At 41.1% G+C, this 143782-nt stretch overlaps 4 protein-coding genes and 3 non-coding genes across 16 annotated transcripts; 3 read left to right on the top strand and 4 right to left on the bottom strand.

The window, feature by feature from the left end:
* Positions 1-42396: 42396 nt before the first annotated feature.
* Positions 42397-45409, bottom strand: RPS12 (ribosomal protein S12). The gene is made up of 6 exons (XM_014856137.3): positions 45086-45409; positions 44917-44967; positions 44645-44761; positions 43464-43566; positions 42905-43006; positions 42397-42486 (listed from the first exon to the last, which is right to left on the bottom strand). Exons 2-6 carry the CDS (start codon positions 44928-44930, stop codon positions 42424-42426), a joined length of 399 nt encoding a protein of 132 aa, XP_014711623.1. The 5' UTR covers positions 44931-44967; positions 45086-45409; the 3' UTR covers positions 42397-42423.
* On the bottom strand, positions 42616-42745 carry LOC123279751 (small nucleolar RNA SNORA33). The gene has a single exon (XR_006518013.1). It is a non-coding gene; the product is annotated as a small nucleolar RNA SNORA33 (small nucleolar RNA).
* Positions 43088-43164, bottom strand: LOC123279756 (small nucleolar RNA SNORD100). The gene has a single exon (XR_006518017.1). It is a non-coding gene; the product is annotated as a small nucleolar RNA SNORD100 (small nucleolar RNA).
* LOC123279748 (small nucleolar RNA SNORD101) lies at positions 44341-44413 on the bottom strand. The gene has a single exon (XR_006518010.1). It is a non-coding gene; the product is annotated as a small nucleolar RNA SNORD101 (small nucleolar RNA).
* Positions 45410-53438: 8029 nt separating the features above from the next.
* Positions 53439-92060, top strand: SLC18B1 (solute carrier family 18 member B1). Of its 4 annotated transcripts, none has more exons than XM_014856141.3 (14): positions 53439-53672; positions 61434-61573; positions 75637-75732; positions 76073-76146; positions 77388-77535; positions 80923-81079; positions 83258-83394; positions 85278-85379; positions 86777-86868; positions 88340-88435; positions 90075-90149; positions 90830-90923; positions 91020-91069; positions 91295-92060. In XM_014856141.3, exons 1-14 carry the CDS (start codon positions 53630-53632, stop codon positions 91365-91367), a joined length of 1377 nt encoding a protein of 458 aa, XP_014711627.1. In that variant the 5' UTR covers positions 53439-53629; the 3' UTR covers positions 91368-92060. The 4 variants fall into 4 exon arrangements, with proteins under 4 accessions (XP_014711627.1, XP_014711628.1, XP_044610424.1 ...); XM_014856142.2 differs by having other exon boundaries at positions 53459-53672; positions 90830-90903; XM_070496465.1 differs by having other exon boundaries at positions 53501-53672; positions 75641-75732.
* Positions 91483-114587, top strand: LOC106840575 (pantetheine hydrolase VNN2). Of its 7 annotated transcripts, none has more exons than XM_044754484.2 (12): positions 92443-93842; positions 95568-95960; positions 96129-96394; positions 99129-99285; positions 101532-101644; positions 102137-102358; positions 102483-102613; positions 105805-105997; positions 107858-108146; positions 109407-109780; positions 110712-110882; positions 113540-114587. In XM_044754484.2, the coding sequence occupies exons 6-12, from the start codon at positions 102146-102148 to the stop codon at positions 113720-113722; spliced, it is 1554 nt and encodes a 517-aa protein (XP_044610419.2). In that variant the 5' UTR covers positions 92443-93842; positions 95568-95960; positions 96129-96394; positions 99129-99285; positions 101532-101644; positions 102137-102145; the 3' UTR covers positions 113723-114587. The 7 variants fall into 7 exon arrangements, with proteins under 7 accessions (XP_044610422.2, XP_044610419.2, XP_070352564.1 ...); XM_070496461.1 differs by lacking the exon at positions 92443-93842 and adding an exon at positions 98707-98772 and having other exon boundaries at positions 95683-95960; XM_070496464.1 differs by lacking the exons at positions 92443-93842; positions 95568-95960 and adding exons at positions 98707-98772; positions 99475-99529 and having other exon boundaries at positions 96338-96394.
* An 11804-nt stretch (positions 114588-126391) lies between these two features.
* On the top strand, positions 126392-136383 carry LOC106840577 (vascular non-inflammatory molecule 3). The gene is made up of 7 exons (XM_014856143.3): positions 126392-126723; positions 126837-126967; positions 130672-130864; positions 132199-132490; positions 133266-133639; positions 134623-134796; positions 135453-136383. Exons 1-7 carry the CDS (start codon positions 126511-126513, stop codon positions 135609-135611), a joined length of 1536 nt encoding a protein of 511 aa, XP_014711629.2. The 5' UTR covers positions 126392-126510; the 3' UTR covers positions 135612-136383.
* Positions 136384-143782: the final 7399 nt, after the last annotated feature.

Raw genomic sequence — 143782 nt, 5'->3', positions numbered from 1 at the left:
CAAGTGAGGTCTCTGAGATTCTCTTTTCTGGGAATTTGGGAGTCTGAACTGGTTTTCTGAGGGTACTCTACCTGTCAAGTCACTAGACTGGCGGCTGAGACTACCGACTGAAGACTTTGTGTGTTAACGAGCCAACCTACACAGTGGGTCTACGGGGAAAACCAAGAAAATGAAGTAGAAATACCAAGCAACATAAGGAACGCAAGCGGTGCAGAGAAAAGGCAGTCGATGAAAGAGCTGTGGTTTCTGAGGGCTTTCTAGTTCCCTATTCCAGCATCTCCCTCAGGCCCAGCCACACAGCCTATCTTTGGTTTCATAAGAGATGCCTGATGTCTTATAAAACTCTCCCTCTATCTAGACAAATGTTAGATTTATTTTGTTGCTTGCATCCCTGGTTACAATAAGTACTTTTCTTTCTAAATTACATTGAAAGATGGATAAGGCCTGTATTTTTTTATCCACCTTCAATGGATCAGGAACTGAGTCAAATAATTTAACGTTATATAACTACTTACTGAAGCCCTGTGACTACAACTTAGATTTTCCGATTCCAGTTCCTCTGCTGTTAACTCTTCCGTGTTCAGAGGTAAATGGCCAATGCTATCCTGGTCCCCAGTGAACACATCAGCAGAGATCTGAAGAAATACAGTTAATTTACTAATAACTATTATAATACGGACCATTTTTTGAGTGCCCACATTGTGTCAGGCACTGGTTTAGATGCTTTGCACACAATATTCATTCATTCATTTATTCATTCACTCAGCAAATACTTATTTTATTGAGTATACTATGTGACACTGATGTTCACATGTGACACTCAGTGAGAATATAACAATGAACAGAACAAAGTCCCTGCTTTCAAAGAATTTCTTAGACTTCATTTAATCATCGCAGTTAATTCATTGTTGTTACCATTTTTTTAAGAGGAAAACACCACAGAGATTTTAAATAATTTGCCGAAGTTTACACAACTGACCAGGGGCAGCCTGGGCTGCTGCTTTTTTTTTTTTTTTTGAGGAAGATTAGCCCTGAGCTAATATCTGCCGCCAATCCTCCTCTTTTTGCTGAGGAGGGCTGGTCCTGAGCTAACGTCTATGCCCATCTTCCTCTACTTTATACGTGGGACACCTACCATAGCATGGCGTGCCAAGCAGTGCCATGTCTGCACCTGGGATCCGAACCATCGAACCCTGAGCTGCCAAAGCAGAATGTGCAAACTTAACCGCTGTCCCACTGGGCCAGCCCCTGTGCCTAGGCTTCTTAAAATCTCAGGCTCTTTCCATTTGACCACACTGCCTCATTGAATCACTGACTATGGAAGGGAGACTTATTTATAGAGAACACTGTTAAGAAGCTGATAATCACTGATAATCCGTGCCAGGACCGTCTCACATATATGAGTTCCTTGATGCATTTACTACAAATGTAGATTATTTCCCATAAAGTAATGATCCCATTATAACCAAAATTTCCTAAAATACTTTAACAACCTTTGAAATTTATCATTGGATTATCACTGGATTGGAATCTAAAATACCCCACGGTCAATATTAAACAACTTTCCAGATGTTCAATATAAGATGAATGCAAGTAATTATATTAAACCATATCAGGCTGACTTTGTTTTTAATTTGATTCATTTGTATATATCGACTGCCTATTATGTGCCAGACCAATTCTAGGTGCTGGGATATAGAAATGAAAAAAAATTCGTACTCTGATGGTGTTCAAACAAAATACATATTTTGTCATATGGTAGCAAGTGGAGTAAAAAAGAAAAAATAAAGCATGGGAGAAGGCTGGGGTGTGAATGGCTGGGGCTTAAAATTTTAAACAGGCAGGTCAAGGAAAGCTTCATTGAAAAGGTGAAATTTGAACAAATTCCTAAAGAAATTGAAAGAGTGAGCCACATGGAGATCCAAGCAAAGGACATATCAAGTTCAACGTCCCTGAGGTGGGTGAATCAAAGCTATCAAGGGGTCAGGATCAGAGAAGAAGCTGGCACCAGAGCATAGAGAGACCTTATAGGCCATCATGAGGGGTTTGGCTTTTACTCCGAGTGACATGGGAAGTCACCGGAAAATTTTGAACACAGGAATGATATTACATGTCTTAAGTTCTTGAAAGTATCCCTGGCCGTCGTATGGAGAATGGGCCATAGAACAGGACAGGATGGAAACAGGGAGAGAAGATGGGAGACTTGTAATAACCAAAGTGGGAGATGATAGTGTCTTTCATCAAGGGTACAGTGGCCAGATTTCTGGATATATTTTCATTGTAGAGCCAATAGGATTTGCCGACAGATTGAATGTGGAGTTTGAGAAAAAGAAAGAAGTCAAGGATGACACCAAGTTTTCCGGCCCAAGCAATAGGAAAGGTGGCGTTGCCATTTACTGTGGAAAGAGCTTGTTTGAAAGATCAGGAGTTCGGTTTGGGGCATGTTAAGTTCAGTTTGGGGCATGGGGAAAGTATTTCACAGAAGCAATCGTGTGCATCACTACTGAGAGGCTAAGTGATATAAAGACTGAGAATTGACTACTGGATTCAACAATATGGAGGTTATTGGTGACTTTGACAGAGCTGTTTTGTTGGAATGCAAGGACAGGGGCGAAAGGCTGATGAACATGGATTCAAGAGGCAATGGAGAAACAGGAATTGAAGGCAACAAGTAAACTCTATTACTGGCGTATGTGCAGAGAAAATGGGCCAAACTTGAAGGAGAAAGTGTGGTTGAGGAAGATTTTCTTCATAACAGGTTAAGACTGAAGAAATAGCCTGTTTGTGTGTTGATGGGAATAATCCATTAGAAAGCAAACAATAGATGGAGTTTGTTCTTGCACAAGCAGAGCAGATGGGAGATAGTGAAGAAATTGGTCTTGGAAGAGTGGACAGCTCATCCACATCAGTATACATGATTTTATGAATGTAATCACTTAACATATTACATGACTTTCATCATTATTCCTGTACCATGGTTATCACAATTAAAAATTTTTCAATTTGCCAAAAAGACTGTGCCTATTTTCTTAATTTATCAAGAGTGAGTAATCTTGCTCAATTTTTATCATCGTTTTTCTAAATTTACTCAAGAATAAATATATCCATGTTTACACTAATGTCTCCATGAAGTAGTAATGTATGCATGAATGTTGAGAGGCACGTTGTAAATTAAAAAGGGCGTGATTTCCCCCTAGATTCTGCCCCCCAACACTTCTCTGCTACGTGGTGCGCCATTAATGAACCAGCTTTCAAGAAACGCTTCGACTTTGCCTTCTGCCTGCTTCATCTCCGACCTCACTGACGGTCCTCCTCTGTAGCCAACTAATTCTTTACCTCTTGCCTTCTGGGTAGGCATGATTCCATTCTTAGCTCTCTGTAGCATCTTTTTTCAACTTCTCCCCTACGGAATTTATGTGGTGATACACTTCAACTACCACTTCTGGAATGTTCCATCTAAATTTTACTTCTTGCCTATCTTGATACTCAGTTGATAACAAAACAACCACATTTAAAGGTTCTGGAATTACCTCAAAGAAACATACCTAAAAGTAAGCAAATCATCTCTTGGTTTTGCCATTGTGACACTACGCTGCCAGTTCCTGGGCTGCAACCTGTAGGTTGGGGTGAAATTCTCCCTTTCTTTTACCTCCCCAAATGCAAATAGACAACAGAATGCTCTGATTCTTTGAATGTACTTGCTTTTCCTCTCTACCCTGCCCTCTCTGTGACCACCCCCATTTCTCTAGCACACCACTTCTCTCCCTCACCTGCACAGAGACAATCAGCTTCTACGCAGGTTCCCTCTTTCAGTCTCTCCTGGGTCCAAGCCATTCTGCACACCAAATTTCTGGATAATATCATTAAACGGTACATTTCATCATGTGATTGCTCTAATTAAAAAGCCTTAAAATAGGGGCTGGCCCCGTGGCCGAGTGGTTAAGTTCACGCGCTCCGCTGCAGGCGGCCCAGTGTTTCGTTGGTTTGAATCCTGGGCGCGGACATGGCGCTGCTCATCAAACCACGCTGAGGCAGCGTCCCACATGCCACAACTAGAAGGACCCACAACGAAGAATATACAACTATGTACCAGGGGGCTTTGGGGAGAAAAAGGAAAAAATAAAATCTTTAAAAAAAAAAAAAAAGCCTTAAAAATAAAATGGAAACCTTCCACAGTATGTTAAAAATCCTCCCCAACATAGAATTTTACAAATTCAGCCTTACTTGTTCCATCGTATTTCTCTTTCTCCATTCTATGAGATGGACAGTCCACTCAAGACGGGCAGACTCTTTGCTTCCCTTACTATACATCTTGTGTTCTTCCTTTGCAGCCTTTGTTTTCCTTTAGTGCTTCCCTCCCTGTGAACCATCCATATCAAGCATCTTCTTCATGGCCCAGAGTCACACACACGTGCCGTGAACCCACGTGACAATTACCTTTCTCACACTCTGACTCCCCTGAGCGTGCCACAGCTTAAACTTGGAGAACAGGCCTTGAGTAAGCAAAAACATCTTGGGCATCAGGACTTGGTCAATGACAAGTTGCAATACAGGCGAAGCTACAGGGAAGACCTGAGGTCTGGGTTCCACATTCAAACTCTCTCCAGATTTCAGACAAAAAACGTTTCAGAATTTCTTTAAAAGAGTTTGTATATATTAATTATAGCCAATGAAAGTTACTGAGTTTGATATTTCACATCTTACTGAAAACAAACTCGATACTTATGAAGGTCACAGATTATTTTTGTGTTGACTTTTTTAAACAAGAATCTTCCAAATCAAAAAAAAATTATATATATATATATATATATGTATGTATTTTGAAAGCACAAGAATTCTATTTGGGATTTTGTAAATATAAATAATCTTAAATTTTTAAAAATTAGAAAATAAATATTACCTCTTTAGAAAGCAAAGACTGCAAGACGACATACTGTAGCTTTCAAAAGTATATATTTGTCAATTAATCATTAGTCTATTCACTCAGTACCTTATCCTCATGTACAAGTTTATGAAATTGATGCTAAAGTGAGATTCACGGTGTTATATTTTGACAAAACAGGCATACATCGATTATTCTCTGTAAGACGGGAAATGTTGCTCTAACATTTGCTAAACGTAGAATCTTAAGAGATAAGCACTATCGTTCATTCCCATTGTAGAGAAGAGGTTAGATGAATTGCCCAGGTCACACAGAAAGAAGTTCGGGGGTTCAAAACAAGTCTGTGTGATTCCAGAAGCCAGCTGGAAACCATTTCCTCACATTGTTATCTGTAACACGGTGCTCCTTACTCATTCTACCAAATTAAGATATAATTTTGACACGCTTCTTTTCCGAGGAAAAATTTATCCACAAGAGAACCATAGTTAAAAATCTCTTCTTTCCTTACAGTAAACGCTAGTCTATACAAATGTGTGGATTATGTAGAACACGGTGAAGACAAGGAAAAAGTCCATAGACACGATGGTTGCATATGTTCACTGATTGAGGGCCCGGGATATGGTTTGGGATGGTTTAATTGAAATGGGGGAAATTCTTGGTAAAATATGTTTTGAATTTTGAAGAACTAGATGGATCCAAATTAGTAGAAGGGATGAGGTGAGCTCTTTAAACGTGCAGGACGGATGGACAGCTGTGAGGAAAGAAGATGAAGTGGAAAAAAGAGGACTAGATGCAAAGTGTAGGACAGGAGCTCCTCTGTCCAAAGCAGCGACGGCTTTGGCTGATGGAGTATGAGCAGTCAGCTACGTGACCTGGGAGGCACATAAAGTGCCATCAGGAGTCGTCTAGTTACTCGAGTGATACCTTTGTAAGACGGTTTTTGAGAAGTAAATTGCCCATACATTTTCAGTTAATTTTTGCCTATGTACGGCGATGTGGTCTAGAACCTTGTGATCTAGCAGTGACCAGCGTATCAGAATCACCTGGAAGATTGTGAGGAACGCGGAGCCTCTGGCCAGCCCGTCCACCTACTGAATCAGAATCTCCAGGCGGTTCTGGAGAAGCAGTGTGCCTGTGTTCTAGTGGTGAGCTGGGTATTTCCTTAGCATGTAACTCTGGGCAAATCCTTTCATCTCTAAACCTAAACTGCTCATCTCTAAAGTGAGGAGGGTCCCTGCCATGCTAATTCAGGGGACCGATAGGGTCAAGTGCAGTGAACCACGTGCAAGCACTTTGACAGCTGTAAAGCACCAGCAGAAGTCTGCCCTAGAATGGGCATCTGTGTCCAGGAGAAGTCCTAGGGGCCCAGGCTGGGGCCTGGGATGTCTGGGCCACTTTCCTCACAGCTGCCTCCGCCACCCCTGTGTACAGACAGAGCCAGGGGAAACGTCTCAGTTGGTAAAACAAATGCTCAGGTTTATGAAAAGGTCACGGAGCTGAGTTCTCCTGGGAGATTCACAGGGCGATGGCTGACCAGCTGCTAGCCAAGCCAAGACTGGGGATTTGCCATCATCGTGTCAGCACACCTGCCACCACTGTGTGACATCCCTGCTTGCTCTATCCATGCTCTTCCCATCCCTTATCAGCGGAGGGCTGTGGAAAGGCGGAGGAAATGAGGCAAGGCTGGAGTTGGCCCTCTGGAGCAAGACATGTTGGGTAAAGGGTTTACAGGCTCAAGACACACTGCCACCATGAAAGCAAACTGTCACATAGCAGATCTTTCAGTCCTGTGAGAGCTGTCACCCTGGAACTTTCTAGCCCAGCAAACTTCCTTTCAATAAAGTTTTAAAGTTATTAAAAGTTAATACGTTTGTTAAAAATTGTGTTCCATACAGGGGACCAGCCCTGTGGCTGAGTTAAAGTTCTGTGCACTCCGCTTTGGCAGACCAGGTTCACGGGTTCGGATCCCGGGTGTGGACCTGCTCCACTCATCAACCATGCTTTGGCGGCATCCCAAGTACAAAATAAAGGATTGGCACAGAGTTAGCTCAGGGCTAATCTTCCACAAGAAAATGAAAAAGGAAGATTAGCAATGGATGTTAGCTCAGGGTGAAACTTTGCCAAAAAAAGAAAAAAATTGTGTTCCACAGAGCCTGCCCCTGGAGATGTTTAAAAAAAGGGTTCTAAACTCAAGAAGGTTTGGAGTGTCGTGTACCATCTCTCCTCCCGGAGGATCACAGAAAGTATCCTGTTGAACTTTGTCTAAACACGCCTTTCCCAGACTTCCCTGACTGTAGAACACCTTCTCGCAGTATTGCCTGTTAATACACTGCAGTTTAAACAGTAGTTACGCTAAGGACGTACTTTAAAAATCCCTGTCTTTTTTTTGGTTATAATGTTTAATGTAATCTCCATAAGCACAGTGAACTGTAGAATAGTGCACTTCTGTGGGAGTCAGCAATTAGAACAGAAGCTCCTTGACTATAGAGACTGTGTTTTTCTCTCTAGCACTTAGCACAGTATAAGGCCTTCAGCCAATTTTCAGTGAATGTTTGCTAAATTTTAAAAAGTCAAAATAGAACCCACCATTTTGCGTGAGGAAAGACATCCCCACTCTACACCGAAAGGATGCAAAGAGTCCTGAAATGGGTTTTGCATGATGGGTATGTACATTCAAATCACTTATTTTGGCTCACTATTTGCTACTGTAAGCAATAAATAAAGAAAGGCCATCAGAAAAGGGAATTTACACATAAATCAACTTAGTCTTCTCCTCCATCATAGTTTCTCAACATTTGGAAAATATCATGTTTCCATATTTCTAAAGAACCAGAAATGACCTTTTTTTAAGGCAGGAGCAAGTGTCATTCTCCATAAAACAGTGTGGAAGGTGAATTGCGAACCAGACGGCCCACAGGCACTTGGACTCGCCATTCAATGTTTATAGTCCCTGGTTATCAAACTGCTGGTAAAGCAGAAAAATACATCCGGGGGCCTCGATTGTTCTAAATCATGGCTGGTTGTTCCGCATCACATCCCAGGTCTCTACACTTCGTCCTGAGAGAGGCATATTGAGTCTGCAAAGCTACCAGAAAAACAGGAAGGGGGAGGAGAGAAATAAGCACACTAAACAAAAAACAGAGACATCAGTGCTGATGCTAAGGAAGTTTCCTCAAGGACAGAGCCCTAGGTAAGCATGTGCAACTTTGAAGTGACCCACAAACATCTCCCTTTAAAGAACACCCTCCGTGTCACCCAGATTGTATTTCCCATAACGGGAAATAAAACCCCTTCGGGTTCTGCTCGAGTGAATGCTTTGCCAAAGTCACAAGACCAAGTGGCTAAATATTTCTCGCAAGCTCATGTATTTATTGAATCCTGCTTTTAGAGGGTTTTTTTTTTTACAAACTTTGGCCTTGGAAGGATAAGAGAAATATAACCTGGAAGCAAAAGTCTCATTTTCTTGGGCTCAGAAAGGGATTTGACACAAATTGCTCTATTTTAAAAAATGCCCTTTGTTACAACTCCAAGGAAACAAGAAGTCACCATGTGCAAAAGCATTTTCTAAAGACTGTCCCAGGACCCTCCTAGTTTCTCACTAAATCTGAGCGACTGCCAATCCATTGCAACTCCTCTCCCATGTTTTTAACTTTCTATTACATTATTTTCAAATATTTCTCTGATGCTGCTAATAACTAACATTACCTTAAAAGTCTCAAATTCAGATTTAGCATTTCTTTATTATCTTTATACATTACATCAGACTTTTTACACTATTTAGGTAAGCATTTGTGTGGAGACATATATATACACACACACGTATTTACACAAAATCTTTCAAACAGTGGTGATTAGAACTGGCTTTGGGTTTGCAGATATGCCTATTATCACTATAACATTCATATAAGACAAATACCAAATCATTATTGGAAACAAATCTAAAGCATGCTCAATAAAACATGCAACAAGAACATGGCAGTTCTGGAAAAGATACTTAGCTTCTTGAAATGTCAGTGTCTTTAGCTATAAAATGGAGATGATAATGGAACCTACAAGATAGAGAGTCGAAGGATTAAAAGAGGGTGTGTTTAAAATACTTGGCATTAGAAATGTTAGCTACTATTATTGATGTTGCTATTGTTGTTTTTATAGTCATTATCATTATTAAAGCCCTTCAAATTAAAGACTTTCAGTGACTCCCTGAAGATCGTTGTAACAATAGAAATTTCCCAGTGCTAAGTTTGGCAAAGCAAAGGAATACAGCCAATGTCACAGCCTAAATTAGAACTGGGAACGAGGTTTTCTATCTGAGTTCCATTCTGATCTCTTTTTGGAACTTAACCAATACTGAAAAGTCAGCACTTCTGAAAGGAGAATATATGGGATGCACCAACAAATATGTTACACAGTTTCTTGGTGACCAGAATTATGGGCATCACTGTTCATATGTGAAATGCATTCCCTCAATCCATGCAGTTTGAATTTGAGTGTTTACCTTAAAATTCATGTAAAATACAAAATTATTAACTATATTGCAAATTTGTATTCACCATACATTACTGTGACTCGTAAGCAGGAAAAAGACAAATATAAAAGAAAAAAGGGAAAAAGGGAAAATGTATGTATTTTCTCCATACATGATCTCTGTTTTATTCTGCATTGTGTAGGAGAAATCAAACAAAAATATCAACCATATTCCTATTTTAAAGATTCTTGGGCCAGCCCGGATGGCCTAATGGTTAAAGTTCAGTGTGCTCCACTTTGGTGGCCTGGGTTCAGTTCTCGGGCATACAACCACACCACTCAGATATCAGTGGTCATGCTGTGGTCCCAGCTCACATAAAAATTTAAAAAAGGAGGAAGATTGGCAACAGATGTTAGCTCAGGACAAATCTTCCTCAGGAAAAAAAAATTCTTGTGTTTGTTGTTGCTCAGTATCTATAGATTTTGAAATATGAGAAACTTTCGCATAATTATTTTGGTAAAATAAACCCAAAGAACTTTCTGAGAGGGTTCAACTTCATATTTTATATTTGTTGGGATTTTCCCGAATATTTTAGACCAAATACCAAATCTTCCATATAGTACACAAACCTGGCACATAGTAAGTTCTCAAGATACATACTTGTTAAAACAAAGAATAACAATTTGTTGCAAAAGTGCCTCTCAGAGTGTTTATTATAATAGGCCCTTAATTATAAATGATTATTGGATCTTAATGTTGCCACTTCTTTACCAAAATGGCAACACAGAAATGTAATTAAAGTGTTATAAAATGGTTGACCATCACTCAAGCAGAAAGCCTTCTAGACTGCATTTACTTCTATGCTGAGATAAGAAGGTTCTCGAGTACTCTAGGTGGGCCATGAAGAGCAAATCAGATGTAGTGGGCTTAATGGCATTTCTTCAGTGCAGGATGGTGAATAAAAACTTTCCTGAATACCCCACTTGGAAATACACTGTCCCACCATCCTCACTGTAACCTTGCATTTTTTAGACCTTGAGGTTGCAGCCTAGAGAGGAATATTTCTTTTCCCATTTTACACATGACTTAATTTCTTTTGCTTAGACACAAAAGTTGTGTATGTAAGGCAAATGTATGTAAGGCAAATGTATGTAATGAGAGTGCTAATGTACAATGATTGATAAATACCATACCAACACATTCATTAGATATCCCTCCCCACCTTTTGAAAGTACTAATGTTGGAATGGGCAGTAAATTGATTAAAGGTTGAACACTAGTGTGAAAACTGAGCAGTGCTGGATGGAACTGCAGGGCAGTGGGTTTGAAAGAGTAGAGAAGAAAGGAGGGGTGAGAAACGCAAAAAACAGATTTTTCTGAAAACGTGTTTAGAAAAATATAATCAAACCCAGAAAAGAGGACAGTGAAGTCAGAGGGATGTCTGATAAGGAGTGGGTGTCTCAGAAAACTTCAGGTATCACCCTGAACTTGAGGACTGAGCTTGTTCCCGACAAGCTATGCCTGCCTGAATTTGGCAAAATCACATGACGGGAACTATCCTAAACTGGCACAGTGGATCTTGATTACAGCAAAACTCTTGAGAAAGTCTTCCAGGATAAATTTGTATATGAAACAAAGATCACAGGCCGTGTTTTATCTATTTCCAAGACCTATCATATTGCCTGACATATAGTACACACTTAATAAACTGAAAGAATGAGAAATGTGACCTAGAGAATACCACATTCACTGGATTCCTAGCTGATTGAAATACATGTGTCAATCAGTGCATTCCTATCATCTCTATCATGAGTGTCCGAGGGCAGGGACCATGTGATATTCTTTGTCTTTGCATCCCAAGGCTATGCAAAGCATACACAATAAATATTTTCAGTTCACTTGAACTTAGAGGGAGCTATCCAGTGCTTTATCAGAGAACTCAGATGTTCAACATTTTTATCTATGATTTGAATGAATATCACAGAGGTTTAAGCTAGTCAAATGTGTGGATGATACAAAGTTTGAATGATACTGTTACATAGAAGATGCTGTGAATACTTGACTGATCAATACATCAGTGCCACACATCTTAAATACAGCCGTTAATAGGAACTATAGCCACAATATTAGTTGAATGAAGTCAGAACCATTAGAAACAACTAGGTACAAAAGTCAATGTGGGGAGAACTGTGTTGCCTTGTCTCCAACAAGATTACTTTATTTTGCCCCTCTGGATGCCATTTAAATAGGTAGTGAAAATTTGAAATAGAGTCTAAGTAAATATGCAACATATTTAATTATATCTGATTTAAAATTTTAAGTAAATTTGAAAAAAGGTTTGGAAACATTCTAAAAACACATAAAGAAGCAGTTTCATGACAGCCCCCCCAAAATAATTTTGCAAAACATAGCATTTGTTGAATGGTCATCAAATAAAATGTGCTGTGACCATTTAATTCAAAAAAATTGATTGTGCTCCAGTGTTGTTAACATTACAGCATAAATAGGCATTGAATAGGCCCTTGGCTGGGAATGTACCAACTTAGAACACGGGGTCCATCTGGCACTATCTGAGCTTGGGACAGGGCCATGGAAACCAAGCGACTCCACTTTACATTTGACAGCAGTTCTACTTTCTAAGAAGAGGATCTCAGGAGACCTCTGAACCTGTGGATCAGTGGGGACCAAGATGTGGGGCCGGGTTCCTGGCCAGTGTGTTAGCAAGGGATGTCACATGAAGGTCACGTTGGTAAAGACAATGGCCTCCACTTCCTTTTTTGTTTTTTTTTGGTTTAGATGGCTTATTTCCTACCACGTCCCACAAAATAAAAAGAGCTATTCAGAGGTAAATTTATATATTAGAAATAGAAATTTCTGACACGCAGAAATGTGCAAAGAGTTAGATTTCTGACTATGTAACTTTATCTTCTGTTTTCAGCAAGAAATTTAGAATTTTCTCCAAACTCATAATTTGTCTAATACATTATCATCTCAACATGACAGCAACTTGAAGGAATAAAAAATTTGAGGGAAGGAAAATTAAAACATCATTTAAAAAAAATAAGGATTGCCATGGAGCAGTTCTGAGGAGTTTAGAAAAACAGCCCAATGACTAGCATTTTGCCAGATCATTTGCCAAAACGTTGATGTGAAAGTTCCCTGAAAACTTGGTCTTGTTTCCAAAAATTTCACCGAGGAAATTGCTAAAAGAATAAACAATCCATTCAATCGCATACAGTGAAGAACAAGGTTTACATCCAATGTGCATATTCTCTGTTTATAGCCAGGAAGAATTTAAATTACTTTCCTAGCATTCCTTTTTTTTCTTCAAGTATAAACTAACTCAAAAAATTAAGTAAAAATTGATGATCTAGCAATGTTTCTCTGGCTGCCATACAGTATGGGCAATGAGTTCTAGACTCCAATTTATTGGTTTGTCAGAAAGTTTGGTTATTTTCATCAATTTAGCTTTACATTTAACATTCCTCTGCTTAATTGAAACCATGCGGACACATTTGGTTAGCATCCACATTCCTACTAAAGTAAAAAGGGTACTTTGTTTCAGAGTCTGCACAGTTTACCAGTAAGTTCTATTTTTCTTGCAGTAACAATTAAACACATAGTTGGCACTTAATAGCAGACCCTTCCTAATCCCTATTATCAATGGGTACAACTCAGCTCTAACAAACGTCCAGGCAGTTGGTGGAGGAAAGAGCAGTATCCAGAACTTTGTTTGAATAATTGAATAAATGGTTTTCCGGGGACTAATCCCAGGGTTTTAAGAAAAGGCCCTTGGAAAATTATGACCATTTTTCAAAGCTTGTTTAACCCCCTTTCTCTACTTCTTGTTCTCCTGGGATCCTGCACCAAAGTGCTGGCAGAAGTGGGCGATCTGAGGGGTGAACTGGCGAGTGTACAGTCAATTCCTGCCTGCTCTTTCTTTTTCAATCCCGTTGTGGAAAATGACTCTGGATGGGTTTATGAAGTGAGCTTAGAGAGTAACAGGTTTCTAGGATTTGTACCTTTTCTGCTTTGACAAAGTAATTCCAAATAAGCCAGAGATACAACAGCAGGACAGCTCGTATAGCTAAAATACAATATTCGGAGGTTGACTAACTAATGAAAAAATCATGTCTAATGCCCTTTCCCTGTCGGAAATATGCAAAGAATAAGGAGGGGGAAAAGAGAAGAAAGTATGATCAAAAGAATGAATTAAAATGACTCCTGATTGACAGGGACAAGGTGGGTCAGGATAGCTCATTGCCCACTGTCCGTAGAAGTCAGACTCGCCCTCTGGTCTGCACAGAGAGAGCTCTCCTTTTTCGGGCAGGTATTGAGTCGTTCCTCCACACTCCTCCCCTAGACACTGTTGCTACACTGTTGCCACTTCCATAGCCACAGAGAGATGGAGAGATGGAGACAGAGTTTGGCCTTCCCACATCTTGCGGGCAGCCCAGCCTCTTCCTCCACCTCCTCGGCACCCATGGAAGTACAGCATGGCTGCTCTTGTCTTGCCAGAGACTGAAGCTGGGAGGCCACACCTGACACGACAGAAGGCACTAAGGCCTGAGTGGCTGAGTGAGTTAGGAGAGCTCCAGATGTCAAGCAGTGAGGGAAAGAGTCAGAGAGAGTGCCATGTGCAAGAGTGAGTATGGGGGACCAAGCTAGCAGTTCTCACTGGAGAAACCACTGGCTGGCCTCCTGCCGCTGACTTGGGGCCCTTCTCCCCTCTGCACAGTGTGTAAATATGATCCAGTCGCCCATCCTTAAACTATTTCACGTGACTTCCCATTCATTGTCCTGAAGATAAAATAAAAACCCATGGCTTACATCGCCTCTGTGGTCAGAGCCTTTTCCACTCCTTGCTGCTGGGGTTCCCCCCTTGTGCTCAATGCTCCAGCCATTTGGAACGCCTCTCCCTTAACTTCTGTGCATTTGCCCACGCTGTTCCCTCTGAGAAGGATCATCTCCTACCCCATCCTGCTCTCCCCCCCCACCCCACCCCCCCCCACCTCAAGGCACTGGAATTTCAGGGCTTGCTTTAAATGTTACTTCTCCCGGCTGACCTTCCTTGACCCTCTAAATCAGAGTTTCTGAGAGGGCAGGTCTGCAATGCTTGTTTAAAATATTTCTGGACGCACTCCATATTAACCAAATTGAATTCTCTGGGCTGGGGCCCAAAAAACTCCATCTTTAGTAAGCATTCCACTTATTCTAATGTACACTAATGTCTCAGGACCAGTGACATAGACTCTGGTCAGTGACAAAAAAAATAATAAACAATCCTTACAGCACAGTCACCAACCAATCAAAATGGACATAGAGACCAGTCAGGACAAAGGCCACGACCAATTGAAGCAGACTGTGGGTACCAACCTCTCAGATGCACTTGTACGTGCTGACAATAACCTGCTGGCCCGATGCTGTTTCATTGTGCCCTGCCCTTCCGGCCTGGAACACACGGGCTGATACGTACTGAGCACTTCCTTTATGGCAGGTGTTGTTCTAAACACTTTTCTTACATCACCTCAACTAACTTTCAAGATAATCCTCGAAGTTAGGTGCTATCACTATTTTCATTACAGATGGCAGAACTGAGAGATGGTAAGTCACTTGCTCAGTGTCACCCAGCCGGTAAGCAGCGGAGCTGGAGGTCAAAAATGCAGTCTGGCCTCCAAGCGCTCTCCTACACAGCACCTGTCATGGAATGTCTGAGGCTTTATTTTAATCTCCAGTCTGGTTATTTGACTTCCTCACTACACTCTGATCTCCATAGGAGCAAATCTGATTCAAAATAGCCTTCCAATAAACATTTGGATCATGAATGAGATCACGCCGATTCAGTCTAGGATCAACACAAGTGGTCAGGTAGGAGGCTGACCGAGCGCTTGGCCTCTCTCCTAGGGTTCTGAGGTTTGCTTTTAAAGACCTTCCAGGACAAGGAGGTTGGCACGTTGCAGGAATCAAGGTGTGGCAACCATCTGAACCCCTGAGATCCATGCACCTAGAAAGCACCAGCTGTAAAGTTGGCTTTCCTGCTCCAAGCATTTCCATCCAAAGTGATGAAAGCACACTGACATCCATACTCTTGGCAAGTAAAACCATCTCGGAAAGGTTAGAACCAGCAGAGAGGCAGCAGGCTTTGACATTCCATGGAGTCCATTTCTCGGAGAAACCTTTCCAGAACGCCTGCTAGTGGAGCCAGTCAGAGCCACAGCCTCAGTACTGAAACTGGTTGTGCCATGCGGATCCACCACACAAAATCAAGACATTGAACCTCTTTCTCCAAAACTGTCGAGCTGGTTTCTTCTCTCCAGTTGGAGCACCGTGACTATCACTTCCCACCACCATGACTATTCTTCACTGTGACCTGTCTTGAACTTTTCCTAACTGCAGCAACACAGAGAGAACACCATCTCACTTCGTCCTCTTACCCTTCTTACCTTCTCTGGGCCTTTGTCAGCCCCACTGGGATTTCTCCTCAATGCCTTCCCTTGCCTTGCCACCAGGGAACATACAAATACCCCTGTTCTTCTCTCAGAACACCCTCAGGTCCAGCTTGTGACACCTCTTGCATGCAGGTCCCAGATCACTCAAGTCCCGGTAGTTGTTTCTCTTTTCTGAGCTTCCATGACACTCATCCTTTGAGCCAGTCCCATGTTGACATTGATCACATTCTGCATTGACTTACAATTGAGCCACCCACTCTCAGCGCCCAGCACGCAGTCCAGTGTTGCTCAGGGCCCATACTTGGTGGGTGTAATTCAACTTGCAATGAGTCTAAAACCCTTCTCTTTCTGGCCTCTTGCTACCTCAAAAAGCATTCCAATATTTAGGGGAAATATAACAATATTTTTTTACAGTAATTCTTTTAATGAAAGTCAACATCTTGGTATATGTCTCAAGGAAGAAGTCCAGAAATCAGTGCACAGAGAAATACTCAGCAGACGTCTGGGGCTGCAATGAGACATGGATGGAGAGGTACTAATGGTGGACCAGAGTCAGGAGTTTTGATAATGTTTGGAAGTTATTACATGTTCTTCCGACTACCCAGGGAAGCCAATCCTTTCCATTTCCATCCAAACACCCAGTGCTTCACACGCTGTTATCCAAGTTGCAAATCTTCGGGATTGGGTCCTGTTCTCTATTTTTCCTCAGTTTCCAAAAGAAATGCCTGAAGGATCCAGCTCTGCCTCTGACACTCTGATACAACTCCTCAACATCATCCTGGGCAGCTCCCAGCCTACTCCTATGAGATCTTCCAGTGTTTTCCATACCTGGGCTGGACCTGGACTGTATTGTCTTGCCCCTGTTAGAACTTGGTCTCAGAACTGGCCCTTTCCCAGGGTGGAGAAACAACTAGGGAGAGGGGAGTTTTGAGGAAATAAAAGTTAAAATAATCACTTTGACGTGAGAGCGTATCAACCTCTGGCTAGCCCATTTTGGAACCTCCATCACCAGCCACTGGATGCCCACCCCCAACCCCCATCATTTGCTCCCACCAAGCATTGGTGCCCATGCCAACCAGAACTGAAGTCTAAGTTAGTGATGAAAAGAAGCACAGCCAATCTAAACAGATAACGTGAATTTTAGGAATAGTTGAAGTTAGTACATTAAACTGGCCTAGGCAAATATCAAAATTATGGAAGTTTTGTTTTTGTTTTTCAGAATGGGTTGTGTTGCTTTCAGAACTAGGAAGAGACTGCAGAGTTCTAAGTGAATAATTCCAATTGGAGGAAAAGACTAGAGAAGACTTGTAAGTAACACAGTGACCATCTGGAAAGATTCACTTAGCTACAAATTTTTAGTCTGATTCTGAAGTACACATTTCCATTACAATCCATTTGACTGTTTTTAAGCAGCTATCTTTTCATAGATAGAGCACAGATTAACTGAAATTTAGCCCATGTTTCAATTGCCACAGATTTTCTATCTCTGGTCTAAACCAAAACCTCTCACTCTATTAATTACCCAATGAATCAGAGAAACTAAAAACGGGTTGGAGGGACAGTCAACAATAATCCAAAATGTCACTTTAGCTCTCTGATGACTTGCCTTTCCTATAATGTCCTCTGCCACCCAGAGTCCACATCTCAAGATTTTATCCAGCCTACGCTTCAGTATTTGGTTATCTCTTTCCAGAAGACAATTCTATTTCACATATACACTTAATATAGATATGCCTTTTAAAAAGCAAATTATTATAATGAAAAACATATATACATTCAAGGAATGCTTATGTGACTCAAGTTTCATCCAGCTAGAGTGTTCTTGACATTGATCAACCACTCAACTTTTGCTTTTTTAGTTTAAAGGTCATTAGGCAAGTTCAGCAGAACCACAGTCTATACGTGCAGTGGGGCACATTTAAAGACTCTTATAATTTGTCAATAATTAGACTCCTCCCAGGAAATATTTTACATTTATTAAGGACTTGACTCCCCAAAGTCTTTCTGATTATATTACCTGCTATAAGAATAAAATCTAGGCAATCTATCACTGTCAATAGGTTTTTCCCAAGAGAATAATCTTTATGGAAAATATTATGACATTGGTAACTTGGTTCTATTAAGATATGAATGAGAATTTCTATTTTCTAAGTTACCCGTGTTAGACAGAGGTGCAATTAAAAACGTTTTTGGTAATTTGAAAACTCCAGGGTGAGGGAAGAGGTTGGAATAAAAGATAAAAAGTCAGACCACTTAAAATCTAAAATAAATGCCTAAATAATTTATGAAAACAATGCTGTATACATTATTGCGACATCTACTGCACATACTTAAATGGCAGTTTTTCAAAACTATTATTTTCTATATTTTCACTTGTGCTTTTGGCCAGTTCACTCTCTCTAATCAGGAAATCGGTTATAACATTTTAGAGAATCATGCAAAATACATGTAAAAGTTTACTATCTTGAAAATATATCTCCGTTTAGGGAGTTTAGTACGGTTTTCTTGGATTCTTGCCTTTCTTGATATTTCATAAAGGTTACATCTATGAGTGAGGTCTTGGAAATCTGGTAACCAACCAATCTTTCATGACACAATGTAACTCCCTTAGCAATATGGTGCTAAAACCGGGGAAGTGAAATTTCCTCCACTGTCTTTGGCTGCAGCTATGAGTTTCCTTTCAAAGAGACCGCAAAGCAGGACCCAACCAGTTTAATAATCCTGATAAAACCAGAGTGAATAAAAGTAATGAGCACAGACAGAGAGGCTGGGAAAGTCAGCCAGTAGAGAAGGAAGTCAGCATATGGGGGCAAAGACAGTCAGTCACCAGCATCAACTTTACACGGGTTCATAAACCAGGATGCTGGGGAGAGTGGGCACTGAGAATAGGAGCTGGGAGGAGGTTGTTTTTAATATAGTGTTTTTCCTGTCGGTTTTCGCTTTTAATCCTGTGGTGTTGAAAGCACAGCTTTCTCAAAGACAATCTGACCTATAGTCAACACTATAAATCACTCCCCTAACCTCATAAGCTGAAGGTCTGCAATGAAGATCTGTAATCAACACTGTAACTCATTCTTCTAACCACATAAGCTTAAAAAAAAAAAAGAAAGAAAGAAAAGAAAAAAGAACCTCTAACATCCTTATGGCCAAGTCCAGAAACAAATACCAAGATATGGTGCTTTTTGTGTTTCCTCAGAACGCTTTACATACATCAACACTATTTGAAGCTGTTACTTGCTAGTTCAGGGCTCAATATCTTAAACATGAATCTCCACTGACATTTTCTGAGATCAATAAACATAGGGTACAAAATATGAGAGGACTGTTAACAGTAGGGTTAACGATTGGGTTACCACCTTAAAATCTAAAACTATGAAAATTCTGCTTTTAAAATTCCAATTAATGTAATCAGAGTTTCTCCGGTTATCTTGAACTATTCCTGTGTGCAGCCTTCACATCAACATTCCAACTTACTAGTAAAGAGGCTGGTTTCTGCGTATCACTTACACAATCAATCATGAATCTTTAGGACAGGATGTAAAAATCTGAGATCCAGAGTAGCCCAAGCAAGGTGCCAGAAAAGTGCCAAAGACAACAGCTCTGAGTAAGAAAACAAACAAGAAAATATATGGCAAGATTGTGAAATAGATGTATGTATGGCTCCAGATTTAGGCAACTTTTAGTGTCATTATATTCTACATTGGTCAGAACGCCGCTAGGTTATTGTGACCGTATTTGGATGTTACATTTTTAAATGGACAATACAAAATAAGACAGTGCCTACTGGAGACCAATTGGCTTAGCAACTATGAACTATGAAGAAAAGTTGCAAAAACTAACTTGCGTGACAAGTTGGGGAAAGAAAGATGAGGGTAGAATATGAGTATATGTCAAAGATTGGAGGAATAGACTAGACTCTGTACTTCAGAAAACACAACCAGGCAGTCTTGCTAATATAATATTTTACTCCACATAGAGCAAAACTGGAGTGTTAAAAAGAAATAGAGGTGGCTGCATACTACTTTGAGCATCCAAGCAGAGACTGTGTGATCCTGCGCCAAGAGGGATGATGGAGAGATTTTAACTTTTCACCAACACTGTGATTTTGTAGATCTCAATGCATGATCCTTTGCCAAACACAGCTTCTTATTTAAAAATTTTAGGGATCAAAAAGCCAGAAATGACTTAAAAGTTTAAATCCAGCATATGAGAGGATGCATAGCCATCGTTTAATCTTCATTAAGTTTATCCTGGGCTTATGACATAGTTCAATGCCCATTAAATATTGCTACAAATTATACACTTAAGATAAAATAATAAGGAAAGGCAATAGAGCGAGACCCCACTCATATTTTTAAACATGTTGATAACAGCTTAGTAATAATATTTCCTAGCAGGTGAAAACTATATTACACACAGTATAACACGAGAAAAATGTTAAATATAAACAGTGGCACAGAATTTGAAGTTGGCAAGACTGATGCTCTCACTAACACTCCACAGATTTCCATATGCTATTTCCACAGGTAAAAAAAGGTCATTCATTTGCTTCGGTTGGACTACACATACTGAGGGATGATTCAGATTCTCTCATACTCTCCTCTGTACTCTCTTCTCCATGTCATCAATTAATCCACTTGGTCATCTTTATCTAAACATATATTTATGTCCTCATTATAGAAGGGCATAATTTAAGCCCATCTCCTAGAATGCTACATGCTTTAGGAGCATTACTGCCCTCTACATCAGGCCATAATTTTAATAATATTTTCTATTGTGTTTAAGGAATTACTTAGTGGGGATTGACTAGAAGTTTTGAAATAATTTATTTTTAAAAAATGATTTATTTGCAAAAGCCCCTCTGTTCTCTACTGGTGACTACATTTCCTGGTACCCCATGTTCATGACTGCTCCTGGAGTTGGTTGTGTGCTGAGAAGAGCCATAACAGGCATTAATGCATTTATACAGCATTGCCCATTTTTTTCTATCCTCTTACCTTGATTAAATTTTCTTTTTTTGCTCTTTTTTTTGGTGAGGAAATCCACCCTGAGCTAACATCTGTTGCCAAGCTTCCTCTTTTTGCTTGAGATAGACTGTTGCTGAGCTAACATCTGTGCCAATCTTCCTCTATTTTGTATGTGGGATGCCTCCACAGCATGACTGACGAATAGAATAGTTCTGCATCCAGGACCCGAACCCACAAAGGCAGGCCTCCAAAGTAGAGCATGTGGAACTTTAAGCTCTCGGCCACCTTATTAAATTTTCTTCATAGCACTTAGTAACCCTTGTTACAAGTCTGCAACCCTTACGCAAAACCCTTGGGACCAATTATGTTTCAGAATTCAATTTTTTTAGAATTTTTATGAAGGCTTTATGGCATCCGGGTCTGTGAGAGCTCCCCACATCAAACATTAATATTTCTTCAATGCAGCTCATGAGGATTCACATGAAGAGGGATAAACAAAGATACAAATAGCTTCACTTTTCTGCAGGTCAGGTTTTGCTGCTGGAGAAGTTCAAGTAAGGTCAGGTTTTGCTGCCAACTGAGTTAGGAAATACCTTTCAGTTTGAAGAGATTTTTGAATTTCAGAATCACAGATAAGAGATTATGGACCTGTGAATATTTACTCTTTGTCTATTTTACAAATCCCAGCTAGGATTTAAGAGCTGTGGAGACCTCAATATTTTGTCTATCTTCTTTACTATTCTTCCCAAAATCTAGCATAATGAAAGACACAAAATCTCAATAAATAGTTGTTGAGGGAATGAATGAATGAATGAATGAGATGGTCTGGCACTAGAGCTCTGCCTAACAAGGAACTCCATAATTTATACCAAAACCTTTCTCTTAGGGACCATAAATAGTAACACACAGAGTACGATACAGGCTGGGGGCCGATGCAGAAACTGAAAACCAAGACAAAACATAACTACTAATGGAGGGAAAAGGCTTTAAGCAAAAGCGATGAGGCAAGAAAAGATGTAAGTAAGCAGGACCACGAGGTAGAAGGAGAGAAGAGAGGGTCATTAGTCAGAGGTGTTAGAAATAACAGGAAGAGTAAAAGAGAGATGCCTGAGTCCTCATCATGAGAGTCTAAGACTTGATATCCGTGATATGCTACAAATCCTTACAATAAGCTTCTGTTAACTAAATGATTACTGCCTGACTTTGTTCCTTGCAACATGAAACAACACCTTAGATGAACCTCATAGCTTCTCTGAGCCTCAAATCTTCATATACTAAAAGATGAGTTTGAGAGATGATGCCAAAATTTCCTTCACAACTAAAATAATTGTGTATGGTGGCAGTTCTCAAACATTAATGTACAGAATCCCCCAGAAGGATTATTTAACCTCAGATCACTGGACCCCACCCCTAGAGTTTTTGATTTAAGAAGACTTGGGTGGGGCTTGAGAATCACTTTCCAAGATGAACGCGATGCTGATGCTGCCGGTCTGGAGACCACAGTTTGAGAACCGCTGGCCTCCTACATAAGCAATATTTACTTTACAAGACACGTGTGAGCCATTATCCGATTTCCAGTGTCCTCTGCAAATTATTTGAATTTGTCCATCTATGAAAACATGTCCAAGCTTCCCATCCACTCTTGAGATTCAATTTGATTTCTGATGCTGAAATGCAGAACTTCTAAGGAAAAACAACGATAGAATCTCTTCTCACCATGAGGCTGATTTAACCATGAAGCTAACGTTTTTGAAATTAAGTGAAACTCAAGTTTAATATTGTCTCACAAACACCCAGAGACAGGCCTGACAGAAGAGAAATTTCACTATTCCTGTTCTCTCTGGACCTACTTGTGGCTGCTTTGTTTCTGGCAGCCAGAAATCTTTAATTTCAAATGACACAACCCAGCCAATCAATGCCCAGGCGAGTTTAAGACTAACAAAGTTCCTCACTTCCTTGCCAGCAAGTTTTCATGAACTAAAAACTTTGCAAAATAATTTTGATTGCTCTTACCAGTACAAAAGAGAAACTACACAGCTTGATTTTTTTTTAACACTCAGATCAAAATTATTATTAGAAAAAAAATGTTTCCAATGTGGCAGGTTCAAAAGTAAAGTCTGAGAAAATCTAGAACCACCAAATACGTAGAATGACTTCTTTGGGCACAATTATACTTCAAAGAAAGTAAATGCAATTATTCCCGTGCAAAGACAAGAAAATAGGTGTAAATCGCGGTAAGTGCTTCATAGCTCACTGAAAATCTTCTTGGAAAAATATTTTATTACCAAATGACACCTTGGCAAAGCTACCCACCAGCTTTCCCGTGGGAGGAAAATTGTCGTGGGGGCAGAGAGAGCCTGGGGCAGGATTTTAGGTGGCTGACCCATGGGTGATTAATTATCACATACAAACATGGGTGTGACAAAGCATATAAAAGGCACTTGAAGTGCACATCGAGGTCACCTGATGCTCTTCTAGAAATGAACGATGAATCCCTGAAGACTGAACAATGCACAGTACCACGGTCAGGAAAAAGAAGATGGAAAAGAAGGGATTAAAAGGCTGACAGTTATTTTTTTTTCCCGAAGCCAATTTATTTTTCTTTGAGCTAAAAGGACTCTGCCTCAAGGCTGGCGTAAAGCAGAATTTCCAGGAAGCCACATTCATCACACGGAGGAAAAGCACCCCAGAGGAGACAGCATGATAAATACCTGGTTTCTGGCTCCCAGGATAGAGTGTCCAGAAATGAGGAGAAGAATTTATTCATCTCCTTGAAGCCCCTTAGGCTCCAGCTCAAATAATACTCTCAGCAAAGTTTGCTTCAAAACACCCAATCTATTCATTGGTTGACGACATTAGGTATATTAATTACATGATGCTCCATCATATTCTAAAAACGTTTATAGAGTTGTCCTCTGATCCAGGACACACATGCAAGTTATTTGTTATGGTGATTGCTGGCTTTGCAGAGTCTCTGCCCTTGACCCAGTCCCATAGATCAATGTCAGGCCCAGTGAGGTCTCCAGCAAGGGGACAGCGTGAACCCTCTCTTCAAGGTTAGGCCTCCGAAGCTAAAAGTTGGTCCTGGATTCTGGCATCAGACTAATCTAGGTTTGAATTTTATCTCTAAACTTAAAGTTGTGTGACCTTAAGTGACTTAACCTCTGGAAGCCTTGATTCCTCATGTGTGAAATGAAGCTCATTATAAATCATGCCACAAAGGATGTTTGTGAGTCGAATGGGAGGTGTTATATACAAAGCATCTATATCTAGTACATGCTAAGTGTTCAACAAATATCAGTGACTATTGCATTATTATTTTTTATCATAGAACTTCTCTGAATGACCTTCAATTAACTGATTTGCCAGACTAATTCACCATGCTACCCATTCCTTCTGTTAAGCATATCGACTGATGGCCATGGCATTCCAAATGCTCTCAACAGCAGGCCGCATCCGAGAAAGCCTGTCCAAGACTGCTCCCGCCTGTTAAGCTTAACAAAAGTCAAATAAGTTTATTCCCAAACCTGACTGTGATAGTTGTAATTGTTATTGGAATTACGTAATTTAACAAATACTATGTAAACTAATGAAACATAAGAGCGAAAACAAAGAGTTGTTATCTCTGTGGAAACTAAGTTAAATGCTTTGAAAAGATAAACAGAAAAATGGTTTCTGCCAAATTAAGTGAAAAAACTACAGAAGGTTAGGGGAAAAATCACGATAGCATAGAAAGTACTGCACGTGGATGGCCTCATAAGTATATTTCAGATCATCCTACATTTTAAAGAAATGGAAGTGGAAATTGTCAAGGAGGCATTTGGGATGTTGTTTATGGAAGAAAGGTATTGGAGAGCTCTAATCAGCAGACCAGCACGTCAAGAAAACTCTCTGGCCCTAAAGATTGACAATCCAATGTTTGCACGTATTTTTTGAGTTAAAATAAAATGTTTGATATATGAATATATCATCCCCCATCCCACAATGGTGTTTTAAAAAGTAAATGATACAGCATCAAGAGTGAACCCTAATGTAAACTACGGACTTTGGGTGATAATGATGTGTCAGCGTAGGTTCATCGATTGTAACTACTCTGGTGGGGGATGTTGATAGAGGGAGAGGCTATGCATGTGTGGGAGCAGGGGATATATGGGAAATCTCTGTACCTTCCTCTTGATTTTGCTATGAACTTAAAATTGCCCTAAAAAAAATAATTTAAAAAGTCTTAAAAAGAAGAGTAAATGACCATTGCTGGTCCCAGCCAAATTAGATAAAAGGGTTTTTATAGTATTATGCAAATATTCTTCCTCATTAAGCCCCTTCTTAGAGAGTTCTAAATTTAAATAGGTTAGGGGAAGGGAAGCACCTTAGAAAGCAGGTAGAGACTTGCTTTTTGTGACTTAGCCACAACCATATTCGGTCACATAAAAGAGGACCTCCTATAATATATGAGATCCAGGACCAAAAAGTGTTGTCATGAGGTAGCATAAGAGAGGCCCATAGCATAGTTCTCAAATGTTGCTCTACTAACCAGCTGCCTCAAAATATCAAGGGAGCTTTCACAAAAGACAGATTCCTAAGGCTGACATCTAGTCTTCGGATTTAGTAGGTCTGGAGTAAGACCCAGACAACTGTGGGAGTGTCCTTTTAAGTTTCCTGGGTGCTCCTGATGCATAACCAGGTCTGAGAAAGATTGATACTGAGCAGTACTGTCTAATCTAAATATAATGCAAACCACAAATGTGAGCTACATTTTCTGGTAGCCACGTTTAGAAAAGAATTTTCTAGCAGCGTCATTCAAGAAAGAAAATAAATAAAATTTCTTAATAATATATTTTAATTTCTTAATGAAACATTATATTTAAACCAACAAGCTTAAAATATCACCATTTCAATGTGTAATCAACGTAAAAATTATTAATAAGATGTGTACATCCTTTTTATTTGCACTAAGTCTTGGAAATCTGGTACATGCTTCACACTTACAGCCCATCTCAATTTGGACTAGCTCCACGGCAGGTGCTGAACAGCCACCTGTGGCTACTGGCTGCCAGCTCGGGAAGAGCAGATACGGGTGTAAAGGGGTAGACTCTCTTCGTGATGCAGGCTGTTTTGGTGGTGGCATTGAATTTTGATGGTTCATGACTACTAAGTGCTGGAGGAGAGGAGGTGACGAGGAAGGTTAGACAGGAGCAGCATGGACAGTCCAGGACGAACATGACACTTAGCTGGGAGGTTTATGTACTGTAGGTTGAGAAACCACTCTGACACGTTCAAAGGAAAACAAGTGAAACTGATGTCCAAGGGCACAAGAAGGGAGAAAGTTGGGGAACTCAGTTAGACAAGAATAAAAACTGTCTGCCAGGCAACTCCAGTTTTTAAGTCCAAAGGAGAATTCCTCCAGAGTTCATGTTCAACTTTTGGAAACCTTGGGACAGTAGGGTATGGAACAGAAACACCTTTATAGAAAAAGTAAGCTGCCCAGTATAAAAGCGACCTTTAGAAGCATTTCCAAATGTTTAAAGCTGCGCACACACTTTTTGCATTTATCACGCTATTATGTTAGTGAAAACACATTTTGGAGGCTGAAATAATAAGTCTGAACAAAGAATTTAACATAGAACTGATGCACATTATCCTCTGGGAGTTCCACTGATTTTTTTTTTTTTAAAGAATTCAACAGTAAAGTATTCTAACCAGGAATATCACAGCCCAAAATGCTGTAAATCAAACAAAACATTTGTGAAGGAAAGCTCCTAATTCCTCACCAAACACTTGTATCAATGAAAAAACAATCAGAATCGAACAAATTCAATGTCGGAGGTTAATGGAGATGTGTGAGGTATCAGATTGCAGACTTTTATTACACAGCATGTAAAAATTCCATAGGAGCCCAGTGGTGCATCTCAAGTCAAAGCTGCACCTACATTTATGTAGGAGTCTGACATATGAAATATATTTTCTCCTTTTTCCTCTCATCCAATGAACACAGATGGCACAAAATTAGTTTTTGAAGTAACGATCGAGGCATTGATAAAATTCTAATAATTCAACCTAAAAGGGCATTCTTTACTATGCAAATTCATAAATACATAAAGACGATGGCAGTAAGCCTCCATGTGGGGACACATCTTCTTCTTGTTCATGTGATGGAGACTCTGGATTTTCACTACTCTGTCACCCACACTTTTGCTCAGGTTAGAAGTGGCCAAGGAAACACAGCATCTGAGTCAGAAACAACTTGACAAAATGAGCATCTACTGTGTATATTTACACACACAAGTCACAGGGGCCAAATATTAATGATTAACAAATTAAGAGATGTTTTATAACTCCTTTAGGAGTAGATCCAAAAGGTGTTTGAAATCCCAGCAATTTACTTTCAGTAAACAGACACTCAATATATCTCTTTGATAGGTTTATCAATACTATTGTCAGTGAAGAGATTGCAATCAAAACAACAATCAGTTAAACGAGCAGAACATTACACTGAGAACAAAAGTGTTCATTTATTAACATGCTGGTGGTTTGTGCTCATTTTTCAGCAGACATTTCTGTTCATTTGTTCAACTAATGCTTACATTTTCAATATGCAAAGCCCTTTGTCAGGTGATGCACTAAGCTAAGATCATAACAAGGAACCATAACTTGCTCTTTCTCTTCTATCTATGAGCATTGTGCACACTCACAAATGCAAGTGCAAGTGCAGCGCACACTCATTTGAAAAACTGTGCCTACTGATCACTGAGTGCAGCCTGCTGTCTCCATCGTAGGTTAATGTCAGACTTTTTCTCCTGAAAGTTCCTCCACCGTCATAGAGTTAGTATATAAATTGCTTCCCGAATTCTACGGCATCTCAGGTTTATTTTTTTTCCTTCTGTTTATTTTGGGTTCCTCGGGCTGCGTAAGTGCCGTCTCATCTATCCACCCAGATGTCTTCCCCTTTAGAGCTATTTTGATACAGGTGAACTGGTGGCCTGTTTGTTAATCCAATTTTATAGATCAATATCATGCAAGGATCACAGGACATGCCAAATAAATGTTACAACAAAGGAGACATTAAAGCTGGAGGGTGTACACGCCAAAGAAATAGAGAAAAAGTGCATTATTATCATCACCTTTCTGTGAACCTTTGACTGGCTAGAGTTCAATAATGCTGAAAGGGCATCATCCGTTTGCAAACTTCTCCAAAATGTATTCTAATTCATGTTTCTACCTTTGTGATGATCACGTGGATGTGGACCATTTGGCATCAGGCTGCTTCCTTCTCTGACTGTTGCAGACATCTGGTTTCAGTGAGTGCGTGTTCTCTGTGGGGCGTTTTGCGGTATAACTTCAGTCTCCTCAGATTTGTCTTTGTGCCTCTACACAAACTCCACAAAACAGTCTGCAATCACCCCTATCCTCTTTAGCTCCCTAAAATTGTTCAGTTAGAATACCCCACGTCCTTATATCAGCCTGAGTCCCAGCAGGAAATAAATTGTGCACCCAGACTGGGAAATTGAATAGAGTTTAACAAGGGGATTGTTCACAAAAAGAGTGAGCAGAGTTTGGAGAAGTAAGGAATGGAGGAGGATCTCAGGACCAACAATAGCAGAAAGCTGTCACTACCCCTGGAGAGAGCAGATAGCTGCCCTGTCGTTCTACAGGACCAGGGTGAACCAACAGGGAGCCCAGGACTAAACACCCTGCCTCAGCTCCTCCCCACGCTGCTGGTCCTCTCATGGGTAGCACACAAGGATGCTCATGAACACAGTTCATTCAGGTCAGTCTCTCCACAAACTGGGATGATGGTGTAAAATGGATGTAGAGAGACAAATAGGAAGGACTGAGCACCAGTGCGAGATGATGCTGAGATCGGAAGGGAAAATGGTGCTAGCATTTTCCTGATGCTCACCTATCACCTTCCTTCTTTTTTTCTTTCTGAAAAACTATAACTCCCAGTTCAGTTGGCAGTCACCATCCATCATGGAACAACTGTTCCTGCAGGTTTCTATCTTCTATTAAACTCCTTCTCCTTGAAGAGGACACAGCCCATCTTGTTAATTGGATCAGGCCCCATTAACACAAAGCTTTTACAGGCAACAGATTTCCCTGGGAACCGCACAGGGTATTTATTCAACTTAAAACTGACTAAAATATCACTACTCACAGTTTACTTGCCACTTCCTGATACAGGAAATTTTTCCTAAGGTTTTTTCTTCCCAAAGCTCCAACGTGGTGTCATCTTGCTTCTCTGAACACTATGTTTCTAACCTCTTAATTCTTGGACCACAAAAAGCCCTTCCTGCTCAGTCACTACAGTGGGCATCTAGTGCCTTGTCTAGTCAGTGGAGCATCCTCATGTTCTCTGGGGGAAATGTGCCTCTCCACGTTGGAAGGGGGAGTTGGAGGTAGCTGCCATCTTTTTAGAGATCTCACCTCTCTGGCCACAGGGATTTGTCTCAGGGTGAGGAAGTGACCCAAGCTGGCCCAGCCATGCTGCTCCACCCCTCCAACTAGTCCCCTGACCCAAGAGGGCTCATCAAAGTCTTTCCCTGGAATTTCTGAACTTGGGACCAGAAAGACTAACACAGTAACTTCACGGTCATCAGTGTGTTGAACTGAGCCTGCGTTCCTGGTGGCCCTCATGTCAGCCATCAGCGAGGTGTCCGATACAAGGGAATGAGGCCTTCCTTAGTCCCTTGCTCTCACCACGCTTCCACCCACAGGAAGGTGTATTTCCCTTTGCCTGGAAGGATCTTCTCTCCTCTTGGCGTATTCAGCTTCTCCTCCTCTTCTTCCCTATCTTGCTTCGAGAATTACTTCTTCAGGAAGTCCTCCCTGACCTCCCCTTTTATAAAAAAATGAAAATCAAATTTTAGCATAGGGAGACATCTAATACACAAACAAGTAATTTAAATATACGGTGTCAGATGGCAATGAGTGGTACAGAGACAAATTAAGGAAGGAAGTGGAGAAGACACAAAGGAGTCCTAATATGGGGAAGGGTATAGGGTGATCAACAGAATTCCTTCACGATAAGGTGTCATCTGAGCGGAAACCTGAGGGAGATGAAAGAGTGGGGTATGCGAATGCATCCAGGAGGACCATGCCATGCAGAGAGGACAGCAAGTGCTAAGGTCCTGAGGCAGGAGTATGCTTGGTACTGTCAAAGGACAGCAAGGAGGCCAGGTGGCTAAAGCAAAATGGATGAGGAAAGAAAATAGGAGAAAGATCCTGGAAGGACAGACTCAGATGACATGCAGCCTTGTACGTCATTGTAAGGACTGGCTTTTACTCTGAGTGACATGGAAATCCACTAGAGAATTTGAGCAGAGGAGTAAAATGATTTAATTTAAATTTTCAAACACTCACTATGGCTGCTACTTGGGAGAAGAGACTGCTGACGTCACAGGGACACTGGTTACAGAGCTGCTGCAGCCATCCAGGTGGGAGATGACAGCAACTTAGACCAGAATGGAAGCAACAAGGTGGTAAGAGACCATCAGACATTGACTCTATCTTGAAGGTAGAAACAACAGGATTTGCTTACAGAGTTGAATGTGGAGTATAAAAGAAAGGGAAGAGGCAAGGATGACTCCCAACTTTTTAGCCTGAGCAACTAAGAGCATAGAGTTATCATTTCCTGCAATGGGGAGGAATCAGGAGTGGAGTGAGTTTTTTGGAGGAAAGATTAGAAGTTTGGTTAGAGAAGCCTGTTAGACATCCAAGTGCAGATGTCAAGTGAGCAGTTGGGTCTATGCACTTGGAGTTCAGGGGAAAGGTCTGTGATGGAGATATAAATTTGGAAGCCTTCCACATATATGTGGATGAGACCACCAACAGAGCGAGTGTGGTTAGAGACAAGCTCCAGGGAATGAAACCTGAGTTCTCCAATATTTAAGTCAGAGAGAGGATGAAGAATTGGTAACGTAGACAGAGAAGGAGGAGGTAGGCAAGCAGCCGCAAAACAGAAGACAAGTAAAGAAATTTTTTCACAGGGAAGGGAGCAATCCACTATCAAATGCCACTGATAAGTCGAGAAAGTTAAGGACTGAAAATTGACTGTTAAATTTAATAACATGTAATTCACCAGTGACCTTGACAATAGTTTCAGAGGCATTTTGAGTGAATACTTGATTAGAGTGGTTTCAAGATGAGCAGGAAGTAGAACTGAAGGCAGGGAGTATAAACACTCTTTGGGGGAGTTTTGCTGTAAATGGGAATTGAGAAATGTGGACAACAGCTGAAGGGGAGATGGCATCAAATGCTTTGCCCATTCACTCCGTCACTCTCCTGGATGTCTCCTCTCACCTCAAATCTCCATCACCTCCTTCCTCATCCTGATCCTGGTTGGTGACCTCATTTCCTTATCTCACTGAAAGAAAGTAGACACAATCAGAAAGGAACATCAATTGGCCACCACGACTTCTAACCTCCTACCTGCATCCTATATAGTCAACATGAAGCCAGTTGGTCTGGTTGCATGCTTTTCTGCAATGGTACTCAGCTGTGTGCATGCAGGAATGGACCAGGAGAAGTATTGTACTAACCAGGTTGGGGTTTTGCTAGGTGAGGATGATGAAGGGTGCTGGGAACAAAGATAAAATAATTATAAAATTAAAACTGATACATTGCACTCTCTGTGAGCATGAGAACTGCCCTACTGTCAAGATCAGGGCCCTGCCAGTCCAATAGAATGGCTCAATCAAGGCAAAGACGCCAAGACGGCAGCTGCTCACATTAGCTTCAAAGTTCAGAGATTTACTCAAAACATGCAGCTTCCCTTGACTATCCATTCTACATCTTGCCTCTACATTTATCCAAGCTTACTCTTTTCAGCCTATTTCACCCCTTGTAGTAACTTGTTATCAACATACTGAAGTAAACTAGCTTTCTGTATTATTTAATTCTTTCATAGATTAGCCTAAATTATAATGGGAAAAAGACTGTTTTTGTTCAATCTGTAGCATACGTGATCCCTGTCATAGTATTCAACTGTCATCTTTCCAGAATAAAAAGCCTCCATTTTAGCCTCATCATAGTTGACAGTGCTTGCATCCCCAATATACACAACATGACCACAGTTATATTCATGTCCTCATTTTTTTAAGCACCTTTTGAACAAAACATCCTATTAGGCATTGGAGAAAGCATATAAAGAGAATGTTCCCTACCTTCAAGAAGTTCTTAATCAGGTATGCAATCTATAAGCTGGTACAGACAGTGCAAATGAGGGGCTGGAGGGGGTGAGCAGGGACTGGCGGAGAAGAATGCAGGATGAGGGACAAGATAATCTGACCTCTGTTCACAAACCTAAATTGTAGTTGAAAGAAAATACAAAAGATCAAATCTGAAAGAGTTTTCTAGGCAGAAGGCCTAGTTTTGGAAATATTTAAACCCATTTATTTCCTTAGATGACAAAAATTTCTACAGAAACAAAAAGTAACACATTGTGTTAAACTTCCAGTATGTAAGTGGTGTGCAAAACTGAATGTCCTGTTTGGGAAATGCTGTTCAGAGTAACGACTCTAAACGTCTACAGCCAATGCTGTTAACGTGCATGCTGTCTGTGGAGGCACAAAGCCACAGTCGAGAGCTGAAGCCAAGAGCAGGCGTCTGAACAGACGTAAACTCCCATTGGGCAGAACAGTTTCCTACAATCTTTCTAAAGAATCTTTAGAACAGCTTCTATGAAACCCTCAGGACTGGGACCCTAATAAAGTCTATGGCCTATGAAAGCCATTTATAAAACTTTTCTGAGAAGGTTACACAAATATACTGTCTCAAGCACCATGTAACTAAAAGTTATAAGCTATTCCTTGGAGGATATCCGAGTTTTTAACAGATCTTAAAACTATCTTTATAAAGGTTCGAGCTTTGCAAAGAAAAAGTAATCTGTATTTTATATATTTATACATATTTAAATCTACTGTGATAATTCTGCATCATGATCATAATAACCACTACGATTTATGTTCTGGACACTGGGCTGAGCACTTTAGACATATTATCTCAGTTAATCTCCACAAAAAAACCTCTAAGACAGTATTAGTATTCCTATTTTAGAGAAAAAGAATTGTAATTTATATAAGCTAAATGACTTCTCTAGGGTCTCACAATCACTAACTGGCAGAGCTAGGATTCATACCCTCCGTGGGTGTGGGCTGAACAACACTATATATACATATATATATTTAAGCCATTGCATTCCCCTCTCTGAGTTAATGCTTTCCAAATGGATTGGTACGCACACCATAACAACCTTTACTAACCAATCTGATGCCCGGCGGTTGGCCCTACAAACACACCAAAACTCTCTGTCAAATCCCACTTTAAAGTCCTTAGTATGTCAAAAGGGATGAAAATTAATACCAGCGTCTTTGTTCACAATTTAGTGAGGAGATCCAGCATATTGAAAAAGAAAGGTGAAACAGCATTTAAAATCAGATCTTCCTTTCTTCTGTTTAGGAGGCCAGCGTAAACCTCTGACTGCATTATGATTAAACATCTATGGTTTTCATTATTTCTGATACAGTAACCCAGGCAGTGATATAAGCTGCCAATTGGTAGACTACATTTCACGTTCACCTTTGGGTCTCTGGGGAACCCATAATAGTTGTATTTATGTATTCATTAACTTAGGATTTTAATGGAAAAAGAGTTAGCATATTAATAAAATGTTCTGGTTAGTACACACAAGTCAAACTTATGCCATTATGGAGGGGTTGCTTTCTCAAAATAGAAAAATAAAAAATAAAAAAGTAATCATTGCCCAAGCATATCATATGCACGCATGAGAAAATTAAAGCTCAAAGGTTAATGAAAATGAGCAATAGAAATCCATATTTTAAAGGTAGGGTTTTGGGAAATAGCTCCTGAACAAGATTTCTAAGAATACAGAATTTTAAAACCAAAGGAAAGGCTGGAACGCAACTCTCCAATTTAACATAATCTATTGAATCTTTTCCTTTTTAACCAGGGTAAAGACCGAACATAGGTAGCAAGAAAACTTGCCTTTTTAGATCTTCATTTTCTCCTCTTTTTTCATAAATCCATTAAATGTTGATTTTCCAGGTACTCTTCAAATAGCTGGTTACATTTTCTAAAGGAAGATAAGAAAGAATATTACAAGTTCTTTACACACATAACATATGTAAGTTTGTTTGCATATATATATATTTTAAAGTATTTCAGCAAAATAGATCCAGGTTGCACATGAGGGGTTTGTATGTCTTGGAAGTTGCCTCCTCAAGGAGAGGTACAAATTGAATACTAAAAGGAAGCTGAGGCCTTGAGACCTTGAGGCCCCTGCATTTACCAGTCTAACCTTTTCTCTCCTATCCTAACAGTGTAGCAAAACGGACAGGAGTAATCCAGGTGCACGTATGTCTTTTTATTGCTCTGAGATCAAGCCTCCATATTCATTATTATTAAAATCTGTTTAGAAATTCGAGAAGAAATAAAGAAGATGAGTGTCTAGTGTTCTTAGAAAATTGCTACTCCATAAAAAAAGTAGAGATTAACAATCCCACAGCTGTAAAGGCAAGTTCTTTGTTAGGCATGTACAGCTTTCTAAATCCCATAAAAATCTCAACATCTGACCCATTTCATTTTTACAAGGAAAGGGGCTGTTACACTGGAAAATATGCGTAAACATCTGCAGCATTCAGAGGCATTCCCCAGCTTGACTTCACATTTGTTTCCTACGCATCCTGCTCGGGAGACACACTGCGCACCTGCTGCTGTAACTCTGCTCCCCACCAGCTCCCAGCCTTCTCTTTGAAGAAGGGATCAGGCGCAGGGTCTTTCCAATGGCTGAAGCAATGCTGCCATCTCCTGTTGGCTGCACAGAATGTGATGAGGTCACCGTTGAAAGGAGTGCGGAGAAGTGGAATGGACAAAGCTACGAACTAGAGACTGTTGGCTCTTTCATACATTTTTTTAGCCAATAGATTAAAACTAATTTTATTCAAAATGGCACTGCCATAATAATTTTGTTTTAAACTTGATATGTTTTAGATTGAAGTTATTCTGGAGAAGTTTTGTAATCTTTATCTAAACAGAAAATTGGTAGTTCTCCTGATTTTTCTGAATAGTTTTCATATGATCTAGATTTCAATGACCTATTTTGTACAATGTAAATATAAATAAAACATTTTTAAAACATTACAAGTAAAAATCATATACATTGAAATGTAATATTAACTAAAGTGTTCTCAGGAAATTGATTTCTCTCCAACAATTCCAAATTTAGAAGACGGCGCTTGGAATTTTGCTAATGACAACAGACATCACGGTCCCATTGTAGAATTCTACCAAAGCACAGACACAAGAGAATAAATAAAGGCACTTTTCAAAAGTTTTTTCATCTCTAAATTTCAGGATCTGAAAACTATCCTCCAGAGAGTTCCATGTCTCCAAAAAACAGTTTTTCCTCTGCTCTTGTCATTACCGTACTGCTTCTGCAAATTAAAACCAATTGATTTACTTTCTTTAATGGCAAGGCAAGCTTCTCTCTCTCTCCCTCTCCACCCCCACTCCCCTCCCCCTTACTCTCTCTTCGAGTCCACCGCCCCGACTCAGAAATAAAGCTTGCTTTCAAAACGTGACCTTCATTTGCCACAAATAAACCGAACCCTTCCTTTAAAATTGTCCTGATGCTGGAGGGTGCTGGGATTACTGGTCAGGCAGGTTTCTGCTTCATCAAAGGTCCTGCTGTTGCCCACTGCCCTGCTAGGACAGGAGAACCGCGCTCAGCAGGTTTACTGCAACACCGAAGTTTCTTTGAAGACCAGCTCATTTCTCACCTGTTTCATTTTTACTGCCACTCAACAGGATAGTTTCAACTGTAACTGAAGCTTCGCTACACCTCCATCTGCCTGCATCCTGAGACTGGCACTCCAGATGGCAGCAGTGCAGCCTGGGAGGCTCGCCTGAGGTGCACGTGGTGCACCTGACAAGACCAGGTGATACAGCAAGGTAACTACAAGTATGATTTTTATTCTTTGATCTCGGTTATGTAAAAATCGAAAAGATTTAACGTACATTGTTTCTTTTCCGCATAGGGCTCCAAATTCCACTCCTGCCCTTTAGCACCGTCCACGTTATCATTTTCATGTTTATTTTAGAGTAAAATTTCTGGACTCTCTACATGACAGAAATTTGGAATATAAAATTGTGAGCTGGATGATTTTATTTCAAAATTCAGCTTGTGGGTGGGAGTAGAAAAGGGTTGAATGTGTTCTTAAAAATTACACACATACTCCCTCCTGAAATAATGGTCCTGCATCACTTTATGGTCCACGTGTGGGTGAGCACCTTCCAGAAAGGCACACCAGGCACCCATTTAGCAAAACATCTGCTGAACCCTGGAACTCACCCAGTAGATCCAGCATCGAATCTGAAAGAGAAGACAGGGTTTTAAATTTGTACCATTTTGCATGTTAATGTTTTATTTTCCCCTTATGGATCTCATATGTATTTATTTTTTAATGTGCATTTTGCTCCTTTTAACCTGGTAGCAGCCCTGTGAAATATCACAGGCCTTTTAGTCAGTGTTTCTCTAACAAGCCAACCAGGCACAAACAGGATTTTTATATCCGTTTGTAAATTTTGGTTGGGGGCAGTGGAGAGAAGGAAAAATAAAAAGACAAATACTACGTTTGTGTGAGGTTCAGTTCACATCACTCGTACAATAGTGAGCTGTTGGCATATGTCTCCATAAATAGGCTTCAAAAAGAAATTATTGCAGTGTAAAAATAGTTTCCCTGAATTCACGTGCTTTTTACCGTTCCCAGGTCTCAAAATGGCTTTTAAAATTATTTTTTCAGACTCTTAGAGCTATGTGTCGCGTTTGTGATCGGACGTGTTTCTCTGCCCTGCTCTGTGGAGGGGGGTCGGCGGGCAGGGCCCTTGAGACAGCCTGGCACCATTCTAGTCTAAAGGAGCCCCAACTTGAGACATTCACTTTTGTTGCTGGAAAAAAAGGAACATGAGAAATTAAAGTGTCAAAGGAGGCTGAGGAGTTTAAGCCTGAGAAGAAAATCCACAAATTAACTAAGTAAATAAATAAACAGGCCTGCCCAATCTACTCACCCGACAGACAACACCGTGCCTACCACACCAAGCACCGTTCTAGGCACAGAGACCCAGCCTGGGACAAAGCCAGCGCCCCGTGGAGCTACTGTGTGGAGACGGACATCTCCAAAGGACATCCACTGCATGATGCTCTCCAAATCATGCCCATTTTCCCAGAACCAGCCTGCTCGGAAACTTTTTGGTCTGCGGGTAACTCCAGACACATTCTCAAGATAGTGCAAGAGAAAGGGGTCGCACAGAAACACCCAGTCCCCTATTACAGATAAACACCTCTCCCTCCAGGAACGTGCTGTAGAGTTTGGATGTCTCCATTGTATACATAATAACTGCAGTCACCTGGCTGACCACCTCGCGGAGCACCTGACGAAACGACCCCACCAGCTGGGGAGCGTGGATCCTGCAACATCAAGGCAAACAGCAAATGCAAACAAGGTGGTAAGTGGCGCTCAGCAATCCCGGAAGAGCGGGAGGAGAACCCTGTCCGAGGGGAGCCTGCCGTGCCCAGTGCTTCCTATGTCGGCTCTGCCTGCCACAGAGCTCCCTGGCGAGGACCAGCTCTCACTGCCCCCTGCTGGCGAGGTCTGAATTCAGTCTGTTTAAGCTGCTCCGTTTTGTCCAAGGGCTATTTAACCAGACAAGTAAATAAATTCACTTGTTCACAAAGCATAAAAATTTTTAAACTTTTATATAAATAGTACTTAAAATTAACCCCAAGAATGTCCTGTATCATTATTTCATTTCTTTAATTAAAGATATGTTTTCGCACTACAAAAGCAATATGTATTAATTAAAGAAAAACAAATAAGGAAAAGGAAAAGCAAAATGCCCACCTTTCCAGAAACGACCATTAAAACCTTGATGCATATCCTTCCAACCTTTCTTCTCGTTTTTGCTGGCATGTGCCCTTATATCCCTTTATTATTTCCTTTTTTTAAAATTTTTACAAAACGTAGTCCAATTGCGCATTTTGAATATTGCTTTAAAAATATTTATATTAACAAATGTCCTTCCATACCATCCATTTTTATGGCACCATAATATCCCATTATGTAAATATACCACATTTTACCTAATCATCCTTCTTCAACCAACAAAAGTATTACTAACAGCCCGTGATAATATACTGACAGCCAGACCCATTCTTTGATTGGTAATTGGTCAACGTGTTCTCTTAACTAAAGACATTCTGAAGCGGTGTTTTACAATTTTTCTCTCCTTTTGTCATCAAAATGTAAGGTTAACAGGAGCTCCTGGGTTGGCAGGACCACACGGTGGTCAGCAGGGCCTCAGTTTCACATGGGTCACAACCCCACCTAGTTCATGCAGAAGGAGGAAGCTTGAAGGAGATGGAGTTTCTGCCTAGAAAAGCGCTTCTCTGTCCCTTCTCTGACACATTCTCTCCCAAAGCCAACGTGCCGTGGAAATCAAACTAGGAAAGCGGAGAAGATGGTCAGCGAACACGGAACAGAAGAAGAGTGGAGAAAGAGTCTTCAGGGATGTTTCGTGTGAACTCGGAGAAAGCTCAGGAAATCGACCCTTGAGCTAGGAACCCCTCCTCCCTCCTGTCCAGGCCGGAGCCCGACTGTAAGCGGCGCTAATCAGCAGGTGTGACCAGGAGCCGCGGGTTTAGATAAAAAGCTGGCGGAAGCGTCTTGTTTGTGATACGGCAGTTTAACTTTAGAATTTAGGTGTGCTTATGCTATTTGAAGTGTAAGCCATGTTTTTAAAAATGACTCATGATTTATTTTTGGCTGGGGAGCACCGGTCCCAGTCCTTCTGGACACTCGGATGTGTTAACATTTATGTGGCCAAGTCCCAAATATCTGATCACCCTCTGTAAGGTTAATCTTCAACTTTGATCTTGACGACCCATCTGCCCCAGCACCAGACCACCAGCAATGAGTCAGACTTCACCCAACGGGGTCTCTTCCGGAGGATGGGAGAGCCCGATGGCCTCTCTGGGGCACTGCTAGTCCAGCCATGATGCCTCCACTGCTCTTGCCGGAGCTGACTGCGGGCAAGTCCGTTCTGACTGGTGGACTGAGCTTTCTCAGGATCCCAGCTGGGAGGACAACGCCCCACCCCTCAGCCTGCTCCATCCTCAGCTCGGAGTGGTGAGAGCTGGGATCTTCTTTCCCCTCCTTGGCTAGATTTTCCCTTCCTCCTCTATGGGTCTCAGGAGTGCGGGAAGAGGAACAAAAAGCTTGCTTGTGCTTAACATACTCCTCTAGCCTGATGCTAATCACACTCATCTAAAAATAAAAAAAATTCAAGCTCCATTTTAAGGGCTAGATTACTCTTTAGTAAAGACTAATAGATGTTTCCACACTTTTCTAGGGTTTACCACCACCTCTGCCTACATAACGGTGCCTTTGCCTCAAAGATCCAGTTAAAAATGTTAAATCCTTGTTTTTAATATACACCAACGTAAGACAGCCTTTACAAAACTTTTTTTGAGGAAGGTTAGCCCTGAGCTAACATCTGCTGCCAATCCTCCTTTTTGGTGAGGAAGACTGGCCCTGAATTAACATCCCGTCCCCATCTTCCTCTACTTTATATGTCAGACCCCTGCCACAGCATGGCTTCATATGTGGTGCGTAGGTCTGTGTCCCAGATCCAAAGTGGCGAACCCTGGGCTGCCAAAGCATAGCATGTGGACTTAACCACTACACCACCAGGCCAGCCCTTACACAACTTTTCAACGGATGTCCTGGCTCATTTTTTCAAGCATTTGAAGTGGCTTACCAAAAAATACAAATAGAAATTTTAATAAAATCAGGAGTAGGCAAAAATTAAAAAGTGCAACAGTTAAGGACAGAAAGAAAACGACATATTTGGCTTGGAGGTTTCTCATAGCCAAAGTGAACAGAGATGCTGCACGAGTTCTCTTCGTCCATGGGAGCAAGAAAACAATTAGCAAGTGCCTGGCTCAGATATCTGTTCGGGGTACATGACAGACATCCTCAACGATGCTGAGTGCCTGCGACAACTGGTTCCAAATAACAATGATTTTCCCCAGTAAAAAATGAAGACATCTGCTTCTGCCCGGGCACTTTTGGCACGCACGGGCCTCCTCATGAATCCCATTGTAAGATGTACACACATCACAACTCCAGGCTAAAGTTACATTTGAGCTAAGTTTGAGGGACGAGTATAAGACTGCCAGCTAGAGGAAAGAAAAAGGTATTTGAGGCAGGAGCAGAATGAGCTGACAGATGCCCTCAGGAAGAGACGGGTAAGATCGCTTTATTTACTACTATGACTCCGAGTGGTGTGGACGCCTAACTTAAGCGAGCAGTGACCGCATGAAAACCAGTTGGGAGGCTGCTGCTATCACTTGGAGGAGTCCCTGATGGCCGCTTAAGACAAGGTAGAGGCAGCTGAGGACGTCCCAGGCCTCTGGGCTGGGAAACTGGAAGGACCACATAATGGACGTGACCACGTGGTGCAGAGCCTGGTATACACTCCACGTTCAATAGCTTTTCTTTCCTCTGACCAGACACGTTTTGAGAGCGCGCTCACTTTGAGGCACACAAACTTCCAGGTGCAGGCAGGTGTCCACGGGTACAGTGTAGCGCACTTAGTCCAGAGCTGACAAAAGACGGAGCAGACGTGGAAAGCACAGGAATCCAGAGCAGAGAAGCCATGGGAATGGGAGAATGTTCCTAGAAGGCTGTAGAAAAGAACAGGAAACCACTGCCTGAAGGGCAGGACTATTAGTGGAAAAGGCAGGAGAAACAGCAGGAACCGAGGAGGAAAAGCATGGCAAAGGCCCAAGTGCGGACCAAAAAATCTTATTTTTCTAAAAAATGCCAGCAAGGTCAAGAGAAATGGCTGTGAAGAAGCTATTGGATTTGACCATAAATAGGCATTGGTAACCATATTAACGTTTTAGCAGAGTAGTGGGGACAAAGGCCAGAACAGATTCAAGATGAACGAAATGTTTTAGCAGACTAGTGGGGACAAATGCCGGAACAGATTCAAGATGAAGAGGCTATCTTGAGAAGTAGGACTTTGAGCACTGGACAGAAGGTAGCATTCAGGGCAGGAGAGCACAGCTAGAGTCAAGGGTAGGACATTCTTTTAAGAGATATAAGTATGTTTTGCAGCTTGAGGTGACAGTGGATTTGGAAATATCAAAAAACCAATGCTGGTGCAATTCCAAGTCAGTGGGAGGAGGCAGTATTCAGTGAACAGATTAGCTGGTTTTCCTAACACTAACCCCAAAAAGGGGCCAGCGAGTGAAAAAACAGAAATGCAGACTGCTGTTAACTGAAGACCAATTTTCTCCAGCCTGAATTATAGCATTTCCCATAAAAGATGAAACATAAAATATATAAGGTATGTTTAAAATGTTTCTTCTATTGCATACAGTTCCAGCAGGGCCAGATATAGAATAGAGTCTCAAAATGTCTGCTGAATAAATGCTGAGACAAGCAAACAAACGACTTTCCTTAGAAAAGCCAAATGGTCCAGGTTGACATTTAACAGCAGCAGCTGGCCCCAGGTCACACCATCTACTGGACCCACTCACATGCTTACAAACCGCCTGGCCCCTCCCTGCACCTCAGTGAGGTTGTGAGCGCAGGACAGCCAGCCTCCAGTCGTATCAAAGCTTTCTACATGTTTATAGGCAGATTTTGGAGGAATGCTTTTAAACCTGTAAATTCCTGAGATGCCAAACAAACCACTAATGATTCAAGTGAGCATTCAGAACCAGATCTGGCTCAAGTTCACAGCTTCACAACACACGCCAGCGACACTACAGCAGGACTGGCAAACTAGGAGACAGTACCTCAGACGCTGATTTCCCAGAAATTCCAAAATTCAGACTTCCTTGCTAACATAGCAACTTGATCCAGGCTTGAAAGTCACGTGCAGCATGTTTCAGTGACAAACAGCACATAGGACCGTGGTCCCACAGGATTAGTAGCAGACAGCCCAGGTGTGTAGCAGACCAGACCATCCAGGTTTGTCTAAGTACTCTGATGTTCACACGTTCAAAACTGCCTAATGACGCATTTCTCAGAACACTTCCCCCATAAGCAAGATAGAACCGTGTGAGAGTCTTAGGGACTCGAGTACACTGAATTGGAGCATTTCTTGCTGCTCTGCCTAACATGTAACTTATGAACTCAATGGACACTCCGACCTTTCCCAATGTCATGTCCACAAGCACTCCTGGACACGATGCGTTTCTAGTGCCCACAGCCTAAATCCAACCTTGCCCCACCTCTGTACTTTCCTACTGACTTGTCCAGCTAGAGGACTCCAACTCATTAACTCTCCCTTGACCAGCCTCAGCCTATTTCTCCAGGTTCTAGGCTAGCCTAGCCATAGTCCTGATATATGCCCGCATCCACAAAACCCTGGGCTGTCACCAATACACTATCCTAAGCCTATCTTTGCTTAGGCCACTGTTTTAATTTCCCACTCTGAAGTTACTTACTGGTTGGGACCAGAAGGGGACAGACAGCATGCTTCCAGTTATTCTGCAATGATTATCTTTTGTCCCTCACCTTATCTTACTGCGTAAATAAAAAATCAGAGATGAGCAAAAGTCAAGTTTTTTATTTGTTCATTTCTTGCATTTAAAGTACTCCTCGATGACATCCTTGGCCTGAGACTCTTTGCCGTAGTCCTAAAAAAAAAAAAAAAAAGTGACTTTTTACTAATATTTAGAAATTCCACTAAGTTCTTAGCACTAGTTATAAAGAGCTTTAAAAAAATTGGCTCATGTCTTATGAGAATGCCTCCCGTCATTACAACTTCTTGTGGCCACTTTCAGGGACCTTAACGACTTCAATGTCGTTAAGGCTCGTAACATGGCTTTACTATTGCCAGCTTGCTCTCAATTTCTGCCAAAACACATTCAGGTAAGCAGATTCATTGGCTGGCTTAACTATGGCTTATTTTCCCTTTCCAGTTTTAAGTCTGTTGAGAATCACTCATTCTCCCCTTTAAGAGGTTCTCATTGACAACTTGGGTTCAGCAGGAGGTTCCGCATGCTTCCCCAGCACACCCTGCATCCCGGAGCCAAGCTCCCTCATCTGACTCACCTTCACCACCACACAACTGCAGCCAACCACCTTGCGGGGTTTTCCCTCCCTGTCGATTTTACACAGGCCTACCCATTCCCCCAGCTTCTTGTTGTCGTCAACCTATTGGGGAATAACAATACAAAAAATTCACCATATTAGCACACATTAATGCTACTGACAATAAATTAAACCCAAAAGGTAGCTGTAGTCAGATAGGGTGACATGGCAGTTTCCTCAAGGCAATTCAGTAGAGGGAGCCAGTTGTCATCATGTACAGCACCAAGACGACCTACACACACTCTAACTTGATTTACCCCATACCAACACCAAAACTAGCACTAAATTCTGCAGGAATAAAATGCTTCTGTAACTAGCTTTAGCACACCCAACAACTTCAAGCTTATGTGATGTTTCACACCCGAAGAAAGGGGTGAGCTCAACACTTTACAGAATTTGCTCTGGTATGACATCACCATGGATGTGTTAATCCAGACTTACGATCCTAAGTGGCCCAACTAGCATTAAGCTAATGCGTCCATTAACAGTTCAGATACATCAGATCGGGCGGGTCACTTACCTTAATCAGGTTGATCTGGTGTTCCGCACAAAGGGCCTCCACCAACTTCACATACATAGGCTCGTCACAGTTGGATGCGAGCACACAAAGATGAGCTTGGCGCCTGAAATGCAAAATCCAACAGTAGGAGCTAAGACTCGAGTCTAAAGCCACTATTCCTGCACCTTACAGGGGAGTTATCCTCGCCTGGGCTACTCTGACGAAACAGCATGAGCACACCCACTGGAAGAGAAAACTGCTTCAGCTTGAAGAGGCTGTTACAGAGCATGTGTTCACTTAACTCTCCTACAGAAACGCTCTGTCTTCTACAACCCCTAAAAATACCAAATTGATAAGGGGGAACTAGTTTAGCAATTTGTGGCCTAAACAAAAACATGCTTTCTTGCAAGCCAGTCTTACACATCCAAGGACTGCTGTTAACGTGAAGCACGAGCTACTCGATTAGTTACCTGCCACAGGCCCAGACACTGTACCTACATCGTGCAGCACTGCTCAGGTACAGACGGTGAAGCACTTCCAGCCAGGAGTGCTGTTTCCACTGGATGCAACTGGCCAGTCCACACCCCAGTGAATTTAACCGACTTAAATTTATCTGGTTCAGAAGTCCTTAAAGTGCATTTAAATTCAGCTCACATAGTTAAAGCATGCAGTTTTGCCAACGTCACCAGCCAGAAACTCAACCAAATATATTCACAAATATTCCATTTACATTCGTTTCTACAGCTACCATACTTACTAAACCATATGAAATTACAGATGCTTGGGCAACAAACGTTAACTTGAAATCCCATTAACTTAACGGTTCAGGTTTGCAAACTACTAACGAGGATCCCCATCTGTTTTCCAGATACCATGAAATGAGCCCCAGAACCTACAGGTTTGTCAGACTATTAAGTTTCACTCATAAAGGGAGTGAAGGGGTATCCGACAATTTAAGTCATCATCCAAACACTGTAGTTTTACTTGGTTGAGAATCAAGTGCTCATCCCACTCCAAACAGAAACCCACCAACTCTAAGCGGGCTACACAGATCTGAATCCTGATACCTTTTCCTAGGTTTCCTGTAGAACCGATGCCATTCAGAACTCGTGTCCTAACACCATGAACGTCACGCTTTCTTCCCTCGGCTGCAGTTTTGTTCCGGTTCCAACAACCCACAGTATTGAGACCGAGACACGTACTTGTCTAGGGCCTTGGCAGCTTCGCGGATCCCACGGGCCAAGCCATCGTGGATGAGAGCGGTCTTCAGCACCTCTTGTAAGGCGGTATTAACGTCCATTACACCTCCAGCAGCGATGCTGTAACCAACAAGGCAGAGCTTCCGTGAGCTCCCGCACCCCACCTGCCGCCCGGGACTCGGCAACCACCGGGGACCCCATCAGGGGCGCGTAGGGCGCCAGGCAGCCTCAGAGCCCGCGCCTCACCCGCACCACGACCCCGGCCCCAGGCTCACCCTTCCTCGGCCATGGCGGTGGGTTACGGGTGGAGCCGAATCTTGAATGCACTGAAACGCAAAAAAGCAAGGCAAAAACACTCCGTTTAGGCCCAGACACTCATGGCCAGCCACAGCCAAAGGCGCCGAGCCACGCACCAGAACCACCCGCTCGCCCGGCTCAACTCACCGCGTGCGCCCGCCTCCGCGCGACTCGGCGGTGGCAGGAAAAGAGGCCGGATGCGCCAGCAGAACCGTATTTAAGGGCGTCCCAGGACCCCTAGGCGCATGTGCACTCCCGGCCATGAAAGAGGTGTCTCTGGCGGTGCCGGGCCCCGAACACGTCTGTTTCCGGATGGAGGCGGTCCTGAGACGAGGGTCCTGCGAGTCTTCGGACGCCGCTCCCGCCCGTCTTTGGCACGCGCAACAGGCACCGACACGGGCAGCCTCGCATCGGCGCTCCCCGCCGGGGACGGGGCCTGCGTAGGCCCGAGTGCTCCTTCTACGGAGCGCAAGAAGGGCCAAACGCCTCGTCCGCGTGGTCCTGCCGCCCCCCGGAACCCTGGCTTTCTCAGAACCCGGGTTTTAACCCTTTCCGCGCCGTATTGTAATTCCTGCCGACACCTCTAGCTGGGCCCTACTCGCTGCACGCTATCTCGCTTCTCAGTCACTCCCTGTGGCCGTGAATGTGCCATTCTGTGGGTGATCCTCATCTGTGTGTGTTTGTGTGTATGAAACGGAAGCCAACACGTGTTCACGACTTGTAAGCGCATCGCAAACTCCGCTTTCCTGCGTAGTGTTAGTAAAGTGGAACCTCAGCCACGTGGCTGGTTCTAAATGAAGGGTTTTGATTTTTCTTTTTTCACGCTGGGCTGTCCCGTGGGTTCGCAATCCCGCGCACCTCGGGATTGACAGGTGCACTTAACACACCTGCAGTGTACCGGCCCCAGGGATGGGCTCTGGGAACAGGAGATGAAAAGGCAGCTTCTAGGAATGCGGCATTATTCCGCCCTCCAGCACTCGCGGAGTCGGGAGTGCAATCCGAAAACCCTAAAACTGATTTTCCCAGGAAGCAACGTTTTGAATTCTGCAGATTGGCCATTCCCCAGCCCCATTTCCAAAGCAAATGCATGAAACACAGCCGAGTATGATCAGTACGTAGTCTTTTTCCTTCTGTTGTAACTTCCTCTCCTGACAAGTCGCCGAGCCAGTGAGCAAGTATTAATGAAGCGTTTGATAGGGGGCAGCAAGCACTGTGCATCCTGGGAACAGAGATGTTGCCAGATGCTTTGAAGGAAACAGAAATGGGTAACCTGATAAAGAGTGTGAGGGAGAGTTAACCAGAATGGAGATGGACTGGAATGTTAATAAACTGATAGAGTTCATTTTTAGCTTTTCAAATGCTTCCAAATTTTCATTTTAATAGTTTTGAACCTGCTTCTTTCCATCCAGATCTCATCCTAAAAAGTTGTTCACTTAATTAGTTGTTCATTTAATCAACTTTTTTTTTTTAAGCCAAAGAGTTTATAAAAAGATTTATTCTAGCCACTCTTGTGCTAGTGGTGGGATTAGGATTTGAGCCAAAGATCAGAATACCTAAAGGCTACAGGGGAGGGACAGTGGCTGGGGGTTAATGAGTGGGGATGCTGAGGAAAGGTGAGAGAAGGACTTTAGGCCGGTGGCAGCATTTGAAACCAGCTCAAAAAACCAGAAAGGATTCCAAACGGAGGATGGGAGGAGAGGAGAGGCTATTGGAAGTGGAGGGAAGAAGGAGGAGGCAAAAAATGCCTCCTTGTCTCTTTTGGAAGTTACCTTAACACATTGGGATTTTTGAAAGAAAATGTCGCAAATAGTGTTTCAGCAAATTTCTTACCTAAAGTTAATAAAATGAATGTGCTAACCATATTAGATTTCTAACACCTGCTCTCCGAAAGTCTTAGGGAGGAGACAGGGAATTTGGCATTTGGTAAAGACTTGGGAAACATAAATGGGGAACATAATCATTGCCAAACAGCATATTTGTATAGAGGAAAATGATTACGTACATTATAGCTTGTGCTGTTGTCCCCAGTGTACTACCAACCCACTCTGACTCGGTTTCTGTCTTCTAAGCAGCTTGTAATCTAGTCTGTAGACTCAAGTATCATGGGCCTATGCCTTAATATTTCATCTTAATAAATGCCTGTTCTGTCAGTGGCAAACCTCCCTTCATAGAACTGGAGCTACATTTTTTTAAAGTCTTAGTTATATAACTGGTTCTAATCCCAGGAACGAAGTTAAAGGGCCCGCTGGTGATTCAAGGATTCTTTAATATAGATTCTCCTAGTTGTCTTGTTTGAGGTTACCTCCTCTCAATGTTAGATATCGCGAAAGGTGGAAGACAATATTAAATAGAGGCTAATGGCTACAGTCACTCTTATACCAAAAGATTACAACACATAATGTACACAAATGTGCATCTGAAACACATGAAAAATGAAGAAATTCTAAAGTTCGTTTTAGAAACAATAATGATAGTAATAGGTAATTTTGTTTAACACTTTCTATATGCCAGTTAATGTGCTAAATTATTCTCATATATCTTCTCCCTTGATTGTCTTTGCGACCCTATGTAGTGGTGATGGTATTAGCCCCTTTTAACAGGTAGGGAAACCAAAGCTTAGGGAGTTGCCCAAGATCACACAGATAGTAAATGTGGAAGCTGGTATTTGAGCCCAGTGGACTTCAAAGCTCATGCTTCTAACCCTTCAGCCATTCAGATGATTGCCCGGATGTGGGAGGAGCGCACTGAGAATTCAAGGATAACGCTTTACCTCTCACGTGTGGCAAGAATATGACGAGTTCTACTTCATTGTGCTAAAAAGTTACATACATAGAGAAAGGGAATATTGCAGTGTTGGGCAGAAAAAGAGAGAGCAGTAGAAATTTGGGTTTCCGAATCATCTAATAATAGATGTTGTGTTAGTTTCCTGGGGCTGCTGTAACAAAGTATCTGTCACGCACTGTGTGGCTTAAATGACAGAAAGCTGTGGTCTCACAGTTCTGAAGCAGGAAGTCTGAAATCAAGGCCACTGCAGGGTTGGTTCCTCCCAAGGCTGTGGGGGAGAATCTGTCCCATGCCTGGCTTCTGGAGGTTCGCCAGCAATCTTGGTGTTCCTTGGCTTGTGGTAGCAGAACTCCAATCCTCACATGACTTGCTCCGTGTGTGCCTGTCTGTCTCTGTGTGCAAATTTTTCCAATTTTATAACGATACCAGTGATATTGGGTTAGGGGCCACCCTACTCCAGCATGACCTCATCTTAACTAATTACATCTAGAACAACCCTATTTCCAAATAAGGTCTCATTATGAGGTGCTGGGGGTAGGACTTCAACATATGTATTTTGGGGGAACACAATTCAACCCATTACAGATGTCAAAGAAGGAGGGGGAGATGTAGGTAAGAGATTAAATGATAGAAAGATCGTTGAATTGAACTGCAAAAAAACTTACTTGGAAGACTAGAGCTGGGAAGAGAAGCTGGGCCAGGGCGCATTAAAGATTTTATACCCTGGAGTATAAAATCTGGGGGTGCCCAGCTGAGCTGAGTTCAAATTCCAACTCACTTTGTGGCCTTTGGCAAACTAGTTACTTTTATGAGTCAGTAAAATGGTGATAATACTGTAATATTTTTGTGAGGATTAATGAGATTTAATCCTTATTTAAACTGTTTACTACTGGGCCTCTAAAGTCATTATTTACCTTAGAAAGAACTTCACATGAAAATATATGGAAAGGGTGTTAAATAATGCCCTTCTCCTGTCCTACACCACCCAGCGCTTAGTGCAGTGATGTGCAGACTGGAGCCACTACACTAATGTGTACTGAGTGAATTCATCAGATAAAACAAGATTAAAGAAGCATTGGGGGAGATGGCATACTTACAGGAAAGCCGTGTTGAGAAGTACTGTCATAAACGTCCCAGAAATCCATTTTTAATTTGAAAACTTTAAAAAATGTCCCTGCTTTAAACCATCATGCTGCCTGTCTTAAACTTATACAATGATGTATGTCAATTATTTCTCAATAAAACTGGGGAAAAAAATGTCCCTACCTTTGGGGGTAGCCAATTAATACAATGGATGGAAGTGGGAGCTAAGAAATAGGAGAAAACTAAAAAATATGATCGTGCTGCAGCTCAGGAACATAGGTCTGGGCTTGGTTTATGTAGCATGTAGTTTGAAACATACTGAGGAAAAACAGTGGTAGCTGAAGAAAGGTTTGGGCCAAAGAAGATAGAATCTTATTATATAAAGGGAAGGCTCAAAGGAGAAAGAGAACTTGGTAAGAGGGAAGAGAATAAAAAAAAAAGTAAGCAAGTAGATAGAGGGCCAGCCCAGTGGCGTAGCGGTTAAGTTCTCACACTCCACTTCTGTGGCCCAGGGTTCAGCAGTTCAGATCCCGGGTATGGACCTACGCACCACTTGGCAAACCATGCTGGGGCAGGTGTCCCACATATAAAGTAGAGGAAGATGGGCATGGATGTTAGCTCAGGGACAATCTTCCTCAGAAAAAAGAGGATTGGCAGCAGATGTTAGGTCAGGGCTAATCTTCCTCAGAAAAAGAAAGAAAGAAAGTAAGTAAATGGATAAGAGTGGAATAGATTCATAAAGCCTGTCAGTAGCAGCTTGTAAAGTTAATATGTAAGATCTTTAATTGGAAAACCCAGTTTATTAAGGAGGAAAAAAGGGTTGTGTGAGAGAATGAGGCTAGATTATTGCATAGCCAAGTAGGAAGCCCATGTCAATTGCTTACACATTTTGAGGGTTTAGTGTAATTCTCATCTAAGTTTCCATAAGTCTTACTAAGAATGTTTCCTTGGCCCTTGTCTTTATTGCTACCAGATCCTACTCAGAGCCGTCTGGGTGCTGTCTGGGGGCTGTAGCTGCTTGCTACAGGACTGATTCAGAATTCGTGGGAACTAAACACACTGAGGAAGATAGTTAGAGAAAGTACTTAAAGTTTATGAATAAACTAATTATTGACCAGCCACACAGGCAATTTAGAAATGAAATAAAGAGTAGTGGCCAATAGAGAAAACCTTAAATTAACACTAAACTTATTCACTGGGTACAAGGAGGACCTGCATGGGTAGGACTCCAGACCCCAATGCTGGAGACCAGCCCTGCTGTTTCCTGTGTAATGTTTCTTTGAAAAATGGGTCCTGATGCTGTAACATGTATTTGATAACTGCAGTTCTTATTAGAGACTCATTGGAATGAAGCCAGGACCACTCCTGTCCTTAGAACTAGAGCTACATTAAAGAAAAAAAGTCCGTCATCTAACTGGTTCTAAGCCCAAGAGTGAAGGTAAAGGGCAGACTGGTGATTCAAGGATTCTTTGTACAGATTCTCCTCTACCATCTTGGTCAGAGCACACCTAATCTTTGGGCCTCAAGTACCTCATCTGCAAAGTGAAGTAGGAGTTGAATGAGATGCTCTTAAACACTCTTTTAGTTTGAACATTCCATGTCATCATTTTAAAACAATAATTTTAACTTTTAGTAAATGTTGAACATCTATGAGGTCTGCCATATTCGTTTTCTGATATCACATAACTTTAGCCACATGATGCTGAGCCGTAGCTGATGCCAGCTTCCCTCCTGTGTCTCCAGGTTATAGATGTATATAACATCTATGTAAAATATAAGTCTAAACATTTTTAAAATTACTATCTGAAGACACTGGAGGATCTCCATTCTCACCACTTTTCAACGATTTACTGCAATAAAGTGCAATAAAGTAAGTGAAAAATAAAAGCATACATTTCAGAAAGGAAGAAGTAAAACTCATTCATAGGTGACATGATTGTTTATGTAGAAAATCTAAAAGAATCTATAAAACCACTATTAGAGCTAATGAGGGAATTTAGCAAGGTTGCAGGATATAAGATCAACATAAAAATTAATTTACTTTTATATATAATTGGCAAATGGTTGGAAATTTAAATGTAAAACATTCCACTTCAATAACTTCTAAAACTAAGATACTTTGGAATAAATTTGTCAGCAGGCATGTAATACCTCTACAATGAAAACTGCAAAACATTTCTGAAAGAAATTGAAGAAGATCTGCATAAATGGAGAGACATACCATGTTCATGGATTAAAAGACTCAAGGTTGATGGGCTGTCAGTTTTCCCTAAATTGATCTATACAGTCACAAAATCCCAATAGGAATCCTGCTAGGTTTTTTGGAGACAATGAGAGCTGATTCTAACATTTCTATGGAAATTCAAAGGACCCAGAATATTCAGACTGCTCTTGAAAAAGAAGAACAAACGTGGAGAATTTTCACTACCTGACTTCAAACACACCAGCTCTTGACATGTGATGGAAACAAGTGAAGGGAAGAAGCTGGCACCACCTACAATCCCTCTGGTGAGGGTGGCAGCATTCTAGGGGAGCAGGGATGGAGCTGTCACTGCGATGTCTTGTTCCTGCCTCCAGTGGGGTTGGCAGCACGTGATGCAGATGCAGAATGTGTGCACTGGACCGCTTCTGTGCTGTGGCTGACTTTAAGCAAGTAGCCTCTAAGTGGTGTGTATAGTCCTGATGATTCTGTGTGCTTCCTAAGAATCTATGATAAATTCATCTTCTGCTTACATTCGCAAAAGTTGTTTCTTTTAATAGCAACGGGGAACCCTGAGTGATACAAATGCTAGGAAGGAAAATAAAGAGGGATGAAGGGACAAAAGATTATGGGATAAGAGTGAACTTCTCTGAGGAGGTGGCATTTGAACAGTGACCATATTATTCCCCTCAAGTTTGTAAAGAAAAATTGATTCATTTGTCTATAAATGTATAAATGAGCATATAGAAATATGCATAGATAATTGTGGTAGGCTGATAATGGCTCCCAAAGATATGTCCACATCCTAATGCCTAGAACCTTTAAATGTTACCTTATTGGAAAAAAGGCTCTGTGGAGATGTGATCAAGATCTGGAGATGAGGAGACCATTTTGGATGTTGGCTCAGGGAAACTGATGTTGAACTTCTGGCCTGCAGGCCTGTGTTGTTTTAAGGTACCAAGCTTGTGGTAATTTGCTGCAGCAGCCACAGAAAACTAATACCATAATATATTCAGCTGTAACACTGATGATCTGGAGGGAGTGTGGGAGGTAGAGGTTAGAAATGGAGAGGAAGCTAGGACTATGAATATATATATCACAATGCCCTTAGTGTAAATTGAAATAGATGGAGCAAAAGGAGAAAGAGATGAAAAGTAGAAGAGAAAAAGAGAATAACTAAGAGGACCAGTCTAGGTAACACAATATCTGCATAAAGAGCAGTCCAGAACCAGAGAACAAAGAAAGGGAATGAACCATCAAAGAAATAATTTGAGAAAATTCTCCTCTACAGTTGATATTAGATCCGACAGAGAATGTAGAGTAAAATGAGACTGGAGAGGGTGGCAGGGGTTCGTGTAAATGTTCTGGAAGCTCACTTAAAGGAACCTTTGCTGGAACTAATCGTTCGGTTTAGAATGGCTTTAAGGGCTCACCTTACCCACCTGCCCACCAGGAATTTTCACATAACCTTCAAGACCCAAGGTGACATCACTTCCTCAAGAAGCCATCCTGGACGCATTTAGCCAAAGTTTTTCCGATGTGTTTCTATCAGAGAACTCATTGCATTATAATAAATTATTAATCAGTGTCTCTTTTATCTGCTAGAGGGAAGTATGCTATTTGAGAGCAGCGGCTGGATGGACCTCATTCACCTTTAAATTCAGGATGCCTGATACAAAGTGGTAACTCAATAGTCTTTTTGTTTTACCTTGGCCCCACATCACGAAATTCCCAGTCCTCAAACTGTAACCCATCCCAAACTGTAAATAAGGTGAAGATAAGTGAAGCCTGTATTTTTTTGCGCCGGAAAATTGTGAGGGTGAGAGTAAGGTAGCAGCCATCATGTTCGCGTGCCCAGCACTTCACACACCTTCTCACCAGGGCTCAGAGCCCCCCTACAACATAGGCATTACAATCCCAACTGTACAGAGGGACGGGAAACTGACCTTATCGCCCAAAGTCACAGCTAGTAAGTGCCCCGGATTGAAACTCAAGCATCCGCCTCCAGAGGTCGCACTCCCAGCCGCTCCCCAGGCTTCCTCAACATGCGTTATAATTCTTGCAAATAGTTTCTGCTCCAGGGGCTTCACGTCAGTTCATTCATTCCCACTTGATTGATGTCTGGCTTCAGCGATTACAAAGACTGCATCATGTACCCGCTGTGAAAAATAACTCACTCTAAAAATAGAGTCGGTACGAACCTGCTTGTCTAATTCAGAAGCGTGTCTTTCCGCTCAGGTGCGCCCTCTCTTTTCTGTGTCGACAGAAGCCTCCTTTCTTCCTTTTAGTGGGAATACATTGTACTCATTTTCAGGTAGGGAGTTCAACTATATGGAACATACACTTGGGGTTTTTTTCTCATACAGAATGGAAAAGGTGGTGGATTATGATGACAGCCTGTGTCTTTTTAAAAAAGCCCCGCCCCCTCGTCCCGCCCCCCTCGTCCCGCCCCCTCCCCGCCGGCCTCCGGGGGCGCATCGCTGTCGCCCGAGGCTGCCCGCGGGGACAGGACGGGGATGCCAGGGCCCCGCTGACCGCCGCCGCCGGCTCGTCCACTCGTCCGAGGTCGCGTCCGAGCCCGCGGGCCTGGAGTCGGAGCGGCGGCGCCGGAGTCGCGCCCGCGCATGGACGCGCCGGGGGACCCCGAGGGCCCGCGCCCCCCAGGAGGTGACCGAGAGCTGGCGGACGCGCCGGGGGGCTGGGCTTCGCTGTGGTTTGGTTTGTTTCCAGAGGCCGGGCGGTGGGGTCCGGGTCAGCGCTTCTCTTCCCTCTGCGGGTTAAAGTGCGGGGCCGGTACCGGGCGGTTCTAAAGGCCTTTCCTGTCCGAGCCGTGCGTCTCAGGACTGCGCGAGGAAGCGTGCCTGCAGACGGGCAAGCCCTTGCACAGACGAAGAAGAGGACCCTTCCAGCCCCTGCTGTGCGCTGGCAACCCCCCTTTTAGCTTTCTCTCAGTTCCCTTCTTCATCTATCCAAAGTTCTCCGAGATTCTAGACTTCCTCGTGTTGCACAGATTGTTTTTTATGGCAATCTCTGAGAAATAGAGCAAATCAAATATATTTTTCTGACTTAAATTTCTTTTTTCTCAAAACTACTTACCTTAAAAACGGCTCATAGATTTTCCGGATGTTTGAAACTGAGTAATTGACCTGGTATCTTTAAGCTACTGGAAGATTTAGTCCTGGGAAAAAGTGTTAAATTAATTGGCGCGGAAGATCAGTAATCAGTGTAAAAAATGTGTTGATTTACGGGTTTGAGGGACTCGTCTTTCCAGGAGCGTGCTGTTGTATTAATTCCCCAACTGAATGTTTTTAGCTTATTTTCTCTGCTTACACTTCCCTTAACTTCAGTATTGCTCCAGAATGCTGACTAAACAGCTATGATGATGTGCTTAAAATGTTGTTGGGTGCACGTAGCATATGGAACTAGTAACTTGAGAAATTATGTTATACTTTAGAGAGCTGTACCCTTGGGAGAGTTAGTGAACCAGGTTTGTTTTTGCCGGTGGCTGGGAAAGCCAAACACCGAGGTGATGAGATTGCAGCAGAGAGAAAGGGTTTAATCACAAGGCCAACATGTAAGGAAGAGAGAGCAGGAGTCTCAAATCCACTTCCCCGAAAATAAGGACTCAGGGATATTTATTGGATGGGGGCAAGATGGTCTGAAATGTGGAGATAGATGATTGGAAGTGAGTAGAGGTGAGGTAATTGACGATTTGCGCAAACATAGACTTCATGACTCATCATGGGACCCATGCTCACAAAATGGCAGCATGGGCATGATCTGAGGGTGGAGTTTTTAGCCTCTTGACAGCAAAAGGTCACTTATCAGATAGCTGCACAGGCCTAGTTGATGGGTTGGTGGTCTCAACTGGCCTGAAGTGGACAAGGGGTTCTAATTCTTGAAAAACAGCTCAAACACCCATTACCATGGTAACCTGGGCTCCAGGGAGATGTTGTCTGTGGGCACTTAGTGGGAATCAGATAGCATATTCCCTAAATGGCACAGTTAACAATGGGTGGATGAACAGCTAAAGCTGTAATCAGTAATTGCAAAAAAGGAAAGAAAACTTTAGTTCCTAGCTACTTAATCATCAATGGCTAACTGTTTGCCAGTTTCAATGCCCCCTATTCTTTGGTCATTCCTCATTCTTGAGGAATTTGGGACAATGACTGATCTAGCTAATTCCTGCTGAATTGGGGTGTTGATCCGGGTTAGAGGAATGAAACTGTTTAGCGCTCATCTGGAAATATTCTCTTGTTCCTGGCTTTTCAGGTTGACATTTTGCATTATTAGAATTTTGGTACCTTGTTCAGCAGCTTTGAAACAACATCTGAAGGCACAGTTTATAATCAAGTATCAGACCAGAAGGCGAAGAAGTATAGACAACCTAAATTTTAACAGTCCCTGAAGAATAGACCTAATCCCTTGGGGAATCCAAGAAAACAGTCCTGAAAACCAGTCTGGACCTGGTACCTCTGGGGATATCTGCTGATGAGGGATGTAGGTCATTCCATCTCATTGAACCAGTATCTTAGTAAGACAGTGATGCATGTGGGTTCCCAAGGTTAGGCCTTTACTGTGTAAACAAGTAACCAGGTACTTATCAAGAAGCATTTCTAGAGAAACAAAAAGGAAAACAAGGTTAATGATTGAAGCAAATTATAAACCAGTTCTTCAGCCCAGGGGGCAGCCAGTCAAGAAGATTTCTAGATGGCAGGGTCAAAGTATCTCTTGCAGTTTGAAATGTCTCCGATGATGTCGTTGAGTGTTCAGGTATATTTCTGAGTGGCTTTACACAGCAACAGACGTGAACCTCTCAAGTTCACATGAAGTCCTCCAGCTTCAGTTTGCAAGCCTTCGGAAACAAAGGGCAGATTCAGTTCTCAATGATTCTGAGTGAAAATGATGGAAAAATTGAAAACATTAATTTGGAGGTTTGTAGCCAGGTATTTCAGGAGACTAGAACAATTCAAGATCCAGTCCAGTTAACAGATATAAAACAAAAACTTCAAAGATAATTATCAGAACTAGAACCTAATATCTGTGAATGTGTATTGTAGTTTCTATTGAAATGTAATTTTTCTCTCTAAAATCACCCTCATATTTTATAAAAGATAGCCAAATTAAGACTAACTGGTTTGCAAAATGTTTAGTTTCTATAAACTTGTCCAATTATTCACATAAGTACAGCAAGAATAGCCATTGATCATATAGAGTCTTTTAAATCTGCTTTGCTGGAACTTTTTATAAGGAATCTCAGATTGAACTTTAAAGGTCTCTTGAGGCTGGGAAAGCCAAGTCAAGAATTTGTCATCAGGCTTTGCATGCAATACCTTAGATTTGAGTGAATTCCTCTTTTCTCTTGAGGTTCCCCAAATCGAGGTGCCTTGCATCTGCTAGCTAAATGATCTTCTTTCTTATCTATTATGGTTGCTGAGAACCCTGTAAGCGAGGTACCAGGCCAATATGTCCAAGTGCTTTATTCCAGAAAGTCAGCCTTTATTCCTCAGAAGATGTCTTGTCATATCTGAGTCTGTATGTTTCTCTCAAATATGACATTCCAGTCAAAGCCTTGGTATTATAACCAGTGTTTCCAATTGTGTCCTGTTATAAGCAGAACAAATTCTTATTGAACTTATGCAAATAACTATATTGCTATGAGAACAATACTCTCTAAGAGTTTCCAAGTTCTGGAGGGATCAAGTAGGGAGAAAAAGATAAATGTTTCACTTCTGTTCACAAAGGTATAATTTTGCCAAATTACTGTCAGTCATAGTTAGCATGAGAGAAAAAAGAAAAATATTTCCTTAAATCTGGGAAACAAAACAAAACAAAACATCAAAACATCAGCAATATCTCAGACAAAATAGTCATATAAATTATAATAATCCTCGTCAGTTCATTTGGTCCTGTGTAATTGGTTCTTGATCTTAATCTTCTGTTAGCACTTTCGTGAAGTCATCACTTTCTCCCTTAGAGTTCTGTAATCTCTTACCCAGTTCATTTTTATAATCTGAAAGTTTATCAGAAACCTGTATTCTAGAGTAAGTGCCAGAGTCATTTCCTTGAATTTCTCTGAAGGTGAAACGTGTTTTGCAAAAGCATCAGAGTAAAACAGTAGCTGTCTGTAAATGACAAAAGACTTCAAAATAGCACTTGACAAAGAAATTTGGTTACCTTTATGACAGACGACACTTTAAAACAATAACCAGAATTATGACTGATAAACAGTACAGATCAGAATATTAGCAATGTTATACATTTTCAAAACACCTGTATCAATAACATTCACCAACACAATATTGTAGGTCCCTGTGAAACGATGCTTAGCTATCCACTTGCCCATGGTGACCACCAGGGATCTTGAAGGCAAATGTAGAGAGATAAATAGTTTTAAAAACTTAATAGAGAGACCTTAGTCTTGAACATAGAAAATTATTTTAACAAAACATTGTTTTTCTGTATTTTAGGTAGCCTTACTCAAAAATAAAGACACCTTTTATAACTCTTTATAAAGAGCAGACCAAAAGTTCAAGAAAATTATCCTTTTAAGAGAAAGAAGACCAAATTCTAATTTTGTATCAGCTTACTTTTAACATTAAAACTCATTTACTTAATTGGACTTACTTTAATCTTGGCCCACTTGACCATACATAAAACTCCTTAGGGTTTGACTTTCACAAACTTTCTGTCATTTACTTTTTGCATTCAGAATTTGTCCCAAGTTTTGTTTTTTTTTCCTTTTTTTTCCCTATACTTGAGAACAAATTTATCTTTTTTAAAATAAGACGAACTAAAATCTCCATTCATTATACCTTCTTTACTGAAAACGTTTTACTTTCCCTGTATACAGACTTTCTAGAAATATATGCTTTCTCATAGAAAATTTCTCAGAAGGTACAAAACATGTCTATCAACAAACCTAAGCATTTTTTTTTTTTGGTTTCTCTGATATAAGAAACCAAAGGCAGACAAATCTATGCCTAATAATCAATTTCTAATATTTTATCTTATGTGGAAATAACCTAGATACTCAACAAATTTTTATCATTTAATTTAATTTATCAAAACTCTAAAGTTTTAAGTTACCAAAAGAATTTTGAAGCTGTTTTTTCAAGTATACAGACCATAAAACATAATTATTGTACCCTAAGACTCTTACCCATTTTCATCTATCTAAATCATTTGTGGGTAAATCAGATTACCCAAAAAAGCTTCATGAGACATTAGACAAAATTAGTTATTATTTAAAGCTATTATTTTCCTGATGAATTTATAACAGGGATAACATGAGCTTATTTGACTAGTAAACCCAGGCTGCATGTCTCATCATATCCAAAAACTGACAACTTTGAGGACATGCCTATTTCAATCAAACTAACAAACTTAAGCTTTCATTTACCAAAGATTAATTTATATCATGTTAACTTGAAAGACATTTGGGTTAGTTTCTATTGCATTTAGAATTTATGTAAGTGCTTACTTTTAGCCAATTGAATAGAGCTCTTTAGAAATTATACTATCTGGAGGTAAAATATCACACATAAATGACATACGTATGTTCACATATACACAGAGTGTCCACACCTATTGTTTTAAAAGTACCGTCATGAATCAGGTACAATAATGCACTAGTTATGAATCCAAATTTTGTTTTAAGCCTTTTTACTAATATTTTTGAGAAGACACTCAAGATGCTAGATTTATGGTGAGAACACTCTTGTGGCCATTTTTCTTTCCTTTCCCTCTTTTTTTGTTTTCAATCCTAGGACTTAATGATGGGCTAGATATTCCCTGGAGGGTTGACAAACTCTTTGAGTTAAAGGAAGTGAGTGGAACCTGAGGTGCCTCTAGAGCTGTATTTCCAGTCTTGCAAGGACTTTTAAAGGACAGTTACTCTTGATTTCTCCAAAATTGGGTTCTAATTTAAATGACATTATAGGTTGATCTGCTTGTCCAACTACATCACAAAGGCACAGAGAAACCACTTAAGTTTTCTCCAAGATGGAGTTTCTGGGGCACAACCCATCCAATTGAAGGTGTGTCTAATTAGTTAAAATGCACCCAACGAGTGAGTCTCCAGGGATGCTTGGGGTGTTCCCCATTGTGGTAAAGCTGAGGTCCAACTATCATTGGGCTGGAGAAAGGGTACAGAGCCTGACTGCAGACGTCAATATAGTTATAAGATTTAGTCAAGTCCCATTCAGCCTGGGCACCTAGTCCCTGAGCCAGCACAAGGTGAGCCAGGGAGTCAAGAGGCAAAGGCCTGGAGTGGGCTGGGGGCTGGGGCTCCAAAAGCTGAGGTTGAGAGTTAAATCCCTGGCAGAAAGTTTTTCAGGTTTTTGATTTTACAGAAGGTCCAGGGTCTGCTCAGGTCCAGCCTGAACTTAACCTCAAGTTGGTGACAACAGAGGAGGTGATGGACAAGACGGACAAAGAAGGGAAAGAGGTGACCAGGCCCTGCCCTCATGGCCTCTTCCCTAGTCTTATCAGGATAAGGGTCACACAAATAACAGTTCCTGTACTGGGGCACACAACCCTGGTGGGATCGTTTACAGAATAAATTACAGCTCTCCTGTTCCCATAACTGACTCAGAATTTAGACATGGCCAGTCAAAAGCATATTTATCCTGCATCTAGTACCAGACCTCAAGAATGTTGAGCATCCCCAAAATCAAGACCCTCTCAGGGAAGGCCAAACCAAGGCTCCCTTTTTGGACGTCACAGAGGATGTTCCCTGTGAAGCCAAGCCAAGAGCACTCCTGTGAGCAGATCCCCTAATTTTTCTTAATATCAAGCATCCCCAAAACCAAGACCCTCACATGAAGACCAGATCAAGGCTTCCTTTTTTGGAAGTTGTGGAGGGAGTTCCCCTGCCAAACCAAGGCTTCCTTTTCAGAAGTCAGACCAAAAGGAAGAAGGAGTAAGAATCTGGTCACTTTTACCAAAGTTTACTCACCATAAAAGATGTCTTCCAAACCCCGAAACCGTCTCTCTACTGTAAAGTGAAAATGTGCAGCAAGGAGTCGGCAGTGCCAAGCCAGGAAAAATCCCCGAACAGTCCCAGGAGAAATGCTCTTGGCAGCTGCTGGACTCATCCACAGGTTCTCCACACTGGCTAGGGGCTGATGAATCTAGGGCAAAAAGGACTGTCTGGACTTACTCGTGGCTCACTTGAAAAATTGTTATGGAACCAGGTCCATTTTTGCCTGTTGCCTGGAAAGCCAAACACCAAGATGATGAGATTGCAGCAGAGAGAGGCTCTAATCACAAGGCAGCCAAGTGAGGAAACAGGAGAATGAGTCTCAAATCCGCTTCCCTGAAAATAGGGACTCAGGAATATTTATGGGGTCCAGGGCAAGGTGGTCTGAAATGTGGAGATAGGTGATTGAAGGTGAGGAGAGGTGAGGTAATTGGTGATCTGCACAAACGTAGTCAGACTCCATGCCTCTTCGTAGAATGCATGCTCACAAAATGGTGGTGTTAGCATGATCTGAGGGTGGAGTTTTTGGCTTCTTGACATCAAAAGGTTGCCTATCGGACATCTGCACAGGCCCCATTGATGAGTTGGTGGTCTCCACCAGCCTGAAGTGGACAAGGAGTTCTAATTCCTGAAAAACAGCTCAAACAGCTATTACCATGGTGACCCAGGCTCCAGGGAGATGTTACCTATAGGAACCTAGCGGGGGTCAGAGAGCATAGTGCCTAAACAGTACAGTTAACAATGGGTGGGTCAAAGAGCTAAAAGCAGTAATCAATAATTGCAAAAAGGAAAAAAAACTTCAGTTCCTAACTACTTAATCATCAGTGGTAACTGTCGGTTTCAGGAGATCACCCGGTTCCTTCATCCTTCTTGAAGGAGTTTATTAAAAGTGAAAGCAGAGCCTGGCCCAGTGGTGCAGTGGTTAAATTTGCACGTTTTGCTTCAGCGGCCCACGGTTCACTGGTTTGGATCCTGGGTGCAGACCTATGCACTGCTTGTCAAGCCATGCTGTGGCAGGTGTCCCACATATAAAGTAGAGGAAGATGGGCACAGATGTTAGCTCAGGGCCAGTCTTCCTCAGAAAAAAAAAAATGAGGATTAGCAGTGGATGTTAGCTCAGGGCTAGTCTTCCGCAAAAAAAAAAAAAATAATAATAAGTGAAAGAAATAGGTCTTATGGCGAAGGCAAACAGATCAGATGCTTTACTAAATTCTGCACTGAAATTCTAATAAAGAATGGTATATAAATGAAAACAATGTGTCTTCAAAATTGCGGTGACATGCAAGGATTGTGTTACATTTGATCAAATGTGCTGTATTCAAAATAGCCTTCAGCTCAGCAAATGTTACCTTCAGAGTGCATCGTCTGTGCACAGAAGTGACATTTGTGTACTTCCATCAGTAGTGCCAATTACACGTGTGTATTTGCGTGTGTTTGCCTTCAAGGTGACGGCCGTCTGGCAGGTGTGAGAGAGACAGCCCGGCGGCTTTCAAGAGACCAGCTGTTTGTGCTGATATCCACGGCGTCCCTGAACTTGGGTTCCATGATGTGCTATTCTATCCTTGGACCCTTTTTCCCGCAGGAGGTGAGACATTTTTGTATCCTTCTGAACTCTTAACTTTTAACAAAGCCTTTTGAATTGTTTCATTTTACACTATGTAAAATGCACAAAACTGTATATAGTAAAGATGCTATTTCGAACTTCAACAAACAGAAGACTTTTAACAGAATATTTGATACTAGGAAAAAAATCATCAGAAAGAATATCATCTTGGGAGGTAATTCACTTAAATATAATTGACCTTCTGAGGATTACTTTGCTTACCATGCAGTTTGATTAATCTTTATTTGGTTTCTGCAGCTGAAAAAAAAGGGGTGCTCTGACTAACAGATTTTAGTGTTACTGCAAAAAGTTTATGTTAAGACAGTAACTCTATTTCCTGGATTTTTTTGCTTATTAACATTTTGGAATTAGGGAGACATGGCCCACTAAATTCCCTTTTCTGACTTGAATTTCTTTATGGAATTGAGCGGCAATGTTTGTATCAAGGAGGAATTCTGGTTAATATTGGCAAGTTTCTTTGAATCATAACCTTATTTTAATTATTTTTTTAACATTCTCATACAATTTATTTTATTTTATATTTTTATTGAGGTAACATTGGTTTATAACATTATATAAATTTCAGGTGTATATCATTATATTTCAATTTCTGCGACTACATCATGTTCACCACCCAAGACTAATTACAATCCATCACCACACACACCCATGTGCCCAGTCACCCCTTTTGCCCTCCTCCCTCCCCACTTCCTCTCTGGTAACCACCAATCCAATCTCTGTCTCTCTGTTATTGTTTGTTGTTTTTTATCTTCTACTTATGAGTGAGATCACACAGTATTTGGCTTTCTCCCTTTGACTTATTTTGCTTAGCATAATACCCTCAAGGTCCATCTATGTTGTCACAAATGGCCGCATTTCATCCATTTTTATGGAGTAGTCCATTGTGTATATATATCTTCTTTATCCATTCATCCCTTGATGGGCACTTAGGTTACCTCCAAGTCTTGTCTATTGTGAATAATGCTGCAATGGACATAGGGGTGCATGTAACTTTATGCATTCACGTTTTCATATTCTTTGGATAAATACTGCACTGTAGTAGGATAGCTGGATTGTATGGTAGACCTATTCTTGATTTTTTGAGGAATCTCCATGCTGTTTTCCATAGTGGCTGCAGCAGTTTGCACTCCCACCCACAGTGTTTGAGAATTCCGTCTCTCTACATCCTCTTCAACACTTGCTGTTTCCTGTCTTATTAATTATAGCCATTTTGACAGGAGTGAGGTGATATCTCATTGTAGTCTTGATTTGCATTTCCCTGATAGTTAATGATGTTGAACATCTTTTCTGTGCCCACTGGCCATCTGTATATCTTCTTTGGAGAAATGTCTGTTCAGATCTTTTGTCAGTTTTTCACCTGGGTTGTTAGCTTTTTTGTTGTTGAGATGTATGAATTCTTTGTGTATTTTGGATATTAACCCCTTATCAGATATATGGTTTGCAAATATATTCTCCCAATTGTTAGGTTGTCCTTTCATTTTGTTGATGGTTTCCTTTGCTGTATAGAAGATTTTAATTTGATATGGTCCCATTTGTTTATTTTTCCTATTGTTTCCCTTGCCCAGTCAGACATGGTACTTGAAAATATGCTGCTACAACTGATGTTGAAGAGTGTACTGCGTATGTTTTCTTCTAGAAGTTTAATGGTTCCAGGTCTTACATTCAAGTCTGTAATCCAATTTGAGTTATTCTTTGTGTATGGTGTAAGATAATGGTCTACTTTCCTTCCTTTGCATGTGGCTGTCCAGTTATCCCAACACCGTTTATTGAACAGACTCTCCTTTCTCGATTGTATGCTCTTGGCTCCTTTGTCGAAAATTAGCTGTCCATAGATATGTGGGTTTATTTCTGGGCTCTCGATTCTGTTCCCTTGATCTGTGTGTCTGTTTTTGTGCCAGTACCATGCTGTTTTGGTTACTATAGCTTTGTAGTATATTTTGAAATCAAGGAGTGTGATACCTCCAGCTTTGTTCTTTTTTCTCAGGATTCCTTTGGCTATTTGGGGTCTTTTGTTGTTCCATATAAATTTTAGGATTCTTTGTTCTATTTCTGTGAAAAATGTTGCTGGAACTTTAATAGGGATTGCATTGAATCTGTAGATTGCTTTAGGAAGTATGGACATTTTAACTATGTTAATTCTTCCAATCCAAGAGCACGGAAGATCTTTCCATTTCTTTGAGTCTTCAATTTCTTTCAACAATGTTTCCTAGTTTTCAGTGTACAGATATTTCACCTCTTTGGTTAAGTTTCTTCCTAGATATTTTATTCTTTTTGTTGCATTTGAAAATGGGGTTGTATTCTTAATTTCTCCTTCTGCTTAAAGTGTAAGTCTCCTTTGTTGTTAGTGTATAGAAATGTGACTGATTTTTATATGTTGATTTTGTATCCTGCAACTTAACTGTATTCATTTATTACTTCTAAAAGTTTGTTACTCATTTCTTTAGGGTTTTCTCTATATAGAATCATGTCATCTGCAAATAGTGACAGTTTCACTTCTTGCTTTGCAATTTGGATCCCTTTTATTTCTTTTTCTTGCCTGATTGCTCTGGCTAGGACTTCCAATACTGTGTTAAATAAGAGTGGTGAAAATGGGCATCCTCATCTAGTTCCTGTCCTTAGAGAGATAGCTTTCAGTTTCTATGCATTGAATATGCTATTAGCTGTGGGTTTTTCATATATGGCCTTTATTTTGTTGAGGTGCTTTCCTTCTACACCCGTTTTATTCAGAGTTATTCTCATAAATGGATGCTGTATCTTGTCAAATTCTTTCTCTGTATCTATTGAGATGATCATGTGATCTTTATTCTTCATTTTGTTAATGTGGTGTATCATGTTGATTGATTTGTGGATGTTGAACCATCTGTGCATCCCTGGAATATGTCCCAGTTGATGATGGTGTATGACCTTTTGAATGGATTGTTGTATTCAACTTGCTATTATTTTGTTGAGGACTTTTGCATTGACGTTCATCAGTGATAGTGGCCTATAATTTCCTTTTTTTGTGTTTTGCTTGTCTGGTTTTGGTATCAGGTAATGTTGGCTTCATGGAATGAGTTAGGAAGCTCCCCTTCCTCTTCAACTTTCTGGAATGGTTTGAGAAGGATAGGCATTAAGTCTTCTTTTAAAGTTTGGTAGAATTAACCAGGGAAGCCATCTGGTCCTGGACTTTTATTTTTTGGGAAGTTTTTCATTATTGTTTCAATCTCCTTACTGGTGATTTGTCTACTCAAATGGTCTATTTCATCTTGATTCAGTTTTGGAAGGTTATATGATTCTAAGAATTTATCCATTTCTTCTAGATTATTCAATTTGTTGGCTTATAGCTTTTTGTAGTATTCTCTTACAATGTTTTGTATTTCTGAGGTGTCCGTTGTCATTTCTCCTCTTTCATTTCTGATTTTACTTATTTGAACCTTCTCTCTTTTTTCTTGGTAAGTCTCGCTAAAGGTTTGTCAATTTTGTTCCTCTTAAAAGAAACAGCTGTTCACTTCATTGATTTTTCTATTGTTTTTTTAGTCTCTATTTTATTTATTTCTGCTCTGATTTTTACTTTTTCCTTCCTTCCACTGATTTTGGGCTTTGTTTGTTCTTCATTTTCCAGTTCCTTTAGGTGCAGTTTTATATTGTTTATTTGAGATTTTTCTTGTTTGTTGACGTAGGCCTTTATTGCTATAAATTTCCCTCTTCAAACCACTTTTGCTATATCTCATAAATAATGACATGTCATATTTTCATTTTCCTTTGTCTCCAGGCATTTTTTGATTTCCTCTTTGCTTTATTCATTGACCCAGTTGTTCAGTAGCATTTTGTTTAATCTCCACATATTGTGTCTTTTCCAATTTTCTTGCTGTCATTGATTTCTAGTTTCATACCAATGTGTTCAAAAAAGATGGTTGATATTATTTCAATCTTCTTAAAATTATTGAGACTTGTTTTGTGGCCCAATATCTGATGTATCCTGGAGAATGTTCCATGTGCATTTGAAAAGATTATGAATTCTGTGTTTTTTGGATGGAATGTTCTATATGTATAGCTGCTAAGTCCAACTGATCTAATGTGTCATTTAAGGCCAATGTTTCCTTATTGATCTTCTGTTTGGATGATCTAGCCATTGGTGTAAGTGGAGTGTTAACGTCCCCCACTATTATTGTGTTACAGTCTATTTCTCCTTTTATGTCTGTTAATAATTACTTTATACATTTTGGTGCTCCTATGTTGGGTGCGTAGATATTTACAAGTGTTATATCCTCTTGTTGGATTCTTCCCTTTATCATCATGTAGTGCCCTTCTTTGTCTTTTGTTACAGTTTTTGTTGTAAAGTCTATTTTGTCTGATATAAGTATTACTACCCCAACTTTCTTTTCATTGCCATTTGCGTGGAGTAACTTTTTCCATCCCTTCACTTTCAGTTTGCGAGTGTATTTAGGTCTGAAGTGTGTCTCTTGTATGCAGCATATAGATGAGTCTTATTTCTTTATCCAATTAGGCATCCTATGCCTTTTTATTAGAGCACTTAGTCCCTTGACATTTATTTATTTTTTTTTTAAAGATTTTTTTAATTTTTTTCCTTTTTCTCCCCAAAGCCCCCCAGTACATAGTTGTGTATTCTTCGGTGTGGGTTCTTCTAGTTGTGGCATGTGGGACGCTGCCTCAGCGTGGTCTGATGAGCAGTGCCATGTCCGCACCCAGGACTCGAACCAACAAAACACTGGGCCGCCTGCAGCGGAGCGCGCGAACTTAACCACTCGGCCACGGGGCCAGCCCCAGTCCCTTGACATTTAAAGTAGCTATTGATAAGAATGTACTTATTGCCATTTTGTTACATTTTTTTCTGGGTGTCTTAGTAGTTCTTCTCTGTTCCTTTCTTCTTCTCTTGCTCTCTTCCCTTGTAGTTTGATGGCTTTCTTTAATATTATGTTTGGGTTTCTTTCTCTTAATTTTTTGCGTATTTATTATAGGTTTCTGGTTTGTGATTACCATGAGGTTCATATATAATAACCTACATACACAGCAATCTACATTAAGTTGATGGTCTCTTTAGTTTGACCTCTTGGTAAAAGCTCTACTCTTTTACTCCCACCTCCCATATATTATGTTTTTGACATCATATTTAACCTCTTTTTCTGTGTGTGTGTATCCGTTATGCTCTTATCATGGAAATAGGTTATTTTAATACTTTTGTTTTTTGACCTTCATATTAGCTTCATAGGTGGTTGATCTGCTACCTTTACTGTATTTTTGCCTCTAAAGGTGATTTTATTGCTTTATTTTTTGGATAACTTTCCTGTTCCTATTTGTGGTCTTCTCTTTCCCACTTAAATAAGTCCCTTCAGCATTTCTTGTAAGGCTGGGTTCTTGGTGGTAAACTCCTTTAATATTTGCTTGTCTCGGAAACTCTTTATCTCTCCTCCAATTCTGAATGATAAACTTGCCAAGTAGAGTATTCTTGGCTGTGGGTTTTTTCCTGTCAGGACTTAAAATATATCATGCTACTCCCTTTTAGCCTGTAAGATTTCTGCTGAGAAGTCAGCTGACAGCCTTATGGGGTTTCCTTTGTATGTAACTTGTTCCCCTTCTCTTGTGGCTTTTAGGATTCTCTCTTTATCTTTAATTCTTGACATTTTAATTATAATGTGACTTGGCTTGGCCTCTTTGAGTTTATCTAGTTTGGTGCTCTCTTTGCTTCCTGTACCTAGATGTCTGTTTCCTTCCTTAGGTTAGGAAAGTCTTCAACTATTATTTCTTCAAATAGATTCTCTGCCCCTTTGTCCCTCTCTTCTCTTTCTGGCACACCTATAATACAGATGGTAGTGTGCTTGATGTTGTCCCAGAGGTCCCTTAGACTGTCCTTGGTCTTTTAAATTCTTTTTTCTTTTATCTGTTCAGCTTGGGTGATTTCTTCTAGTCTTTTATCCGGCTCACCAATCTCTTCTTCTGTATCATTTACTCTGCTGTTGAGTTCCTCTAGTGAATTTTTCATTTCCAGTATTGTACTCTTCATTTCTGATTGGTTCTTTTTTATATTTTCCAATTCTTTGTTGAAGTTCTTACTGAGTTCATACATTCTTCTCCCAAGATCAGCAAGCATCCTTAGGACTATTAGTTTTTACTCTTTGTCAGGTAGATTGTTTAGCTCTGTTTTGTGAGTTCTTTTCCTGAGTTTTTGTCCTGTTCCTTTACTTAGAATGTATTCCTTTGTCCCCTCATTTTTTGCATCTTTCTCTGTGCTTATGTCTATGTATTAAGTAGATAAGTTATGTCTCTTGATCTTGGAGTGGTGTCCTTATGTAAGAGATGCCTTATGAGGCCCAGCAGTATGCTTCCCTCTTGTCACCAGTTCCAGATGTTCCGGGAGTATCCCCTGTGTGGAGTACCTGTGTCCTTCTGTTGTGGCAGGGTTGCTCTTCCTGCTGGTTCCCAAGGAGGCTAGGCTGTCCTCCTAGTTGTCTGGTTGAAAAGCTTAGCTGTTTTGGCTGTTATGGTCCCTTCAGTTACCTTATTGGGTGTGAGGAACCCCAGCACAATTGGCTGCAAAGTCTAATAGCACATTCCTGTTGCAGTTTTTCTGTTAATGGAGTAGGCCTCCACCATGGCTGGTTGCTAGGCTCAGGGGCTTACAATTGCTATAAGCCTCCCACCTGCAAGGCTGTTGTCAGCTCTGTCAGGGTTGCAGCTGAGTGGGGCTGGCACCAGGCATGGGAACACCCAATTGTTTCAGGCTTTGAAGGTGGACCCGATCCCCTACGTGGCTGTTTGAGAGGCACAAGTCTGCTGAAGCTAACAAGCCCCACTGCCCATAGGGCCACACACCCCATCAACATAGTCCTGCCCTATGTGCATTCCCTGACCCACTGAAGTGGACCCAGTTACCCCACTGCAGAGGCCCTACACACTCCACCAATGCTGACCTGCCCCTTGCACATGCCCTACCCTGCAGAGGTGAACCCACTCACTGGGCTGCAGAAGTTCCAGGCACCCCACCTATGTGGGCCCACAAGTTGCTTGAGGGCTTGCTCTTGGGTGGGGCCAGTCCCTAGGGTGGGCTACCTGCCCTGGCTGTGCTAGTGGGACAGACCCCTGCGCTAACAGGCCAGCAGAAGAATTCCAGTGGTGTCTGCCAGTGTCTGTGTCAGCACGCCTGTGCTAGGTCACAATAATGGCTGCTGCTAATGTCTCAGTCCCTGGAGAGGTCTCACCTCTCACTAAGATATGCCCAGAGCCTATCAAGTGAGTCTCTTTTCACCAAAGGACTGTGCACCTTTCTTTTTGGTGATTTTAGGTTGCTTTCTGAAATGGGTGAATTTGTGTGTGGGCCCTTTAAGAGCAGGCTTTCCTTTTCTTATGTGCAATAGCTTTTCTGGGGGTAGTCCCTGTGTTGTTAATAGGCGGCAAAGCCAGATATTATGACACTTGCTTGAGTTGTGCTGAGCCCAAAAGCTATTTATTGTGGAAACGCTCCCCTGCTCAGATTCCCCATTCCTCCAGGGAAGGATGTGTACCTTAGGATTGCTCCTAGCCAACTGTGAAGTACTATAGCTCAAAGGTGGCTTTTTTCTCTCCAGAAAGGAATTTCTGCCTCTCCCACCTCCGTCAGCACTGTCCCTTGTTGTGGGGGTTATTTTTATCCAGTTTTCAGTTCTCTCTTGGGTAATCATTCCATGAGTAGTTGTAAATTTGTTGTGTCCATGGGAGGAGGTGAGTTCAGTCTACCTATGCTGACATCTTGGCACTGTCCCCTAATCATAACCTTTTATAAGGTGTTGGGATCTATTGATAATGGCACAGACTCAAAGGAAATAGCCCCTACAGAATCCACCTGGAATCTGGAGGTTGATGGGATGTAGTGTGGAGGGAATGGGACTGGCTTGGCAGAGTGGAGGTAATGTGCCTGTGTGTTTTCTGTGGTGCCCTGTGCCCAAGCCTCTGCTCACAAGCACTGGCCCCTCAGTCCTCTGTCTGCTTTGATAACATGTAGTCCTTCATTCTGTGTACTACAAAAGGGGATAAAAATGACTTCTGTGCTAAGGGAGCAGCACAACTCTGTAACCATACAGTGCTTTTTTGTTTTCAGGGTACTTTCCCCAACATCTCTCCCATTTAGTGTCTGCAGCAACTCTGTAAGAGAGGCAGAGTAGTGAGAATCTCATCATGTTGCAAATGAAGAAGCAGATTCAGAAGCTAGGTGTCTGGCCCCATTGACCTCTGTTCACTGATTGGAGTGGGAGGTTTAAAGACTCCTGTTCTAGAGTATGCTTGGCATTGGATGCAGTAGGGCAGAGAAAAGATCAGGAAAATATCCCTCTCTTGTCTGTCCATTGGGAATGAAAAAATATGAAAGAAAAAGTTGCAGACTATTTAGACATTTTTCAAGAAAAGGATGTCAAAAATATTATGAGACTCTAGAGAAAGGAGTGGTTAAAATTTGCCCTGAGTGGGGATGGGGGTTAGGGGAGAAAGGAGAAGAAAGGTTGGTACTGATGGGGACTTTGCAGGGTAGAGCTAAGGTAAGTCTTGAGAAATGGTAGTTCTCAAGGTGAACAACAGAGGCAAGGGGTCCAGGAGACAGCTTGAGATAGTCATGGGATTAGCAAAGTAAATGGCATGTTCTTGGGGGACAGCAGACAACTTGAGGAGGCTCGGGCCTCCGATGGGGTGAGGTCTGGTAGGAGGCAGAGATCTGAGGAGGCAGGTTGGAGCTAGAATGCAATAGTCCTCCTATGCATGCCAAAGATTTAGTCAGTGAGAAGTCATGAGAGGGGTTTGGGCACAACAGAGTAGCCTACCAGATTTGGGTTTTGGAAAAAAATAATGATGGGTGGGAACCTGTGGAATTCAGATGGAGAAAAACTGGAATAAGTGAACCAACCAGTTAGAAGGGAGTTTCCCAGCTCAGCTAGAACTCAGAGAGCGTAACTAATGTTAGCTTTGTCTTGGTGGAACACAGACAAAGGAAACCCAGGCTGCGGGTGTGTTTTTTAAGTTTTTGATTTAGTTTTTTGCTTGCAGGAGGGAAGTTGAAGGGAAGAAGACAGAGGCAGGGAAGAGAGCATTCTAACTTTGAAAGGCATAGATATGAAGAGCAAGCTCTTCCTTTTCATGTCTTATTAAAGCTGTATGGTTGACAAATGACCTGCAAAGTTACCCTCCCTCCTGCATGTTCTGTCATCCTTCCTACTTGCTAGAGCTAATTAGGAAAAGGAAAAACAGGGTCCTTCTTTTTAAATTCTGCGACAGGACTCCTATTTCTACTCAACCTCTTTCTGGGACCCCCTTCTTTGTCAGAGGATTACGTGTGAACTTGCTTTTAATAGCTGTTTTTGTTTTCCTGATGTGAAGCAGGGTCCACATTCCAAAGTGGTACTCAGCTGCTGTTGTGGTGTGTGATCCTGGGACAGCCTAAGTCACCACCATGTTTCCACAGTGATTGTGGAAACGTGCACAAGATGGAGACTGTCTTGGCTGCAGTGACCATGTGACCTTTGCAAGTCTGTGTCCTCATCTGTAAAATGGGCCAGCTAAAAATGCATCCCTTATTTAATTGTTGTTAGAAACTGTGTAAAAGAGCACTTAATAGAGATTTTGGCTCTTAGTGAGGGTTCAATAAATGTTAGTTGCTATAGCTATTATATGTTTTCTACCAGATTCTAGAATTAAATACTTATCAGATCTAGTAAGCAAATAATGTCGATAATGTGACCTAACCGATGAGTGTTCTTTCTACATCTTAATTGACTCCTTTGATATTACCTTCCCTTTGAGGTACCTGTTTCAGTTTGCTGGGGCTGCCATAACAAAGTACCACAAATCGTGTGGCTTAAACCATAGAAATTTATTGTCTCGTGGTTCTGGAGGCTGGAAGTCTAGGATGAAGGTGTTGGCAGGGTTGGTTCCTTCTGAGTGCTGTGAAGGAAGGATCTGTTCCAGGCCACTCTCCTTGGCTTGTAGAAGGCTGTCTTCTCCCTGTGTCTCTTCACATCATCTTCCATTTATATGTGTCTCTGTGTCCAAATTTCCCCTTTTTGTAAAGATGCAAGTTATCTTGGATTAGGCCCCACCCTAATGACCTCATCTTAACTCGATTACCCCTGCAAAGGCTCTGTCACCAAATAAGGTAACATTCTGAGGTACTGGGAGATAGGACTTCAACATATGAAGTTTGTGGGACACAATTAAACCCCTAACACTACCTGAGCTTTTTGTAGAAATGTAGACTTCATGTTCCAGTCTAAAGACGCCATAACCTTTGCTAGGATGCCACTAAAGCTGTCTTTTACGAGATCTCCCTTGTCTCCACACCATCATCTCATGTGGTTCTAAGCAGTTACTGCAGTGCTGTAGGTTCAACCTCTGTGCTCGGTCCCTCCACCAGGTACTTAGGGACCACATTTTGGGGTGGGGCCAAGAACAATAGAGTTCACCTATCTAGTTTCTTGTAGTATTATGCTATGAGAAATGTCGAGTTTATTATTTAAAAAGACACAGTCTGACATGAAAAGAACATTTCTCAAAAAGACAAGGATGGAATGATGATAGTAACTTTACACGGGAAGCAGTGGAGTAAATTTTTGTCTTAAAACTGTAGTTAGGGAGAAAAGGTAAAGAAATTCAATTATGGCTGTTGTAGAGAATGGATTTTGAGGGTGTAGGAGGGTGTGGGCACACACGCACTTCTGTATTGAGTAAAGTTATTGGTGAAAGACCTGAGGCTCTGGCAAAAGGATGACTCTAAATCGAATCTTCTGACCATAAATATTCGTTGCTGGTTCCTGGGTGCAATGCCTGATGCCCAGAAGCTGCTCGATAAATGACCGGTGACTGCCTGAGATGACAGGGAATCGTGTGTTTCAGGCTTTGTGCTTCATAGTATGGCAAGTGGCCAATCCTCTCTTAAAGAAATTAAACTCATATTTTAACTCCTGAGGTGGCTACAGCTAGAACTTGATGTAGGATCTACTATATTTCCAGGGTTTAAAACAGTTTTTCAAACTTGTTTTTTTTTTCTGTACCTTTGTACAGGAATTCAGTTGTACATCACAACTAATAGTAGCATTTGAAGTTCAAAAGAAGTTGAAGTAGAATAAATAATATATCATCTGGAGCAAATTGAAGACTCACTGATAGAATAGGCTATAACATTAGTAGATATGCTTGATGGATGATAAACCAGGCGTTTCAGGAGAACGTGGAATGTCTGAGGGGAGGGCATCCTTCATCTGTGCTGTTGATGTCAGCAAGGAAAACTCGGTCTTCTCCAATTCGTCAGGTGGTTGGTACTGATGTCAAAAACAGAGAACCTGACTGAATGGGCCATAGTATGACTGACGTGCCAGCTCAGGGAGCTTCCTGTTCCTGAGTTTTTGGCTGGCAAAGTGTTTTCGTTTTTAGTGGGATTGGATCCTATAACTCAATGTGATACTGAGTAGAAAAAACTCACTCTTCCTCCAGTGTGTTTCTCCTTTACTCTCACACTATCACACTCACAACACTTCTGACACCAGAAGTGTGTGTGTGGGGAGGGTTTACCCACACCAAACAATTCTCTGTGACACCTGCTGTGTGTCCTACAATTCAGTTCAGTTCTGACAGTAACGGGACTTAGCACAGACCCCACAGGTTAAGGGCTCAGTTCCGTGAGACTGCCCCCCACGTCAGATGCCAGTCACATGTAGGAGGTCTCCAGGTTACCCACAACTTCTGTCTGACTCGTCTACAAATCTGAGGTTCCCATGACCTTCCCCCTCCCCCTGCCACCTTGGCTTCAATTATTTGCTAGAGTGGCTCACAGAACTCAGGGCAACACTTACTTAATGCTTACTGGTTTATTATAAGAGGATATGATAAAGGGTATAGTAGACATCCAGATGGAAGAGCTGTGTAGGGCCAGGTATGTGGGCAGGGGTGTGGAGCTCCCATGCCCTCTCTGGGTGCACCACTCTCCCAGCACCTCCATGTGTTCATCCACCCCAGAGCCCGCCAAACCCTGTACTTTAGGGATTTTTATAGAGGCTTCATCCTGTAGGCAGGGTCAGTCATTAACTCAATGTCCAACCCCACATTTAATATATCTGTCTTGTGAGTTTGGACATATGCATACGTCTGTAATGTCATCACCACAATCAAGATGATAAAAATATCCATCGCCTCCAAAAATTCCCTTGTGTTCTTTGTGGGTTTGTGTGTGTGTGTGGTAAAAATACAACATGAGGTTATCTTGCATAACAGACAGTTTATACCCAATGAGCAATGGTTCCCCACTTACTTCTCCCTGAAGCCTCTGACAACCACCATTCTACCCTCTGCTTCTGTAAGTTTGTGCATTTTAGATACCTCATATAAGTGGAATTATGCAGTATTTGTTCTCCTGTGACTAGCTCATTTCACTTAGCATAATTTTCTCAAGGTTCATCCATGTTGTTGCAATTGCCAGGATTCCCTTCTTTTTTAAGGCTGAATAATATTCCACTGTATGCATATACCATATTTTCTTTATCCACTCATCTGTCGATGGACATTTGGGTTGTTTCTAGATCTTGGCCATTGTGAATAATTCTGCGGTGAACATGGGGGTGCAAATGTCTCTTTGAGACCATGCTTTCAATTCCTTTGGATATGTACTCAGAAATTAGATTGCTAGATTACATGGTGGCCCTATTTTTAATGTTTTGGGGACTCTTCATACTGGTTTCCATAGTGGTTGCACCATTCGACATCCCCACCCACAGTGTAGAAGGGTTCCAATTTCTCCACATCCTCACCAACACTTATCTTTTATTTTTTTAATAATAGCTGTCCTAACAGATGAGAGATGATACTGTGAGTTTGATCTCCATTTCCCTGTTGATTAGTGATCTTGAGCACCTTTTCGTATGCCTGGTGCCATTTGTATGTCTTCTTTGGAGAAATGTCTGTTCAAGTCCTTTGCCCACTTTTTAATCAGGTTCTTCGTTTTTTTGCTTGTGAATCATAGAAGATTCTTACATATTTTGGATATTAACCCCTTGTCTAACAGATGGTTTGCAAATATTCTCTCTCATTCTGTAGGTTGCCTTTTCACTCTGTTGATGGTTTCCTGGTCTGTGCAGAAGCTTGTTAGTTTGGTTTAGTCCCATGTGTCTACTTTTGCTTTTGTTGCCTGTGCTTTTGGTATAAAATCCAGGAAATCTTTACTAAGACCAATGTCATGAAGTTATCCCCCTATTTTTTCTTTGAGGAGTTTAACAATTTCAGGCCTTATGTTTAAGTCTTTAATTCATTTGAGTTGATTTTGTGTATAGTGTAAGATACAGGGATTTAGTTTCATTCTTCTGCGTGTAGATATCCAGTTTTCTCAACACCATTTGTTGAAGGGACTGTCTTTGCCCCATTGTGTGTCCTTGGAACCCTTGTGGAAGATCAACTGACCATATGTGTGTAGGTTTATTTCTGGGCTGTCTATTCTGTTCCATTGGTCTATATGTCTGTCTTTATGCCAGTACCATACTGTTTTAATTACTGTAGTTTTGTAATTTTTTTTTTTTAAAGATTTTATTTTTTCCTTTTTCTCCCCAAAGCCCCCCGGTACATAGTTGTGTATTCTTCGTTGTGGGTTCTTCTAGTTGTGGCATGTGGGACGCTGCCTCAGCGTGGTCTGACGAGCAGTGCCATGTCCGCGCCCAGGATTCGAACCAACGAAACACTGGGCTGCCTGCAGCAGAGCGCACGAACTTAACCACTCGGCCACGGGGCCAGCCCCTGTAGTTTTGTAATTTATTTTTGAAATTAGGAAGCATGATGCCTCCAATTTTGTTCTTCTTTCTCAAGATCGTAAAGCTAACGGTTCTTTATAGGCATGGTGAGTGAATTATTTTCATGTCAAAAACTAGTATATTTTCTCTTCTCCACCCTGTTTATTTAAAAATAATAATCTCTGCAATTGCTACACAGATAAAGCTTAGAAGAAGATGATGCTGTGATCTAATAGCTCCATTTTTCCACATTGGAAAATTTGTGTTTGAAACTTTGTTTCCTTTTCTATTTCTTTAAAGGCAGAAAAGAAAGGAGCCAGCAATACAGTTATTGGTATGATCTTTGGATGTTATGCTTTGTTTGAGTTGGTGGCATCTTTGGTATTTGGAAAATACGTAAGTATTAAAGTTCATGTGCACATTTTAATTTTTAAAAATTGTGTAATGAATCATCTAATTTACTAGTCTAGAACTGTCATTGATACAGAAATAGGCATCATTATATTTTATGACTTGTGCCACTGTTGACGGTTCTATTCTTAGGATTGATTGATTTTATAACTTCTTCCATGTTTGTAAGAAATGTATGTTTTCATCCTACTAAGGCATTATTATATTGTATTAAGTGTATGTATCTTCCCCAAACCTTATATTTCCTGATACAGTGGATTTGTTTCTGTCATGATAGACTTGTGGCCGTCATCAATTTACCACTCTTCTTTGACATTTATTATAGCTTGTACATGTTGGAGCAAAATTTATGTTTGTAGCAGGAATGTTTGTCTCAGGAGGAGTTACAATTCTCTTTGGGTAAGTCACCTTCTGATGTGTTTGGGAGCTTGAACAGATTTCGTAATCTATCTTCAGTTTAACTTGTTAATGGATTCTTTAAATCAGTCAGTACCGTTGATTGTCTGTTGAGTGCCTGGCATGCGACTCATGGCAAAGGGAGTTGGGTGATGTCGAGAGCAGGATGAGTGACGTTGATCTTAAGGAAAGAGTCCTGTGGCGGATCACCTATGAGCTGGCTACTAAATCTATTCGTTAGGACTCCTGGGACTGTGAGTGACAGAAACTTAACTCACTTTTCCGAGTCACAGAAGCTTTTTGGCTTAAGCAAAAAAGTAAATGTCTTCCCTAAAGAATCAGCGGAAGAACATCATGATACAGATATTACAATCATGTCTTCAGAAGTGTTTCTCAAGTTCCTGGTTTCACCTTCCTCTTCTCGTGCTTTGTTCTTGGATAAACTCTCCCCATGAGGTGGCAGCATGTCCCCAGCAGCTCCTGTGGGAGGAGAAAGCCTCTTTCCTAATAGCTTCTAGTAGAGTCGCAGGAGGGAGCCCGACTGGCCTGATCTTTGTTGATGACGCATTCCTGCATCAAGGTCACTGTAGCTGAGGGTGAGAAGACTCTGATTGGCCAGGTCTGAGTCCCGTGTTCACTTCTGAGCTTGGGAGCAGAATGGTTCCCCTCATTGCAGTTTCCAGAAAAAGGGAAAATAAATGCCAGAGGTAAAATAGCTATGGGAGTTCTTAAGTTTAGAGTCCTTCAGCCAGCAGCATAGTGGCAAACGACATGGAAGAGCTGACACAAGTTCCTGGGGACGTAGGGAAATGAGAAGAGTATGGTAAGGTTTCTTTCTTTCTTGTTTTTTGGGGTCGAGGGGGCTTCTATTTTCTGCATTCATTCTTTTTTTTGAAAGTTGAGCCCCACCGTGGGGGAGACCTGAAACCAGGAAGTTTTCTGTGTAGGTTCTTGTCAGAGAGATTCTACATATTTCAAAAGGCCCATGTAGCATGATCCTTTCGGGGAACAATTACGTCAGCAGAAATGCACAACTAAGGCTGTCATTATGACTCAAATTGTTACACAAAAAAGGTAATTTTCTTCTAGTGAAAGTGTAACAAAGCAACTTTCAAAAAATTTGTAATCTAAAGAGATTTATTTTAATAACTGTGGGTGAGGTACTGCTCTTTTCTGTGAGTAGAATTAAAAAGAAGAAAATAAAAACCAACTTGGCATTTGCAAATTGTCTTATTCTTTTTTAGTGTGTTGGACCAAGTTCCAGAAGGACCAATATTTATTGCTATGTGTTTTCTAGTGAGAGTAACAGATGCAATAAGCTTTGCGGCCGCAATAACCGCGTCATCTTCTGTCCTCGCAAAGGCCTTTCCAAATCATGTGGCTACAGTAATGGTATGTATCTTACACATTTTTCCTAGTTTCCTTTTAGTTTAGGCTGAGATATTAGTTTGGTTTTCATGTTAAAGCTGGGGCGCATGTTTCTAGACCTGCTTTTTCCTCCTCTCTGTGTTTTTGTTATGTTTTACCCCAATTTCTACTTGTAGCAGCAGGCTGTCCATAAATGTACCAGTGGCCTGACTCAGGTCTTGTTCTGGGCTTGGAATGCCTGCATGGGCAGTAAATGTGGTCCAATCTAAATGTTATTTTTACTACTTTTTTTTAAAAAAAAATCTCCCTAGCAGTATTTTGCTATCTCTCCATAGCCTAGATTGTGGCTGGGCAGCCTGAAGCATTCCTCTGCCTTAGAAAAGAGTTATCTCTCATGGCCAAACACTCCATTTATACTAGAGTGCTTCCCGCATTCCTCCCAGAGTCACAGAAGGGATCTGAGAGGTCATCTTGAAGTCTGTAGGTGCCTCTGTGCTGTCGGTCTGAGGCAGAACCTGGTAGCATCGGAGTGAGGTGCACTCTCATGTAAGCCTAGACACCTGGTATTGGTGACAGGCCAGATTCCAGTCCCAGCTCTGGGCTGCTGCCTCCCAGACCCCAGGTGGGCTTTCCCACAGCTCTCTTCTCTGGATCCATGCATCCCTAAAAGACCCGTGGTCTACATATCAGACCAAATGCCACCTCCAAGCATATAAAGGTCCTTGAGACCTCAGGGTCTAATCAGCTTGCTACCAAGGACTCCCTCATTTACCCATATTAACGCTACAGTTTGAACGTTTTAACCACCAAATAAACTATTTGCTGTGTAGATTGTTAGTTCTTCCCACTTTCTATCAAGCATACGTATATGGCTGGATGGGCTCATTTTAAGTTCTATGGCCATTTGGCATACAGTGGTGGCCATTGTGTTTACTGGTTACATTTCTCAAAGGGTTTAGAAGAATACCAGTCTGTTGACATGTTCTGTAAAACAAGGTTTGGTGGGTAAACATGTTTGGCATGTGGATGTGCTGTCCTCCAACTTAGAGACAGACATCTAGTTCCCATTAGGGTTTTAAGGCTCGGAGCAGTTCTGTAGAAGAGATACTCTATTTAATGTTCCACAACTCAATCTGACTATGGAACTACTTCTTGACTTCTAATGAGCTGGGGTTCTGTGAAACACTCTGGAAAGTGCTGCCCAAGAAATCCAGAAAATTGGGTTTTCTGATCAGCAGAGGAAACCAATTTTACATGCCAAGTTTCCATATTAAATTGTAGCCCAAAGCAAACACACCTAACATGGTAGTTGATCAGCCTGGCCTGACTGTGATTAAATGTAGAATTCCTACGTCCTTTACGAGACATTTGAAGTTATTAATGGGCTACTTTTGTGTCCTCAGGGGAGGTCTGAGGATGTCAGGTTGCAAGCCATGGGTCTCTGTTGAAAGCCTCTAAAAGCTAGACTGATTGAAAACGGTCAATTGTGGGGCTAATTGGTTAGGTTTGCACGTTCCACTTTGGTGGCCTGGAGTTTGCCGATTCGGATCCCAGGCGTGGACCTACACACCACTCATCAAGCCATGCTGTGGTGGCATTCCACATAGACGAACTGGAGCAATTTCCAACTAGGATATACAACTATATACGGGGGTTTTGGGGAGGAAATAAAAGAGGAAGATTGGCAACAGGTATTAGCTCAGGGCCAATCTTTCTCACCATAAAAAGCAAAAGATTTAATTAATTAAAAATAAATAAAATAGTCAATTTCTCTAATAGTTCTGCAGTAGGAAACTATTTTTTCCATAACACTTGAAATTTGTTTATTTTCACTTTAATTAACCGAAAAAATTTTAAATGGTACAAAATTCAAAAGGTGCAAAAGGAAATATATATATTCATTTATGTAGTGAGTATATTCTATATGTTACCATTCCTCAGCCTTCATGGACACCACTGATGTCCAGGCACCCAGCCCTCCATCACCCTCCCAGAAGGCAACAGATAATACAGGGTTCTTCCAGAGTGATTCCATGTATGTATGTACACACACACACACACACACACATGCACTTTCACTGAGAGACAGCATGATTACTTCCCTCTAATTTTCTTTGCACAAATAATAGCACCCTCAATACACTGTTCAGAACCTTGCTGGTTACACTGACAATAAAATCATCCTGGAGTTCTCCCTATACCATGCATGAAGAGTTCCTTACTTTTTGCTTCTCTTTAATGGCTACATAGTACTTCACTATGTGGGTGTAACCTAATTTATTTACATGGTTGGCAAATGTTTAGATTGTATACATCTTTTGCTATTGCAAATAGAGTTGCAATGGATAAGCTTGAATATAGACCAAGTCACATCTTTATAGTATACGTGTAAGTTAAATTCCCAGAAGTGGCATTCTGGGTCAGAGCATGTGCGTTTGCAACATTAACGAATACACTGAGTGGCCCTCCCCTGTTCACCACCTGCCATGTACCAGATTGCTGCCTTCCTCACATTCCTGCGCATACGGAATGTTTGATAGGTAATAGGGAGACATTAGTGTCCTGTGGTGTAGATGTTCGTTTCTTTTAAAAGCAAGGGTGAGGGGCCGGCCCCGGTGCCCAGTGGTTAAGTTCACATGCTCCACTTTGGCGGCCCAGGGTTTTGCAGGTTCAGATCCTGGGTGTGGACATGGTACCGCTCATCAGGCCATGCTGAGGAGGCGTCCCACATAGCACAGCCGGGAGGACCACAACTAGAATATACAACTATGCACTGGGGGCTTTGGGGAGAAGAAGAAGAAGAAGAAGAAGAAGAAGAAGAAGAAGAAGAAGAAGAAGAAAAAAGATTGGCAACAGATGTTAACTCAGGGCCAATCTTTAAAAAAAAAACAGTGAAAGTGAGCTTTTGTTTATAAGCTTAAGAGCAATTCGTGTTTCATTTTATGTGTCACGTCTGTGTATGGCATTCGCCCATTTTCCTGTTGGGTTGTTTTCATTTTTTTCCTCAATGATTAGCAGTAGCTCTTTTGATATGTTTGGGAAATTAGTCCTTTGTCAGTATTTTTCTCTCTTCTTCATTTGTCTTTTGATATGTTTTGCCATCTGTAGTTTTTCCTATTTTCATGTAATCAGATTTATCAATCTTTTCTTTTGTGTCATCTGAGTTTTTATGTCATAATTAGAAAATCTTTCCCACCCTAAGGATTAAAAAACAAAAAAATTCCCATATTTTATTTTTCTAGTACTTGCGTGATTTTAATAAGTATATTTAAATTTTTGGTCTCTCTTGGGTTTGTGTGTAAATTGTGAAGAGCATAGAATTTTTTTTCAGATAGTGCTCATTAAATCTGCACTTGTGAATTCTTTAATTAAAATATATTAACTCAATCTTCCTTTTTTCCTCACTTTTAGGGGAGTCTTGAGATTTTCTCTGGACTGGGACTAGTGCTCGGGCCTCCATTAGGTGGCTTCTTGTATCAATCCTTTGGCTACGAGATGCCTTTTATTTTTCTGGGATGCGCACTTCTGCTGATGGTTCCTCTCAACATGTGTATTTTACCTAATTATGGTAAGCCCACATTTATTACTCATTTTAAGAATCTTAGGGCTGGCCCAGTGGTGCAGCAGTTAAGTTCACACGTTCTGCTTCTCGGGGCCCGGGGTTCACCAGTTTGGATCCTGGGTGTGGACATGGCACGGCTTGGCACGCCATGCTGTGGTAGGCGTCCCACATATAAAGTAGAGGAAGATGGGCACAGATGTTAGCTCAGGGCCAGGCTTCCTTAGCAAAAAAGAGGAGGACTGGCAGTAGTTAGCTCCGGGCTAATCTTCCAAAAAAAAAAAAAAAGGAAAAGAATTTTAAATTTAAGTATTTTTATGCCTTTGTAGGAGACCAACTTAACATATACCCACTTTTATTTTATATAATCAATAATAGATTTTTAGAGCACCCTGAAAGAACTGATTCTCTTTTCAGAAATGTTGCTGTAGGCAACAAGTTTATATAGATTTCTGTACATCATAAATTCTTTCTGACTTCTGGAGCTAGCAAATACTTAATTTTGGGTCATAAACATCCCACTATGCAGTGCCCGCCAGACAATTCCTGTGTCTGTAGTTGAGCGTTCTGTGCTGTGCTCAGATTTGGTTCACCATAATTTAACTTCACCCTTCGTATCCTGACAAGGTCTTAATGTAGCACTCAAAATAGTTGAACTACTCTGTGCTTTTTTGTATTTTGCTCCATCCTGAAGCTTTATTCACCAAGCCTTTATTGAGGAATGAACCGTGTGGGTGCTATTGGAGAAATGAGGATATGTGAGTCCTGGTCCTGCCCTCAAAGAGCGTCCTCATCCAAAGCAATAGCATCTCTGCATCAGCCTCATAACTGGTCCCCCATCTCCATTCTCCACAAGGCCACAGAGAGGGCTCTTTAAGCCATAAATCAGATTCTCACTCCTTGCTTGAAATCCCTGGTGATTTCTCAGGCTTCTTAGCATATTTTACAAAATCCTGCATAATTGTATCACTACATTCTTCTGCAGTCTGAGCTCTTCCCACTACACAGGTGCCTCCTACTCTGATCTCCATCCTCCAACTTTGCTTCTCTTCTTTCATTTCCTCAAACACTCTTCCTCACTCTTGAGTCTTGGGATGTGCCATTCCTGGGATAATATGCCCGGGTGAGTCTTTCCTCCTCCTTTGCTTGCTCAACTCAAGCTCATCCCAAGCTCATCCTTTAGGCACCAACTGAGATATTATTACTTTTGGAGAGGCTTTTCTATACAGCTCTCCCTGTGTTTGTAAGGCAGCCCTCTCCTATGCTCCCTCCTAGCTTGCCGCCCTCCTTACTGTCACTTCTCCATGAGGACAAGGTCTGGGCTGGTTTCCTTGCCTTCATCTGCCCTGCATTTTGCATGGTGTCTGCCTCAGCAAAGATTTTGTTCAGGTAATTAATTGGAAGGTAGGAAAGTCACCAAACAATACTAAACCATGTAAAACAAAATATAGTTCAGGTACTAAATTATACAGTATAGACTAGATGTGCAGTAGGAAACCAGAGAAGGGTAAAATTTGTGGAATAATTAGGGCCAGAGCCAGACCTTACAGAGTGAATAGAACTTGAAAAATTAGCAGGCGAAAAGGAAAGGGCTCATAGGGTTTGGCTGGAGGCTTGGAGGCATCTGTGCCTGGTGCTGGGAGCAGTGAAGAAGGTGGGTTCCTTCGTGGGGAGTAGGGGAAGTGAGGTTGTGCTCGATGGACCTTGAATGCCAAATGTAATCTACGCGTGATTCGGGAGCACCCTTCCAGCCCAGTGTTTCTTTGCCAACAGAAAAAAGTTGTCTTGTGTCCTTCTATTAACTCAGATTCCTCCTCAGCACACACACATTGTTCCTTGATAAAACGTCTGGCCCCTCCCATGCACTGAATTAAACTTTGTGTGTTCTCTGTCCCATCTGGGGCAGGTCTTAACCTATAACCTAGACCCGTTCTCCTCGCTCTCTGATTCCAGTCAATTCTTTGTGAATTTGAGAAATTATTTTCAAGAAAATTGAATGTGGCCTCTAGGTTTAAATAACTTATATGCAAACACAGATAATATGCCATTTTAGGCAAACTCAGAGGTACCGTTATTTTGATTGCCAGATAAAGATGACCTTACTAATGTTACTTTTCAAAATAGGTCAAAAGATAAGGTTACATGATTTTAATTATTTTCATTTCTTCTTTCATCTTTACCCCAAAGAGTCTGCTCCAGGTAAGCACTCGTTCTGGAAGCTCGTCACTTCGCCCAAGGTCGCCCTCATAGCCTTCGTCATCAACGCGCTCAGCTCGTGCTTTGGCTTCCTCGAGCCCACTCTGTCTCTCTTTGTTGTGGAGAAGGTGAGTAGGCTGGTTGCCAAGTTCTGCCTTGTAGCAGGTGGACGTAATTGCTTCTCTCGGGCCCTGCTTTGTGGAAAGGCCTCCGAGTGGCTGCAAGGAGGAGGCAGAATGAGAACTGTACGCCCAGGTGGCCTCTGTGACGTCCCTGTAACTACAGGTCTGTTCAGTGTAAACGAAAGAAACCTTTCACTAAGTGCAAGGACAGTTTCCTCTGTTTGTCTGCTTTCCAGTGAGGCATGTGGGGTCCTCAGGGGCTCCTTCTTCTCTAACACGTCTCCTCTGGGTCTACTCCCTTTCACACTATTACATATGATTGAATGACTACAGACTACATCAATCTGAGATGGGAGAGAGGAACCAAGAGTCCTTCTTCATTTTTTTTAGTGCTGAAAAAGACTGAATTCTAAAAGTTTGCTGTCATAGAAATTTGTTCTTAGATATTTTTGAAAAAAAGATGATTAAAAATACAATAAAGTGTATTTCCAAGCCTGGTAGTTAATTATATTGAAGAATTAAGTTGTGTCTATAAGGGCAGAAGTCTACTAACTGTAGCCCATACTCACTTTGTGTGAAGCAGTGGAATTTGAAAAGCGCACTTCCCAGAAACGCAACCCCTTGAAGTCACTAACGGCAGTTTTCGGTATGTGAAATACGCAAAAAGATAAACTTGGGGGCTGCAATTTCAGTGCCTGGCCCAAGGTTTAGAGAATAATGTCATATTACGCTTAAGCACTGAGCAGCCCTGAGGTGACACAGGAGAAAAACACTTTGAGTGTATGGTGACACATTCCATTCACATCAACAGTGTGACTCTTTAAGAGTCATTTTTCTGTCCTCTTAAGAAGTTGTGTCTAAACAATGAAAAAAGTTTGTAAGCAATCTCTGGTAAACCCGAGTTGCTCTTGTCTATCTTGTAGGAAATCTTTATGATGTATTTTCCTGTTTTTCTATTAAAATTTTGTATCCTGTTGCCCTTCTCTTGACTTCTTATCAGTTGTTTGGATGGCAATTTGCTGGCCAGTCATTTGTCGCCATCCTCTTAGGTGAGAGGGCTCCACCCCGTCTGCCCCCAGTGGGACAGTGAGAAGAGGAGATTTCTGACTTTTCTATGTTGCTTCCATCTTTAAAGGACCAATTTTTATCATGAGTTAGCATTTGTCATAAAAAGTGTTAAAACATGTACTGACTCATACATAAATCCCAAGGTTGTAATTAAGAAAATTAATTAAGGAAATTAAGGAAAATGAGAACTCAGATAACCAAAAAAAGGCATTTATATCATGTTGTCAATAGTGAGAGTATCAGAGTTATATGGGAGCTTACTGTTTTAAAAGCATTTTCAAATGTGCCGTACCTTCAAATTCTTTAATTATACATTAATATCCCTGGAGATGGATAGAGTAGACAGTGTGTATCATCAGTGTTTTTTGTATCAGTGCATTCCATCTGTGGACACTCAGCATCATCTGGTTGCTTGTTAGCAATGCAGATTCTCAGGCCCCATCCCAGTCTTTTTGAATCAGAAGTTCTAGGGCTGGGGTCCAAGAAACTCTTTAACAAGTTCTCTAGGTAATTTTTATGCACACTAGAGTTTGTGAAACACTGGTTTACAAATAAAAATGTTATGCTTCATAGAAGCAAAATTATGTTTAATGTCAAATGCCACAAAGCAAAAAATCCAGGGCTTCTGACCTCTGGTTAGATTTTTTTCAGCATAGAGAAAAAGTAATCCATTTACAAAAGTAAGGCAAAACTTAGGAAGGATGCTGAGTGTCATTAGAGCACTCATGGTAGATAAAAGCTGAAGAAATGGTAGACAAAAATAGATGTTTATTTAAAAAATGACTTAGCCATGTAACTTTAATACAAGGTTTCTTTTACAGTTTAATTTGCCAGCTGGATATGTGGGACTGGTATTCCTGGGTTTGGCTCTATCCTACACCATTTCTTCACCACTCTTTGGCCTTCTGAGCGATAAAATGCCGGTAGGCACACTTAATTTATATTTAAGAACTGCCTTTGTATGTTTAGACCAGTGGTTTCCCACTGTACCTCTGGAACTCCAGAGGACCATTGATTAAAGTTGACATTTTCACTTATTTTTTAAATTTCAGCTTTATTGAGGTACAGTGGACAAAATTGTAAGATATTTAAAATGTACATCAAGGTGATTTGGTATATGTATATGTTGTGAAAGGACTCCCTCCGTCTACTTAATTAACACATCCATCACCTCACAGGTTTATCTTTTTTGAGGGGAGAGCATTTAAGTTCTAATATATTCCATTTTTTGAGCTGATGCAGAGATTCCAGTGTCTGCCAACCTGCCATCACCCTGAGCAAATGCACTTTTACCTGCCTCATCTGGGAAAAGAGGAATCTTGTGCTAAAACTGTTGAAAAACTATTGGATTAGACTCTCTAAAGGAAAAAGCTCCCTTCATACAAAAAAATCAGTTAGCCTTGATAATTAGGGCAGAGTCCCAGAGGTCATTAGGACTTAACCAAACTGAGAGGAGATAACTTAGTTTTTCTGTGGGAGTGAAAGGATTGGCCGCGTAAATATGTATTGGTTATCCTATTGATTATCCTATATTATATCCTATATATTATATAGGATATACGTATATATCCTATATACGTAAATACGTATTGGTTATCCTATAGCCATCCTGACAAAAAAATACCTTCTATTCTCCTCTAACTGGGTCTAAACCATTCCGTCCAGACGAGTAGGATACAGAACTTGTCCTGTCAGCCAAATCTCAAGCTTCTTTGGCTTTAGTGTTTAGTTTTGCATTTCCTCTCTTCATTAGATGTGCATATATATTCATCAAGACCTAAATTACGTGGAGATTACTTAATCATCCAGGGGACAAAAACCAAGTGTTGTAAACAGTGTTTGGAGCTGGGTTTTAAGACAAAGTCTTATATAACTGAGCAGCTGCTGTACCCCGTTACGTTTAGCCTGCATTCAAGTAGTTTATAAGGAGTCGCTTTATTGAGTACTTTTTAAATAATGTGAGTTTTCTAGGTGTTGTACCTACTGGGTGGTGGATACCTACTGGGTGTTTCCTTGTGGTGGCTGCTTTTTAAATTCTCGTATTTGGACTAGTTCACGGTGTGCGAAGCCTGCTGTGCAAGCACTTTCCAAGAACCCTGGTCCTTTGCCCACTCCCTATCTTGGGGTAGATCGTCCTTGCTTTTGTGTCTACCATCTACCTATTTTCTCTTACATGTAAAGTTCTGTTGTCTTTAATGTGTTTGAATTTTTGCATAGCATGACTTGTGTTCTTCAATGACTTTTTCTATTCTTTGGTTATGGAAGGTCTTTATTCTTTACCTACCAAAGAGGTTTTTTGGGCTCTCTTTCTTTTTCCCAGCATCTAAGAAAATGGCTTCTGGTTTTTGGAAGCTTAATCACAGCGGGATGCTACATGCTCTTAGGACCTGTCCCAGTCTTGCACATTAAAAGGTAATTTTTCTTCTTCTTCTTCTGTATTTTTGGCCAAATCACATTAGGAATTATTTCAAAATATTTTAGTGTAATGCTGATATTTTGAACCTTATTATTTAAATAATTATCTTGATTTGGGACTATATTGAATTGTTTGTTAGACTGACGGTGTTTCACCTTACTGAGAGCTAGCAGTGGTACAAGCAAACAGGACTGCGTGGACTCTGTATCAAGCGAGAACAATGCTTATGCTGTCTTTGTGTTTCAGTTGCACGTTTGTTTGTACTTTATTTTAAAAATAGCATTTGTCGCTACCTACCTTTAGTTGATAGTTCTTAGAGTATATTTTTGTTTTTTCTATTCCTTCTTCTAGCTCATTGAGATGGGGACCAAATCTTTTTTGTTTCTGTATCATCCTTAGCATGTAGCAGCTGCTCATTAAAGCTTGTTTAATGTAATTTATTTGCTAAAATAAAGTGAGTTTCTTAGACCTTTTCAGGTACTTTTGGGATAAGGCATGATACAGAAAGAGCAACGATTTCAGAGTCCCTCCGATTTGGGTTTACATTCTGGCTTCGCCACTTACTAGGTATCTGAACTTAGGTAAATCACTTAACTTCCAAGAGCCTTGATTTTCTTATCTACAAAAAAGAGCCAATAATGGTGCTGTCGAGATAACTGTCTAGGCCCAAGCTGGAGGTGCTCCTGCCCGGGGTTCCACGTCAGCCAATAGGAACTTAGCTAATTCTCATGTCCCTGAATTGCTCCCCTGGCCAGAAATTCAGTCCATCCAGTCAGCCAGTCCCCAGAAGCCAGGCCAACCTGGGCCTTTCACCCCAAACAAGGTGGGCTGTGTGGCCCCAGCCAGTCAGATATTTTCTATTTGTCTCTTCCTGCTCTTTATGCTTTATCCCACAAAAGCAGGAGCCTTTCACCCCATTTTGCAGTTCTCTGAAAGGAGACTGTCTGCTTAAATAAAGTTTGTTTGTATCATGAAATTGTCTTCTTGAACCATTTCTAAGCGGTCCTTACCTCCCAGAGTTCCTGCAGGGGTTCAGTGGGTGGGGGATGCTGGGTACCTGGCACAGTGCTGACAGGGAGCAAAGATGAGTTTCCCGTCCCTTCCTTGGCTGCTTCCTTTCTTCGCCATTTTTCACTCAACTGAATTTCAAACCAAGCAATTGAAGTTGACATGATAGGATTGGCATTTTCACCAATTTTGAAAGGATTTTGTACGGTGATAAGAAGGCAGGTTGACTCGAGACATGGGATATGTGTGACCCAAGACATTGAGCTAGCAGGGTGAATTGATTTTCTGCCCCCAAAATGTAAGGAGCTCCAGGGCACTGTCACTGAATGAAATGGGATCAGACTAGTTGTGTAATCTGTGAGGGAGCTTCCCTGGCTCCGGCCTGCCCTCCTCGGCACCGAGCTCTGTGTCTCTTAAAATGCTAACGTTGTTGTTTTTTTCCCCAAAACTCTCTTGCAGTCAGCTCTGGCTGCTGGTGCTGGTATCAGTCATAAACGGCATCTCTGCTGGAATGAGTATATTTCCAACTTTCCCCGAGATTCTCGACTGTGCATAGTAAGTCACTTCCGTTGCTCGAAGAGCTGTATTGTGAATAGCAGTGAACATTACAGGCTTTTCTGAATTTCTCAATTTTGTAGGATGTTGGGTATTTTTTTCCACAATACTAAACCTTCAAGATTTCATGTCATACAATACTGTGATATAAATAGTGTAAGCAATCATACAATAATATCAATGATAATATGAAGTAATATTAATACAGTAATGGGTAAAACAGGTTGTGGATAGAGGCTTGGCTTGGTTTATGCTGTGTACTGATATACTTTTCAAAAGCCCGAGCACAATGGAAAGCCCTCAGCTTTGTTCGCCTCTCATGGGGAAGGTCCACCCAAGGGCATAGAGTGACCGGCTGACCTGACCCCGGGACCAAGAGCAATGTATGGGGTGTCCCCACACCACCAAGGAATTCTCTGAAACCAGCCAGGTGTCCTGTGATCCAACTTAATTCTGACACTGTTTACCCAGAGATAGCATCATATCCCACAGTTGAGGGCTCAGTCCCACAAGACTTTGTCCTCCACTTCAGATGCCAATCACAAGCCCAGGTTGTTACCTGTGCTTCTGAACAATGGACTATAAATCAGAGGTTCCCACGACCCCCTCCTTTGGTTCGATAATTTGCTAGAGCAGCTCACAGAACTCAGGAAACTAGTTCACTCACTGATTACTGGTTTATTACGAAGGATATTAAAGAAGAGATACATAGGGCAAGGTCCCAAAGAAAGGAGCTTCTGTCCCTGTGGAGTTTGGGGCCTGGCACAGTGGCATAGGGAAGCACATGGAAGCATTCTGCTTCCCTAACCTGGAAGTTCTCTGAACCCTGCCCTTTTGGGTTTTTATGGAGGATTCATTACATAGGCATGATTGATGAAGTCATTGGCCATTGGCAATTGATTCAACCTGCAGCCCCTCTCCCCTCCCTGGAGGTGCTGGGGTGAGTGGGACTGAAAGTTCCAACCCTCTAATCACATGGTTGGTTCCCCTGGCTACCAGCGCCATCCTGAGAGGTGGTACAAAGTCACCTCATTAACATAACAAACGCTGCTTTCTATTGCTTTCATCACTTAGGAAATTCCACAGGTTTTAGGAGCTCTGCCAGAAATGGGAACTAAAACCAATTATATTTCTTATTATAAATCACACTATCACACCAGGCATTTGTCACTTGGCCATCAGTCTTTGTTTAATCCACCCGATGATGAAGAACACAAAGGGCACGTGAGCAGGGAGAATATTGATGGCTACGCTGTGTCAGTTCAACAATTCTCAGAGGAACAAGGAGCTGCCTCCGTATTTTCTAAAAGTTGCCCACTGTTCTCTTTACATGTTCATCTCATTTTAAGAATTTCTTAATTAATTATATATTTTTATGAGCATTTAGTGCAAATAGATCGTGATTCTCAATAATGTATCCTATATATACAATCAAATTATTTTTGGAAAACCGTGGAGTAAACATAACTGAGAATTCCTTCCAATTGCATTAGCTTTTTATCTTAGAAATGGAGTGTTCTTGTGGGTTGGTTTGTCCAGATTATCGCTGGCTGATCTGAGTGTATCTAGCACACCCTATTCCTTTTTTTTCACGTGGGTCTCCTTTTAATCACGGATATGCTCTTGTCTCTCTTTGCAGTGAAAATGGGTTTGAAGAAGGATTAAGCACACTGGGACTTGTGTCTGGTCTCATTAGTGCAATGTGGTCAGTTGGGTGAGTAGCCATAGAATGTCATTCACACCTGCAAGATGGAAAATACTATCCCCATTTTACAGATGAAGAAATTGAGGCACCAAGAGGTCAGATCGATTGCCTGAAGGCACGTAATTCATTGAGGGCAGAGCTGGAGTCCTAACCCACACCCTCTGACCCCAAGGTCAGGCAGTTTTAATACCTGATCAAAATGGTCCCATATACTTTGTCTTATTTAAGTGATCTTTTAAAGTTCCTTTAACAGGAGCATGTCACAGCTTTAAAAATGTATTCATTTGTTTATTCATGTTTTTACTCTCTACTGTACCAGAGAAGTGAAATGTATGCTGGCCATGTAGATATCATCAATAAATATGTATGAGTTATTTTCAATACAAATACTGAGAAGAGAAGAGAGAATAATATAAAGAGTCTTTTGAATGTGTGTCATTTTTTATTTTCATATGAGGCACCAACTTTTCAGAAGCGGTTATAATTTTAGGATTGGTTAAAAATCGTAAACATCATCGTTATCAGGTGGAATTATTTTCTGATACCCAATGCTCTGTCCAGGACTCGGCTGTTTTCTTTAGTACTTATGTTCCAATTTAATGAAGACCTGTGACTGAGGGATCATGCAGCCTTTAGGACATGACTCTTTTTTTCACACTATTTAGTACTTTTCTTCCTTTCATTGTTAGTGCTTTTGTGGGACCGACGCTGGGTGGATTTCTGTATGAGAAAATTGGTTTTGAATGGGCAGCTGCTGTGCAAGGTCTGTGGGCTCTGACAAGTGTGAGTCACTAGTCTTTTGTTTTCATTTTCCTTATATTCATGGGGAACCCTGACTTGGAGAACTGGGATTGACCAGTCCCTTTAATTGCGTTACAGGGCCTAGCGATGGGCTTGTTTTACCTACTGGAGCACTCCAGGAGGAGGAGGTATGGTCAGCTCGGGAGCTTTAAAACCCTTTAAAAGTCAGCTTGTGGGAGTGGAAAAGAAACACCATTTTCCATCTGTTCTTCCCGTCAGCAGATTTCTGGGTACTCTGAGCCTCCTCACTTGGTAGACACATTTACGGACATAGTTGGGTAGAGATGAGGGGACTGAGTTTTTTTCTAAAGATGAGAAATATTGAGTTTCTCCTCCTCTTTCCTTCGATGTAGATCTAAACTTCAAAACACCCTTGGCACAGACGGGGAACGAGCTGCTCTCCTGCCTGATGAAAGCCAGCCTTAAGAGTCCTGGGTTGCTACAGGGGAGGGAGATGCACACTCCTGGCCTGGAACATCAAAGTTGGAAGGGTTTTCTTAATTTTACGCACAAAACTCCATGGACCCCACACCAGGATCGTGGACGTGTTCATGTATTTTTGGATGATCCTGTGTTGGGCTGCACCTACTGTTGTCCTGAAAAGCTGCTTTGCCGAACTAGCCATATTTGAAACATGAAGTATGAGAAGAATACTTGAAAATCAGCAAACGCTGGTGTTTTTAAGGGCCTAGACTTGGCCTTGAAGATGTTACTGATTCTAGGTCTTCTGCTTCCTCTCTTTACTTTTTATTCGACGTGCACTGATTCTGTGAATGTGACTTTTCTTATTAACAGGGAAAGAAACGAATAGATTTGATATGCTTAAAAATTACAGAAAGGTGACTCAAAATATACAAAATAATTGCTATGAAATAAGTTTTTTTAAAAGATGTGCTTTCTCTTTTCTCAAAAGATTTTTTGATCAAGAGATTTTTATTCTGGTTCAAAAGACAAAATTCCAGCCTGCTATGCAAAAATTAGAGCAGTCCCTGGCCCTCAGCTCTTCTACGAATTTTGTTTGCGGGAAAGCGACAAGAATAACATTTCTTAACACTTCCATTTTTGTAACATACTTTGAATTATGATCTGGATTTATAAACAATGCTTGGTATAACCTCATTCATTTCCCTTGGTGTCTGTTTCGGTTCTACCATCTGTTTTTTTTTAAACATACTCCTAGTAGATATATCCCGTTTGCAGAGCGAGTCATCCCCCAGGAGCTTGCTCTCTGTTAGGAAGGGGAGCTCTGACTTGGTGGAAACCCGTGCTGCTGTTGGAAGTGAGTGAATCTCTACTGTGCAACTCCCATCCCTCCTCGTCCGTTTACATGGTGTAGTAGCCACATTTACCATTTTTTAAATAGAAGAAATGATTTTATCTCTCATTAATTCAAAAATATTTATTGAATGCGTTCTCTGAGCTGACGCTGTGCTTGCTGCTAGGGCTTTAGCTGTGATCAGGATAAACTCTGCCTTTATGGAACTTTTATTCCAGTAGAAGAGACAAATTGTAAATAAATACCATAATCTCTAATTATCTTACAGAGATGGTGTGAAGGGAAAAACATGGTGATAAGAAAGAGTAACTGACTGGGGTTGATTGGGTGTGGGGTCCTAAGGTAGCCACGGCTCTCCATGGAGGGGGAACTTTTCAACTGAGGTCTGAAGAATGAGGAGGAGGCAGTCATTCTGAGGGCTGAGCAGTCCCCAGCATGTGCAAAAGGGTGTGACATGTCAGATGAGATGGTGGCCCACATGCAGGGGTGTGGAGAAGGCAGCCTGTTAGTGGGGGATGCCAGGATTCCGTTCCTATCTCAGGAAGGTCGTTTGGTCTGCAGGCGGCCGGTGACTGGGGATGCAGATTAGCGGGGTTGTAGGGAGATCTTCAGAAGTTCTGAGAGAGACATGAATGGTTTGGACCAGGGAGGAGGTGGTGGCAATGGAGAGAAAAGGTTGTGTTTGGATGTGGAACCAACAGGACTTACTGATGTGGAGGGAGAAGGAGAGGCATTTAGGATGACTTCCAGCTTTTGGCTTGAAGGTACGTGTGGCTCGCTGTGCCTCTTAGTGAGATGCGGAAGAGTAGGAGCCAAACAGATCCTGAAGGGGGTAAATTAAACCATGATGGGATGCCCTTTGAGGCCAGAAGAAGGACAAAAATTACAAGGATGACAATACCAAGGTTGGGGACGATGGAGAAAACTGGAACTATGACCATTTAGGAAGACTGGCAGAAATTGCTAAAATCGAATATTCACAAATCCCATGAACTCTTCATCCCCTCTCCCCCGATGCTACCCTTGTTCACAAGACCTCCGGAGAGCGTGGTCCAGTGCACACCTCGCACAGCGGCCTGTGACCCCTTCCCCACTCCCACTCCCAGAGCGGCAGCAGGACGGAGTGTGACCCCGGTCCGCTGCACCCCTGTGGGTGCAGAAGGGGCCAGGCCTCCATCGCCCTGGTTAAATCGCCCTGGCCGCTCTCCAGCGCCTTTCCTTGCTCCGTGCAGGCTCCCGCGGGGCGCCGGTCCCCCGCCCAGGGGCCGAGGATGCCGCTGGACACCTGCAGTTTCCGCTGCTGCCGCGCGGGGGCCGCGGCTACGAAAGCACCGCGAGCGCGCACCGCCCCCACCCGGCGGCCGTCGCTCAGGACAGCCAGCTTATCCCCGTTACCAGCGCTGTTGACTGTTTAAGGTCAACGCAGAGATTCCAGGCTTTGTTCTCCTTCCCAACGCGCTCTGCCGTCGGTACGTGCTGCGGATACCAGTGTATTTAAAGACGCTTTGTACGAAACCAGCTTTGCCCCTTCCTCATTTTATGATTTTGAAGTATTATAACAAATGACCAAAAAAAGTTAAAATTATGAGAAAGGATAGAGGAACTTTGAACAGTGAAACCAAAAGGTAGGTCAAAACTATCAAAGGAAATCTGTGTGTGTGTTTTTATTTTTATATATTATTCTACATGTATCAAAGGTGCCCAATTTAAAATCACCTTTTTTTAAAAATGAGACTGGATGTAGAATATAATAATAATAAGTAAAAGGTATCTTTTATGTTAAGATCATATTGCAGCCTATACATATATGATGTACAGATAAATCGAAAGAAAGAATAAAAAGGGCAAATAATCACAAATTTTTTTAATTAAACTTTTTTTATTTTGAGATAATTGTTGATTCACATGCAGTTGTAAGAAATAATACCCAGAGATCCTCCATTCTCTTTCCCCGGGTTCCCCAATGGTGACATCTTGCACCGATGCAGTACGCTGTCATAAGCAGGGTATATTGGTGGAGTCGAGGGGGATAGACATCCGCCTCCTTCCTGTTGACCATGTTGCTGCACCCACTTCCCTCTAACCCTCACTCCCTCCTTAATATCTGGCAACCACTCCTCTGTTCTCCATTTCTGGTTTTGTCATTTCAAGAATGTTGCATAAATGGACTCACATAGTGTGTTACCTTTTGCGATCGGCTTTTTGCATTCAGCGTAATGCTCTTGAGATCCATCCCCATTGTTGCATGTATTGATCGTTCATTTCCTTATATTGCCGAGTTGTATTCCATGGCGTGGATATACAGCTTAACTCTTCATCCACTGAAGGACATCTGGATTGGGTCCAGTTTATCCTAATAACAAATAAATCTGCTATGAACATGTACAGGTTTTTGTGTGAATATGTCTTCGTTTCTCTGGGATAAATACCCAGGAGTACAACTGCTCCAGTGTATGGTAGCTGCCTGATTAGTTTTTTCCCTAAATAATCCATTTATTTTACATAGGAAATTTGATTTGGACAATAAATATCATACATTAATGAAATATTTTATTACTTGCTTATTAAGATACCAAGATTTAAATGTGTTAAATATACCCTCTCAAACCTAGCTGGCAAAAGAGGTGGACAATGAATGCTGACATAGCCAACTGATTTTCATTCAATGCAATAATAAATGAGAAGTGAAGAAGCAGATATCTTTTATTTACAAACCATCGTATCAAATGGGGATGCTCCAGGGGCTATGATAGCTGTCTTTCCTTTGGTATTGCTGTCATATATCCTCAATTTATTAAATAAACCCATAGGAGAGTAAGGCTTAGAAACAACGTGTTTAGACAGAAAAAATAAAATGTTGCCTAAAGTATTGACAAATGGAACTAAAGCCTGTTTATTCAGTCTTTCATTAGGAACAACTTGCAACTCTTAAAATATTTGCACTAGCTTCTCTCAGAAAACCCACAGCTCCGCCTCTAATCCCAACTTATTTGCTGTGGTGCCTATCGGGAGACAATCTGGGAGGGCGTGGCGTCCAGTAATGACTTATGACTTCCAGTTTAGTGCGGTTTCATCGTCACTACTGACATAAACAACTCAAAGTGATTTTCTTGTTGACAATGGTCAACAATAGCATGATAAATACAAAAAGTGGACCGTTATTATCTTTTTAAAGTTTTTGTCATTCAAGACAAATTTGAATACCACATCAGTTAAATCACATTAGTATATATTTCAAAAGTGACAGCCATGAAATCAGTTGTTGGATGAATTCAGATAGGAGAATTAAAAGCAGTGTAGATAAATGTTTCATTTCATTTCACTAACACCTTTCCTTCTTATACTTTCAGATCTTTCAGCTACATTCACTTCCTCTGCGGTTTCCCCTTCATTTCTCACTATTGCCGGTTTGCTTTTGCCTCTTCCGTTTACTCGTCTGAGAAGGAGCAGTCACTTGATTGTTGCGGAGTCCCTTTCTGAGCTAGGCCCAGCCTCTAGATCTGCAACAGGAGGAGTGAGAGGACAAGGACGGATGTGCACGAGGAGGTGACGCTGTCATCTCACCGTCAGGAAGCTGCGGCATCAGGTTATATGCATGCCACTGCAAACTTTCTGAAAGAAGAAACAGTCCAGAGGATAAAACAGCATTATGAATTGAAAAAAACCGCGTGAGAAAGGAAGATCTGATCAGCTTCTTCTTCCTGTAGCTGGTGAATTTGTCCTAACACAGCTCTCAGGACTTGGTGAGTGGACTCAGAAGAGCGAGCACTTCCAAACAGATACTGCGCATTAACCGATCTTCCGTATAAATGAATTCCACTTAGCAGAGTTGGGGCGTAAGACTCAGATTTGGGGTGTTCAAAGCAGATAAATGTAAGACATCAGCTTTTCTTCTCTGTCTTTGCATATAGCCACTTTGGTTAATGGCCCAGCCAATAAGAAACTGAAGAAACAGCTCATAAAGAAATTCTTCGCGCCCCGGGACCTCTAAATTCTTCACCAACAGTGTCCCATGGTCCTCTTCCAGAGCAGGGAACAGGAGGGTGTGCTCACTGCGTCACCCGGGAGGGGCGTGGCTGAGATTAGCTTGTGAAGAAACTGCCAAGCTGCTTCCCAGAGTGGCCAGGGCTGTTTCACAACATGCCCTACAGCGATGTATGAGGGATCCAGTTTCTTGGTAAGTTTATCTTGTCTGTGTGTGAGGTTTAAAAAAATGCAATGATGTGTGAAGCAGAGAGTGAGAGCCAGTGATCCCAGGGGGAATCTAGGGAACAGCTGGAGGAAAAGCCGTCAGGGTTACCCAGCAGAAATGGACGTTAGGCTGATAATTCCAGGAGAACCCACTCAAGTCAGGTTGACACAGAAGAGGAGAAATGTGAGCAACTTTGTGGAAAGAGACAGAACAAGGAGAACTAGAGAATGTGAACTAACTGGCATTCTTTTAACAGGTTAGTGGCCAAGAACAGGTGGGCATCTGACCAGAGAGTTCAAGATCTGGGTCAAAGCTGCACCGGGCATTGCCCTCACAACAGAGCCCCCATCTTGTGGGCATGAAGCAATAATAATAATGGCAAAAATTATTCAGCACACAATGTCACCATTTTGCAGCTGAGGGAAGCTGTGGCACTAAGAGGACATAACTTGTTCATGGTCACACAGCGAGGAAGTGGTTGAAACCCAGGCATTCTGGCTTTGGGTCCATATCCTTAACCATTGCCTGACACCATCATGACTCATTACCACAGTGGGAAAAAAGTCATGCCAGGGGAGTTACCAGTAATTAGATGCAACATGCAGATGTAGTTATCTCTATGGAGGAAAGTTCTAGAGTGGATCTGTGTTACAGTAGAAGAATAAAGTGCTGAAGAGAAAGAGTATGACAGGAATTGAAGAGTCAACTTAGGCCTTGAGGGATGGAAAATGTCCAGCTTCTACCGCTCTGTTACTTCTCCTGGCCATTTGGTCATTGTTCGGTAGAAATCATGTAATTCTATCTGGCCTGTGTTACCTGGCGTCTGCGACTGCTTGAAAGAAGACCCCAAAAGTCAGAGTTGCCAGGCTAGGATGAAACAAATACATCCTCTGCTGGGGCCTGAGGGGCAGAATCCTGGCCGGCTGCTACCCACCCAGAAAGGAAACTGAAATAGGAGCTCGGGGTGACTGAAGGGGCCAGAAGCCTTGGAAAGAGGAAAGCAGGTGGAATGAGGGGAGGGGAGGGTTTCACCCAGACAGAACCTGTAAGTAGTTGCCTTGGGTCTCGAACATGGTTTTTGCTTTCTTGCTCATTGAAAATGAACAAGGTGAATTCTCGAGATGCCCTCGCATTGCTCGACAAAGCAGTAAATGTACCACAGCTTAACACTTGTCTGTTTTTAACCTATCTGTTCATTTTTTTCCCCGTAAGTACCTGAAATTTCAGTTTTATTTTTGTATCTTACGCTTTCAAATGCATGTCTCTACAACTGCATACGTAAAGAAACATGTGACTTTGATCCAGCGCCTTTGAACTTATTTCAGTTGTGGTATCATCCTTACTTTACCAAAGGCTTTGAATCCAACTGTTTTAGTCTGTTTGTGTTGCTGTAACAGAATCCATAGACTGGGTGACTTCTAAACAGCAGAAGTGTACTTCTCACAGTTTTGGAGGCTGGGAAATCCAAGATCAAGTTGCTGGCAGATTCAATGTCCAGTGAGGACCTGTCTCCTGGTTCATAGACAGCCATCTTTTCACTGTGTCCTCATTTGGTGGAAGGGGCAAGGGTCTTTTCTAAGGGCAGGAAGCCCATTCATTTTTTTTTCTTTTCTTCCCCAAAGCCCTAGTGCGTGGTTGTATATCTTAGTTGTAAGTCATTCTAGTTCTTCTGTGTGAGCCACCACCACAGCATGGCAACTGACAGACGGATGGTGTGGTTCTGTGAGCGGGAAGCAAATCTGGACTGCCAAAGCAGTGAGGCTGAACTTTAACCACTAGGCCATCAGGGCTGGCTCAGGAATCCCATTCTTGAGGGCCCCACTGTCACAACCTAATCACCTCCCAAAGGCCCCACCTCTGGAGAGCATCACACTGAAGGTTAGGTTTCAACATTTGGGGGGACATGAACATTCAGTCTCTAAGACCAACCAGGAGAATTTTTAAACGTTCTTGTTGGTGAATGCTATGAACTTTTGGCAGAGTTGTGTCAGAACTAAGTTAATGATCTGTGAATGAAATCATCAAGAGAGCTTGCTACTTTTTTTCTTTTGAGAAGTGGGGGCCCTCAGTGTGGGAGCATGCTACCCGTTCAAAGGGGCTTTTGCAGCTCAGCATCCCACAGTCCTAAACTTCTTGGGGCAGAAAGGAGAAGTGTAGGTTGAATCACATGAAATTGCTGTTGCTGTGGGTCTAAAACAGTTGACTCTTGGCATCTTCCTGTGGCACAACCCTTTCCATCCAGTAGGGAACGCCAGGACATGGCATTTCATTAGGCTCGGATTTTCTCTTGGTTTCAGTTGCCTTACCTGTCTGAAGAGCTGAACACTTGTCCAGGTCTACATCTAGAGGAGCGCCTCACCTAGGTAGGAACTGGCACCAAAAGGTGCTTAAGGTTCAGGCTGGTTCTGCCCAAGCAGATATTCTCTTTCAAGGAGGCTGAGTCAAACAATCTTGGTGAAGACATGTTCAAGATTCCAGTGGGGACAGGGACAGAAACATTGCTTTTCACTACTAAATACTTTTTTTGGATACAGTATCATCCTTTTGTTGGTATATAGTAGCAAGAGAAAATAGTTTTAGGGGCCTGATTTTTCTGTTTTTCTTCTTATTTTGATGTGTCATCCTTGCTGCCTGTAAGGAAATGCTGTCAACAATTGTGTGTGCTATTTCCAACTCTTCATTGCTCAACTCACTGACTTGTCATTTCATATCTGGAAAGAGGCCAGACTGGGAAGTCCTTCAGCGTGTGTCAGAGCCCAGAGCTGCTCCTTACCATCCTGTGGCTGTGTTTGTTGGTGTCTTTGCTGTGTCTCCACTGCGTCGCGGGTGTGTATCTGCCATACCCAGCTTGGCATGATCCAGGAGTTGGTGCGCAGGTACCCTGTCCCCCACTTCATCCCCAGCAGTTCACTAGCATAGTACCCCAAATAGACTAGATTTGTTTAATTGAATAGTAGTAGTTCTGTGGGCCTAACAATTAGATGAGATTAAGCAGTCAGCATGATTACGTTACTAAATTGTCATGCATTTTTGTTAATTATTGTCATCCCATTATAACCTTACAGAGAACTTTCATGTGTCTTTGACTCTCGCAATAACCTTGTGAAGGAGATAGAGCAGGTATGATCACCTGAGAAATGGGAGTTCAAGAAGTGGGTGCAAAGGAGAAAGTATACTTCTACTCTTCTTACTTATTACACACCTAAAACCTGGCCCAACTGAGTACTATTCCGAGATGATCAGATTCACAATTAGAAGCAAGTATTTGAGCTATGATTGTTCTTTAAAGTGACTTTTTGATCTAATTTTGAATTGATTTTAACTTTTCACCATTATAACTAAGTCTGTTAATCACACAATGATAAGTTAGAAGTAGGCTCTGTTAGCAGTGAATTATAATCAATGTTCCCTGTGGCAAAGTAACGTCATTTTATAACTGAGTTAAACTGAAGAAGTTAAACCTTACTAAACCAGTCACCTTTATGAACATGAAAATGTAAATTCTCGACCTTCTGTGTCCTGAATTGGGTCTTCTACTTCTGAAGTTTTAAAAGAAGATCAGCTCCCGCTATGGGAAGTGTTTGAAAAGATCATTCACTTTTTTTTTATGTCTTAAGGATCTTTCTACATTGAAGTTGCTGTTTCATTTACTAACTTCTGGCTCTTCCATGCAATTGCCTTTGTACTCAGATTCTCAATTTTTACGAATAATTTTGAAATAGCGCAGAGAGAAAAGGGAGCTTGGTCTTCTTGGCTTCACATCAGAAGCCATTTGCCCCTTCCCCGTCCAGCCAAAAGACTCTAATTAACACCATTTCTCTCGTTTATAGCCACAAAGAGAGAAAAACATCCAGGAAATTTGGGGACACTGAGACGTGAAAGACAGATGTGATTGTTTCTGCCCCTACCCTCAAAAGTAAAGATATTAGCTTGTCTTCACCAGCTTAGCTGACTCCTTCTAAGCAAGAGAGATAATGAAGTGTTGCTAATTGGTGAGATTAAGTCACATGGAAGCAGATCATGATCCAAATTATACTTGCAGAGAAGGAAGAGCTTAAGGGTCTTCACTGGGCATCAGCTGTGTCAAATCTTCATTCAGGTTTAGCAGATCCACCTGGGGTGTCCTTAAGGGGATCATTTTTAATTGGGTTCCTTAACAGATGCAAATGTTCAGACACTTGGATGCAGACATTAAACCAGAGCACAGACACATGCATGATATCTTGGGTGTCAGGGGAAGATTCTGGAATCAGGAATGAGAAGTACCACACCTGCTCTAGGTCACTCTGCCTCTCTATGCCTCAGATTTCTGTCCTGTGAAGTGTGGGCATTTGAGTTACATGCTCTCTGAACCCTAAAGACACTCATAATCTACCATATAAAAATAGATTCTATACACATGACCTATACTAATATACAAACTATTTATACAGTATAATCACATAATAATAATCTATTATACAATCTGCCCAAAATTCACAAAATATCTATTGCTTCACGTTTTCCTCTAAAGGACTTGACGATTTTTCTAGAAATTATTTTCAGTTTTCTATTCTATAGAGGTAAGAAGTTATTTCTTTAATAAAAAGTTCTGGTCAAAGCAGAAAATATGAGAAGAGCTTATTTACAGTCCTTAGACCTTACCCTGACCAAGAATTTTATCTTAGTATAAGGCAAAACACAGAAGAATTGTCTTTATGTTTCTACTCTTCTATGCTGTCTAAAAGTATTTGAATGGCTTTTACCAAGAAACTCAGATTTTTTTAAAAAACAATGAAACCCTTGCATAGTAGGATTGAGACAGGGAAAGGGAGAAGATGGATGTCCTAGGAGGTTATCAGAGATCACATAATGTACGTGTTTTTTTAGAAACTCATTTATGTGGTTATTTGCCTCTAACAAAAATGAAAGTTACGTCTTATCTGGGTTATAACAGAAATGATCTCTGTGATCACCAACCCGAGACACCTCCCCTTCCCTTGTATCTATTTACAAAAGAAGGAAGGAAAGAAGGAAGGAAGGAAGGAGGGAGAGGGAGGGAGGGAGGGAGGGGGGAAGGAGGCTCAGTCCCCTGAGGGTTGGGGCTCCCTCAGGAGAGGTTCTTGATTTCTCCTCTCACCAGACACCAAGAAGCAGCACCTGAAGAATCAGGGCTCTGGGCACTGAAGGTGCAGCAGTGAACAAACCAGACTCGAAAGCTTGCTTCAGGGAGTGCACGGTCTTTGTCTTTAACAGGTAAGTCGGAGCGTGGATTTGGATGAATTTGGTTCCTAATATTGTTCTGTAGTGCCTTCTCCTAGTAGTAAACATTTAAAAATTTTTCTCCTCTTCTAAAAATAAACTTAATGTAAATCATTCAATACAACAGAAAGAAACTGTTTCCTAGCTTTTGTAACTTAATAAACGAAATGTTTGTTGTATTATGATTTTTCACGTGGAAGTTAATTTAGTCACTGTTTTCCTTCTATTAATGAAAGAGGACAATTGTACTATATTTGAATTTGCTTTTTTGAAATTTGAGATCAAATCTCATCAATGGTACGTGTTGTATAGTCCTTACAATACCTTTTGATTGTGTTCATTGAACTGCAATTTTATTTTCCTTCAAAGTGGTCAAGCATAACATTCATAAGATTATGAAATAAGAGCCCAGTAGCTGGCAAGCATGCATTACATAAATGTTTCCCTCTATAAATATTACATGAATGTTAATTTAACTTTCACTAGACGTTGGCCATGATTGCTTCCTCTTTTCGAACCTCTGCGGCTGTTTTTGCTGTAATTATCCTGCATTTTGGGGCCCTGGATACTTTCATAGCTGCAGTTTATGAACACGCCGTCATACTGCCAAAAACAACAGTGACACCTGTCTCTCAGGACGATGCCTTGCTCCTCATGAACAAGAATATAGATATTCTGGAGAGAGCGATTAAGCAGGCAGCAAAGCAGGTATTCTTTTCTTTTTGCTAATCATAATTTATGGGAGGGGCATGAGAGCCAGTGGAAGATTGGCGTTTTGGATTGTCTATGTTACACGTGGAGAAATCGTTTTGATTTGACGTCTTTTGAACAGGGTGCTCAAATCATCGTGACTCCAGAAGATGCCCTTTATGGTTGGACGTTTACCAGGGAAACCATTTTCCCTTATCTGGAGGACGTCCCAGACCCTCAGGCGAACTGGATTCCGTGTCAGGACTCCAACAGGTATTTTAACCATCCTAGTTGTTTGTGCAAAAGGGCTGTAATTCTCTAAAATATGAACCTTCACCACAGCAAAATGACAAATCCTGAATTATCATGTAAGTGGTGTATGTTATTATTATATTTATCTTGGCATTGGTTAGATTAAAAAAATTGTACTTAGATACCATTTAACAATCATTTATTATTGAATGTCTTTATTAAATTTGGAGAAAGTACGTAGTAGGGTATTTATTACGGGGATTAGAAACTAAGGGAAGAGAATCTCGTGAATACCAGTTAGTAAGTTAATTTCTGAGGAGGATAATGGGTTGTGTTTGGAAAATACTCCAAGGTCTCTATGGAAGGTAATATATTGCAATTTTATGGAGTCTCTGTTCCAGAATCGCTTCCCAGGCAGAAAGACCTCACTATGTACTCGCTTGTGAATCATAAGACCTTATGCTTTGAAACTTTGCATTTTCCTAGGCTTCTCAAGCTAGTTTTCCAAGGAAAGTGAAATCTAGAAACCTTGTATTATAAAATATTTAATACATCTAAGTGTACGTTTAATATGTAAGTCACACTGTCTACTAAGACTTGAAGATTAAATTTTTTAGGTACAGATTGCACACTTCTGTACTTGCAGTCAAAGATCTCTCACTCCTTCACCCTCATTCTCTCTCACCCGTCAGATCCTTTCCCTCTCTCTTACCTTCTCATACTTTCTCTCACGTTTTTACCTCCAATTAAGTTTATTAAACATTCCTCTACCATGTTCTTGCTGGAGGATTATGGATACCACATGTTTTTAGGCATCCCTCGTTATTCTGATAAGAGTTATCAGGAAATGGCTTTTCCTAGCTCAGGAGAGATCAACTACCCAAAGAGGAGAACATGGGTTTTGTGATAGTGGAAGGTTCCATCTTCCCATCCTTCGTGTTTTGAGCTGACACTCTCTATGGTGTTTGCGTGAAACTTTCTTTTGTGTAGGAAGAGAGGCCAATAGCTGGAGAGTCTTTCTGCATAGAAGTTTTGAGAATTGGGACAACTCATTTGTTTTTCATTCACAGTAGGATTGAGTTCTGACTATCCTGTTAAAAACAAAATATGTTGTCTTTTATGGCTGAGTCAAAGATCACACTAGCTATGAAAACTAGTGAAGGTTGGGTGAAGGTAAGGGGACAGGTTTATTCCATATGGTTAATAAATAGATCTTTCATAGCCCTAGAGTAGAAGGAACAAATTTTGACAGAAAATGGGTTTGCATCATCACCAATATAGTCACATTTAATTCATCAATCTCTTCATTCATTCATTTAACCATTGTTTACTGAGAACTTAAAATGTGCCAGATACTATTCTAGGAGTAGGGGATGCATCACTTAAAAAACAAGTTGCCACCATCTCTGCGGCTTTTGAATGTTCTACAGGGAGAAGTCAGATGTAAACAAACTCAGGTTTTGCATAGAATGTCATATGGTGATAAGAACAGGGGGAATGGGGTGCTTGGGTGGAGTGAGGTGTAGGACCTATTGTGGTTCTTCTTTTATTTGGATTGATTACAGAGCTTTGAGTGACTATGGCTTCAGTGTATTGGCAAGGGACAGAAATTGTGGCGTGCTGTCAGAAAGGTGCCATGTTGTGCGAGTGATATAGATTATGTTGGGTCTTGAAGTTGATTGTAAGAACTTTGGGTTTTCCACTGAGTGAGACGGGGAGACACTGGAGGGCTTTGAGCTGAGGAGTGATCCAATCTGACTCGTGTTTCAAAAGGACCACTCTGGCTTCTGTATTGGGAAAAGACTAGGCAGGCAGTGGCAAAGCAGGGAGACTATTTAGGAAACTCTTGTGACTGTCTTGGTTAGAGCTGATGGAGACGGAAACTGGGATGGAAGAGGTGGAGGTGGAAAGAAGTGACCACATGATAGCTATGTTTTAGGTGACAGGATTTGTTGCCAGATTGTTTGGGGAGGTATGAGAAAAGAGAAGTATCAATAGTGACTCCCAAGTTTTTGGTCTGAGGAACTGGAGGCATACAATTGCCATTTACAGACATAGAGAGCAGTGAAGGAATAACAAGTCTGGGATGGAAATAAGGAAATCAGTTTTGTGACTCTTAAGTTTGAGCTGCCCTTCAGACATCCAAGTGGAGATGTCAACCTGACCGTTGCGTATACAAGTCTGGCATGAAAGGACAAGGTTAGGGCTGGAGATGGAACATCAGGAGTCTGAATATAGATGGCTTTTAACATCGTGATGGGTTCTCCTATGGAGTGAGTTAGAGAAGAGAAGAGATCTAAGGCTTGAGCTCTAGGAAATTCCAATGTTTAGACTTAGGGGAGACGAAGGAGGAACCAGCAAAGGAGATGGAGAAGAGCAGCCAGTGAGGAGGAGAATGAGAGAGTGGGGTCCAATGAGCAAGGTGCAGTGTTTCCAGGAGGAGGGGTAATTAACTGTGTCAAGTGCTGCAAGTAAGTAGGACAAAATCAGGTAAGATGAGGAGGTCATCACTGGCATTGCTAAGAGCTGTCGGTGGGTTGATAGAGATGGGAGCTGCTTTGAGTGCTTCAAAAAACAATGGGGGAGGATGAGTTGGGGACAGCGAGATAGCCAGCTTCTTCAAGAAGTTTTACTGTAAGAGGAGCTGAGAAATGGAGCATTAATTTAGAGGGGCTTGTGGGGTCAAGAGAGGTTCTTATTTTATTTGTTTAAAGATGAGAGATATGAGAGCATATTTGCATGCTGATGAGATGATTCAGTAGAGAGGTGACACGGATGATCAAGGAGAGTGAATGATGAATTGCTGGAGCCAGAGATACGATGTGGAAAAAAATTCGTCAGGTTTAAGTATAATATGTGACATTTTAAATCTGATCTCTATCATGTCACATAATTACCATTTCTCTTTTGTAGTGAGAACACTTAAGATCTACTCCCATAGCAACTTTGAAGTTTATAAGATGGTATTGTTGTCTATAATCACTATGCTGTGTGTTAGATCTCCAGGACTTATTTATCTATTAGTTGCAAGTTTGTCCCCTTAATAAACAACATCTTTCCAGCTCCTTGACACCCTAGCCCCTGGTAACCACCATTCTACACTCAGTTTCTACGTGTTCCACTTTTTTAGATCCCATGTGTAAGTGATATCATGTAGTATTTGTCTTTCTCTGTCTGACTTACTGATATGTCTTAATTAAAATTTGATTTAGATTTGGTTACACACCAGTACAAGTAAGACTCAGCTGCCTGGCCAAGAACAACTCAATCTATGTTTTGGCAAATATGGGGGACAAGAAGCCATGTAATCGCCATAACTCCATGTGTCCTCCCAATGGCTATTATCAATACAACACCAATGTGGTATATGATGCGGAGGGGAAACTGGTAGCACGCTACCATAAGGTAAGGGGGTTGGGTGTGTAAAACGGAGCCTGCTCTGACAGTGGTGGATGCTGTGTTTAGGAGTTTGACCTTCATTCCCCATATAATATGATGTCACTAGAGATTTTTTTAAAAGGGACAGTAAAGAAAATGACGTTTTAGAAGAAAACTAATCTGGATAAAAATGTAGGCAGAGACTTGTGAGAAAGTGTTGTAATAGTCCAAGATTGAGGTAAATTTTTTGCATATATAAAACAAGTGATTTAAATATTGACACAGAAGATACTAAAATGACTAATCTGGATACCATTTAATATTGAAATGACACAAAGATGTTTCCAAATTCTATGAATCAGTTTCAGGGAAGTCAATTTCCCTGTTTTCTATCAGATCACAAAAGTGATCTCTCTATTTATTTTCTACACCAATTAATTTAGTTACCCTCTTAATTGATTTAAGGCCAAATCATAAAATTTTTACTTTAACCTCTGAAGTGAAAGAGTAAAATAGCCTGAAGTTGTAATTTTATACTAATTGGCTAGAGAGAAAGGCTGGCCTTTTAAATGGACATGTGGTGTGCAGGTCAATGTGAATGTCCCTCTTCCTCCCCCATATTTTTCTCAGCATCTTAAATTATAGCCTCAGAATCTTTTGAGTGGAGAAATTATCTCCTGAAAGTCCCAGTTAATATATAAGCATTAGTCAAGAGGAGTGATATTAAATGAGTAATTTTCAAATGTTTTTGATCATATACCCCAATCAGAAGAAAATTTTAAGTCCAAATTTTTGTATTTATAAATAAAACTCAACTTTCAAAAAGTTTTCTCCATAACTGTAGGTTTTGACAACTTTTTGTATATAATTAAACTTTCATGTTCTCCTCAAAAATGTGTCTCATACTAGGAATAGAAATGTCAGCTCTCCCATTTTCTTGTTTTTGAGACTATGTTTATATTATGAGTATCATCTTTTAATGCACTTTCTTTGCAAGAATCATTTTAAGCTATTCTTCCATCTGTGAGTGTTGATTTAGTAAAACTGGTAGCAGAGTTTGGTCCACCCACTTACCCAGGCCCAGGTAAACTGCAGGGTGGCAGAGCGCACTGCAAGGGGGCGAGCTAGTGAGGAGTCTGTGGTCCTCCTCATCCTAGTGGAGGGCCTCGCTCTCCTCTCAGGGTGCCTCGGAGACGATTCGTGCCCCACGACCTCTGACGCATGGACCCAATCAGAGTACTTTTGTCAATCAATTCTTAAAAATACTAGTAAAGTTCAATTTCTCTTTCATTTTTTTAGATAGAAAATAAATCTAGAGAGAAGTTTTAATAGTCTTATTTCTAACCCTTGGCATTCCTTACTTTGCAAACCATTTTATTAAACTGTTGACTCTGATTCTTATATTAGGGTAGTTTTTCAAGTTTTCCTGAAGGGAATCCAGGAGAATTAAATAAAACATTCATTTGCAACAGGAATTTTGAAAGCTGAATAAGAGTCCCCCAGATTACTTTGGATGGGATGCTGTAAAGAGGGAGGTGGCATCCTGTATCCGATTCACAGGTATTTATTGTGCATCTGTATGTTTCTAGGTATCAGAGATTTCCCTGATACTGAAACATAAAAAAGCTTCTCCACTTTTCAGGAAGCTATTTGGCTCCTCATCGAGAGAGGGGCAAGGTAGGTAGGGGGAGAGAGAGAGTGAGAGAGAGAGGCTATATTTCTCCATGCTTTCCTTGGACATTGACTTTCAATCATAGATTCATGCACTTCCTATAGGCTTCCTCTTGTTGACCACAGCCAGATCCATTACCAACTTTGGAGGGTTTTTACAGATTGTTGCTTCAATAAACAAGCCTTCCCTGCTTTGTTCCTATTCATCTATTACAGTACCACCTCTACTCTGAGCCTCAGTTTGATGTCCCTGAAAAGCCCGAGTTGGTGACTTTCAACACCACCTTTGGAAGGTTTGGCATTTTCACGTGCTTTGATATTTTCTTCCACGATCCTGCTGTCACCCTGGTGAAAGATTTCCATGTGGATACCATCCTGTTTCCCACAGCTTGGATGAATGTCTTGCCCCTTCTGACAGCTATTGAATTCCACTCGGCTTGGGCTGTGGGCATGAGAGTTAATCTTCTTGCGGCCAACACCCACAATATCCACATGAATATGACAGGTAATTCGTGACCAGATGAGGTCTGCAAGGGTACTTCTAAGTGCGGAGAAGCTAATGTCTTGGACATAACCTGCCATCATGTTTTACTTCTTTGTTGGGACTCCTCACTATGTTTGTCAGTCTTTTACAGAGAGAAAAGCTGATTATGACAGCTATGGTATATTAAGACCTTTATGTGTATTATTTCATGTATTCTCACAAAACACTACGGGATGGGTATTATCATCCCAATTTTACAGATTGGAAAACTGAGACACGGAGAATGCAAGTAACTTGCCAAAAGCTACCAGCCAGTAAGTGGCAAAGCATGGACGTAAACAAGATCCTAACCCTGGCAAAGAGCAGAGGAGAGTGTGATTGACATGTTGCTGTGTAACAAATTACCCTAAAAGTGAAAAGTAAAAGTGGCTTAAAACAACAAGCCTTTATTATCTCACATTTTCTGTTGGTCATGAATTTGGGACTGCCTTAGCTGGGTGGTCCTGGCTCAGGCTCTCTCTGCAGGTTACATCAAGCTGTTAGCTGGGCTAGGAGTCATCTGAAGTCCTGACCGGGGCCGTCAGGTCTGCTTCCAGGGTAGCTGCCTCTCCTGGCTCCTGGCAGGATCCCTTAGTTCCTCAGTGGCTGTTGGCAGGAGACCTTAGTTTCTTGCCACTTCGGCCTCCAGAGGGCTGTGTGATGGACCCTCATGGGGTGGCAGCTGACTTCCTCCAGAGCCCGTGAGGAGAGAGAGAGACAGAGAGAAGGACGGTGGTGGTGGGGCGGAAGCTACGCTGCTGTTTATGACTAGTCACACACCGCCACTCCTCCATGCTCTATTCAGCAGAAGTGAGTCACTAAGCCCAGCCTGCCGTCGAAGTGGAGGGAGTAGATCTACCCATCGGAGGGAGGAGCACTGAAAAATTTTTGGATGGATTTGACAACCACCACCACAGTGGGGAACAGGAGAGAATTTTGTATTACCTTCCCCTACCTTTCAGAAACTCCCAAATACAAAGATTTTTATATTTGGCTTAATTGTCCATAATGCTAATGAATAATCCTATTATATTCAAAGTTTATTTGAAATGAGACCATTGAGCATCTATTTTAATTTCCTCCAACAGACAATAGAAGTCCTTAGGTGCTGAGTGTCACTAGCAGCCTGTGTGCTGTCTCCCGTGAATGATGAGGTGACATGACCACAGGCCCAGTTCTGATGGGGGAACTGGCGGTGATGATTTTGTTTTCCTTTCAAAAAGACTTGTCTTGTGTTCACAGGCAGCGGTATCTATGCACCACAGTCTCCCAAAGTATACCATCATGACATGGAGACAGAGTTGGGAAAGCTCCTCCTTGCGGAAGTGGATTCGCGTCCCCGAAACTCTCCTGCCTACCCAACAGCTGTGAACTGGAGTGCCCACGCCACAACCATCAGACCATTCCCAGGAAAGAAAAACACCTTCCGGGCATTTATTTCCCGGGACACTTTCAACTTCACAGAACTTTTTGAAAATGCAGGAAACCTTACAGTCTGTCAAAAAGATCTCTGCTGTCATTTAAGCTACAGGATGTTAGGAAAGGAAGAGGATGAAGTGTATGCTCTGGGAGCTTTTTCAGGACTTCACGGCCGAAGGAGAAAAGAGTACTGGCAGGTACTTTGAGCTGAAGTGAGAGGGAGCATTTAGGTGTCACTAACGGGAAAAGGGTAACTTTTTGTGCCTATCTCAGGGAGCCAAATGGTTTTTCTTGGCACAACTCCACGCATTGCCTATATTACGCACCCACACACATGCGTACACACGCACACACACGCACACCCCCCTATGCTTTGGGATTAATCATATGATATTTGCAATGGGAGTTAAGTATAATCTGATTGCTTGCTTTGAGCAAGCAATTTTGTAAAAAAAATTATTAACCTGACCATGATGATTTTCTATTAGACCAAGGAACTAGTTTACATATTGTAGTGTACTTCAATAAGGCTTCCTTAAGTAGTTTTGCTGACATATCTGAGTATAAATAGTCTTGTTTTAACTATTAAAACCATCAATGCGTAGGAATACAACTTTTATCTTAGTTTCTGTTGTAATCAGATGTCCTGGTCATTTTATTCCCTTCCAATGATAAATATTTAAAACGCAAACTTTTTATATGGTGTTGACTGTGCAATTTGTATTTTCTTATTATACTCTGTGCCCCACTGCCTTCTCCTAAAGAAAAGGAGATGGAAAAAAGAGATGGTCAAGTTTTAGTCAATGTTTAGCACTAGTACTGTTGTTGCCCAAGGACCTCCACTCTCTGGGGCCAAGTGCCGTCATCTGACATGCCAAACTAGTGGTTTAAGTTTAATTCTAAACGGATTTCTTTTTTTTCAGTCCACTTGTTGCCCAGGAAGTGGGGTTGCTTCTCAAGTCATTTGCCATTTCTAATAAAGCGGTTAACTATAAGAAACATGATCCAAATCTCTTCAACAAATGGAGAAACTATATGCTTTCTTATGGTTATAAACTGAGTCAACAGTCCTAGTACAAGCAACTTAGATGTAAAGCATGGTATTTTATCCGTGTCTGTTCCTCATAGGTGTGCACAATGCTGAAATGCAAAACTACTAATTTGACAACTTGTGGGCGGCCGGTAGAAACTGCTTCTACAAGATTTGAAATGTTCTCCCTAAGTGGCACATTTGGAACAGAGTATGTCATTCCAGAAGTGCTACTTACTAAAATTCACCTGTCACCTGGAAAATTTGAGGTAGGAGGATTTTAAGAGTATTTTCGTTTGAGCTCTTCTCTGAAGCCAGGTGAAACAGGCTGCAACAGTTGTATCAGTTAACTTTCATTATGCAACAAAGTTCCTCAAAATTTAATGACTTGGAACAATAACCATTTCCTTAGCCTTAGATTTGGTGATTGGCAGTGTGAACTGGGTATAGCCAGGCTGTTCTTCTGGTCTGAAACAGTGTCCAGGTGGTCTTGACTGGGCTCAGACACACATCTGCCCTTAGCTAGTGGGTTGTTTGGGGCTGGCTGGTTTGTGAGGCCTTGTCGTGGGCAGGTGGGATGACTGGGGCCACTCCCCGCCATGGTCTCTCGTCTTAAGGCAAGCTTGGGCTTGTTTACATGGTAGTTGAAGGAGACCAAGAACATCAATAAAGAAAGCTACATGGGCAAGTTCCTTTCAAGTCTCTGCTTGCACCATGTTTACAAATGTTCTCATCAACCGAAGCAAGTCCCGTGACCAGTGCAGCCTCACAGGGTGGAGAAATAAATGATGCGGATCTCTCAGCGGGAAGAGCTGTAAGATCACATTGCAACAGGGCACGGATAAAGGAGGGGAACATTTTGTGGCCATTTTTACGATTTACAGCAACCAACTCTAAAATGAGGACACTTTGTTGGAATAACGGTAGGATAACTAGAACTTATGAGCTCAAGACGCCACTCATTGAAAAATGTTTGTTTATAGATTTTTAAATTTCTTTTCTCACATGTGGAGAAAATCAGATATTCATTTCACACATTATAGTGGCAATAACCAATTAATTCACAAATTAAGCTGGCCTCAAATTAGAATTAAGACTTTGCGGTTTTATATCAGCACCTGCACACACACACAAACACATATGTACACACACTCCACCAGTCTGAACCCTAATGTCTTCTCTGAACTGTGGCAAACACTGGCAGCCTTCAGTAACTGGGCTGAAGTCATTGCATTTTCTGTAAAAGAAAAATAAGATCTAAGTTAATTATCTAAGGCATTTAGCAAGAAAGTCTTTAAAACTGCAGATTGCTTATGGTCATAAATCTCTGTCTGCCTGTATTATCAGATTGGAATACGTTATATTTATAAAAATATTTAATTCTGTGAAACCAACCATTTAACATACAGTATGGCTTTAAGGCTGGGACACCCAGAGAACAGGAATCTTTGGCTGCTAATAGAACCTGGTTAGGTAGAAATTTCTTGAGCAAATGCTGGAATGAAAGCTTAAATGCCAATTGCAGAAAATCAGATCTGAAGTGAGGGATCTGGAACGGAAATCAAGTAGTTGAAAGGTGGCACAAATAAGCGTAGATGAATTGAAAATATCTGGGACCACTTAAGGAGCTGAGAGGAGAGAGAGCAGGGCTCACACGGGTGAGCTGAGGAAGGCGTGGGTTCTGGCAGCACTGGTGCTCACGGGGTCGTGTAAGCCCTGCCATTTAAACTGAGCACAGTCTAGTTGTCTAGGTATTATTTTGACACTTTCCCCCACATCATGTACTCATAGAAATGTATCTCCCTGAGAAATTATCCTCGAGTGGGACTGGGCATTTATTTCCCCAAAGCGTCTCATCCATGGGAGAAAGACAAAAAGCTGGTAGAGTTCTCCAGACCAGGCTAAAGGTCCAGAGCCAGAAATGCCATTTCACTATCACTCTGAACCACATCAGTATTTTAAGAAGATGGATGGTGGTAGTTGGTGAGGAGTTGTAGACCATGAAGAAATTAGTACATACCTACCTCCTTTCTTTGTTTTAAATTTTTTATCTCAAATGGTTTCAGTCAGTTGGGAACATTTAGAGAATGATACAAAAGAGTAAAAGGGTAAGTGCTTAACCCTATAGTATTTGTAGGTCTCAACTCTTAACAGTTCTCAGAACTTGTCCTGCTGTCTCGCATCTCTGGATACTGACCCCTTACTCCCAGCGTGATTGGTTTCAAGAATGACTATATTTCAAGTTCCTGGGAATTTAACATTCTGTTCTCGCAAGCACATGCACCCTGTTTCTAGCCAGACTGGAGTGAGAATGAACGTTGCTAGACCTGTCACACACACTTCTGTCTCAGAACGAGCCTTTGCTGCTTTGATTTCCAATTCCCAGGATGTCTTCTGTCATACAGCCCCAGGGAGAAATTCATTAACTGCACCTTCTTGTGGCGTGTCGTGTCTGCTCTGGGAAGCAGACCAGTCCAGCTTTTCCTTCTCAGACCTCCTAAGCACTTACCTCTTTCCCTCTCTAATATACTAATATACTGATTTCTCTCTTTATGCTTAGTATCCGCTCCATTTCACCTTTAGCTTTTAAGTTTCTTGAGGGAGGGCTGTGGTTTATACCCTCGTGGGTCCTGATTGCCTCACACATAATTGGACTCAATAAATCTTCGTTGCTGCTGCTTTTTTGACTTTTCATTAAGGGTTACATTTGATTGTTGAAACTCAGATATTGAGCCCGGTGGCTCTAGTCTTCATTACATGTAAAATGGCTGTCCCCTCCTGTCCTGCCTGTTCCCCCCACCCCCTCACCCCTACCAAGCTGGAGCTATTGATCAACCGTGACATCTAGGATTGTTTTGTATTCACTAGTCTGCTTGCAATGCATATTTTAATCAAGCTGACTATACTTTTCCCACTGTTTCTCTAGGTACTACAAGATGGGCGTTTGGTGAACAAGAACGGACCATCCGAGCCTATCCTGACAGTGTCTCTCTTTGGGAGATGGTACGCTAAGGACTCATCTTCCATCCCAGGCGGAACCAGCAATTCAGCAACAACTTACCTGCTGATACCCATTTTATTGATGATCGTAGCTTGGCAGATACTGTGATGGTATAGGATGTCTCTTGATCGCATTCATTTTTCAGCATATATTTTGCTAAAGGTGTTTATCAGGTTCCCAAGTTTACTAAGAAACTTTAAAGGGCTATCTCAGTAGTATAGATTAATGATCTCTAAATGTGTATTTTTGTCAGCAAAGATTATTTTTAAGTATGATGGTAATTTCACGCCTTTTTTGGCTACTCTGAAATATTGCAGTGCAGTATAAGAGAAAGAGCGTGGGTGCTTGGGTCCGAGAAATGAGAATCAAATCCTAGCTCCAGTCTTATCTGCTGTGTGACCTTGTGTGTGTTTGTGTGTGTGAGAGGGAGCAGAATGAAGAGCTCCAGGGCCATTGTAAATATAACCGTGGCCTTTGAAGAGACCAGTAATGATGGGATTAAGAGGTTTATGACATTAAAGACAATTTGAACTCAGCTAGTTTTCTGTGCCAACGATTAGGGGGAAAATTTGCTTTCCAATCAGATGGCAATGTTGAAGTTTATCTTAACAATGACAGTTGCTTTGAGATGTTCTGGAAGAAATGACAGCTAGTCCAGGTTCATATCAAAGGTGACTGTCCAGGCTATCCATAGCCCCAAATAGTCCTACCTGAAGGCTGTGGTCTAATTTAACAGACACAAATCCCATAACACAAGAACCATGGTTGTTAGTGGTAACACTTCTTTCAACATTGGGTAGTCTACTTTTTTCAAAATGTATATATCTCATGCTACTTGAAATGTAAGAGTGTATTTGTTACTGATAATTTAATGCAAATATTCTTAAAATTAAAGAAATGACTTTGAATTTCCAGATTTTATACCTCCAAAGCTATTTTGTCTAATATTTTTACATTAAAAAATCACAATTGAGGCTTTTATGGTTTGTTTCTATGTATTGCTGTATATCTACTCCTTATGGATTCAATGAATATTCTATTAAAATGCAATGGGAAATTAAGACGACTTTTATAGTCAAGTGGTTACTAGTAAGAGAAGGGATATGGAAGTTAAGCCATGTTTTGTGTTTGATTTTGAGAAGGGCTATTTGTCCCCTGTGTTCAACATTGGCACATCAAAGATGCTTATATGAAAGTGGTGGTGAGTATCCATATATGTAAATAGTCTAAATCACGTTATCATTAAAATACTCTGTTCTTTTATCTTTTCATAAAACATAGAACACTTCAGATTTGCCAGGTTTTGCTTGAGGAAGTTAGATGTTGTGCAATGGTGTTGCTGTGTGTATCATGACACATCATCTTGGGCAATGGTGTTTCACTTCCAGAAGTTTCAGCCTGGAGTCAACAGCTGACTCTAAACCCAATGGTTTGAGAAAGATTCAAACAAGGATCTCCTCACAGATTCCAAGGGACAGTTCTTCCTCTGATGCACACTTAGGGCTGTTCGCTGTGCTTCAGCTCAATAAAAACAAAAGCCAAAACCAAAATGCACCGCGCCCCAAGGAAAAGAAATGGCTCTTAACTCAATGGTGAAGTTGCTTGTGTTACAACATTTTGGCCCCTACCTCCTCAGTGGTTTACGCACACACTCACTTCATCCAACCAAACAAAGAGGACATTTATTGGTCTTGATTTAGGGAAATGCGCCTGAGGGCATAGCTCTTTGGTTTCTATAGAGTCTAATGTCAGAATCCGGTTTCTTTGATAATCATCTTTCTGGCTCACCTTAAAATCTCCTTATACTTCTTGAGTCCCTTCGTTCTGCAGGGAGTAAATGACGCTCTGGTTTCACCTGTTCGGCTTCCCCAGGCCTTGTTTTCTGACACACCCTATTATGACTTCCCCTGTATCACAAGTCGATACCCTCTGCCTCAGCATCCTCTCAGCTGACTCTCTATTCTTTGTTCCTCCATTCAATAGCACGCATTGATTTCACACTGTGTTCCAAGCTCTGGGTCCTAGGACACTGGTGTATGCATTCTCTTTGCTCTCTTGGCCACTCTGTGACGTTGCCTCTGTGGTATGACTTATTGCAGTAATTTCTGTGATCTACTTGCAGCCTACTCTGCAATTATCGAGGCCCCACTTTCTGCTTTGTACTCCTTCTTTGCATTCTGATCCATTCTCGTGGTGGCAGCTCATTCATTTACATAAGTGATTTCCAAGGCATTCTTTCTGTTCTGACCTGTTTCTTAAATTCGATTCACATTTCTAATTCCATTCTGACTGCCTCTCCTAGGTATTCCATAGATGATAGTGTTCTAAAAGGAATCTGAGGGCAGATGCGTGCTCAGGTAAATATGGTCATAATACACCCACACGCACACACACACACACACACACTCATCCACACACATAGAAACTTCTTGCAAAGGCATTGTTGAAAAGGCATCTGGGTGTAGAAACAGTGACAACTGTGAAGAGGATTTCTTGAGACATGAAGTATTTGGAGTGGAAAAGAAGATACTTCAACAATCTCTTAGAGAATTTCCAGGCCACTTGAAGACAAGTCAAAGGAAAAAAATAATAGAGGTGAATTGAGTGATTTCAATTTACATGTCTTCAAGAATCTTGTGACATCTTACTTATGTAAATATGGATTGGACACCCTTCTTATAACTGGCTTCGGCCAGTTATAAGAGCTAGGATCCCTTGCTCCCCTGCTCTGTTTATGTACTTTTCCTTTTTTATGTCAAAAGTTAATTTTTTTCATACTGTATTCTTCATCTATTCCTGTTGAACTCTTGAATTTGAGTCCATTAGCTGGCGATTAAGTACTTCTTATGCTAAGGTCATTTTACATTATAATTTTAATCTTTGATTAAAATATTTGTAAATATAGATAATTAATTTATAATTTATACTTATTTATAAGTATAGTATAATTATTTATATTTAATTAATATAAACAATTAGTAAATAGTGAAAACATTTTAGGCCATTGCCAATTATAAGTCTCTAATTCATATTGTTTGAAGATAAAGTCTCTGAGTCATTGATTTTTTTAAACTTTTACGATGAGCATAGAGAAAAGAGGCAAACAAGGAGGCAATACTCTTTTTTTATGATAAAGAAAAATTGTACTTTATATATCTTCTAGAATTAGAAGTGCAAATTTGCATACAGTTAGCCATGATGACTAATGACCCAAAAAGTCTTTATAAATTAAAAGCAGACATATGAAATATTTGAGTTCCAGAAGGCTGACATGGAGATTTTCGTAGATAATTTTATGAGGATACTCACATGACTACTGACTACAGGACAGGAATTTACTTCCCTGTTTTTGGTGTCCTACCTCACATAAACTGCATTGCAGGTGGCTTTGTTGTTTGGTCTCACCACCTGTTCTCCTACATTTGGCCTGCCCTTCTCTTTCCTTTTATCAGGAGGCCTACTGCAGCCACTTCTAGGTTACAGATAAGGTTCTATTTGTTGGACTGAATCCGAAGAGCAAGAACTAAACAAATATGAGACTTAATAAAAATATAGGAAATGATAGATTTTAAAGAAAAGAACGTGAGGCCTAAAATATTTTATATCTACAAGACTTTACATCCATTATAAACTCTTACAACCCTCATGGCATTGGTAAGTACTAGTGACCTCATTTTTCAGATGAGGACACTGAAGTCCAAGAGCTGGATAAGTCCCCCAATCTTGATACAACTAATAAGTAGAGAACTACTTGTTAACTACTTATTAACTTGTTATCTGCTTCTTGACAATTAACTTGTCATTTGGCCCCAATCCAACTGACTCAGTAACCTGGTACTTATCCAAGACATAGTCCTACCTGCAGACAAATGGAAAATAGCTACCTCTGGACTCCTGTGGAACATTGTACACTTCAAGTTATAAAAATCATCACATTTGATATATTTACCACTAAAGTGAGCTTCTCAAGGACAGAAATCATGCTCATTCATTTTCAATGTGTTTCTAATGCATAGCACAGTGCCTGGAGCAAGGTGCTGAATGAACTGAAAAGATTACTAAGAGCAGAGAGAGTGGTACCCAGAATGGGTTCCTGGTCTGCATTTGGGACATCATGCTTCTATAGTTTCTACTGAATGAAATGAAAATCTTTCATTGACCAGATCACACTTTCAATATGACCATATATGAGTTCAAGTTTAAGTATCTCAGCGATGTGTAGGACATTAGTGAATTAGCAAGAATACCGTCGTTGGGAGATGACATAAAAGCAATTGCTTATAATTTACTCCTGCTGGGAGACATCTAATAGAAATATACTCTTGACCTCATGAAAATGGAAGTAGGAATCACACAGCTGGAGGGCAGGTGTGTGCCTTACTGTCAAGCCCTAAGTCATGCTTCATGGCCAGGAACCTATCCATCAGTTAAATATCTCATTGATTTGAAAGGAATCCAAATGTATTGGAAAAGATAATAAAGTGATAGTATAAGATGTTAAGTAGAAGAATAAAAGGTCTAAGAAGGAATGAAAAAGCATAAGTGGAACAAATGTCAGGGAACTTGGTGACCTTCAGAAATGTAAGTTGTCTGCCTTCATTGCAATTTTAGGCCTTCATTCTCCCAGAAAGAGATCAAAATGGTCGAGGGAATCAGGATTAGGATTATATTCAGAAACTTTTGTAGCTTCCTGTAGTGAATGTCTATTGTTTCTCTGCCAGACCTCTGGTCTCCTCTCTATATTAATGGGAACTCATGCTGTTTTGGTTGGCGAGCATCCCTTTTAGCTCCAGGATATGGGGTTATACCCAGGCCTGGCCAATCACAGACTAGCCCCGCAGAGCTAGAGGTGTATGCAGGCCTGAGCACATGTTGAAGCCAACCAGGTGAGAATCAGCCCTAGGACTTTTGATAGAAACAATTGGAAAGGAAGCATCTTCTGTGATCAGAGGCACAAGGACCATGTAAGTCTGGAGCGCCCCAGGAGCCGTCTTCACTACAAATTGAAAAGGGCATTTCCAAGGAAGAGGACAAAGGAGAGCTGAGCGGGAGAACTCTGAAGACATCATTTAAGCCCCTGGATCCAGCCAAGTGAAACCAGAATTTCCAGTTACATGAGCCAAGGAGTGTCATTTCTGCTCAGTATTTTGAATTGGATTATCATTACTTGGACAAAGGCACTTCCTCATTTTTGTTACTCTTGTCTAATTCCCCATAGCGAGATGCACAAAACCTCTAAATGCAAAGGACCTGTGTGCTTTCTTCAGGGGGAACTTTGAAGGCATGGTGCTACTCTTCTGCCAGTCTTGGGTTTAATAAGTTCAAAATACAGGGTGGGTGGCAGTAGCTATGTAGAAGGCAATGCATGGCTTTTGTCCTGTGGAGGGAAAGAGAGGAGGGAAGACACACTGGAGTTAAAGAAGGCGGGCCTGGGACTTAGAAATGTCAAGGCCCTGTGGTATTTCCTTATGAAACATCTGTTTATTAAAAAACAAATGCATCTTCCAAGTTACTTTAAAATTTGTTAAGCAAATGTTTCTGACACAGAAATGTATAAAGGATTGCATGCCAAGTGCCTGGGTACCCACTGCCCGGTTTATGCAATAAAGTGGTTTGAATGCAGCCATATCTCTTGGGTTCCCCTTGGATCACATTCTCCTCCTTTCCCTGTTTTTTTCCCTTAGAGGAAGTCACTATCCTAAGACTCTTCTAGGTCATTCCCATGACTTCTTGGTAGTTTATTATATAGATACATATTCCTTCTTAGTACTATTTTGCATCTTTTTGAGCTGTGTGTATACGGTGTCAAATTATACATATCATTCTGCATATTTCTTTTTCTATGTAAGAAATTGTGAGCTTCATCCGTGTAAATAAGCATTACTCTATTTCATGCATTTTCACTGCTGTGTGGTGTAGTCGTATGAATATGCCAGTTATGCAGCTCTTGTCTCTCAGCTCCAAACCTACCCTTCTGCAGTCTTCTTTGTGATGCCAGGGCTGGAGCTGGGCAAACGCAGTTCTCTTTTGCCACCTGGCTCCCTGTTAGGTTCTGTCGACAGGAGGCGCTAGAGGGACACAAAAGGTTGGAAGAGAGACAGGACTTCTTTCTGTTGCTCGCCCATCAGTGTCATCCTGTCGACAGTGATTGTACCTGGTAGCAGTAGTTTGTGCCGGTTGGTTCTAGTTTTCAGTTTTTTTCCAAACTCTTGGAACCAGTGTCATTGACCTCTTACAAAAATACCGGCACCAGCCAGTGTCTCAGGGGATTCGAGTCCCAGCTCTGCAGGGGCCCTCCTCTGAGGGTCTGGCTCATCAGCACCAGCTGGGGAGCAGCCCCTCCTCAAAGGGTCCTCTGGAAATCTTCTTGCTCCTAACACCCTCCTCTTCCTTTTGTTCACGAGCACTAGGAGTGGGAGCTGCCTTCTGCAGTTGCTCTCTCTGTGTTACCCTGCTGTTCCTTTTGCCCTTCATTTGTCAGATACCTGTTTAACCTAGTCCCTATGTTAAAATTACTGGGGCGGATTCCGTTTCCCTTGTTGCATCTTGCTTGATCCAATGGATAAAAAAATATTCATTTGTCCGTTTTCCCATTGATGAATATAGTGAGCATGACCAAACCTGAAATGCTTGCACTGGAATCTTGGGTAAACTTGACAACGTAGTAACAAAGTGTGGGAGCATTCAGCGGTGGTGCGGTGGTTACCCAGGCATGTTGTCATGGCCTCTCGCCCAGCCATTAGTACAAAACCAGCAAGCCCAATGTCTGGCTTCCTCTGACCCGCCGTGTTCTTCACCCATTAGGGCTGCTGAAACCATGAACTTCAGGTATACCTGTGTGAGAACGCAATTGTTGTGGCCACTTATATCCTTGATCTTGAACTTATACTTTGTGGTGCTTATGTGATTCTCAATGACAAACTGAACCAAGAAGTAACATTAGCTGACTCTGAGTCGTCATTTCTGACAGTCTTTGTCCCTGGACCTGTTTTTGAGGTTTAGCCCAGTTCAATGGATGCTGAAGTTTTCTACTTCTTGGTTACTTATTTGTAGTAATTATTGTTCCTATTACTTCCTCTTGTAGACAAAGCTTCTCTGAACATTCTTGGACATGTTTCCTTATGCATTTTAAGAAGTCAAATGACTTTTTGGATGTCGGCCATAAGTCAGGAAGGTCCTGTACTGGATGGTGATGAGGAATTAAATGTTCTATTTCTTAAGGATCTCAGTCTAGAAGAGGAGAAAAAGCATCACCATCATCATCTTCACTCATTATCATAGTAGTCAAACACCGAGCGCTTAGAACCTGCCTCACACTGTGCGATGCATTTTCAAGCATCTCATTTAATATATATAAAAAAGTCACAGAATATGATAATATTTCAATCAACATAAAGACTAGGAATGGATCAGTTTTACCTTAGAAGGCCAGAAAGAGTCAGAGACCAGCTGGGCAAGTTAATCAGGGCATTCTAGTTAGAGTTAATCGTGCATGTGAAGACAAGGGAGAATACTGTGCTGCAAGCAAAGTCCAAACAATTGGGGCCAGGAGAAGTGAATGGAGGGAGGGTAAGGAGAGACGATGAAAAAATGAGGCAGGAGAGACAGGCAAGGGCCAGGTCACAGAAGGACAAGTGAAGTCTGGACGTCATCCTGAAGCTAGGAGAGACCCATGGAGGATCTCAGAGTCCAGCATCATGATGGAGAAAACAGTTTAAAAGAATAACCTTGATAGTGGTTTGGAAGATGGAGTAGAAGGGGGAATTCTAAAGGCACTGTGGCCATGGAGCAGGCAATTGTAATAGTCCCATCACGGTTGGGGTGGCAGGAGAGCCTGTGGGACATGCTTGAGGTGCAGCAAGGAGGCCAGCACAACTAGCGCCGAGTGAACATGGGGAAGTTGGTAGGCATTGATGTTAGAAGTAATAGGAGGCTGGACCACAGCAGATCTTGTAGGCCTTGCAAGAACATGGCTTTTTACTCTGAGTGCAGCAGGACGTCATTGAAGGTTTTTGAGCAGAGAAGTGATACAATTAGTTTTACATTTTAATAGGATTACTCTGACTGTTGTTGTGCAAAAGTAGAGGTAGTGGTGAAAAAACCAGGTAGGAGAGTATTGGAACAATCCAGGCCAGCGGTGTGAGTGGCTTGGACCACAGTTGCAGTAACAGAAGACCACCTGATTGAACAGGTGTAGACTGAGAGAGAAAGGCAGAAGTAAGGGTAACTCCAAGGGTTTTGACCTGAACAACTAGAAGATTAAAGAAGTCATTAACTGAGATCTGAAAGACTGCAGGAGTGTTGGGGAGAGAAGGTCAGAAAAGCGTTTATTTTGTTTATGTTGATTTGATATGCCTTTACATATCCAAGGGGAGATTTTGACCAGACTGTTATTGGGCACAGGAGTCTGGAGTTCAGGGGAGAGGTCTGAGCTAGAGATATAAATCCATGAGTCACTAATTTATAGATGGTATTTGCAGCCGTGAAATGGATGAGATCACCTAGGGAGTGAGTGCAGATAGGGATGGATCTCCAAGGGTTAGGATCCAGGGCACACCAATTTTAAGAGGTCAGGGATAATTAGAAGGAACCAGAAAAAAAAGAAGTCCACAAAAACCTCCGAAGTAAACAAATACAAAAGCCAAGAAAGAGGAAAGAGGAAAACCAAGAGATTGTGGGGGAAGAAATTGCATCAAGAATGAGGAAATGGTAGCTGAGTCAAGTGCTGCCAACATGCCAAGTAAGGTGGGACTGAGAATTGACCGATGGACTTAGTAACGTGGAGATCAATGTTAACCTCGAGAAGGTGATAAAATCATGGGGGCAAAATCCTAATGGCAGGAAAGGAATTAAGACAGAGGGTATACACAACCCTGTAAAGGAGTTTTGTTGTAAATGGAGCAGAGAAATGAGGCAGGAACTGGAAGGGGATTTCAGATCAAGAAAGTTTTTTGGTTCTTTTTGAGATAGGAGACATAATAAGATATTTGTATGCTGATGGTAATAACCCAATAGACAAAGAAAAATTGATGAGAAGGAAGAAAGAGAGAAGAATTTCTAGAGCAGTGTCTCTGGGATCCAGTATACAAGGCTAAAGGATGGACTTAGAGAGGGGCATGAGCAGTCATTTATGGTGAGAGGAGGGGAGACAGAATTGGTAGGTACAGATGGTGGCAAGCGGGTTGATACTTGTGGAAGTCTCTATTTAGTTAGAAAAACAGAACTGCAGTTCACGAGAGAAGTTTGAGCTAAAGATAGAGACAGTTGCCAGGTCATAGAGGGTAGTTGAAGGTATGAAGTAGAAAAGGGTCTGCTATGGGGAAGAGATGGTAGAATAAGAATTGAAAAGCAATGAATAACAATGTGGCTACTGACCTTAAGTGCATGAGAGGTTCAGAGAAGAGAAGAGCAACAAAGACTGGAGAGTGAGGGACTTGAGTCAAGGGGCAGGATTTAGTGAAGAATCATTCCAGGATCAGAAGAGCGATGAGATGTTAAAATACAGTAAGAAGAGTGGTCTTAGCTAAGAACAGGAAAGATAAAATGGGAGCAAGCAGGAGGAGGTTCTGACTGTCTGCCTTGATTTGATGTACACGTGGGAAGCATTTTAGTTCATGAGAGCAGTGGTTAAGGGGACTTATGTGGCTTGCAGTATTGATTGAGGAGTAGGCAGGGAGGAGTGGGATCAGAGAGGCTGATAGAGAGCCTGTAAGAGTAATTCTTGGTCACAGAGTCGGGACTCTGATAATGGGAAAGGAAAGAAGGTTTTACAGTGGATATTGGAAATAAAGACATGGGAAGGGTCAACAAACTCTTCGAGACTTTGTTCTAGGGTCCTTTCTCTCCTTTAAAATATATTCCTTACATATTTAAAAGCAGAATTATGTTTATTTTAACATAAAACTTTAGACTCTAAAGTTACTAATATCACAATAATTTCAAACTCTCATTCAAGATATATATGGATATCCTATCTAAATAATTTGCATCCATGATCCCTACTGAGGCGTAAGGACACGTAGGAGGCAAAGGCATTGCTACCCACATCTGGTAAGGAAATATTTGATCCAAATTTCTACTGATTTCAACATACTAAAAGGTTGGTATGTTTCCTGGAATCAGGGACCAAGAGAATGAAGGGGAATTCCCATGTGTTTCCTTTTGATTCTATTCACAAAATCAGGTGAACCAAGACAAGAGCTGGAATTTCAACTGAAAATATGGAAAGTTTCTTCCTTCTCCCTACAAAGAAATTCATCTGTTTCACACAGTATCCATCTTATCCTCAGATGTTTTTTCTGGAATGAATTCGCATCTGATGGATATCATTTCAGGGCATAAGGACACATAAGGGCCTGGGAGAAGCAAGGCATATTCAGATGGTGTAAAAAGATTATTGTAATCAAAGGGTTTTAAATTATAGAAACAAACCAAACAAAAAAAGGACACAAATCTCCAAAGCCTACCAGTTTCCCTACATCAGATAAAGATTAGAAAGAATCCAAGAAAGAGGCTGCCAGTATTAATGACTCTAGAATCAAAAAGAAACTTTTTACATGTCAAATGAACTCACATTCAAACAAGAGAGTTCATTTTCAAAGCTGGACCAGGAAATTGAGTTTAATAAATCAGAAAACGTTGATAGAGCTTAGCCTGATCCAAAATTCCACAAGAGCAGCAGAGAATCATAATGTGATCCCTGTTCTTACGGAATTTATAAGAATGATGTGTCTGAAAAATATAAGAATTTAGAGAGAATTTAGACCTTTCTTTGAAGTATTTAATAATCTGTAAGCGGGAAGCCGGGTTGGAGTTATTATTTTAAACTGTAGAAGATACACAAAACGAATTGCATCTCAGTTCAAGAAAGAGTGTTCTAAAGAATTCGCAACGTCCAAACATGGAACAGACTAGAGTTTCAGGTAGCAGACTCTTCAACATTCGCTCGTGTACTGGGCTCCCACAGCCGTCACGCATGTGCTGGAGTGAGGAGGTTCAGCAGAAAGCAAGACAATTCTTTATCCTCCGGGAGTCACACCCCTGGGATGCATCATCCCCAGATGATGTGGATGTTCTGAGAGGACACATCAAGGTTCCTTTTAATCTATTTAAGAAGACGAGACATATATATACAGAACTAAATATCAGTGCATATAAGATTTAAACTAAAGGTCAAGACAACAGAAGCAGTGGGAGACATTTACCAGGACAAGAAAAATGTGCCAGGAGTGTTTAGAAATATCACTTAGGGCTGGGGTAGATTTGAGAGAACTCTGCAAGGAGCTGGAACTGAGATGGAGAGCAAGGGCTCTTCAGGGAGAAGTGGGCATCCAGTCACGCAGGTAGAGCAGTGCATGGATCGTTCAGAGAACAGAGAATTATTCAGCATCACTGAATAAAGTGTTCATACAGGCAAGTTGTAGAAATAACTCCAGACTAACATGTCTGTAGGTTGTAGGAGAACTTGAACAATGTCAGCACTCCCTGAATTTCCGTTCATCCTGTCAATATGTCATTATCTGCACGACTTTTACATTAACCATGCACCATTTATTACTTACCTAATACTCTTTTAAGATTCATGGACACCTTTTATGTCGCCTCATCCTCAACTCTACTATCCGTGGGTTTGGTGAGAGAGTTATAAATTTTCTAGTAACATGCGAGTTAACCTGTAACTCTTAAAATAAAAAAGTATTTATCTATATATCTTGCAAAATCAATTTGCTGACTCCTATTGAGCATGGATCACATCTGGAAAACTAGTGTTTTAAATAACAGAGAACCACAGACTCCTTTGAAGTCCAGGTGAACGTAACAGGAGCTGTACTTCAAGGAAAGTTCATCTGGTGGCTGTGTGTAGAATGAACAACTTTGGCCATTGTGGGAGGTAGGGAGACAAATTAAAAAGCAGACATCTGGTTTAGCATAATACATTAGAATAGAAAGAGATGTTTAAAAGAAATTATATGATGAATTGGATGTGGGAGCATAGGGAGAGGAAAATGTCAGAGACACCAGTTAAATAAATAACAACTATATCTTAAAAATGTTTAGCTCTTTAGTGGCACAGGAAACAATCTCCTGAAAATTAGATTTTGGGTGACGTACTAGTACAAGAATTTAGGGAAGAGGGAATCACTTAAAAAATGAGCAGATTCTATGAAGATGAAGAAATTGTATGACCCTGAAGCCTCGCACTGTGATTGCCATCACTGATCATGTTATAATTGCTCTATGTTTTACAAAGTGTTCAGGTTAAGTTCCAGTATTTCAGACTATTAGGCAGTCTTTCCAAGAGAAACTGACAACTGTGGTTTCTGCTGATAACCTCTTACAATGCAAAAATTGAGGGCCATGGTCATGCAAAGTGACTCCCATCATCAGTATGTATCTATATGTTTTTTCTTGTCATTTTGTGAGCTTGGTTAAAACTGGGCTTGCCTGACGCTCTTTCCTATTTCTGTCATAGCTAGATGTATAAGTTCTCAACCAATTGTTGTTATGACGGCTGCCTTTTAAAGCAGTCCAATATTGGCCCTATTAATGGAAATATCGGAATACCAGGACAATATATTTTATTGAAAGAATAGAGCCCAATAACCAGTGTGTACTGGACTGGAGTGGATTCATCTGGTTGGCTCATTAATTCTACTTTTAGAGTTGGGTGGAGCTCTGAACAGTGTCAACAACAGCACAGCCCGCTTGAGTCAATCCAATTATGTGCTTCTGGCTGTCGGCTTTCTTGCACAACGTCCTTTCTCAATGCTGCATTGTGCAATGTATTCCTGAGGAAATATAAACAGCTGGTCGCAGGCAGCGCCTCAATGTAGAAGGTTTTCAAGTGACACAAAATTTAAAAATCTGAGTTTATCAAAGTGCGCTAAGTTTTAGTTATGATTACATCATATTTTCCAAAATGTGTGGCCGTTTTTGCCCTCTCTGTCCTGAGTGTCGGTGCGCTGGACACTTTTATTGCTGCAGTGTACGAGCATGCTGTTATATTACCAAACGGAACACAAACACCTGTTCCAAAAGAAGAGGCTTTGCTCCTGATGAACAAGAACATAGATGTTTTGGAGAAAGCAGTTAAACTGGCAGCCAGGCAGGTATAGCCCTTTGGGTAACAGCTGGGATATTGTAAAGGAGATTTGCAACTTGCTGAGAGTGTGAGTACTTGGGATTTATGAAAAACGTTTTTGCTCCCACTTATTTTGAGCAGGGTGCACATATCATTGTGACCCCAGAAGATGGAATTTATGGCTGGGTCTTCACAAGGGAGACAATTTACCCCTACCTAGAGGATATCCCACACCCTGAAGTGAACTGGATTCCATGTAGAGACCCCCAGAGGTAATGTCATTTCCCTTTGATTTTTGAACAAAAAATTGTGATATTGTACAATACCAATAGCAAATTCATTAATCTTGCCTAGTATTCTTGCTGACAAGTAGTCAATCTGAGGCTCTAATGCTTCATAACATGTACCATCTGGCATGCCTCCTGTTTGGTAAATGACTTGAGGTGTTGATGCTTGGTTGGTTATTTGTTGTAGTTTTCTTTAATGAATACTGTGTGTATACAGTTTTTATAATAAATACAGTTAATTGGATTTCAACAAAATGAGAAAGTTGTACTGTCTGGGACCTGTGTTCCCAAATGTAAGTAAGTTGGTTCGCCCATGGACACCTGCGTCCTTTGTAAGAATGGTAAAAAGATGAATGAGCCTACATTTCCACAGAGCTTTGATACCACTATCATTTGCAAGGTAATCAGTATGGTGAGTGGAAATTGCATAGAATTTGAAAAAGGAAGCGCAGTTTCTGAGACCACATTCTGTCACCTCCCGGCTGAGTGATGTGGGGCAGATAACCTGAACGCGTGACGTCTCTGTTTCTTGATCCATAAAACAGGGATTCTAAAATTTCCTCTCCTACTTCCCTTACAGCGTAGACGAGAGTGTCAAGTGAAGTGATACTCATAGAATCTGTGCGCTGTTGTCCTGTCTCCCCTCTTGGCCGTCACTGTTGCTTTTTTTAATAGAAGAAATGGAATGTAAATTTCTTTGGTTTTTGTCCTTTGAGAAGTTTTGGTAATTATTAATAGCTGTGGTGTAAGCATAACTTTTTTAAAGCAAATTTGTATAAAACATAAGAAAGATTGATGAAATAGATTATTTTAGGTGTATTTACTTTTTAAAAATAGTTTATATGTAATTCTTTTAGCAAAATCAATGCATTAAAAAGTAATTTAATCTGTTAATTTTAAATTTACACACATCTGTTCAGAACTATACCTATTGCACAGCAAGAGGAAGTTCTTTAATAATTCTGACTATTTGATATTAACTGGAAAGTCCAGTGTTGCAACAGAGGAGCTCTACTATGTGAGTGAAGTCTTGCCCTGAAATTCACGTTGGGAGAAATATTCTCTGAATGTCGCACAGTCTGTGTTTACAATAACCATGTAACTACGACTCAATGTCTACTTGATTATGGGGCTTTTCCCAGAGCAGGCAGGACTCATTATTTGCAGTCATTCAAGAGGCTTATGCTAAAATGATTAGGCTCACGTGTGAGGGGATGGACTATAATTAGTTTTTGGGTGGTGAACATGATGTAATCTACAGAGAATTCAAAATATATTATGATGTACATCTGAAAGTTATATAATGTTATAATCCAATGTTACTGCAATTAAAAAAATTAAATTAAAAATAAAAATAACTATAGTTATAAAAATAAATAATAAATTAAATTAAAAATTAACAAAATAAAATAAAATACATTCTATTTGGGCAGATAAAACTGACTTTCCTAGAGGAAAGCTGTCTGAAGTCTGATAATTCATCTCTGATGCATTATTTAATTAATTTATTTACTGAGGAAAATTAGCCCTAAACTAACATCTGCTGCCAATCCTCCTCTTTTTTCTGAGGGAGACTGGCCCTGAGCTAACATCGTGCCCATCTTCCTGTACATTATATATGGGATGCCTGCCACAGCACGGCTGGACGAACAGTGTGTAGGTCTGCACCTGGGACCTGAACTGGCGAACCCCAGGCCGATGAATCAAAATGTATGAACCTAACTGCTGCACTACCGGGCTGGCCCCCTATTTATCTTTGTGTGTGTGTGAGGAAGATTGGCCCTGAGCTAACATCTGTTGCCAATCTTCCTCTTTTTGCTTGGGGAAGATTGTCACTGAACTAACACCTGTGCCAATCTTCTTCTATTTTATGTGGGATGCTGCCACAGCATGGCTTGATGATTGGTGCTAGGTCTGTGCCCAGGATCCGAACCTGTGAACCCCGGGCACCTAAGTGGAGCTTGCAAACTTAACCACCATGCCACTGGGCTGGCTCCATCTGACACATTATTTTAAGTTGACTATTTAAGGTGACTGATGAAACTTTAACATTATTCAAATGGCAAGCTTTCAGCTCTGTGTTGTAAAAAGGAGAAATCCAGTATTTTCAGAAATCCTGAAGGAAATATTAAAGTACCATTAATATAACGGTAATGTTGTTAAAGAAAGCCACTCCTTCTTCCCTGGTAATATTTATCCCTAAAATGGATAAGAGAGGGCCATGTGGTCCACCTTGTGTATTTAGATATCGTCGTTTAGAATACTGGCACGTCTCATGCTCTCTTGGGCTTTCCTCATGAGGCACTAATAGGAAATATTGAAGTACCCTAATTATTTGGTCAAAAAAAAATAAAATCAAAATACATGATATTTTTATTAATGATCTTAATGAATATGAATGTTGACAATATTATCCCGGTTTTCCTGAGGCCAAAATAAAAGAAACAGTCTAAAACAATATTCATAAATCAGTCCTTTCTATTCAAAGATTAGCTCAACATCAACTGTAGAGTGGCTGAGAGATTATGGAGAGAACCCGAATGGCCTCTGAAAGCAATAAAACCATCAGTTTCCTGGGTTGTCTTCTTGTAGTCACAAAATCCATAAGGGCCACTATTTATTTGTTGAGCACTTACTTGGTCCCAGGCACTGTACTTGCTGCACTGTGCACATTATCTTATTCAATTTATGCAGAAGTATAACTATTCCCATTTTAAATATGAGGGAAACAAGGAGGTTTATGTTCTCATAATTGGTAATGAGTGTCGGTAGAATTCAAACACATCCATTGCCATTGAGCCGAGCTAACTGAATGGACTCTGAGTGCCTAGAGGCACCATTTTAGACTTGAAATTTCCAATGACTAGTCAATCTACTTCTCTGACAGCATGTTCTAGGTGCTAAAAATCTTTCTAGTATTTTCTGCTGACATCTGTCTCTCTATGACTTCCTTCAGTCTTTGTACTGCCTCTGTAGTACTACCTATGACTCATCTCCTTCAAATTAGAGCCTTTCGAGTACTTGAAGCCCAGCTATCATTCCACCTATTTCATCATCTCAATCCCTTTTTATTTCTAGAGTAAATATCTCCTATGTGGATGGATTTGGTATTACTTTGAAAAAAGCAGTTTCATAGCCTGTGTTTATCTCAGGGTTTCTTACGGGGGCCCTCTAAGGTACAAAGGAAGCCATTATGTTGCATTGACAGATGAGGAAACTGAGCCAGCATAGTGACGTGCTTTTTAAAAATATTTCTTGTGCACAATGCTGTGTTTGTTCTCTATAGCAGATGATCTACATGGGACCAACTATTTACTGCCTGCTAGTAAGACTGCGGCTTGAATTATAGAAAAGGTCCTCCCTGTTAGACGAGTCTGTTACATTTCAAGCCCTTCATTTGCTTTCCTGGGAACCCTTTACAAGAGAAAGTGTCACTTCTCTTCTTTCTCCTCTTCCTCCGGCATCTTTTCTGTGCTTACGTCTTGCACTGCAATCTGGAGTCTGGCTCATTAGAATAGGTTAGCTTTCACAAAGATGAAGATGATGTTTGTATGTGAGTTTTTAAGTCTTTTCTGTAGATTCTTAACCTAGAGGTGTTGTGTTACAGGTAATGGGCAAGTGAAATATCACTTTGGAAGTTCAGAAATTGCTAAGATAGAGTAAGTTTAAGGCAATATCTATTGAATTAGGTTTGGCCACACCCCAGTACAAGAGAAGCTCAGCTGCCTGGCCAAGGACAACTCTATCTACGTCGTGGCAAATATTGGGGACAAGAAGCCATGCAATGCCAGTGACCCTGAGTGTCCCCCTGACGGTCGTTACCAGTACAACACTGACGTGGTGTTTGATTCTGAGGGCAGGCTGGTGGCACGCTACCATAAGGTGAGAGCTACTTGTGCCTGAGCTCAACTTGATTTACTTCTTTCATTCCTTTGTGTTATGTATGTAGACTTGTCTGTTGAACGTTGGTGAGAGAACTGTTATGAACACATCTCTGAATTATTACATTTTAGTTGAAAAAGGGATTTAATTTACCTAGGTCTCATATAAATGTTCTGAGTTTGACTTAGTCATAAAATAGAAGATGGCAGAATATTAAAGATGTGATAACAACCTCGCAAAGATTTTAATATTCTCTGAGAAAGGAGAAATGCTCTGTTTTATCCATGATTTAATACCAGAGTTGGTTTTTGGCCCAATTTGTTAACATTTTGTACTAAGCTTTAGGTCATTCATTCCATTAGGACTTTGATTGCAGTGACAGAAAATCCCAGCTGAAACTGTCTTTAAAAATATGAAATTCCCTTGTACCTGAAAAATATAAATTAGAGAGAGAGTAGGTCTAGCTTCAGACCTATAGTCTGAAACTCAGTCTGTCCCTCAGAGGCTCAAAGGATGTCATCCACCGCTCTAGCTCTCTTGGCCCTTATTACAGATGTTTTTAGGATAATTGTCCTTTTAGACGCCATACGGCTGCTCGACACAAAGCTCACATTCTTATAGCAACAAAATCCAGAGCAAGAGTGCATTTCTCTTTCCTAGGAACCTTGAATAGCCTTGTCATTCCTTGACTCCAATAGGCCAGCAGCCTTTCTTGAGTCATCGCTGCAGGATGCAGGGTGGGCTAACGCAGGAGTCGGGGGCGGAGGAGCTCAGAGTCCCCACCGAGGAGGAGGGGTGTTGCCAGAGCACACATCTGCACACATCAGGCCAAAAACAAACCTGAGCAAAACATACGCTGTACACCTGAGCCCAGCTGAAGTGGGGTTCGGCTATTACGTTGTCTATGTTAATTTTAAATCTCCTTCAGTGCACTTACATAAACCCAGCAATATTATAAGAGACGCGACAAGTTTACTTGATTACGCGTGTTAGACTTCACCCGGGCAGGGCTCTTGTTATTTAAAGAACACAGTGGAAAACAATCTGAAATTTGTAAGATTCAAAATTTCAACTTGTGGTTTTAAGACAGAAATATTCACCTTTTAAGTATCATTTGTAGATATGATCTCATTGGTTGTGGGAAAATAAAGTTTTTGATCAATGTGATAGCAAGAAAACTCATAGACCTTGGTCTACTGGGTATGATTTACATAAGTTTATGTGTAACAGTTTTAAATATGACATCAACATGCATGGGACACAAGACTATGGGAACTGATCACCTCTATTTGGCAGTTTTCTTACTAATTTTCTCCTTTGCTTTTTGTTAACAGTACAATCTTTTTGCACCTGAAGTTCAATTTGATTTCCCCAAGGATTCAGAGTTCGTGACTTTTGACACTCCCTTCGGGAAGTTTGGCATTTTCACCTGCTTTGACATTTTTTCTCACGACCCAGCCGTGGTGGTGGTCAATGAGTTTCAAGTGGACAGCGTCCTCTACCCGACGGCCTGGTACAACACGCTGCCCCTCCTCTCCGCTGTTCCCTTCCATTCGGCGTGGGCCAGAGCCATGAGGGTCAACCTGCTTGCTGCCAACACCCACAACACCAGCATGCACATGACCGGTAACTCCCGCCGTCATGCTCCACGAGGCAGGGCTGCTTCCGAAGTCTTCTTTGGTTTTCAAGCCATGCTTCTCTTAAATGACTCTTTCATTAACTATAATGTCACAAAATTAATAATAGCGTGGGTTTCTACACCAACATTATTTAAGGAACGTTATCCCTTTGAGTAAGGAAGGAGGCAAACATTATTATCTCAATTCCACAGGAGGGGAAATTGCAGTTAGAAGGAAGTCAAGTCCCACAAAAAAACAAAGCCAGATCTAGAGAACTGTGCAGCCAACACCCATTAGTCCTACTGAAATACATCTTGCTGTTGAAGGAAAACATCACTTTAGACTTAACCAGGTTTTAGAGTTTATCCCTTAGTGTCTCTGTGTTCAGGGTGGGGCAGCTCCCCTCTTGACTGCTTCGTTATTCCTTGATCCAGATGAAGAATCTCAAAACAAGGAAACTGGATAGGTCAGTGGACAGCTAAAATTATTCTTCATGTTTGGAGAACTTTCTAGTTTGTTATTAAGTTGGCTAAAAAAAGGGTAGCTTAAGTAAAAATAATAAGCCATCCAAGTCAGATGATAATTTCAGTGAAAGCAGTCCCTTACAGAGGACGCAGAGTCAAGTTGGAACTCATGTCCGTGGAAGAGCTATCTCCCTACCTATCTTGAAAATGTTTATGCTTTCATAACTTTCTATTTAATTTCTCACAAAAATGATTTTGTTCACTTGTCTCCAGGCAAAATTTGAAACCAATATTTGTGTTTCTTGATGTCGCCTGCAGGGAGTGGAATCTACGCACCAGAAGCAGTCAAGGTGTACTACTATGACATGGAAACGGAGAGTGGCCAGCTGATGCTCTCAGAGTTGAAGTCCCGGCCTCGGCGTGAAACCACCTACCCTGCAGCTGTTGACTGGAGTGCTTATGCCAGAGGCATCAAGCCGTTCCCGTCTGAGCAACCGGATTTTCCAGGGATGATCTATTTTGATGAGTTCACCTTCACTGAGCTTCAGAAGAACACAGGAAATTACACAGTTTGCCAGAAAGACCTGTGTTGTCACTTAACTTACCAGATGTCTGAGAAGCGAACTGATGAGATGTACGCACTCGCGGCTTTTGACGGCCTGCACACAGTGGAAGGCCAATACTACTTGCAGGTAGAACGGCCTAAATACGTTAGAATGGCTTTTTTACTGGTTTTTCTTCTAGGTCATCATTGCATTTCTTTAAAAATTGGGCTGGATTCAGTTAATTGGAATAATGTTACATTTATCACTGAACTTTCTCCCCCAGAACACTTTATTTGTTCAGTCTTAGCAAGAACAGAACTAGATTTCTTGGCTGCAAGGTAGAAACACAAGGCAGATTGCTTAGTTTGCAGCAGACCCGGTTCAAGTTTAAAAAGCTGCAACTTCCATGCATTTTCTTTTCTTGTCAGGTTACTTGGGAGCAGGGATTTTCAAACTGTCTGCAACTAAGGCCCAGAGCAAGAAGTCCATTTTGCATCCTGACCCAGTACAGTCAAGATGTGTGAATGAGTTAAAAGAGATATTTATGGGCTGGCTCAGTCATGTAGTGGTTAAGCTTGCGTGATTGGCTTTGGGGGCCAAGGTTGTTGGGTTTGGATCCTGGGCGAGGACCTACACACTGCTCATCAAGCCATGTTGTGGCAACATCCCACATACAAAAAAATAAAGGAAGACTGCCAGAGATGTTAGCTTAGGGACAATCTTCCTCAAGCAAAAAAAGGAGGATTGGCAATGGATGTTAGCTCAGGGCCAATCTACCTCACCAAAAAAAAAAAAAAAAAAGAGAGAGAGAGACAGAGAGAGAGATTTAATTGGAACATTTTATGAAATAATTCCAATTAGAGTTAGAAATAGCTGTCAGTTATATGCAATGAACTCTAGTTTTTAAAATTCTAGTCTATTCCATTTTTGCCTTCTTGGGGAAAAAAAAAGAGCTAATCCTGACTCCTGAATTTATTTTAGGATCCACAAATAGGTTACGACCTGCAGTTTGAAAAACTCTGCTTAAGAAGCAACCTAACAAATATTCCTCTATTCCTTGAAATTGTGTTTTTCAGTTGAAAAAATATTTCCAAGATGTCTGACCACTTCTCCTTTCTTTTCCTCCCTAGATATGCACATTACTCAAGTGTCAAACCACGGAGCTGAGAACTTGCGGGGAGCCTGCGGGGTCAGCGTTTACCAGGTTTGAAGAATTTTCCCTCAGCGGCACTTTCGGAACGAGTTACGTTTTCCCACAGCTCATTCTAAGTGGGAGTCAGCTTGCCCCGGAGAGACATTACGAGGTAGGAGGTTTCCAGGATGTTAAATTTCCTCGAACAGAAGGGGTAGACTGCATAATGGAAATCTTTGAACCCATGCGATAGCATTGCAATATTGTGGTTTGCGTTATACAAGCAACACTTTAAAGACACGTGGAAGCTATGATGTGGAAGACAAGCTATGATGCGGTTCTAGACTATCTTCAGGCTGTGATGGAGAATCTGGGGTTCCTTTTTCTGCGTAAATGTACTTTTGAGATCCAAGGCAACAATGAGGTTGCGGAGAAATTAAAGTAAAATACTGATGGTGGCCTGCGAGTAATGTTCTCTGTCTCTGCATGGTGTAGAAGGGCCAGGTTAAAGACATTAAATAACGCATCACAACCTAGTTCATTCATGCATTATTTTGAGAAGTTGTAATATGATAGTAATAATTAATACTTTGTACAGTGTCTCAGTTAAAGGAGTTAAAGGAGCTCTTGTTTATGTTATCTTACTTATCTCCTTGTGCAACAGGTTTATTTCCTGCACTTTCACCCAAAGTCCTTCTGCTTTAGTCCTTTGGATCTGAAATGTGGGTCTTCTGTTTCATGCTGCTTTAGAATGCTGTTGTCTGGGGAGGTCTCTGGGCTGGAGACCAGGCTCTGCATTGGAGTTAATTTTTTGCTTTCTTTGGTCAGGTTTCACAAGACGGACGTCTGAGGAGCCGAGGCGGAGCCCCTTTGCCTGTCTTAGTGATGGCCCTGTATGGAAGAGTGTTTGAGAAGGACCCTCCGCGCTTAGGGCAGGGACCTGGGAAATTACAACGACCCCCTTCACTCGCACCTTTTCAGGATTAGCCTGGCAAAGAGAGGGAGAAAAGAAAGAGAGCCCTTAGTTTCTATTTAGAAGAGATGTCATAGATTTGCTGAAACAACAAACTTAAGAAGATTTTAAAAATGATAGATGTGTGTACCAATTTTACATTTTACCTGTTCGATACAGCACAACATTTATGGGAGCTGCATTTACCTTCCATGTGGGTGCATTTAAGTACGTGTGAGTATGTATAGGGATAGTGCACCATATATTTCAATGGGAGGGGGCCTGGAAAAATCCTTTTGTGGTAACTGCTCTAATGTATGTAAATGTTGTTTCTATCATTTGTAAACACACAGGGCAGGTGTTGAATTTACAGAGGGTATTTGATCTAATCACTTAAGATACAGGAAGTGAAAAAACAAAGGGCATCTATTTTTTTTGTGTGAGGAAGATTGCCACTGAGCTAACATCTGTTGCCAATATTCCTCTTTGTGCTTGAGGAAGATTGTCACTGAGCCAGTATTTGTGCCAATCTTCCTCTGTTTTATGTGATATGCTGCCACAGTGTGGCTTCATGAGCAGTGCTAGGTCCATGCCCAGGATCCAAACCTGCAAACCTGAGGCCACCGAAGCAGAACATGAGAACCTCACTGCACTACTGGGCTGGCTTAAAGGAATTATGAATAGCTTTTAAATAATTAAAAATTGTTCCCTTATCTCTTTATTCTACCCTTATGGTCTATTCATATGGAAATTAGATACTTTGAATGGAAATAAAAAAGAAATAAATGATCTCCTTCAGACCACACGCTGTTTCTTCTGAAATTATTCTATCCTGGAATCTGCCCAATCCTGGGGAAGCCCCCTCGATACTCAGGGGTTTGTTGCAGCCCGTGCTGGACTAAGAGCTTCCTTAGATAGGGCCACCTGCCACTTTTCTCCCAGTTACCCATGCACTAGCACCCTGGCTAGGTCAGTAATTAACTGTGGGAAGAGACACACATGAATGCAGGACGTGTGGGAGTGGTTAAGGATCACTCTGAGTTTGGGGACACCTTTTTCCCCACAAAATGTACGACAATTGCTTTCCTAGACTTTTCCCAGGTGTTTATTTCCACTCCATTTAATTCAATCCAGTTCCAGGAAGCCAGAGACATTCTGGGCAGAAGAAAATGCCCTTGGTCTCTCTGCTGCCATCATTCCTGGATTCTCTCTCCAGGGCCTATGCCATAGAGATCCGAGGATTGTACCTGTGCTCTCGACTCTTCTGTGTGCACATGGCTGTCTTTGCACCTGATGGCCTCATGTTGGTTCTTTCTAGGCTTCTTTCCTCTCTCTCCTAGACTGTTGTCTCAGGACTGCATTAGTACCTAGTGGCCCCAGCTTCCTCACCACCCCTCACCACGCATCTTATGTAAGCCCACCTCTGCTCCCTCTCTCCTACAGGGAACTGCAGAACCACCAAATCCCCTGGGAGTTCTCAGCTCTTGCCCATCATGACTCAACAACCAAGCTTTCCCTTTAAAAGTCGTTTGCTTCTTATCTTTTAATACCTCACATTTTTTATTTCTTTGACCTGTTTTTTCTCTCCTCTCACCTCTCGCTTTATTTATCATGACTTATAAATGAGGACCTCTGCTAGGATCAGCCCTCGCAGCTGTGTCTTCCTCATGTAAATTCTTCCTTTGGAGAGTGAGGCCACTCTCCTGGCTTCAGTGAGTATTTCTGAGGCAGCCGAGTATAATTCACTGGTGAGCAAAATTACTGTTTTCCTGGGAGCCGGTTCAGGCTGCATAATAATGATTAAGGACTGTATTAAAGAAAAATAAAAGTTTTATTAAGTCCTATGGCATAAATATATATTCTTACAATGTAAACAACTTTATCAATCAGATTAATGTCAATCAGGAAATTGACGGTATTCTAGCCATTAAATATTAATATTTAGGCATATATATTTAGTACAAATACTGAGGCATAGCTCTAATCTTTCATCATATTGTTAAAAAACAAACTTCAACTGAGTAAATTTTAGAGATTTTATTGGCTTTATTCATTGACTTGTAAATGCATTCCATTTAGAAGATAGAAAGGGGCTCTGAGGAGCTGTACAAAATGGAAGACTTTTATAGGCAGAGAGAAGCCAGGCAAGGAAGTTATTCTAGCCAAGAACGGATCGTTTCAGCAGTGGCACCTTCCTTTAAAGGAAGGCAGGGGTCTGTCAGTGGATTACCTCACTAGTGCTAACCGTTAATTCCAGATCAGCTGATTAAAGTTTACACTCCTGCGAGAGGCTGAAACTGCAATTAGGTGAAGTTTCAAGTCTTGGTTTGCTTATGTGGAGCTGAGCACAAGTGACTTCAATGTGGGCCTTTGTTTCTATTTCTTTCTTTCTCCTTTTTTTTTTAATGATTTCCCCTTTTGATCAGACTCTCAGCCTAACTGAGAGACGTGATCAAAATTTAAGGCCTTGGCACCACTCTCAGCTACCGCTCTGTTGCTCTCCCAGCTTTTACTGTGTGCTAGTCACAGGTTATGACGTCAGACTCACATTTTTTAAGTTGGTCATTCTCTTTGTTCCTTTTCTGATGTTCCAGTCTTAGGAACAAGGACCATTTGCTTGGTGGTTAGTGGCTGCGAACATGCATTTAAAGCTATTGAGAGAATACGGTGCACCAAGGAGACTACTTTGATTATTACAAGTAGGATAATTTCCAATGTTTGGAATGCACTTCAGATCATGGTCCCTAAGACCCAAACCAATTAAAATCATATAAGTCAAAGAAAGACTCCATTGAAAGAGTCACTTTCTTAAGCCAAGTGGCTTGTTCAGTAGTCTCATGTAGCTGAGTTTCAACTTCCCCAGAAGTGCTAATCCAAGTGCAGCAAGTGGGATTGGCCACAGCACAGACACCTCCTTGCTCAGCTAAGAGATAATCGAGGACTATCCTATTATCAAGAATAACTTTGGCCAGGGAGTCTAAGAGTTTTTCTTGGGCAGCTATTGCTTTAGCAGCAGATTCTTTGATGTCTTCAAGAGCTAAGGAGAGATTCCCGGTCATGGCCTCATCTGTACTCACTCCAGCTAAGGAAGTAGGGACCTGCCAAGGGAAGTGAATCCTGAATCCTGAAAACCTCCTGGTATGCCCTTTCTAATTCAATGACGTAAATTCAGGGGAGATGACCAGTGAGGTGTCTCAGCCTGTCTGTGAACAGCTAGGGGCACAGTTAGGTAACCTGGGAGGCTTTGCTCACCATCCAGGCATTCATAGGCTCAAGGAGAGTGATCACCACCACACAAAGATACATCTCGTCTGGGCACAAACCATTCTCACTAAAGTGGCACTGTTAATAGACAGATTAAAGTTTTTGATGACAAATCCAGCAGTCTGAATCGTTACCACCCTTAGCAATGGCCTGGGAGATACAGATGATGGCATTATCTTTCCAGGCCAAAGCCAGAGTAAAGGAAAGAAAGAGGAGAAGAGGGGTTCTCATGTGGTTAAAGTGTGAAGTCTTGATCTGGCATCTTGGGCAGAAGAAGTCCACACTGATGTCAGTTACTTCTCTTCCTTGTCAATGTGGTTCAGAGATCTCCAACGTTTGCACAGGACCAGGTGTCAGGTGGAAATGTCCTTAATTGGGGGATATGGACACAGGGTTCAAATCCCTAAAGTTTGGCTGCCATCTGGGTAGTGAGGAGAATCCGCATAGACCCTTCCAAGGAGGTTCAAGGGTAGTCTCTGTTCTTAGTGATTCTGATCAGAAGGGTGGGAGAAAATCGGAAACATTGGTTTGGAGAGTTGTAGCCAGATATTTGAGGAAACCAGAAGAATTCAAGATCCAGTCCAGTTTACCAGTATATAGCAAAACTTCAAAGACAATTGAGAGGACTAGAAGCTAATATCTAGAAAGGTGCAAAGACAATTTTTCTCTTTATAATCACCCCATTCTTTCCCAAAGGTAATCACAGCAAAACTAATTTGTTTGCATTAAACTTGGTCTGATTATTTACATAAGTGCAGCAAGAATAGTGATTGACATACGCTCTTTTGAAGATTGCTTCGCTGGAAACTTGTAAGCAAGGTACCAGGCCAATTATTTTAAGGGGCTTTATTGGCTCAATAATGTCAATCTTAGTTTTTAAAAGCTGTCTGGGCATATCTGAGTCTATGCACATCTCTCTCAAATACAATATTCCAGTCAAAGTCTTGGTAATATAACAAATGTTTCCAATTATGTCCTGTTATGAGGAGAATGGATTCTTATTGGATTTATTGAAATAACTAACTGTATTGCTGTGAAAAGAATACTCAAAAGAGTTTTTGAACTCTGGAGAGATCAGATAGGGAGAAAAAGTAAATGATTCATCTTTGTTTACAAAGGTATACTTTATCAAATTTGTGTAAGTTATAGGTCGCTTAAGAGAAAAGATTTCCCTAAATCTGGAAAAACAAAACATTAAGGAACCAATAATGTCTCAAACAAAAAGTCATGAAAAATTATAATCATCCTCCTCAGTTCATTCAGTCCCATGTAATTAATACCATTGGGCTTGAATCCAGTTTTTTCATTAGTTCTGGAAATTCTTACCCAGTTCAGTTTTATGATATCAAGTTATTAGAAACCTGTACTTGTCAAGTCCTTTGCATGATTCTCCTTGAATATGAAGTAATTTTGCAAGAACACTTTTCCAAGAGCATCTGAGTAAAAAACATAACTGTAAATGACCAGACTTAAAAATGACCGTAGTTAAGATCTGATGAGAGTTCATTATAATGAAATTGACAAGAAAATCTGGTTATTTCTGTGATATACAACGTTTTAAGATAATAACTGGAATTATGACTGGTAACATTATACCAGGACATATCAGATTTCCAGTAATGTAATACAATTTCTTCAAGACTTATAACACATACCTATATAAATACAGCATAAAAAAGGCTTGGTATTACTTCTTATTTGACAGTGCTTCCCACGTAATTTAACATATCAAATAAGCCCAATTAATTTAACATCTCTCTGTTTAGAAAGACAGAGAACAAGTCTTTTGAGATGTTCCGTGGGCCCTCTGGAAAATCCCAAAGTTATTTTGAGCTCAAAAAGACTTAATTTAGAATTTTATTTTGATAAATTTAATAAAACATAGGATCTTTTCTTTCTAGGCAAATCACTTAAAAGGTAAAGAAACTTTCACAATCTGTTGTCAAAGGCAGTTGAAAAGTCCAAGAAAATTGTGTCCTTTTAGCTGAGAGAAAACCAATTCTAATTTTGCACTAGTGTACTTTTGATGTTAAAACTCTTTTTTTTTTTGCTTAAATAACTTAATTCTATTCTCAGCCAGCTTGACCACACACAAAATTATTTTCCCAAGATTGCTTGTCCACAAAAACTTCTAAAATTTTACCCTATGCTTTTCCTCTTTCCCACTCTGAAATAATCAGTCTCACTTTAGGACAAAATTACTTTCTTTTTCCTCAACGAAAATGCGTCTCAGCTCCTCACATATTCTTTTACCTAAAGCACACATCTTTCCTTGCATTCAGAAATGTTTCCCTTATTACTTTTAGTAGATTTAATTACATGTGGTTAGAATTCTTAATCCTTAAAAACTTTACTTTCTAGTGAAAATAAAGAAGTAAACAATTATGAACCGTCTTTCACGTTAGCGTTCTGTGGTTTGGCAAATTTATAAATTCTTTTTATAATTTCTAGAAACATATGCTTTCTCATAGTAATATTTTTCATTGTGGCACAAAACATGTCTGTTAATAGACCCAAATATCTTTAGTTCCTCTATAAAAGGAAGCCAAAAGTGGATAAACCTGTGTTCAGTAATTAATGTTTCAGTATGTTATCTTATTTGGAAATGATCTAGATACTTAATGACTACCCAAAATTTAATTTAAGTTAGCAAAACCTTAAGATTTCAAGTTACCAAAAGGATTTGGGGAAACTATTTAAAAAGTTTGCCCAAAAACTTTTGTGTCATTTACATTTGTCTAATTCACTTGTTCTCACCAATTATATTTAGATTACTTATGAAAATTTCATCATATCAAGTTATTTTTCTTGAGGACAAATTTTGCAACAGAAATAACATGAACTTATTTTATCAACAAATCCAGATAGAATAAAAGTTGCATGTCTGCATTATATTCAATATTGATAACTCTAAAGACATGTCTATTTTATAAACTAACAAACTCAAATTAGTTTTAATACCAAATATTTTCCCAGATCGTGTTGAACATGAAAAGCATTTGGGTTAGTTTCTATTATATTTTTGAAAATTTTATGAATATTTAATTCATATAAGCACTTAATTTTCTTTAAGCAAATCTAATAGAGCCCTTTTACAAATTCATTTTAGCAATACTATCTGGAGGTAGAAAATATCACACATCTTCAGCCAGAACAAATACTAAGTGTGTCTGGCAGTATTAAACAAAACTTAGATTTAAGAGGTGCCTCCAAAGAGGCTGCAAAAGACATTTTATTTGTCTCTTCCCGCTGGGTACTGCAGACAGATCGGGGAGAGCTGACTCTGGTGAGAGTTCTCACACTTCGCTGGCTGCTACCACTTTTCTCAGGATCTCCTCTGCAGGTTCTGAGCAGGGTTTAAAGTAGAGGGTATAGCTCTAATATTTACCAAAATTTGGCAAGGTTTTCTATTGATTTTAATTTTGGTTTCCTTGGCTGTTTAAGGGAATAACATTGCAGTTAACCAGGAAATCTCTCAGAGTCCTGTCAACTTCAGGAGGGGCCCATACCAGGGCCCTTCTTCAGGGTTAGATACGAGAGAGTCTGTAAGGCCACTATCTTGACAGACCTTGTTCACAGTCTTGTTCCAAAGTCCTTTCAAAGAGCTCAGCTGTGGTCATGTTCGGTCAGAACGGTCCAATTAGATAAGATCCTCTAACAAGTGCACTTGAAATGAAGGGTTCCCAAATAAACAAACAGATTGCGATACCTATTTTAACTGGCATGCAGAAGCCTCTAAAAGTCTTCAAGATTCCAAAATAGCTTCAAGGAAAGATTCATTACACAGGGCTAATAAAAAGTTAAAGATAGGCGAGGTACCTAAAACAAAAGACTATAAGACAACATAACTCCTGCTGTTCCCGTCTCCTTTATTTGAGTACTCATTCCAGTAATCCTCTATCTGAATTGCCTTTCGACTCTAAAGAGACCATTAAGCAGTTACCTTTTAAAATAAGACCGTCCAAGGCTACAGGTGATCCCCTTCAGGTATCTTTCACTCCTTGTTCAAAGGCTGGACTAAGGGCCATAGTTAAAAAATTTCCTAAAACCAGGGAGGACCCTCAGAAGTTTTTGTAAATGGATTACCTCTTGAGATTAGTAGATTGATAAAAAGGCAGAAAACGGGATGAGCGTCTTCTCTCCACACACAAGTTTTGTTGGAAACTATTCCCCCAGTCTGTCTACTCTGTTTGAGCAGAAAGGCTGCATTAGAGGAGCTTGGCCGGCTGCACATTGCTTATCAAAGGTGATGCAGTGGCATTAGCCATCAGGAGACCCAGCTCAGTCACGGCAGCAGAGGCTGTTGGTGCCCCACCACTTCTAGTTTGATGGCTTTCTACTGCAAGAACTGCAATTGTCCTTCTGAAGACTTTCTCTTGGCTAATACATGCTAGGTAGGCAGCAAACTCCAGATTGCCATGGTGGTAACATGTCAGGGGAGGGGAAGGTTTATAGAGTCCAATGATGACGTTTCTGTGTTGTAGTGAGCCTGTGCCCCTGGGATGTGACTTTCATGAGTGCTTCTCAGGTTTTCTTTCCCTCTTAGTTGAGACAGGAAGGCCAGGAGGGCGAGAGTTGGGGTTACCCTTCCCCTAGGTTGGTTAGGCTCTGGTAAATAGTTTCTTTTGAGGGCAGACTTTTGTTAAGGAGAAGAAAATGCTCTGGGCTTATTTCAAAGTGGAGGTAATCCCCCTTCCTCCTGTAGGAAGCTTGAGGCAGAGGGTTTTTTCCTCCATTATTTGCCGAGAGAAACTGTGGGGTTCCTGGAGGTAGAACTCACAAAAGTGTGACAGCCTCCCTAACACTGGGACCCTCCTAGTTTTTAACTTTCAAGCTTGGCCATAGTGGGCCTCCAGCAACTCATCAATGACAGTTTCAGCGATCAAACCAGTAGAAGCTCCAACAGTGGAGCCATTTGCTAACCATCTGCCACAGTGGTTTG

This window comes from Equus asinus, chromosome 24 (assembly GCF_041296235.1).
Source record: "Equus asinus isolate D_3611 breed Donkey chromosome 24, EquAss-T2T_v2, whole genome shotgun sequence".
In the NCBI taxonomy this organism is placed as follows: Eukaryota; Metazoa; Chordata; class Mammalia; order Perissodactyla; family Equidae; genus Equus; species Equus asinus.
This window is presented reverse-complemented; position numbering and strand designations above follow the sequence as displayed.

Coding starts and splice junctions, on each gene's coding strand:
- RPS12 (XM_014856137.3), bottom strand. Junction 43,567..44,644: donor GCTGCCAAGGCCCTAGACAA/GTACGTGTCTCG, acceptor TTTGCATTTCAG/GCGCCAAGCTCATCTTTGTG. Junction 42,487..42,904: donor GCAGTTGTGTGGTGGTGAAG/GTGAGTCAGATG, acceptor TTTTTTTTTTAG/GACTACGGCAAAGAGTCTCA.
- SLC18B1 (XM_014856141.3), top strand. CDS start 53,630: ATGGACGCGCCGGGGGACCCCGAGGGCCCGCGCCCCCCAGGAG. Junction 77,536..80,922: donor ATCATGTGGCTACAGTAATG/GTATGTATCTTA, acceptor CCTCACTTTTAG/GGGAGTCTTGAGATTTTCTC. Junction 83,395..85,277: donor CTCTCTTTGTTGTGGAGAAG/GTGAGTAGGCTG, acceptor TTTCTTTTACAG/TTTAATTTGCCAGCTGGATA.
- LOC106840575 (XM_044754487.2), top strand. CDS start 102,146: ATGATTGCTTCCTCTTTTCGAACCTCTGCGGCTGTTTTTGCTGTAATT. Junction 105,998..107,857: donor TGGTAGCACGCTACCATAAG/GTAAGGGGGTTG, acceptor CATCTATTACAG/TACCACCTCTACTCTGAGCC. Junction 109,781..110,711: donor GGAGAAAAGAGTACTGGCAG/GTACTTTGAGCT, acceptor TGTTCCTCATAG/GTGTGCACAATGCTGAAATG.
- LOC106840577 (XM_014856143.3), top strand. CDS start 126,511: ATGATTACATCATATTTTCCAAAATGTGTGGCCGTTTTTGCCCTCTCT. Junction 126,724..126,836: donor TTAAACTGGCAGCCAGGCAG/GTATAGCCCTTT, acceptor TATTTTGAGCAG/GGTGCACATATCATTGTGAC. Junction 134,797..135,452: donor CCCCGGAGAGACATTACGAG/GTAGGAGGTTTC, acceptor TTCTTTGGTCAG/GTTTCACAAGACGGACGTCT.